At 56.6% G+C, this 102,500-nt stretch overlaps 2 protein-coding genes and 1 long non-coding RNA gene across 3 annotated transcripts in view; 1 reads left to right on the top strand and 2 right to left on the bottom strand.

Annotated features, from left to right (window-relative positions):
- HNRNPK (heterogeneous nuclear ribonucleoprotein K) overlaps positions 1-12,838 on the bottom strand; it is a gene marked incomplete at its 3' end in the record, with an annotated part of 38,733 nt that extends 25,895 nt beyond the window's left edge. Inside the window, exons 1-2 of the mRNA XM_078884781.1 lie at positions 12,703-12,838; positions 9,282-9,389 (exon numbers count right to left, since the gene is read on the bottom strand). Coding sequence (XP_078740907.1) covers positions 9,282-9,327 — 46 coding nt within the window. The remainder of the gene's footprint in view (positions 1-9,281; positions 9,390-12,702) is intronic.
- Positions 12,839-13,188: 350 nt separating this feature from the next.
- LOC144954241 (uncharacterized) lies at positions 13,189-18,585 on the top strand. The gene is made up of 3 exons (XR_013641113.1): positions 13,189-13,256; positions 13,409-13,541; positions 18,335-18,585. It is a non-coding gene; the product is annotated as an uncharacterized LOC144954241 (long non-coding RNA).
- Positions 18,586-34,231: 15,646 nt separating this feature from the next.
- Positions 34,232-101,354, bottom strand: LOC144954242 (transient receptor potential cation channel subfamily M member 3-like; the record flags this gene model as incomplete). Its single annotated transcript, XM_078884780.1, has 15 exons — positions 34,232-36,150; positions 40,640-40,772; positions 45,400-45,429; positions 55,216-55,391; positions 56,679-56,823; positions 65,204-65,378; positions 67,798-68,049; positions 71,144-71,272; positions 72,472-72,690; positions 73,542-73,700; positions 81,101-81,329; positions 91,717-91,889; positions 92,981-93,103; positions 97,784-97,813; positions 101,205-101,354. Coding segments are annotated over 15 exons (3,942 nt in total), but the record flags the coding sequence as incomplete, so codon positions are not given.
- Positions 101,355-102,500: the final 1,146 nt, after the last annotated feature.

Genomic DNA, 102,500 nt, shown 5'->3' with positions numbered 1-102,500 from the left:
CCCTCACAACAACAAACATCACCCTCACAACAACATCACACACAACATCAACAAACATCACCCTCACAACAACATCACACACAACATCAACAAACATCACCCTCACAACAACATCACCCTCACAACAACAAACATCACCCTCACAACAACAACAACACACACAACATCAACAAACATCACCCTCACACCAACAACAACAAACATCACCCTCACACCAACAACAACAAACATCACCCTCACAACAACAACAACAAACATCACCCTCACAACAACAACAAACATCACCCTCACAACAACAACAACACACACAACATCAACAAACATCACCCTCACACCAACAACAACAAACATCACCCTCACACCAACAACAACAAACATCACCCTCACAACAACAACAACAAACATCACCCTCACAACAACAACAACAACAAACATCACCCTCAACAACAACAACAACAACAAACATCACCCTCAACAACAACAACAAACATCACCCTCACAACAACAACAACAACAAACATCACCCTCACAACAACAACAACAACAAACATCACCCTCACAACAACAACAACAAACATCACCCTCACAACAACAACAAACATCACCCTCACAACAACATCACACACACAACAACAACAACAAACATCACCCTCACAACAACAACAACCACAACCACCACAACCGCCACCATTCTCCAGCGAGTGGCTGGCGACGTCACCGCGCCAGGCTAGGTGCACCACGAGGCCGACCGAGATGAGCGGTCGATGCGACAACCTGTGGCACCCGCCGTGCAAACGCGCTGCCGCGTTGCAGCCGCCCGGCTCGTAGTTGTTGCGAGCGTCGCCACAATGCCCCTCCTCCGCTCTACGATGCGTGGGGTTGCGTGGAGGTTGCGTGGGGTTGCGTGGGGGTTGCGTGGGGGTTGCGTGGAATTGTGTGCGGGTTGAGTGATGTTGAGTGGTGTTGAGTGGAGTTGAGTGGAGTTGAGTGGAGTTGCGTGGAGTTGAGTGGTGTTGCGTGGGGTTGCGTGGAGTTGCGTGGAGTTGCGTGGAGTTGCGTGGAGTTGAGTGGAGTTGAGTGATGTTGCGTGGAGGTTGAGTGGTGTTGAGTGGAGTTGCGTGGAGTTGCGTGGGGTTGCGTGGAGTTGCGTGGAGTTGCGTGGAGTTGCGTGGAGTTGAGTGGAGTTGAGTGATGTTGCGTGGAGGTTGAGTGGTGTTGAGTGGAGTTGCGTGGAGTTGCGTGGGGTTGCGTGGAGTTGCGTGGAGTTGCGTGGAGTTGCGTGGGGTTGCGTGGAGTTGCGTGGGGTTGCGTGGGGGTTGCGTGGGGTTGCGTGGGGGTTGCGTGGGGTTGAGTGGTGTTGAGTGGAGTTGCGTGGGGTTGCGTGGATTTGCGTGGAGTTGCGTGGAGGTTGAGTGGTGTTGAGTGGAGTTGCGTGGATTTGCGTGGAGTTGAGTGATGTTGCGTGGAGGTTGAGTGGTGTTGAGTGGAGTTGCGTGGAGTTGCGTGGAGTTGCGTGGAGTTGCGTGGAGTTGCGTGGAGTTGCGTGGAGGTTGAGTGGTGTTGAGTGGAGTTGCGTGGAGTTGCGTGGAGTTGCGTGGAGTTGAGTGGAGTTGAGTGATGTTGCGTGGAGGTTGAGTGGTGTTGAGTGGAGTTGCGTGGAGTTGCGTGGGGTTGCGTGGAGTTGCGTGGGGTTGCGTGGAGTTGCGTGGGGTTGCGTGGAGTTGCGTGGAGTTGCGTGGAGTTGCGTGGAGTTGCGCGGGGGTTGTGTGATGTTACGTGGAATTGTGTGCGGGTTGAGTGGAGTTGAGTTGCGTGGGGTTGAGTGGTGTTGAGTGGAGTTGCGTGGGGGTTGCGTGGGGGTTGCGTGGGGTTGCGTGGAGTTGCGTGGGGTTGCGTGGGGGTTGCGTGGGGTTGCGTGGGGGTTGCGTGGGGGTTGCGTGGGGGTTGCGTGGGGTTGCGTGGGGTTGCGTGGAGTTGCGCGGGGTTGCGTGGGGGTTGCGTGGGGTTGCGTGGGGTTGCGTGGAGTTGCGTGGGGTTGCGTGGGGGTTGCGTGGGGGTTGCGTGGGGGTTGCGTGGGGGTTGCGTGGGGTTGCGTGGGGTTGCGTGGAGTTGCGTGGAGGTTGCGTGGAGTTGCGTGGAGGTTGCGTGCGGGTTGCGTGGAGTTGCGTGGAGTTGCGTGGAGTTGCGTGGAGTTGCGTGGAGTTGCGTGGAGTTGCGTGGAGTTGCGTGGAGTTGCGTGGAGTTGCGTGGAGGTTGCGTGGAGTTGCGTGGAGTTGCGTGGAGTTGCGTGGAGTTGCGTGGGGTTGCGTGGAGTTGCGTGGAGTTGCGTGGGGTTGCGTGGAGTTGCGTGGAGTTGCGTGGAGTTGCGTGGAGTTGCGTGGAGTTGCGTGGAGGTTGCGTGGAGTTGCGTGGAGGTTGAGTGGTGTTGAGTGGAGTTGCGTGGAGTTGCGTGGAGTTGAGTGGAGTTGAGTGATGTTGCGTGGAGGTTGAGTGGTGTTGAGTGGAGTTGCGTGGAGTTGCGTGGAGTTGCGTGGGGTTGCGTGGAGTTGCGTGGAGTTGCGTGGAGTTGCGTGGAGTTGAGTGGAGTTGAGTGATGTTGCGTGGAGGTTGAGTGGTGTTGAGTGGAGTTGCGTGGAGTTGCGTGGGGTTGCGTGGAGTTGCGTGGAGTTGCGTGGAGTTGCGTGGGGTTGCGTGGAGTTGCGTGGGGTTGCGTGGGGGTTGCGTGGGGTTGCGTGGGGGTTGCGTGGGGTTGAGTGGTGTTGAGTGGAGTTGCGTGGGGTTGCGTGGATTTGCGTGGAGTTGCGTGGAGGTTGAGTGGTGTTGAGTGGAGTTGCGTGGATTTGCGTGGAGTTGAGTGATGTTGCGTGGAGGTTGAGTGGTGTTGAGTGGAGTTGCGTGGAGTTGCGTGGAGTTGCGTGGAGTTGCGTGGAGTTGCGTGGAGTTGCGTGGAGGTTGAGTGGTGTTGAGTGGAGTTGCGTGGAGTTGCGTGGAGTTGCGTGGAGTTGAGTGGAGTTGAGTGATGTTGCGTGGAGGTTGAGTGGTGTTGAGTGGAGTTGCGTGGAGTTGCGTGGGGTTGCGTGGAGTTGCGTGGAGTTGCGTGGAGTTGCGTGGAGGTTGAGTGGTGTTGAGTGGAGTTGCGTGGAGTTGCGTGGAGTTGCGTGGAGTTGAGTGGAGTTGAGTGATGTTGCGTGGAGGTTGAGTGGTGTTGAGTGGAGTTGCGTGGAGTTGCGTGGGGTTGCGTGGAGTTGCGTGGAGTTGCGTGGAGTTGCGTGGAGGTTGAGTGGTGTTGAGTGGAGTTGCGTGGGGTTGCGTGGAGTTGCGTGGGGTTGCGTGGGGTTGCGTGGAGTTGCGTGGGGTTGCGTGGGGGTTGCGTGGAGTTGCGTGGAGTTGCGTGGGGTTGCGTGGAGTTGCGTGGGGGTTGCGTGGAGTTGAGTGGAGTTGCGTGGGGTTGCGTGGAGTTGCGTGGGGTTGCGTGGGGGTTGCGTGGAGTTGCGTGGAGTTGCGTGGGGTTGCGTGGAGTTGCGTGGGGGTTGCGTGGAGTTGAGTGGAGTTGAGTGATGTTGCGTGGAGGTTGAGTGGTGTTGAGTGGTGTTGAGTGGAGTTGCGTGGGGTTGCGTGGAGTTGAGTGGTGTTGCGTGGGGTTGCGTGGAGTTGCGTGGAGTTGCGTGGAGTTGAGTGATGTTGCGTGGAGGTTGAGTGGTGTTGAGTGGAGTTGCGTGGAGTTGCGTGGGGTTGCGTGGAGTTGCGTGGAGTTGCGTGGAGTTGCGTGGGGTTGCGTGGAGTTGCGTGGGGTTGCGTGGGGGTTGCGTGGGGTTGCGTGGGGGTTGCGTGGGGTTGAGTGGTGTTGAGTGGAGTTGCGTGGGGTTGCGTGGATTTGCGTGGAGTTGCGTGGAGGTTGAGTGGTGTTGAGTGGAGTTGCGTGGATTTGCGTGGAGTTGAGTGATGTTGCGTGGAGGTTGAGTGGTGTTGAGTGGAGTTGCGTGGAGTTGCGTGGAGTTGCGTGGAGTTGCGTGGAGTTGCGTGGAGTTGCGTGGAGGTTGAGTGGTGTTGAGTGGAGTTGCGTGGAGTTGCGTGGAGTTGCGTGGAGTTGAGTGGAGTTGAGTGATGTTGCGTGGAGGTTGAGTGGTGTTGAGTGGAGTTGCGTGGAGTTGCGTGGGGTTGCGTGGAGTTGCGTGGGGTTGCGTGGAGTTGCGTGGGGTTGCGTGGAGTTGCGTGGAGTTGCGTGGAGTTGCGTGGAGTTGCGCGGGGGTTGTGTGATGTTACGTGGAATTGTGTGCGGGTTGAGTGGAGTTGAGTTGCGTGGGGTTGAGTGGTGTTGAGTGGAGTTGCGTGGGGGTTGCGTGGGGGTTGCGTGGGGTTGCGTGGAGTTGCGTGGGGTTGCGTGGGGGTTGCGTGGGGTTGCGTGGGGGTTGCGTGGGGGTTGCGTGGGGGTTGCGTGGGGTTGCGTGGGGTTGCGTGGAGTTGCGCGGGGTTGCGTGGGGGTTGCGTGGGGTTGCGTGGGGTTGCGTGGAGTTGCGTGGGGTTGCGTGGGGGTTGCGTGGGGGTTGCGTGGGGGTTGCGTGGGGGTTGCGTGGGGTTGCGTGGGGTTGCGTGGAGTTGCGTGGAGGTTGCGTGGAGTTGCGTGGAGGTTGCGTGCGGGTTGCGTGGAGTTGCGTGGAGTTGCGTGGAGTTGCGTGGAGTTGCGTGGAGTTGCGTGGAGTTGCGTGGAGTTGCGTGGAGTTGCGTGGAGGTTGCGTGGAGTTGCGTGGAGTTGCGTGGAGTTGCGTGGAGTTGCGTGGAGGTTGCGTGGAGTTGCGTGGGGGTTGCGTGCGGGTTGCGTGATGTTACGTGGAATTGTGTGCGGGTTGAGTGCGAGTTGCGTGGGGTTGCGTGGAGTTGCGTGGAGTTGCGTGGGGTTGCGTGGAGTTGCGTGGAGTTGCGTGGAGTTGCGTGGAGTTGCGTGGAGTTGCGTGGAGGTTGCGTGGAGTTGCGTGGAGGTTGAGTGGTGTTGAGTGGAGTTGCGTGGAGTTGCGTGGAGTTGCGTGGAGTTGAGTGGAGTTGAGTGATGTTGCGTGGAGGTTGAGTGGTGTTGAGTGGAGTTGCGTGGAGTTGCGTGGAGTTGCGTGGGGTTGCGTGGAGTTGCGTGGAGTTGCGTGGAGTTGCGTGGAGTTGAGTGGAGTTGAGTGATGTTGCGTGGAGGTTGAGTGGTGTTGAGTGGAGTTGCGTGGAGTTGCGTGGGGTTGCGTGGAGTTGCGTGGAGTTGCGTGGAGTTGCGTGGGGTTGCGTGGAGTTGCGTGGGGTTGCGTGGGGGTTGCGTGGGGTTGCGTGGGGGTTGCGTGGGGTTGAGTGGTGTTGAGTGGAGTTGCGTGGGGTTGCGTGGATTTGCGTGGAGTTGCGTGGAGGTTGAGTGGTGTTGAGTGGAGTTGCGTGGATTTGCGTGGAGTTGAGTGATGTTGCGTGGAGGTTGAGTGGTGTTGAGTGGAGTTGCGTGGAGTTGCGTGGAGTTGCGTGGAGTTGCGTGGAGTTGCGTGGAGTTGCGTGGAGGTTGAGTGGTGTTGAGTGGAGTTGCGTGGAGTTGCGTGGAGTTGCGTGGAGTTGAGTGGAGTTGAGTGATGTTGCGTGGAGGTTGAGTGGTGTTGAGTGGAGTTGCGTGGAGTTGCGTGGGGTTGCGTGGAGTTGCGTGGAGTTGCGTGGAGTTGCGTGGAGGTTGAGTGGTGTTGAGTGGAGTTGCGTGGAGTTGAGTGGAGTTGAGTGGAGTTGCGTGGAGTTGAGTGATGTTGCGTGGAGGTTGAGTGGTGTTGAGTGGAGTTGCGTGGAGTTGCGTGGAGTTGCGTGGAGTTGCGTGGAGTTGCGTGGAGTTGCGTGGAGTTGCGTGGAGGTTGAGTGGTGTTGAGTGGAGTTGCGTGGAGTTGCGTGGAGTTGCGTGGAGTTGAGTGGAGTTGAGTGATGTTGCGTGGAGGTTGAGTGGTGTTGAGTGGAGTTGCGTGGAGTTGCGTGGGGTTGCGTGGAGTTGCGTGGAGTTGCGTGGAGTTGCGTGGAGGTTGAGTGGTGTTGAGTGGAGTTGCGTGGAGTTGCGTGGAGTTGCGTGGAGTTGAGTGGAGTTGAGTGATGTTGCGTGGAGGTTGAGTGGTGTTGAGTGGAGTTGCGTGGAGTTGCGTGGGGTTGCGTGGAGTTGCGTGGAGTTGCGTGGAGTTGCGTGGAGGTTGAGTGGTGTTGAGTGGAGTTGCGTGGAGTTGCGTGGAGTTGCGTGGGGTTGCGTGGAGTTGCGTGGAGTTGCGTGGAGTTGCGTGGGGTTGCGTGGGGTTGCGTGGAGTTGCGTGGGGTTGCGTGGAGTTGCGTGGAGTTGCGTGGAGTTGCGTGGGGTTGCGTGGAGTTGCGTGGAGTTGCGTGGGGTTGCGTGGAGTTGCGTGGGGTTGCGTGGAGTTGCGTGGGGTTGCGTGGAGTTGAGTGGGGTTGCGTGGAGTTGCGTGGAGTTGCGTGGAGTTGCGTGGGGTTGCGTGGAGTTGCGTGGAGTTGCGTGGGGTTGCGTGGAGTTGCGTGGGGTTGCGTGGGGGTTGCGTGGGGTTGCGTGGGGGTTGCGTGGGGTTGAGTGGTGTTGAGTGGAGTTGCGTGGGGTTGCGTGGATTTGCGTGGAGTTGCGTGGAGGTTGAGTGGTGTTGAGTGGAGTTGCGTGGATTTGCGTGGAGTTGAGTGATGTTGCGTGGAGGTTGAGTGGTGTTGAGTGGAGTTGCGTGGAGTTGCGTGGAGTTGCGTGGAGTTGCGTGGAGTTGCGTGGAGTTGCGTGGAGGTTGAGTGGTGTTGAGTGGAGTTGCGTGGAGTTGCGTGGAGTTGCGTGGAGTTGAGTGGAGTTGAGTGATGTTGCGTGGAGGTTGAGTGGTGTTGAGTGGAGTTGCGTGGAGTTGCGTGGGGTTGCGTGGAGTTGCGTGGAGTTGCGTGGAGTTGCGTGGAGGTTGAGTGGTGTTGAGTGGAGTTGCGTGGAGTTGCGTGGAGTTGCGTGGAGTTGAGTGGAGTTGAGTGATGTTGCGTGGAGGTTGAGTGGTGTTGAGTGGAGTTGCGTGGAGTTGCGTGGGGTTGCGTGGAGTTGCGTGGAGTTGCGTGGAGTTGCGTGGAGGTTGAGTGGTGTTGAGTGGAGTTGCGTGGAGTTGCGTGGAGTTGCGTGGGGTTGCGTGGAGTTGCGTGGAGTTGCGTGGAGTTGCGTGGGGTTGCGTGGGGTTGCGTGGAGTTGCGTGGGGTTGCGTGGAGTTGCGTGGAGTTGCGTGGAGTTGCGTGGGGTTGCGTGGAGTTGCGTGGAGTTGCGTGGGGTTGCGTGGAGTTGCGTGGGGTTGCGTGGAGTTGCGTGGGGTTGCGTGGAGTTGAGTGGGGTTGCGTGGAGTTGCGTGGAGTTGCGTGGGGTTGCGTGGAGTTGTGTGCGGGTTGAGTGGAGTTGCGTGGAGTTGCGTGGAGTTGCGTGGAGTTGCGTGGAGTTGTGTGCGGGTTGAGTGGAGTTGCGTGGGGTTGCGTGGAGTTGCGTGGAGTTGCGTGGAGTTGCGTGGAGTTGCGTGGGGTTGCGTGGAGTTGTGTGCGGGTTGAGTGGAGTTGCGTGGGGTTGCGTGGAGTTGCGTGGAGTTGCGTGGAGTTGCGTGGGGTTGCGTGGAGTTGCGTGGGGTTGCGTGGAGTTGCGTGGAGTTGCGTGGGGTTGCGTGGAGTTGTGTGCGGGTTGAGTGGAGTTGCGTGGGGTTGCGTGGGGTTGAGTGGAGTTGCGTGGAGTTGCGTGGAGTTGCGTGGAGGTTGCGTGGAGTTGCGTGGAGTTGCGTGGAGTTGCGTGGGGTTGCGTGGAGTTGCGTGGAGTTGCGTGGAGTTGCGTGGAGTTGCGTGGAGTTGCGTGGAGTTGCGTGGGGTTGTGTGCGGGTTGAGTGGAGTTGCGTGGAGTTGCGTGGAGTTGAGTGGAGTTGCGTGGTGTTGAGTGGGGTTGAGTGGAGTTGCGTGGGGTTGCGTGGAGTTGCGTGGAGTTGCGTGGGGTTGTGTGCGGGTTGAGTGGAGTTGCGTGGGGTTGCGTGGGGTTGCGTGGAGTTGCGTGGAGTTGCGTGGGGTTGTGTGCGGGTTGCGTGGGGTTGAGTGGAGTTGCGTGGGGTTGCGTGATGTTGCGTGGAGTTGCGTGATGTTGCGTGGGGTTGCGTGGGGTTGCGTGGAGTTGAGTGGAGTTGCGTGGGGTTGCGTGGGGTTGCGTGGAGTTGCGTGATGTTGCGTGGAGTTGCGTGGAGTTGAGTGGAGTTGCGTGGGGTTGCGTGGGGTTGCGTGGAGTTGCGTGGAGTTGCGTGGGGTTGCGTGGGGTTGCGTGGAGTTGCGTGGAGTTGCGTGCGGGTTGAGTGGAGTTGCGTGGAGTTGCGTGGGGTTGCGTGGAGTTGCGTGATGTTGCGTGGGGTTGCGTGGGGTTGCGTGGAGTTGCGTGGAGTTGCGTGGAGTTGCGTGGAGTTGCGTGAAGTTGCGTGGAGTTGCGTGGAGTTGCGTGGAGTTGCGTGATGTTGCGTGATGTTGCGTGATGTTGCGTGGAGTTGCGTGGAGTTGCGTGGAGTTGCGTGGAGGTTGCGTGGAGGTTGCGTGGAGTTGCGTGGAGTTGCGTGGAGTTGCGTGAAGTTGCGTGGAGTTGCGTGGAGGTTGCGTGGAGGTTGCGTGGAGTTGCGTGGAGTTGCGTGGAGTTGCGTGGGGTTGTGTGCGGGTTGAGTGGAGTTGCGTGGGGTTGCGTGGGGTTGCGTGGAGTTGAGTGGAGTTGCGTGGAGTTGAGTGGAGTTGCGTGGGGTTGCGTGGAGTTGAGTGGAGTTGCGTGGGGTTGCGTGGGGTTGCGTGAAGTTGCGTGGAGTTGCGTGGGGTTGCGTGGAGTTGCGTGGAGTTGCGTGGAGTTGCGTGGGGTTGCGTGGGGTTGCGTGGGGTTGCGTGGAGTTGCGTGGGGTTGCGTGGAGTTGCGTGGAGTTGCGTGCGGGTTGAGTGATGTTGCGTGGAGTTGCGTGGAGTTGCGTGGAGTTGCGTGGAGTTGCGTGAAGTTGCGTGGAGTTGCGTGGGGTTGCGTGGAGTTGCGTGGAGTTGCGTGGAGTTGCGTGGAGTTGCGTGGAGTTGCGTGGAGTTGCGTGGAGTTGCGTGGAGTTGCGTGGAGTTGCGTGGAGTTGCGTGGAGTTGCGTGGAGGTTGCGTGGAGGTTGCGTGGGGTTGCGTGGAGTTGCGTGGAGTTGCGTGCGGGTTGCGTGGAGTTGCGTGGAGTTGCGTGGAGTTGCGTAGAATTGCGTGCGGGTTGCGTGGAGTTGCGTGGAGTTGCGTGGAGTTGCGTGGCACCGTTGGAGTCTCCGCTGTCAAGTTGGTTGTCTTCCTCCATCTCCATGGCTCAACGGAATTCTCGGTGAGACCGGGGCGGGCTGAGCACTTGAACAGACGGGACAGGATCTGTGTGGGGGTGGGACACGGGGAGAGAGGGGGCGGTGGGACACGGGGAGAGAGGGGCGGGTGGGACACGGGGAGAGAGGGGCGGTGGGACACGGGGAGAGAGGGGCGGTGGGACACGGGGAGAGAGGGCGGGTGGGACACGGGGAGAGAGGGGCGGTGGGACACGGGGAGAGAGGGGCGGTGGGACACGGGGAGAGAGGGGCGGTGGGACACGGGGAGAGAGGGGCGGTGGGACACGGGGAGAGAGGGGCGGTGGGACACGAGGAGAGAGGGCGGGTGGGACACGGGGAGAGAGGGGCGGTGGGACACGGGGAGAGAGGGGCGGTGGGACACGGGGAGAGAGGGGCGGTGGGACACGGGGAGAGAGGGGCGGTGGGACACGGGGAGAGAGGGGCGGGTGGGACACGGGGAGAGAGGGGGGGTGGGACACGGGGAGAGAGGGGCGGGTGGGTGGGTGGCGGTGGTGGTTACGACGAGGCAAAGCGCAAAAGTCACGGTCGGTCCGATGGCGACAAGAATTCCATCTGCGATTCACTGAGACTCCCACAGGGTTCAGTGTTAATCACCGAGACTCCCACAGGGTTCAGTGTTAATCACCGAGACTCACTCCCACAGGGTTCAGTGTTAATCACTGAGACTCCCACAGGGTTCAGTGTTAATCACCGAGACTCCCACAGGGTTCAGTGTTAATCACCGAGACTCACTCCCACAGGGTTCAGTGTTAATCACTGAGACTCCCACAGGGTTCAGTGTTAATCACTGAGACTCCCACAGGGTTCAGTGTTAATCACTGAGGCTCCCACAGGGTTCAGTGTTAATCACTGAGACTCCCACAGGGTTCAGTGTTAATCACTGAGACTCCCACAGGGTTCAGTGTTAATCACTGAGACTCCCACAGGGTTCAGTGTTAATCACTGAGACTCCCACAGGGTTCAGTGTTAATCACTGAGACTCCCACAGGGTCCAGTGTTAATCAGTGAGACTCCCATAGGGTTCAGTGTTAATCACTGAGACTCCCACAGGGTTCAGTGTTAATCAGTGAGACTCCCACAGGGTTCAGTGTTAATCACTGAGACTCCCACAGGGTTCAGTGTTAATCACTGAGACTCCCACAGGGTTCAGTGTTAATCACTGAGACTCCCACAGGGTTCAGTGTTAATCACTGAGACTCCCACAGGGTTCAGTGTTAATCACTGAGACTCCCACAGGGTTCAGTGTTAATCACTGAGACTCCCACAGGGTTCAGTGTTAATCACTGAGACTCACTCCCACAAGGTTCAGTGTTAATCACTGAGACTCCCACAGGGTTCAGTGTTAATCACTGAGACTCCCACAGGGTTCAGTGTTAATCACCGAGACTCACACAGGGTTCAGTGTTAATCACTGAGACTCCCACAGGGTTCAGTGTTAATCACCGAGACTCACACAGGGTTCAGTGTTAATCACTGAGACTCCCACAGGGTTCAGTGTTAATCACTGAGACTCCCACAGGGTTCAGTGTTAATCACTGAGACTCCCACAGGGTTCAGTGTTAATCAGTGAGACTCCTAGAGGGTTCAGTGTTAATCACTGAGACTCCCACAGGGTCCAGTGTTAATCAGTGAGACTCCTAGAGGGTTCAGTGTTAATCACTGAGACTCCCACAGGGTTCAGTGTTAATCAGTGAGACTCCCACAGGGTTCAGTGTTAATCACCGAGACTCCCACAGGGTTCAGTGTTAATCACTGAGACTCCCACAGGGTTCAATGTTAATCACTGAGACTCCCACAGGGTTCAGTGTTAATCACTGAGACTCACTCCCACAGGGTTCAGTGTTAATCACTGAGACTCCCACAGGGTTCAGTGTTAATCACTGAGACTCCCACAGGGTTCAGTGTTAATCACTGAGACCCCAATAGGGTTCAGTGTTAATCACTGAGACTCCCACAGGGTTCAGTGTTAATCACTGAGACCCCAATAGGGCTCAGTGTTAATCACTGAGACTCCCATAGGGTTCAGTGTTAATCAGAGACTCACTCCCACAGGGTTCAGTGTTAATCAGTGAGACCGCCATAGGGTTCAGTGTTAATCAGAGACTCACTCCCATAGGGTTCAGTGTTAATCAGTGAGACCGCCATAGGGTTCAGTGTTAATCAGAGACTCACTCCCATAGGGTTCAGTGTTAATCACTGAGACCCCCATAGGGTTCAGTGTTAATCACTGAGACTCACTCCTATAGGGTTCAGTGTTAATCACTGAGACCCCCACAGGGTTCAGTGTTAATCACTGAGACTCCCATAGGGTGCAATGTTAATCACTGAGACCGCCATAGGGTGCAATGTTAATCACTGAGACCGCCATAGGGTGCAATGTTAATCAGAGACTCACTCCCACAGGGTTCAGTGTTAATCAGTGAGACCGCCATAGGGTTCAATGTTAATCAGAGACTCACTCCCACAGGGTTCAGTGTTAATCAGTGAGACCCCCATAGGGTTCATTGTTAATCAGAGACTCACTCCCATAGGGTTTAGTGTTAATCACTGAGACCGCCATAGGGTTCAATGTTAATCAGACTCACTCCCATAGGGTTCAGTGTTAATCACTGAGACCCCCATAGGGTTCATTGTTAATCAGAGACTCACTCCCACAGGGTTCAGTGTTAATCACTGAGACCCCCATAGGGTTCAGTGTTAATCAGAGACTCACTCCCACAGGGTTCAGTGTTAATCAGTGAGACCGCCATAGGGTTCAGTGTTAATCAGAGACTCACTCCCATAGGGTTCAATGTTAATCAGTGAGACCGCCATAGGGTTCAGTGTTAATCAGAGACTCACTCCCATAGGGTTCAATGTTAATCGCTGAGGCTCCCATCGGGCGAACCAATGCACGAGATTCGCCATCACTCACGATCGGACGACGCGACCGTTTAATTCACGAACGTTTAAAAAAAGAATAAAACGCAACTAAAAGAAGCGAAGCGAACGAGGGTATCGAATGAACGTTCGTCGAATTAAATACGAAAATATTAATATGAAAAAATTAAAATACCTCAGAGCCCGACCCCACCACCCCCCCCCCGGCTGGACGAGCCGAAAGCGGCCGCCTTCCCCCTCGCTATGCGCGGCGGCCTCGCGAGGCAACGCGAGGCTTCGGGCCTAGGCACGCGGACCGCGCGCCACGCGCGCGCTAGGCCGCAGGGCGCCAATAAAAAAAAAACTTTCAACCATTTTTAAGATTCGCTTCTTCTTTTTTTGTTTGCGTTCGTCCGCGCAAACATCGAGAAAGCGGCACCGAGCGCGGATCGATAACCAGGTGCGAGGGTTGAGCGACAAACCCGTAACCGACGAGCGACTTGATGAGGAGATGAAGAGCGCTGTGCTTCTGAGGAGAAGGCGACTGTGAGATGGGGGCCGGGCTGGGTGAGGAAAATGGCGGGAAGGGGCAGCAACGGTCGCGAGAAGGTGGGGCGGGCGGATGACGTCAGCGCGTCAGTTGGCGTGGTGACGTCACCGCGCACACGACGTCACCGCGCTCGTTCTTTCGGAAGTGAGGAGGTGGGGGGGCGGGTGGAAGCGCGGTGACGTCACGTTAGTGTGTGTGGGGGGGTGATGACGCTACACGTTGCTCGCCGTTGCGCTCGACGTTATGACGTCATGTTCACAAAACGTGCACATCACGGCATCTAAACGTGCGATCCGTGACGTCAGAGCGTGCGATCCGTGACAACGGAACGTGTGATCCGTGACGTCAAAAACGTACAAACCATGATCCCGGAACGTGCGACATTCGTGACGTCATCAAACGCGTCCGTGACGTCAAACCGTGCGAATCGACAACGAAACCTGCGATCCGTGACGTCATCCCGCAGCGTGGCGATCTGACATTCGGGTAACCTTTGTTGAACATCGTGATATCGGATTTTTATTTTTAAAAACTATTTCTTGCAGGCATAACGACAAATCTGTTCGTCCGTTACCCCCCCCCAATGTTTGAATGTTAAACGTAATTTGCTTTGCGTGTTTTTTTTTTAAATATTCCAGCTGAGGCCTAGGCTCACTCGGGCCGCCTCACCTACCCCCCCTACTTTCCTAGCGCTCTTAACCGAGTGTGGTGGGGGTGGTGCCGCAGGACGATGGCTTCGCTTCTACGCGGCGCCGTTCGCGTCTGGTTCAGGTACAATTTGGGCGGCGAGGATTGGAAATTCCACGTTCGTGTGGCCGGGAGTTTGCCCTGGAGGGGGATGGGGGGGGTAGAAACCAGTCCTATAAACTATGAAGCTCTTGTTAGCAGATGTCCTGCATAGAGACCCATAGAGACCTATAGAGACTCACAGAGACCCATAGAGTCCCATAGAGACTCACAGAGACCCATAGAAACCCACAGAGACCCATAGAGACCCACAGAGACACACAGAGACCCACAGAGACCCACAGAGTTCTACACCCATAGAGACCCACAGAGACCCAGAGACTCACAGAGACCCACAGAGTCCCATAGAGACCCACAGAGTCACACAGAGACCCACAGAGACCCATAGAGACCCACAGAGACCCATAGAGACCCACAGAGACCCATAGAGACTCACAGAGACCCATAGATACTCACAGAGACCCATAGAGACCCACAGAGACCCACAGACACGCATAGAGACCCATAGAGACTCACAGAGACCCAGAGACTCACAGAGACCCACAGAGACTCACAGAGACCCAGAGACTCACAGAGACCCAGAGACCCACAGAGACTCACAGAGACCCAGAGACTCACAGAGACTCACAGAGACCCACAGAGACTCACAGAGACACATAGCGACCCATATAGACCCATAGAGACCCACAGAGACTCACAGAGACCCATAGAGACCCACAGAGACCCACAGACACGCATAGAGACCCATAGACACCCATAGAGACTCACAGAGACCCACAGAGACGCACAGAGACCCACAGAGACCCATAGAGACCCATAGAGTTCTACACTCATAGAGACCCACAGACACACAGAGACCCACAGAGACACATAGAGACCCATAGAGACCCACAGAGACTCACAGAGTTCTATACTCCTAGAGACCCACAGAGACCCACACTCATAGAGACCCACAGAGACCCAGAGAGACCCACACTCATAGAGACCCACAGAGACCCACAGAGACCCACACTCATAGAGACCCACAGAGACCCACACTCATATAGACCCACAGAGACCCACAGAGACTCACAGAGTTCTATACTCCTAGAGACCCACAGAGACCCACACTCATAGAGACCCACAGAGACCCAGAGAGACCCACACTCATAGAGACCCACAGAGACCCAGAGAGACCCATACTCATAGAGACCCACAGAGACCCACAGAGACCCATACTCATAGAGACCCACAGAGACCCAGAGAGACCCACACTCATAGAGACCCATGAAGACTCATAGAGACCCATACTCCTAGAGACCCACAGAGACCCAAAGAGACCCACAGAGACCCATACTCATAGAGACCCACAGAGACCCAGAGAGACCCACACTCATAGAGACCCACAAAGACCCAGAGAGACCCACACTCATAGAGACCTACAGAGACCCAGAGAGACTCACACTCATAGAGACCCACAAAGACCCACACTCATAGAGACCCACAGAGACCCACACTCATAGAGACCCACAGAGACCCACAGAGACCCACACTCATAGAGACCCATGAAGACTCATAGAGACCCATACTCCTAGAGACCCACAGAGACCCAAAGAGACCCACAGAGACCCATACTCATAGAGACCCACAGAGACTCAGAGAGACCCACACTCATAGAGACCCACAGAGACCCAGAGAGACCCACAGAGACCCATACTTATAGAGACCCACAGAGACCCATACTCATAGAGACCCACAGAGACCCAGAGAGACCCACAGAGACCCATACTTATAGAGACCCACAGAGACCCATACTCCTAGAGACCCACAGAGACCCAAAGAGACCCACAGAGACCCATACTTATAGAGACCCACAGAGACCCACAGAGACCCACAGAGACCCAAAGAGACCCACAGAGACCCATACTCATAGAGACCCACAGAGACCCAGAGAGACCCACACTCATAGAGACCCACAAAGACCCAGAGAGACCCACACTCATAGAGACCTACAGAGACCCAGAGAGACTCACACTCATAGAGACCCACAAAGACCCACACTCATAGAGACCCACAGAGACCCACACTCATAGAGACCCACAGAGACCCACAGAGACCCACACTCATAGAGACCCATGAAGACTCATAGAGACCCATACTCCTAGAGACCCACAGAGACCCAAAGAGACCCACAGAGACCCATACTCATAGAGACCCACAGAGACCCAGAGAGACCCACACTCATAGAGACCCACAGAGACCCAGAGAGACCCACAGAGACCCATACTTATAGAGACCCACAGAGACCCATACTCATAGAGACCCACAGAGACCCAGAGAGACCCACAGAGACCCATACTTATAGAGACCCACAGAGACCCATACTCCTAGAGACCCACAGAGACCCAAAGAGACCCACAGAGACCCATACTTATAGAGACCCACAGAGACCCACAGAGACCCACAGAGACCCACAGAGACCCAAAGAGACCCACAGAGACCCATACTCATAGAGACCCACAGAGACCCAGAGAGACCCACAGAGACCCATACTTATAGAGACCCACAGAGACCCATACTCATAGAGACCCACAGAGACCCAGAGAGACCCACACTCATAGAGACCCACAGAGACCCACAGAGACCCATACTCATAGAGACCCACAGAGACAAAGAGACCCACAGAGACCCACACTCATAGAGTCCCACAGAGACCCACACTCATAGAGACCCACAGAGACCCACAGAGACCCACAGAGACCCACAGAGACCCATACTCATAGAGACCCACAGAGACCCAGAGAGACCCACAGAGACCCATACTTATAGAGACCCACAGAGACCCATACTCATAGAGACCCACATAGACCCACACTCATAGAGACCCACAGAGACCCACAGAGACCCATACTCATAGAGACCCACAGAGACCCACACTCATAGAGACCCACAGAGACCCACACTCATAGAGACCCACAGAGACCCACACTCATAGAGACCCACAGAGACCCACAGAGACCCACACTCATAGAGACCCATGAAGACTCATAGAGACCCATACTCCTAGAGACCCACAGAGACCCAAAGAGACCCACAGAGACCCATACTCATAGAGACCCACAGAGACCCAGAGAGACCCACACTCATAGAGACCCACAGAGACCCAGAGAGACCCACAGAGACCCATACTTATAGAGACCCACAGAGACCCAAAGAGACCCACAGAGACCCACAGAGACCCATACTCCTAGAGACCCACAGAGACCCACAGAGACCCACAGAGACCCACAGAGACCCATACTCCTAGAGACCCACAGAGACCCAAAGAGACCCACAGAGACCCACAGAGACCCATACTCATAGAGACCCACAGAGACCCAAAGAGACCCACAGAGACCCATACTCATAGAGACCCACAGAGACCCACAGAGACCCACACTCATAGAGACCCACAGAGACCCACAGAGACCCATACTCATAGAGACCCACAGAGACCCAGAGAGACCCACACTCATAGAGACCCACAAAGACGCCGTCAGTTCGATCCCGACCCTGACGACGCCTGCTGCTGCTGTATATTTGGAGTCTGCGTCTCTCTCATCATCATCATCGCCACGGTGGCTAGGAGATGTTTACTTTGAAACCCCCGCCCACCTCCTTCGCATTTCCCATGAATATGCTAAATTCCTCTTCATATGCACATCCAACCCAGCTTATATATAAGCTCCTAGCTTGGTAGTGTCTCATTCTTCACCTGAAGACGGCTGCTTGCGTTGTGGCCGAAACGTCGTGAGAATTATTTTATTTCATTATGTTTTATTTTTATTATTTTATTACTTCCCGTCTACGTGAGGACTTTACCGAAAGAACCAAGAAGATGAATCCCTGCAGTCACTAAAGCTTTAAATCGAGAATTATTTTATTATGTTTAATTTTTATTATTTTATTACTTCCCTTCTACATGATGACTTTACCGAAAGAACCAAGAAGATGAATCCCTGCAGTCACTAAAGCTTTAAATCGAGAATTATTTTATTATGTTTAATTTTTATTATTTTATTACTTACCTTCTACATGATGACTTTACCGAAAGAACCAAGAAGATGAATCCCTGCAGTCACGAAAGCTTTAAATCGCGTGGATTTTTCTCCGGGTCCTCCGGTTCCCACCCTCCGTTGTGTGTGTGGCCAGCATCGCTTAGTGGGACGTACCTTGGAAGAGAAGAGTTTCCTGTTCTCAGCATGGAGAGTTGTCTTTGAAATGATTCACTTATTCGCATCTAATTTTCACTGCTCCCCCCCTCTCCCTCCCTCTTCTCCCCTCCATCTCCTCCCTCACTCCCTCCCCCTCCCTCACCTCCCTCTCCTTCCTCCCTCTCCTCCCTCACTCTCCCCCCTCTCTCTCCTCCAATCTCTCCCCTCCCTCCCTCTCCTACCTCCCTCTCCTCCCTCCCTCTCTCCTCCCTCCCTCTCCTCTCAGCCCTCTCCTCCCTCCCTCTCCTCCCTCTCCCCCGCTCTCCTTCCTCCCTCTCCTCCCCTCCCTCTCCCCCCTCTCCTTCCTCTCCTCCCTCCCCTCGCTCCCTCTCCTCCCTCTCCTCCCTCTCCTCCCTCCCCTCCCTCCCTCCCTCTCCTCCCTCTCCTCCCTCCCTCTCCTCCCTCTCTCTTTTTTTTACGATCAGTGGAAACAAGAAGATGCTCGGTGTATTCGGCACTTTGCTTCGTTCATCATTTCGTATTTTTTTAATTTAAAATTTTAACTTTGCTTTATGTAAACACCCACCTCTCTCGCTCACTCTCTCTCCCCTCTCCTCCCCCCCTCTCCCCTCCACCCTCCCTCAGCTCCGGCCTGACCCCGAGGCCCCTGCTTGCGCCTCTCTCTCCCGCCCATGCCCCTCGCTCCGCCGTTGGGTGCCCGCGGGCGCAAGCGGGGCAACCGAGTATCAGCCGAAGAACCTGAAGCGCAAGCACACCCACGGATTTTACCGCCGCCTGGCCACGCGCACCCGGCATCGAGCTGGTCCTGCGGAGGATGTTGAAGGGGAGGCGGTCGCTCACGCACTGACACGGACGTGGCAGTCGTGGCGTGGGTGGGTGGGGTGAGTGGGTGGGTGGGTGGGTGAGTGGGTGGGTGGGTGGGTGAGTGGGTGGTGGGGTGAGTGTGGGGTGAGTGGGTGGGTGAGTGGTGGGGTGAGTGGGTGGGATGAGTGGGTGGGTGAGTTGGTGGGGTGATTGGGTGGTGTGAGTGGTGGGGTGAGTGGGTGTGGGTGAGTGGGTGGGTGGGTGGGTGAGTGGGTGGGGTGAGTGGGTGGGTGGGTGAGTGGGTGGGGTGAGTGGGTGGGTGGTGAGGTGAGTGAGTGGGTGGGTGGGGTGAGTGGGTGAGTGGGTGGGTGGTGAAGTGAGTGGGGTGAGTGAGTGGGTGGGTGGTTTGAGTGAGTGGGTGAGTAGGTGGGTGGGTGGGTGGTGGGGGTGTGGGTGGGTGGGTGGGTTGAGTGGGTGGGTGGGGTGAGTGGGTGGGTGGGTTGAGTGGTGGGGTGAGTGGAGTGGGTGGGTGAGTGGGTGGGTGGGTTGAGTGGGTGGGTGGTGGGGTGGGTGAGTGGGTGTGGGTGGGTGGTGGGGTGGGTGAGTGAGTGGGTGGGTAGGTGAGTGGGTAGGTGGGTGGTGGGGTAGGTGAGTGGGTGGGTGTGGTGGTGGGTGAGTGGGTGGGTGGGTGAGTGGGTGGGTGGGTGAGTGGGTGGGTGGTGTGGGTGTGGGTGAGGGTGAGTGAGTGTGGGGTGAGTGAGTGGGTGGGTGGTGGGTGAGTGGGTGAGTGGGTGGGGTGAGTGGGTGAGTGGGTGGGTGAGTGAGTGGGTGGGTAGGTAGGTGAGTGGGTGGGTAGGTGAGTGGGTAGGTCAGTGGGTGGGTGAGTGGGTGGGGGGGTGGGGTGAGTGAGTGAATGAATTGGGTAGGTGAGTGGGTGGGTGAGTGGGTGGGTGGGTGAGTGGGTAGGTGAGTGGGTGGGTGAGTGGGTGTGAGTGAGTGGGAGGTGAGTGGGTAGGTGAGGGGGTGGGTGGGTGGGTTGGTGAGTGGGTAGGTGAGTGGGTGGGTAGGTGAGTGGGTGGGTAGGTGAGTGGGTGGGTAGGTGAGTGGGTGGGTAGGTGAGTGGGTGGGTAGGTGAGTGGGTGGGTAGGTGAGTGAGTGGGTGTGAGTGGGTAGGTGAGTGGGTAGGTGAGGGGGTGGGTGGGTTAGTGAGTGGGTAGGTGAGTGGGTGGGTAGGTGAGTGGGTGGGTGAGTGAGTAGGTGAGTGGGTGAGTGAGTGGGTTGGTGAGTGGGTGGGTAGGTGGGTGGGTGGGTGGGTTGGTGAGTGGGTGGGTTGGTGAGTGGGTGGGTAGGTGAGTGGGTGGGTAGGTGAGTGGGTGGGTAGGTGAGTGGGTGGGTAAGTGGGTGGGTAAGTGGGTGAGTGGGTTGGTGAGTGGGTGAGTGGGTAGGTGAGTGGGTGGGTGAGTGGGTGGGTTGGTGGGTGAGTGGGTTGGTGAGTGGGTTGGTGAGTGGGTGAGTGGGTAGGTGAGTGGGTGAGTGAGTGGGTGGGTGAGTGAGTGAGTGGGTGAGTGAGTGAGTGAGTGGGTGGGTTGGTGAGTGGGTGAGTGAGTGGGTGGGTTGGTGAGTGGGTGAGTGGGTGAGTGAGTGAGTGGGTGGGTTGGTGAGTGGGTGAGTGAGTGGGTGGGTGAGTGAGTGGGTGAGTGAGTGGGTGAGTGGGTGAGTGGGTGGGTGGGTTGGTGAGTGGGTAGGTGAGTGGGTGAGTGGGTGGTGAGTGGGTGAGTGAGTAGGTGAGTGGGTGGGTGAGTGAGTGGGTGGGTGGGTTGGTGAGTGGGTGGCTGGGTGAGTGGGTGGCTGGGTGAGTGGGTGGCTGGGTGAGTGGGTGGCTGGGTGAGTGGGTGGCTGGGTGAGTGGGTGGCTGGGTGAGTGGGTGGCTGGGTGAGTGGGTGGGTTTGTAGTGACCGTGTCAGGCTCGGAGTGGCCGTGTCAGGCTAGGAACACGATGTGCGCACACCCCACTTGGCTGCTTCGGAGTGGACATCTCCCGTCCATACGAACGTGGAATTTCCACTCAAATGTGGCTCACCCGTGCGGGTTGTGCGTGGTTGACTGAATAAAGTCAATTTATACTTAACACTGTGTCTGTGTGTACGTGTGTCTCTATGTGTACGTGTCTGTGTGTGTGTACGTGTCTGTGTGTACGTGTGTGTGTTGTCTTTGTGTGTGTCTGTGTATACGTATCTGTGTACGTGTGTGTCTGTGTTTACGTGTGTGTGTCTGTGTGTATGTGTGTACGTGTGTTTGTAAGCGTGTCTGTGTGTAAGCGTGTCTGTGTGTGTGTACGTGTCTGTGTGTGTGTACGTGTCTGTGTGTACATGTCTGTGTGTATGTGTGTACGTGTGTTTGTAAGCGTGTCTGTGTGTGTGTGTACGTGTCTGTGTGTGTTTGGACAGGGTGAGAGGGGCTGGTAACCCCTCCACCTTTAATTAACATACACTAAAATGTAATTAACAAGCTTGTGCCGGAGGCCCCGGGGGGACAGGCGTCTATGACGTCTCCCGGCCAAACCCCATTTGGCGGAGCCAGGAGACTGAATCTTCACCCTCGGGGCTCCTCCAGAAACAACGAAAAGCCACTTCGTGTGGCCACGTGGAATGTTCGAGCGCTCACTGCGGAGGAGAGGCTGCCACTCCTCTGTCGGGAGCTGGACCGGTTCCGCCTGGATCTCTGTGGCATTCAGGAGGTCCGGTGGACCGGCTCTGGCTCCTGCCACCATGAGGGGTGGACAGTCCTCTACTCGGGGCAGGAGACTGCCAAACAACAGGGTGTGGCTCTTCTTCTGAACAAAAGAATGAAGGGGGCGTGGGAGCGTGGCGGTGAGGTGTGGGAAGCTGTAAGCCTAGGCTACTTTGGGCTCACCTTCCCATCAACCGGAGGCGAGGAGTGGTGGTCGTGGCTACTTATGCCCCCACTGAAGACGAACATCCGAGGAGGGATGCAGGCAAGGCCGATGAGTCAGAAGACTTCTATGACCTGTCACAGGTGCTGGCTAAAGTGGCCCCTCGGGATAGAGTCATCTTGTTGGGTGACTTCAATGCCCGAGTTGGTCATGATGCTGGCACATGGTCTGGAGTGATTGGAAGGCATGGGCCAGATCAGCTCAATAACAATGGCAGGAGGCTGCTAGATTTTTGTGCAGCCCATGGGTTTGTGATTACCAACACGCTGTTCCGGCATCGGCGCATCCTCACAACATCATGGATGCATGCCGGGTCCAAGCAAGAACATCTGCTGGACTACATAGTGATGGAACAGCGGATGCGAGCCCATGTCCTTGACACCACGACCTACCGTGGAGCTGATCTGCCCACTGACCATCGACTAGTCATCTGTAAGATGCGCCTGCCATTCTTCCACTCCGGTGGTGGGTGTACACCCAGGACCCCATTCAAACCCACAGTGGCCTGGTCTCAGTTAGCTGATGAAAGTTGCAAGCGAGAATTTAATCATCGCTTGCGGCTGGGGTTGGCATCGTCCCCCACTCCTCCTGATGTCGAGGGTAAATGGGCGAGGTTTAGGACTGTGGCTCATGCAGCTGCAATGGCTGCTTTGGGTACACGGTCCAGACCTCCCCAGAGACCCTGGCTGACAGAGGAGGTGTTCAAGCTGGCTGAGAAAAAGTGACAGGCCCACTCTCATCGGCTACAGCATCCCACGTCAGAGAATGAGGAGGCTTACCGCAGCCTTCGTTTGGAGGTTTGGAGAGCCGTGAGGCGCTGCAAGGATGGGTGGTGGTCACGGGTTGCTGAAGAGATGGAGTCTGCCTCAATGGCCCGCGATCACAAATCGCTTTTTAATTCCATAAAAAAAGTAACCTGCAGCGCCACACCTATTACCATCATTAGGGGAAAAAACGGTGATCCAATCTCCGACCCCCAGGAACGGATTTGCAGATTTGCTGAGCATTTCTGTGAGGTCCTGGGGGAGGGAAAATCCCTCAGTTATCTCGGTCATCTCGGTCAGTCGACCCGTGGCACCTGCTGGGTCTGCCCCGTGACCTCCTCCTCATGCACCTAGCCTGGCACAGCAGTCAACCCGTGGCACCTGCTGGGTCTGCCCCGTGACCTCCTCCTCATGCACCTAGCCTGGCACAGCAGTCAACCCATGGCACCTGCTGGGTCTGCCCCGTGACCTCCTGCCAGCGGGCGTTCGACGCTTCACGTGGCCTCAAGGTGCACATGGCCTGGCACAAGCGTCGTGGTGACGTCACTGCCACTTAGTGGCGAATGGCGGTTGTTGTGTGTACCTGTGTGTGTACCTGTGTGTGTGTAGGTGTGTGTGTGTGTAGGTGTGTGTGTGTGTAGGTGTGTGTGTGTAGGTGTGTGTGTGTGTAGGTGTGTGTGTGTAGGTGTGTGTGTGTGTAGGTGTGTGTGTAGGTGTGTGTAGGTGTGTGTGTAGGTGTGTAGGTGTGTGTGTGTGTAGGTGTGTAGTTGTGTGTGTAGGTGTGTGTAGGTGTGTAGTTGTGTGTAGGTGTGTGTGTGTGTGTAGGTGTGTGTGTAGGTGTGTGTGTAGGTGTGTGTGTAGGTGTGTAGGTGTGTAGGTGTGTGTGTAAGTGTGTGTGTGTAGGTGTGTGTGTAGTTGTGTGTGTAGGTGAGTGTAGGTGTGTGTGTAGGTGTGTGTGTAGGTGTGTGTAGGGGTGTGTAGGTGTGTGTGTGTGTAGGTGTGTGTGTAGGTGTGTGTGTGTGTAGGTGTGTGTGTAGGTGTGTGTGTAGGTGTGTGTGTGTAGGTGTGTGTGTGTGTAGGTGTGTGTGTAGTTGTGTGTGTGTAGGTGTGTGTGTGTAGGTGTGTGTGTGTGTAGGTGTGTGTGTGTAGGTGTGTGTGTGTGTGTAGGTGTGTGTGTGTGTAGGTGTGTGTGTAGGTGTGTGTAGGTGTGTGTGTAGGTGTGTAGGTGTGTGTGTGTAGGTGTGTGTAGGTGTGTGTAGGTGTGTAGTTGTGTGTGTAGGTGTGTGTGTGTGTAGGTGTGTGTGTAGGTGTGTGTGTAGGTGTGTGTGTAGGTGTGTAGGTGTGTGTGTAAGTGTGTGTGTGTAGGTGTGTGTGTAGTTGTGTGTGTAGGTGAGTGTAGGTGTGTGTGTGTGTAGGTGTGTGTGTAGGTGTGTGTAGGGGTGTGTAGGTGTGTGTGTGTGTAGGTGTGTGTGTAGGTGTGTGTGTGTAGGTGTGTGTGTGTAGGTGTGTGTAGGTGTGTGTGTAGGTGTGTGTGTGTGTGTGTAGGTGTGTGTGTGTAGGTGTGTGTGTGTGTAGGTGTGTGTAGGTGTGTGTGTAGGTGTGTAGGTGTGTGTGTGTGTAGGTGTGTGTAGGTGTGTGTAGGTGTGTAGTTGTGTGTGTAGGTGTGTGTGTGTGTGTAGGTGTGTGTGTAGGTGTGTGTGTAGGTGTGTGTGTAGGTGTGTAGGTGTGTGTGTAAGTGTGTGTGTGTAGGTGTGTGTGTAGTTGTGTGTAGGTGAGTGTAGGTGTGTGTGTGTGTAGGTGTGTGTAGGGGTGTGTAGGTGTGTGTGTGTGTAGTTGTGTGTGTAGGTGTGTGTGTAGGTGTGTAGGTGTGTGTGTAGGTGTGTGTGTGTAAGTGTGTGTGTAGGTGTGTAGTGTGTGTGTAGGTGTGTGTGTAGGTGTGTGTGTGTGTAGTTGTGTAGGTGTGTGTGTAGGTGTGTGTGTAGGTGTGTGTGTGTAGGTGTGTGTGTGTAGGTGTGTGTGTGTAGGTGTGTGTGTAGTTGTGTGTGTAGGTGAGTGTAGGTGTGTGTAGGTGTGTGTGTGTAGGTGTGTGTGTGTGTAGGTGTGTGTGTGTAGGTGAAAGCGTTGAAAGATTAACCCGGGCACGGTTCTGTCACCACTTTGTATTTAATATCGATACACACACAGACACAAAGACAAAGATCCCCCGTGTAGCCTTAACAGACTGTAGGGGCAAGTGCTGTTAGCGAGTAGCAACTGTGAAGGCCGGCACGGCACACGAGGGGGGTGGGTGGCCAGCACCACGCCCGGCCGCCTTTGTCTCCCCAGTGGCGATGTTTACTAAGCACCGCTACACCAGGTACTCATTTGAGGCTGAGTCGACCTAGGGGAGGCTCAGGACCGGTTCAGATAATCGTCGCTGGCGGTGTTGGCCGGGAGCGGGAATCGAACTCGGATCGACAGGTTCGTAGCGCAGCGTAGCGCTAACCACTACACCCACCGCTCCCCGTATACACACAGCACACATAGATACACACAGACACACAGGCACACCCACACAGACACACACACACACGTTTATGTACACACGCCTATATACATACACCTACACACACACACCCCTACACACTAGCGTGTGTACACCTATACACCTACACACCTACACACGACCATGTATACACCTATACACACACACACCTACCTACCTACCTACACACCGACACACACCTATACACACACCTAATCGTGTACACCTACACACACCTATACACACACCTACATGTGTACACCTATACACACACCTACACACACCTATACACACACCTACACACACCTACACGTGTACACCTACACGTGTACACCTACACACACCTATACACACACCTACACGTGTACACCTACACACACACCTATACACACAACTACATGTGTACACCTACACACACACCTATACACACACCTACATGTATACACCTATACACACACACACCTATACACACCTACATGTGTACACCTACACACACACCTACACACCTACACACACACCTATACACACACCTACATGTATACACACATACACCTATACACACCTACACACACACCTACACGTGTACACCTATACACTTATAAACCACCATGTGTACACCTACACACACCTACACACACGAGCACGTGATCACCTATACAGTACACCTATATAGACAAGCATGTGTACACCTATACACACACACCTACACACACACCTATACACACACCTACACACACACCTATACACACACCTATACACACACACCTATACCCAACTACCATGTGTACAGCTACACACACCTACACACCTACACACATACATACATACACACACACATACCGACACACACCTACACACACACCTACACACACCTACACGTGATCACCTATACAGTACACCTATATAGACAAGCATGTGTACACCTATACACACACACCTATACACACACCTATACCCAACTACCATGTGTACACCTATACACACACACCTACACACACACCTATACACACACCTATACACACACCTATACACACACCTATACCCAACTACCATGTGTACAGCTACACACACACCTACACACCTACACACATACATACACCTACACACACCTACACACACACCTACACACACACCTACACACACACCTACACACACACCTACACACACACCTACACACACACCTACACACACACCTACACACACACCTACACACACACCTACACACACACCTACACACACACCTACACACACACCTACACACACACTACACACAGACCTACACACACGCCTACACACCTACACACATGCCTACACACCTACACACATACATACACACATACCTACACACACCTACACCTACACACACACTACACACAGACTTACACACACGCCTACACACACACATACATACACACACCTACACCTACATACACCTACACACACCTACACACACACACCAACACACACACCCACACACACCTACACCAACACACACCTACACACACACGCCTACACATGTACACCTACACACACACCTACATACATACACACCCACACACACCGACACACAAACAACCGCCATTCGCCATTAAGTGGCAGTGACTTAACCACGAAGCTTGTGCCACGTGAAGTGTCGAACGCCCGCTGGCAGGAGGTCACGGGGCAGATCCAGCAGGTGCCACGGGTCGACTGACTGAGACGACTGGCTGATGCACCACCTGTGCCCCCTACTGTGCCAACTTGCTGTGCTTTAACTACCCGGCGCTCTGCTCGTTGTTGTGAGCGTCGCTCCTCCGCCCTCCGTTGTTGTTGGAGGGCGACTGCCTCCAACTGCCCAGTAGCGTCCTTCACGAGCCTCCTCCACAGAGGCCGATCTTGACACCGCTGGTACCAGTCATCGGCAAGTCCACTCAGCTCCACGTCCTCCTGTACCACATCACTCCATCTCTTCTCTAGCCCGTGCCTCCTGTACCACATCACTCCATCTCTTCTCTAGCCCGTGCCTCCTGTACCACATCGCTCCATCTCTTCTCTAGCCCGTGCCTCCTGTACCACATCGCTCCATCTCTTCTCCAGCCCGTGCCTCCTGTACCACATCGCTCCATCTCTTCTCTAGCCCGTGCCTCCTGTACCACATCGCTCCATCTCTTCTCTAGCCCGTGCCTCCTGTACCACATCGCTCCATCTCTTCTCTAGCCCGTGCCTCCTGTACCACATCACTCCATCTCTTCTCTAGCCCGTGCCTCCTGTACCACATCGCTCCATCTCTTCTCTAGCCCGTGCCTCCTGTACCACATCACTCTATCTCTTCTCCAGCCCGTGCCTCCTGTACCACATCGCTCCATCTCTTCTCTAGCCCGTGCCTCCTGTACCACATCACTCCATCTCTTCTCTAGCCCGTGCCTCCTGTACCACATCGCTCCATCTCTTCTCTAGCCCGTGCCTCCTGTACCACATCGCTCCATCTCTTCTCTAGCCCGTGCCGCGCCCGTTTAGCCCCCTCGATCCGGCCGAACAAAAGCTGTTTAGGCATGCGGTGGCTGGACATGCGGGCTACATGGCCCAGCCAACGCAGCCTTGCCTGCCAGAGGATCTCACCAACGGGACTTTGCCCAGTTCTTTCAAGGATTTGTGAGCTCCTCACACAATCCAGCCTGCTGGTTAAACCCAGGTTGGATCGTAGGTAGGCCAGCCTAAATGTTTCTAACTGGCGAAGATGTTCCATTAGGGGGGTCCATGTTTTGCAAGCGTAGATAAGAGAGGGAATAACTGTGACAGAGAAGACCCGAAGCTTTGTGCGGAGCGACAGACCAGGTAGCTTCCACAAAGCGTTGTGCAGTCGATGAAAAGATAATGTCGTCCGACTAATTCTGAGTGAGACCTCTGCTGTCAAACCGGAGCTGGTCATGAGCACACTGCCCAGGTATGGGAAACTCTCCACTCTCTCCACTACTGCCCCATCACCAATAGGGAGCTAAGGGGGTGGAGTGTCCGATGGTACAAAATACCCAGGCAGGTGCTTAGTTTTGGTGGGGCTGATGGTAAGTCCACACCTCTTAGTGGCAAGCTCCAGGTTCAGCAGCAGCGTCTCCAACTCCTCCTCTGAGTGAGCAGCTATTACCAAATCATCGGCATACATAACGTGGTTGAGCCATAGGGAGCCATCCCTGGACCACACCCGGGCATCGATCAGCCTCCCATTGTATCTGTACCAGATGGATATTGCTCCAGTACAGCCATGGGAAGCTTTTCGAACAACGTGGTCAGAGATGATGTTCAATAATGTGGGAGCCAGAGGACATCCCTGTCGCACCCCAAGGTGTACAGGGAATGGTTCTGACTCCTGGACACGTAGCTTTACCCGGGCCCGCTCACCATCACGAAGGTCCTTAATGATCGTGAGCAGAAAGTCAGGGACTCCGAAAGCACGAAGAACAACCTAGAGCCCAGGCCTACTGATGGCATCATAGGCCTTGACCAGGTCAATGAAGCAGAGATGCAGGTCTTGTTGTAATTCCCTACACCTCTGCTGTAGCAGACATACAGAAAATATTGGCATCAGTGCAGGACCGCCCTTTCCTGAAACCGCATTGGGGCTCCGCAAGCCTCTCCTCAGCGTGCCTGGCAAGGCGATGTTGAATAATCTTTGCCAGGACCTTTCCCGGCACACTGAGGAGTGAGATGCCCCTGCAGTTGTTACAGTCTGTGCGGTCCCCCTTCTTAAAGAGGGGGACCCACCAGGGCATCCTTCCAATCCTGCGGAACCCGTCCAGTGGTCCAGACTGTTGTTATGATGTCATGTAGGGCAGTCTGTGCACAAACGCCACCCTCCCTTAGCATTTCGCTTGGGAGATCATCTCTGCCCGGTGCCTTTCCTGGTCTCAGACTCCGGATCGCCTTCAGTACTTCCTCAACAGCTGGCACCTCAGCCAGCCACTCACAGGGGGTGACTTCTTCCAATATTTGAGGCACCGTGGCCTCGGCAGGGTCATCCCCACTTTGCCCAGGTGATGTTTTCCCCCTTGACGATGGCGTGGCCGCTACAGGTTACTTTTTTGATGGAGTTAAAGAGCGATTCGTGATCGCGGGCCACTGAGGCAGACTCCATCTCCTCAGCAACCTGCGACCACCACCCATCCTTGCAGCGCCTCACGGCTCTCCGAACCTCCGAGAGCGAAGGCTGCGGTAAGCCTCCTCATTCTCCGACGTGGGATGCTGTAGCCGATGAGAGTGGGGGCCTGTCGCTTTTTCTCAGCCAGCCTGAACACCTCCTCTGTCAGCCAGGGTCTCTGGGGAGGTCTGGACCGCGTACCCAAAGCAGCCATTGCAGCTGCATGAGTCACAGTCCTAAACCTCGCCCATTTCCCCTCGACATCAGGAGGAGTGGGGGACGATGCCAACCCCAGCCGCAAGCGATGATTAAATTCTCGCTTGCAACTTTCATCAGCTAGCTGAGACCAGGCCACTGTGAGTTTGAATGGGGTCCTGGGTGTACACCCACCCACCCACACACGTACACCTACACACACACCACACACACATACACCTACACACACCACGCGACTACACCTACACACACACACATAAACTTACACACACACACACACATACACCTACACACACCACACACACATACACCTACACACATCACACGACTACACCAAATCACACACATACACTTACACACACACCAACCAACACCACTAACCACCTACCCATCCACTTGCCTACCCACTCACCTACCCAACCACCTACCCACCCACTCTGCCTCTCACCTACCCACCCACTCACCTACCCACCCACTCTGCCTCTCACCTACCCACCCACTCACCTACCCACCCACTCTGTCTCTCACCTACCCACCCACTCACCTACCCACTCACTCTGCCTCTCACCTACCCACCCACTCACCTAACCACCCACTCGCCTACCCACTCACTCGCCTACCCACTCACTCTGTCTGTCACCTACCCACCCACTCGCCTACCCACTCAACTACCCACTCACTCTGTCTCTCACCTACCCACCCACTCACCTACCCACCCACTCGCCTACCCACTCACTCTGTCTCTCACCTACCTACCCACTCACCTACCCACTCACTCTGCCTCTCACCTACCCACCCACTCACCTACCCACCCACTCGCCTACCCACTCACTCTGTCTCTCACCTACCCACCCACTCGCCTACCCACTCACCTACCCACTCACTCTGTCTCTCACCTACCCACCCACTCACCTACCCACCCACTCGCCAACCCACTCACTCTGTCTCTCACCTACCTACCCACTCACCTACCCACCCACTCTGCCTCTCACCTACCCACCCACTCACCTACCCACCCACTCGCCTACCCACCCACTCTGCCTCTCACCTACCCACCCACTCGCCTACCCACTCACCTACCCACCCACTCTGTCTCTCACCTACCCACCCACTCACCTACCCACCCACTCTGCCTCTCACCTACCCACCCACTCGCCTACCCACTCACTCTGTCTCTCACCTACCCACCCACTCACCTACCCACCCACTCGCCTACCCACTCACTCTGTCTCTCACCTACCCACCCACTCACCTACCCACCCACTCGCCTACCCACTCACTCTGTCTCTCACCTACCCACCCACTCAACTACCCACCCACTCGCCTACCCACTCACTCTGTCTCTCACCTACCCACCCACTCGCCTACCCACTCACTCTGCCTCTCACCTACCCACCCACTCACCTACCCACCCACTCGCCTACCCACTCACTCTGACTCTCACCTACCTACCCACTCACCTACCCACCCACTCTGTCTCTCACCTACCCACCCACTCGCCTACCCACTCACTCTGTCTCTCACCTACCCACCCACTCACCTACCCACCCACTCACCTACCCACTCACTTTGTCTCTCACCTACCCACCCACTCACCTACCCACCCACTCGCCTACCCACTCACTCTGTCTCTCACCTACCCACCCACTCACCTACCCACCCACTCGCCTACCCACTCACTCTGTCTCTCACCTACCCACCCACTCGCCTACCCACTCACCTACCCACTCACTCTGTCTCTCACCTACCCACCCACTCACCTACCCACTCACTCTGCCTCTCACCTACCCACCCACTCACCTACCCACCCACTCGCCTACCCACTCACTCTGTCTCTCACCTACCCACCCACTCACCTCCCCACCCACTCGCCTACCCACTCACTCTGTCTCTCACCTACCCACCCACTCACCTACCCACCCACTCGCCTACCCACTCACTCTGTCTCTCACCTACCTACCCACTCACCTACCCACCCACTCGCCTACCCACTCACTCTGTCTCTCACCTACCTACCCACTCACCTACCCACTCACTCTGCCTCTCACCTACCCACCCACTCACCTACCCACCCACTCGCCTACCCACCCACTCTGCCTCCCACCTACCCACCCACTCACCTACCCACCCACTCACCTACCCACCCACTCTGTCTCTCACCTACCCACCCACTCACCTACCCACCCATTCGCCTACCCACTCACTCTGTCTGTCACATACCCACCCACTCGCCTACTCACTCTGTCTCTCACCTACCCACCCACTCACCTACCCACCCACTCGCCTACCCACTCACTCTGTCTCTCACCTACCCACCCACTCACCTACCCACCCACTCGCCTACCCACTCACTCTGTCTCTCACCTACCCACCCACTCACCTACCCACCCACTCGCCTACCCACTCACTCTGTCTCTCACCTACCCACCCACTCGCCTAGCCACTCACTCTGTCTCTCACCTACCCACCCACTCACCTACCCACTCACTCTGTCTCTCACCTACCCACCCACTCGCCTACCCACTCACTCTGCCTCTCACCTACCCACCCACTCACCTACCCACTCACTCTGCCTCTCACCTACCCACCCACTCACCTACCCACTCACTCTGCCTCTCACCTACCCACCCACTCACCTACCCACCCACTCACCTACCCACCCACTCACCTACCCACCCACTCGCCTACCCACTCACTCTGCCTCTCACCTACCCACCCACTCACCTACCCACCCACTTACCTACCCACTCACTCTGTCTCTCACCTACCCACCCACTCACCTACCCACCCACTCTGTCTCTCACCTACCCACCCACTCACCTACCCACCCACTCGCCTACCCACTCACTCTGACTCTCACCTACCCACCCACTCACCTACCTACCCACTCGCCTACCCACTCACTCTGTCTCTCACCTACCCACCCACTCACCTACCCACCCACTCGCCTACCCACTCACTCTGTCTCTCACCTACCCACCCACTCACCTACCCACCCACTCACCTACCCACTCACTCTGCCTCTCACCTACCCACCCACTCACCTACCCACTCACTCTGTCTCTCACCTACCTACCCACTCGCCTACCCACTCACTCTGACTCTCACCTACCTACCCACTCGCCTACCCACCCACTCTGTCTCTCACCTACCCACCCAGTAAACCTACAAACCACACCGCAACTATGTGCGTGCGTGTGTACGTTCAACTTCTTTAGCACCGTACGTAGGCAATGGCGCTAATCGTGAGAAACTACTCAATCACCTACCACTCAGATGCCCACCATCCACTCAACTACCCACCCACTCAACCACACGCTGAGCTACCTCTCTGCCCACCCGGCTATCCACTCACTCACCCACTGCTACCAACCCACTCGCCCACCCACTCACCCAATCACTCACCCCCCACTCGCTCACCCACCCACCCACCCACCTACCCACTCGCCCACCCACCCACCCACTCACCCACCCACCCACTCACCCACCCACCCACTCACCCACCCACTCATCCACCCACCCACTCACTCACCCACTGCTACCAACCCACTCACCCACCCACTCACCCAATCACTCACCCCCCACTCGCTCACCCACCCACTCACCCACCCACCCACCCACTCACCTACCCACTCGCCAACCCACTCACTCACCCACTCTGTTACCCACCCACCCACTCACCTACCCCCTCGCCCACCCACTTGCTCACTCACCCACTCTGCTACCCACCCACTCGCTCACCCACCCACCCACTCGCCCACCCACTTGCTCACCCCACTTTGTTACCCACTCGCTCACCCACTCAACCACTATGCTACCCACCCACTCACCCACTCACTCACCCCCACTCGCTCACCCACTCACTCACCCACTCTGCTACCCACCCACTCACTCACTCACTCACCCACTCGCCCACCCACCCAATCGCTCACCCACCCACCCACTCACCTACCTACTCGCCCACCCACTCTGCTACCCACCCACCCACTCACTCACCCACTCGCCCACCCACTCGCTCACCCAACCACCCACCCACCCACCTACCCACTCACCCACCCACTCGCTCACCCAACCACCCACCCACTCACCTACCCACCCGCCCACTCACCTACCCACTCGCCCACCCACCGGCTCACCCACTTGACCACCCACCCACCCACTCACCTACCCACTCGCCCACCCACCGGCTCACCCACTCGCCCACCCACCCACCCGCTCACCCACTCGCCCACCCACCCACCCGCTCACCCACTCGCCCACCCACCCACCCGCTCACCCACTCGCCCACCCACCAACCCACCCACCACCCACTCGCCCACCCACCCACCCACCCGCCCGCCCACCCACTCGCCCGCCCACCCACTCGCCCGCCCACCCACTCGCCCACCCACCCACCCGCTCACCCACTCGCCCACCCACCAACCCACCCACCACCCACTCGCCCACCCACCCACCCACCCGCCCGCCCACCCACTCTCCCGCCCACCCACTCACCCGCCCACCCACTCACCCGCCCACCCACTCACCCACCCACCCGCCCCGCCCCGCCCAGCCCGCTCAGCAGAACGTCTCGGCGGGCTCCCCGGGCTCTCTCCGCTGCCTGCGCTGGGACTGGCTCCTGAGCAGCGCCGCCGCGCCCGTCGAGGAGGAGCCGCCGGTGCCAGCTGCCCCGTCCCCACCGCCACCACCAGGCCAATCCATCCTCTCCCCGATGGACTGGCTCTTACGAGTCGGGGGGTGACCACCGCCACCACCACCACCACCGCCACCACCACCGCCACCACCACCGCCACCACCGGCACCACCGCCGCCCGCCTCGCCGTCGTTGTTGTTGTCACCGCCGCGTCGGAAGAGCGCCGTGCGGCGCCGGCTGTTGTCCAACATCTCCCGGCCGCCGCCACCGTCACCGTCACCACCGCCATCGTCATCATCGTCGTCTGCGTCTTCCCGCTCCGCGACCGAGGCGGCGCTGTCCTCCTGCCGGAGCCGCCGGCTCCTGCGGCTCACCCCGGTGCCGCCCGTGCCGGTACCGGTGCCACCGCCACCGCCGGAGGACGACGACGAGGACTGCTGCGGCGCCGGCGCCGACCGCCCCCCCCGAGTCCACGTCGGACTCAGCGTCCGAAGCGGCCGTGCTGCCCAACTCGGCCTCGCGCTCCGCCTGCGAGCAGCCCAGAGCGCCGGGGACGCCCAGACGGGACACCGGGTCCGGCGACAAGCGGCCACCGCCACCGCCGACGCCGGCTGCGTCACCGGAGTCTCCGCCGCCGTCGCCGCCAGCGGCCGCCGAACCGCACAGCCGTTCCTCGCTCCCCCCCACCGCCTCCACCGCCACCTCCTACTCCGGTGGCTGAGCTCCCGCCGGAGCCGCCGCCGCCGCCGCCGACGCAGCTGGTGTCGATGCAGTCGACGATGGTGGTGTACTCGGAGTTGCGCGGCGACTTGGCGAGGGCCGGCGGCGGCGGCGGCGCCGGCGGCAGCATGAGGCTTCGCGATCGCACCAGCAGCGGGCAGAGCTCGGGCTCCAGCCGCGTCGGCGTGAGGTCGCACTGGTCGCCGGGGGGAGACGCTCGTGGCGGTGCCGGCTGCGGCACCGGCGCGGAAGGGGCTGCCGCCGGGACGACGCCGGTGCCACCGCCGCCGCCGTAGAACATTCCGGGCACGGGCGCCACCACGAGGTAGCGGTTGCTCTTGGAGCGCTCCAGCGGGCACGAGCGCGACGCCTCCAGGTCGCGGTGGTGCGTCCGCGACGGCGACGCGTCGGCCGACAGGGCGCCGGCTCTGCCGCCGCCACCGCCACCGCCACCACCGCCGGGCGAAGACGACGAAGAGAGCGCCAACAGCGTGGGGGCCGAACGGCCCTCGGGGCGGCAGGAGGCGGCCGCTAGCGCCGCAGCCGCAGCCGACGACTCGCCGGGCGCCGGCGAGAGGGAGGAGGCCGACGCCGACGGCGACGGAGACTGCGACGCCGAGCGGTAACGCCGGCGGGCGCTGTCGCCCAGGGGCGCCAGGGGGGCCGGGGCCGACGAAGAGTCGTCCGACACGAAGATGTCGATGCAGGAGCCGAGGCGGTGACGCCGGCGCTCGTTGAAGGAGCCGCCGGCGCCCTCGGCACGCGGGCGACCACCGCCGCCACCGCCGCCACCACCGCAGCCGGAGCCGCAGCCGGACTCCCGGCGAAAGCTGCAGCCGGCGCTGGCGTAGCCGCTGCGGCGCCTGCTGCCGAACGGCTCGTAGCCGTAGCTGTCGGAGGGCGTCAGCAGCAGCTGTTGTTGCTGTTGCTGTTGCTGCTGCTGCTGGTACTGAAGCTGCTGGTGGAGCTGCTGGTGCAGCTGCTGCTGGTACAGCTGCTGCTGCTGCTGGGACGCGACCGAGAATGCGCTGGTGGCGTGGTGCAGGCTCATGGAGCGCTCCTTCTGGTAGCCGTCGCCGGACGGAGTCCAGCCGGGCCACGGCGGGGTGCTGGCTCCGTCGCCGCCACCACCGGCACCGCCACCGTCCCGGTCGCGCCGGTGCATCAGGTGGAAGGAGTAGCTGCGGCGCTGCGCCGCTGGGTGCTGCTGCCCCGGAGGGCGGTGGTGGTGGTGGTGGTGGTGGCGGTGCTGGTGCGGTTGCTGGGACATCGACATCGACGGCGGCGGCGTCGTGGCTACGGCGGCGGTCAGCGCCGGCGTGGCGCTGGGAGACGCGGCGCGACGCTCCGAGGCTGCCCGCCGGTGCAACGCCGGCGTTTCCAGGTGAAAGAGGCTCCCGCCGCTACCGATGCTTCCGCGCCGGTTGTGGTCTCCCCCTCCTCCTCTCGCTCCTCCTCCGGCACCGGCGCCACCACCGGGACCACCGCCACCGCCACCGGGACCGTCCGACGAGCTGTGGGAGTGCAGCCTGGCCAGCCCGGCACCCGAGGCGGCACCGCCGGCTCCCCCCGGTGCGAGGCGTTCCAGGGCGCCGGCGATCCTGGACGTGGCCTCTTCGAGCTGGGCGAGCCGCAGGTCGACCGTCTGGATGGAGGCCTTCATGAAGTGCTCCCGCTCGTTCACCTCCTCGAGGCGCATCGCCATGTTCTCCACCCTGGCGGGGGGTGAGCAGCGTGGGGGGCAACGGGGGGTGAGCAGCGTGGGGGGCAACGGGGGGTGAGCAGCGTGGGGGGCAACGGGGGGTGAGCAGCGTGGGGGGCAACGGGGGGTGAGCAGCGTGGGGGGCAACGGGGGGTGAGCAGCGTGGGGGGCAACGGGGGGTGAGCAGCGTGGGGGGCAACGGGGGGTGAGCAGCGTGGGGGGCAACGGGGGGTGAGCAGCGTGGGGGGCAACGGGGGGTGAGCAGCGTGGGGGGCAACGGGGGGTGAGCAGCGTGGGGGGCAACGGGGGGTGAGCAGCGTGGGGGGCAACGGGGGGTGAGCAGCGTGGGGGGCAACGGGGGGTGAGCAGCGTGGGGGGCAACGGGGGGTGAGCAGCGTGGGGGGCAACGGGGCACCCCCACCCGGGAAGGAGGCTCAGACAAAGACGGCTCCGAGGGCCGCTAGCTTCGGTGCGCCCCAGGTCCCCCTTTGCTCTGTGGGTCCCGGCCATTTCTACGTAGGTCCAAGGCCCTTTCTGTGTAGGCCCCAAGCCTCTGTAGGCCCCAAGCCTTTCCTCTGTAGGCCCCATCCCTTCCTCTGTAGGCCCCAAGCCTTTCCTCTGTAGGCCCCATCCCTTCCTCTGTAGGCCCCAAACCTTTCCTCTGTAGGCCCCAAACCTTTCCTCTGTAGGCCCCATCCCTTCCTCTGTAGGCCCCAAACCTTTCCTCTGTAGGCCCCAAGCCTTTCCTCTGTAGGCCCCAAACCTTTCCTCTGTAAGCCCAGGCCCTTTTTGTGTAGGCCCCAAGCCTTTCCTCTGTAGGCCACAAGCTTTTCCTCTGTAGGCCCCATCCCTTCCTCTGTAGGCCCCATCCCTTCCTCTGTAGGCCCCAAGCTTTTCCTCTGTAGGCCCCAAGCCTTCCTCTGTAGGCCCCATCCCTTCCTCTGTAGGCCCCAAGCTTTTCCTCTGTAGGCCCCAAGCCTTCCTCTGTAGGCCCCATCCCTTCCTCTGTAGGCCCCAAACCTTTCCTCTGTAGGCCCCAAACCTTTCCTCTGTAGGCCCCAAACCTTTCCTCTGTAGGCCCCATCCCTTCCTCTGTAGGCCCCATCCCTTCCTCTGTAGGCCCCATCCCTTCCTCTGTAGGCCCCAAACCTTTCCTCTGTAGGCCCCAAACCTTTCCTCTGTAGGCCCCAAGCCTTTCCTCTGTAGTCCCCATCCCTTCCTCTGTAGGCCCCATCCCTTCCTCTGTAGGCCCCAAACCTTCCTCTGTAGGCCCCAAACCTTTCCTCTGTAGGCCCCATCCCTTCCTCTTTAGGCCCCAAACCTTCCTCTGTAGGCCCCAAACCTTCCTCTGTAGGCCCCATCCCTTCCTCTGTAGGCCCCATCCCTTCCTCTGTAGGCCCCATCCCTTCCTCTGTAGGCCCCATCCCTTCCTCTGTAGTCCCCATCCCTTCCTCTGTAGGCCCCATCCCTTCCTCTGTAGGCCCCATCCCTTCCTCTGTAGGCCCCATCCCTTCCTCTGTAGGCCCCATCCCTTCCTCTGTAGGCCCCATCCCTTCCTCTGTAGGCCCCAAACCTTTCCTCTGTAGGCCCCAAACCTTTCCTCTGTAGGCCCCAAGCCTTTCCTCTGTAGTCCCCATCCCTTCCTCTGTAGGCCCCAAACCTTCCTCTGTAGGCCCCAAACCTTTCCTCTGTAGGCCCCATCCCTTCCTCTTTAGGCCCCAAACCTTCCTCTGTAGGCCCCAAACCTTCCTCTGTAGGCCCCATCCCTTCCTCTGTAGGCCCCATCCCTTCCTCTGTAGGCCCCATCCCTTCCTCTGTAGGCCCCATCCCTTCCTCTGTAGTCCCCATCCCTTCCTCTGTAGGCCCCATCCCTTCCTCTGTAGGCCCCATCCCTTCCTCTGTAGGCCCCATCCCTTCCTCTGTAGGCCCCATCCCTTCCTCTGTAGGCCCCATCCCTTCCTCTGTAGGCCCCATCCCTTCCTCTGTAGGCCCCATCCCTTCCTCTGTATGCCCCAAGCTTTTCCTCTGTAGGCCCCAAGCTTTTCCTCTGTAGGCCCCATCCCTTCCTCTGTAGGCCCCAAACCTTTCCTCTGTAGGCCCCATCCCTTTCCTCTGTAGGCCCCAAACCTTTCCTCTGTAGGCCCCAAACCTTTCCTCTGTAGGCCCAAAGCTTTTCCTCTGTAGGCCCCAAACCTTTCCTCTGTAAGCCCAGGCCCTTTTTGTGTAGGCCCCAAGCCTTTCCTCTGTAGGCCACAAACCTTTCCTCTGTAGGCCACAAGCCTTTCCTCTGTAGGCCCCATCCCTTCCTCTGTAGGCCCCAAGCTTTTCCTCTGTAGGCCCCATCCCTTCCTCTGTAGGCCCCAAGCTTTTCCTCTGTAGGCCCCATCCCTTCCTCTGTAGGCCCCATCCCTTCCTCTGTAGGCCCCAAGCTTTTCCTCTGTAGGCCCCATCCCTTCCTCTGTAGGCCCCAAGCCTTTCCTCTGTAGGCCCCAAACCTTTCCTCTGTAGGCCCCAAACCTTTCCTCTGTAGGCCCCATCCCTTCCTCTGTAGGCCCCATCCCTTCCTCTGTAGGCCCCATCCCTTCCTCTGTAGGCCCCATCCCTTCCTCTGTAGGCCCCAAGCTTTTCCTCTGTAGGCCCCATCCCTTCCCCTGTAGGCCCCAAGCTTTTCCTCTGTAGGCCACAAGCCTTTCCTCTGTAGGCCCAAGCTTTTCCTCTGTAGGCCCCAAGCTTTTCCTCTGTAAGCCCAGGCCCTTTTTGTGTAGGCCCCAAACCTTTCCTCTATCTGTCGGTGGAAGCAGCCGCCCCCCTGTGAGTGAGTGAGTGGGTGAGCGATTGAGGGAGTGAATGAATGAGTGAGTGGGTGAGTGATTGAGTGAGTGAGTGGGTGGGTGGGTGAGTGAGTGAGCGATTGAGTGAGTGGGTGAGTGATTGAGTATATGGGTGGGTGAGTGAGAGAGTGGGTGAGCTAGTGAGTGGATGAGTAAGTGGGTGGGTGAGTGATTGAGTGGGTGAGTGGGTGAGTGAGTGGGTGGGTGGATGGGTGGGTGAGTGAGTGAGTGAGTGGATGATTGAGTGGATGGGTGAGTGATTGAGTGAGTGGGTGAGTGGGTGGGTGGGTGAGTGAGTGGGTGAGTGATTGAGTGGGTGGGTGATTGAGTTGGTGGGTGGGTGGGTGAGTGAGTGAGTGAGTGGGTGGATGGGTGGGTGAGTGAGCGAGTGAGTGGGTGGATGGGTGGGTGAGTGAGTGAGTGAGCGATTGAGTGAGTGGGTGAGTGATTGAGTGTATGGGTGGGTGAGTGAGTGAGCGAGTGGGTGAGCGAGTGAGTGAGTGGATGAGTGAGTGGGTGGGTGAGTTATTGAGTGGGTGAGTAGGTGGGTGAGTGAATGAGTGAGTGAGTGATTGAGTTAGTTAGTGAGTGGGTGGATGAATCAGTGGGTGGGTGAGTGAGTGAGCGATTGAGTGAGTGGGTGAGTGATTGAGTGTATGGGTGGTTGAGTGAGCGAGTGGGTGAGCGAGTGAGTGAGTGGATGATTGAGTGGGTGGGTGAGTGATTGAGTGGGTGAGTGAGTGAGTGAGTGGGTGAGTGATTGAGTGAGTGAGTGAGTGGGTGGGTGGGTGGGTGGGTGGGTGGGTGGATGGGTGGGTGGGTGAGTGAGTGAGCGATTGAGTGAGTGGGTGAGTGATTAAGTGTATGGGTGGGTGAGTGAGCGAGTGGGTGAGCGAGTGAGTGAGTGGGTGAGTGATTGAGTGAGTGGGTGGGTGAGTGAGTGATTGAGTGAATGGGTGGGTGAGTGAATGAGTAGGTGGGTGAGTGATTGATTGAGCGAGTGAGTGGGTGGGTGTATGGGTGGGTGGGTGAGTGAGTGGGTGAGTGATTGAGTGAGTGGGTGGGTGGGTGGGTGAGTGGGTGAGTGAGTGAGTGAGTGAGTGGGTGAGTGAGTGATTGAGTGAGGGAGTGGGTGGGTGGGTGAGTGGGTGAGTGAGTGAGTGAGTGGGTGAGTGAGTGATTGAGTGAGGGAGTGGGTGAGTGAGTGGGTGAGTGAGGGAGAGAGTGGGTGAGTGAGTGGGTGAGTGTATGGGTGGGTGAGTGAGTGAGTGGGCGAGTGGGTGAGTGGGTGAGTGGGTGGGTGAGTGATTGAGTGAGTGATTGAGTGGGTGGGTGAGTGAGTGAGTGGATGAGTGGGTGAGTGAGTGGATGAGTGGGTGAGTGGGTGGGTGAGTGATTAAGTGAGTAGATGAGTGAGTGATTGAGTGAGTGGGTGAGTGAGTGAGTGAGTGAGTGAGTGATTGAGTGAGTGAGTGGATGAGTGAGTGGGTGAGTGGGTGAGTGATTGAGTGGTTGAGTGAATGATTGAGTGAGTGAGTGGGTGAGTGAGTGGGTGAGTGGGTGGGTGGGTGATTGAGTGGGTGGGTGAGTGAGTGATTGAATGAGTGAGTGAGTGATTGAGTGAGTGGGTGGGTGAGTGAGTGAATGATTGAGTGGGTGGGTGAGGCGTGCCTCTCTGTGGTGATGCGGATCCTCTCATCGGTGGAGGAGGTGAATCGTTCCTCTTTGTCGGTGAAGTAATCTTCCACGCACTGCTCCTCCAGATCCAGCAACCTCTTCATTTCCTCGTCCGTCAGCACCAGCTCTGCCGAATCATCATCAATATCATCATCGTCAACATCATCATCAACATCATCAACATCATCATCAACATCATCAACATCATCAACATCATCATCAACATCATCAACAACATCATCATCATCATCAGCATCATCACCATCATCATTATCATCATCATCAACAACATCATCATCATCAACATCATCATCATCATCAACATCATCAACATCATCAACAACACCATCATCATCTTCCACGCACTGCTCCTCCAGATCCAGCAACCTCTTCATTTCCTCGTCCGTCAGCACCAGCTCTGCCGAATCATCATCAATATCATCATCGTCAACATCATCATCAACATCATCAACATCATCATCAACATCATCAACATCATCAACATCATCATCAACATCATCAACAACATCATCATCATCATCATCAGCATCATCACCATCATCATTATCATCAACATCAACAACATCATCATCAATATCATCATCAACATCAACATCATCAACATCATCAACAACACCATCATCGTCTTCCACGCACTGCTCCTCCAGATCCAGCAACCTCTTCATTTCCTCGTCCGTCAGCACCAACTCTGCCGAATCATCATCAACATCATCATCATCAACATCAACAACATCATCATCAACATCATCAACATCATCAACAACACCATCATCATCTTCCACGCACTGCTCCTCCAGATCCAGCAACCTCTTCATTTCCTCGTCCGTCAGCACCAGCTCTGCCGAATCATCATCAACATCATCATCATCATCAACATCATCAACATCATCAACAACACCATCATCATCTTCCACGCACTGCTCCTCCAGATCCAGCAACCTCTTCAATTCCTCGTCCGTCAGCACCAGCTCTGCCGAATCATCATCAACATCATCATCATCAACATCAACGACATCATCATCAACATCATCATCAACATCATCCACATCATCAACAACATCATCAACAACATCATCATCATCATCAACATCACCATCATCATCAGCATCATCACCATCATCATTATCATCATCAACAACATCATCATCATCAACAACATCATCATCAACATCATCATCATCAACATCATCAACAACATCATCATCATCATCATCAACATCATCAACATCATCAACATCATCAACAACATCATCAACAACATCATCATCATCATCAGCATCATCACCATCATCATTATCATCATCAACAACATCATCATCAACATCAACATCATTATCAACATCAACATCATCAACATCATCAACAACACCATCATCATCTTCCACGCACTGCTCCTCCAGATCCAGCAACCTCTTCATTTCCTCGTCCGTCAGCACCAGCTCTGCCGAATCATCATCAATATCATCATCATCATCAACATCATCAACATCATCATCAACATCATCATCAACATCATCATCAACATCATCAACAACATCATCAACAACATCATCATCATCATCAACATCATCACCATCATCACCATCATCATCACCATTATCACCATCATCATCACCATCATCATCAACACCACCATCATCAACATCATCACCATCATCATCACCACCACCACCATTATTACCACCATCATCATCACCACTACTATACACTAGTAGCGTGGTGTATAGTAGCGTTGTGTATAGTAGCGTGGTGTATAGTAGCGTGGTGTATAGTAGCGTGGTGTATAGTAGCGTTGTGTATAGTAGCGTGGTGTATAGTAGCGTGGTGTATAGTAGCGTGGTGTATAGTAGCGTGGTGTATAGTAGCGTGGTGTATAGTAGCGTTGTGTATAGTAGCGTGGTGTATAGTAGCGTGGTGTTTAGTAGCGTTGTGTATAGTAGCGTGGTGTATAGTAGCGTGGTGTATAGTAGCGTGGTGTATAGTAGTGTGGTGTATAGTAGCGTTGTGTATAGTAGCGTGGTGTATAGTAGCGTGGTGTATAGTAGTGTGGTGTATAGTAGCGTGGTGTATAGTAGCGTGGTGTATAGTAGCGTTGTGTATAGTAGCGTGGTGTATAGTAGCGTGGTGTATAGTAGCGTGGTGTATAGTAGCGTAGTGTATAGTAGCGTGGTGTATAGTAGCGTGGTGTATAGTAGCGTTGTGTATAGTAGTGTATAGTAGCGTGGTGTATAGTAGCGTGGTGTATAGTAGCGTGGTGTATAGTAGCGTGGTGTATAGTAGCGTATAGTAGCGTGGTGTATAGTAGCGTTGTGTATAGTAGTGTATAGTAGCGTGGTGTATAGTAGCGTGGTGTATAGTAGCGTGGTGTATAGTAGTGTAGTGTATAGTAGCGTGGTGTATAGTAGCGTGGTGTATAGTAGCGTGGTGTATAGTAGCGTGGTGTATAGTAGCGTGGTGTATAGTAGCGTTGTGTATAGTAGCGTAGTGTATAGTAGCGTTGTGTACAGTAGCGTGGTGTATAGTAGCGTGGTGTATAGTAGCGTGGTGTATAGTAGCGTGGTGTATAGTAGCGTGGTGTATAGTAGCGTGGTGTATAGTAGCGTGGTGTATAGTAGCGTGGTGTATAGTAGCGTAGTGTATAGTAGCGTGGTGTATAGTAGCGTGGTGTATAGTAGCGTGGTGTATAGTAGCGTGGTGTATAGTAGCGTGGTGTATAGTAGTGTGGTGTATAGTAGCGTAGTGTATAGTAGCGTAGTGTATAGTAGCGTGGTGTATAGTAGCGTGGTGTATAGTAGCGTGGTGTATAGTAGCGTGGTGTATAGTAGCGTGGTGTATAGTAGCGTGGTGTATAGTAGCGTGGTGTATAGTAGCGTGGTGTATAGTAGCGTGGTGTATAGTAGCGTGGTGTATAGTAGTGTATAGTAGCGTGGTGTATAGTAGTGTATAGTAGCGTGGTGTATAGTAGTGTGGTGTATAGTAGTGTGGTGTATAGTAGCGTGGTGTATAGTAGCGTGGTGTATAGTAGCGTGGTGTATAGTAGCGTGGTGTATAGTAGTGTATAGTAGCGTGGTGTATAGTAGTGTAGTGTATAGTAGTGTAGTGTATAGTAGTGTATAGTAGCGTGGTGTATAGTAGCGTGGTGTATAGTAGCGTGGTGTATAGTAGTGTAGTGTATAGTAGTGTATAGTAGCGTGGTGTATAGTAGTGTAGTGTATAGTAGTGTATAGTAGCGTGGTGTATAGTAGCGTGGTGTATAGTAGCGTGGTGTATAGTAGCGTGGTGTATAGTAGTGTGGTGTATAGTAGCGTGGTGTATAGTAGCGTGGTGTATAGTAGTGTAGTGTATAGTAGCGTCGTGTATAGTAGTGTATAGTAGCGTGGTGTATAGTAGTGTAGTGTATAGTAGTGTATAGTAGCGTGGTGTATAGTAGCGTGGTGTATAGTAGCGTAGTGTATAGTAGCGTTGTGTATAGTAGCGTTGTGTATAGTAGCGTGGTGTATAGTAGCGTTGTGTATAGTAGCGTTGTGTATAGTAGCGTAGTGTATAGTAGCGTTGTGTATAGTAGTGTAGTGTATAGTAGCGTGGTGTATAGTAGCGTGGTGTATAGTAGCGTGGTGTATAGTAGCGTGGTGTATAGTAGCGTGGTGTATAGTAGCGTGGTGTATAGTAGCGTGGTGTATAGTAGCGTGGTGTATAGTAGCGTTGTGTATAGTAGTGTGGTGTATAGTAGCGTGGTGTATAGTAGCGTGGTGTATAGTAGCGTGGTGTATAGTAGCGTGGTGTATAGTAGCGTAGTGTATAGTAGTGTATAGTAGCGTTGTGTATAGTAGCGTTGTGTATAGTAGCGTTGTGTATAGTAGCGTTGTGTATAGTAGTGTGGTGTATAGTAGCGTGGTGTATAATAGCGTGGTGTATAGTAGCGTGGTGTATAGTAGCGTGGTGTATAGTAGCGTGGTGTATAGTAGCGTAGTGTATAGTAGCGTAGTGTATAGTAGTGTATAGTAGCGTTGTGTATAGTAGCGTAGTGTATAGTAGCGTAGTGTATAGTAGCGTGGTGTATAGTAGCGTGGTGTATAGTAGCGTGGTGTATAGTAGTGTGGTGTATAGTAGCGTTGTGTATAGTAGCGTTGTGTATAGTAGCGTTGTGTATAGTAGCGTTGTGTATAGTAGCGTGGTGTATAGTAGTGTGGTGTATAGTAGCGTTGTGTATAGTAGCGTTGTGTATAGTAGCGTGGTGTATAGTAGCGTTGTGTATAGTAGCGTTGTGTATAGTAGCGTGGTGTATAGTAGCGTGGTGTATAGTAGCGTGGTGTATAGTAGCGTGGTGTATAGTAGTGTGGTGTATAGTAGCGTGGTGTATAGTAGCGTGGTGTATAGTAGCGTGGTGTATAGTAGCGTGGTGTATAGTAGCGTGGTGTATAGTAGCGTGGTGTATAGTAGTGTGGTGTATAGTAGCGTTGTGTATAGTAGCGTTGTGTATAGTAGCGTGGTGTATAGTAGCGTTGTGTATAGTAGCGTTGTGTATAGTAGCGTGGTGTATAGTAGCGTGGTGTATAGTAGCGTGGTGTATAGTAGCGTGGTGTATAGTAGTGTGGTGTATAGTAGCGTGGTGTATAGTAGCGTGGTGTATAGTAGCGTGGTGTATAGTAGCGTGGTGTATAGTAGCGTGGTGTATAGTAGCGTGGTGTATAGTAGCGTAGTGTATAGTAGAAGCAGCGGCAGCGTTGACTCACTCAGCGCTCCTTCGCGATCATCCGTCTCGGCTCCACCTCCTGCTCCACCTCCTGCTCCACCTCTTCCTCCTCCTCCTGCTGCTGCTAACACAAAGACATCATCATCATCATCACTGCGATCATCATCATGATCATCATCATCATCATCACCGCGACCATCATCACAATCATCGCCATCATCACGATCGTGACCATCACAGCGATCATTATCACAGCGATCATCATTATCATCGCCATCATCACCGCGATCATCGCCATCGTCATCATCGCCATCATCATGATCGTGACCATCACAGCGATCATCATCACAGCGATCATCATCATCATCATCATCACCGCGATCATCATCATCGCCATCATCGCCATCATCATGATCGTGACCATCACAGCGATCATTATCACAGCGATCATCATCATCATCATCACCGCGATCATCATCATCGCCATCATCACCGCGATCATCGTCATCATCGTCATCATCATGATCGTGACCATCACAGCGATCATTATCACAACGATCATCATCATCGCGATCATCATCATCGCCATCATCATGATCGTGACCATCACAGCGATCATTATCACAGCGATCATCATCATCATCATCACCGCGATCATCATCATCGCCATCATCACCACAATCATCATCATCGCCATCATCGCCATCATCACGATCGTGACCATCACAGCGATCATTATCACAGCGATCATCATCATCATCATCACCGCGATCATCATCATCGCCATCATCACCGCGATCATCATCATCGCCATCATCGTCATCATCACGATCGTGACCATCACAGCGATCATCATCATCGCGATCATCATCATCATCATCGCCATCATCGTGATCGTGACCATCACAGCGATCATTATCACAGCGATCATCATCATCGCCATCATAGCTATCATCGCCATCGTCATCATCGCCATCATCGTGATCGTGACCATCACAGCGATCATTATCACAGCGATCATCATCATCATCATCATCACTGCGATCATCATCATCGCCATCATCGCCATCATCATGATCGTGACCATCACAGCGATCATTATCACAGTGATCATCATCATCATCATCATCACCGCGATCATCATCATCGCCATCATCACCGCGATCATCATCATCATCATCATCATCGTCATCATCACGATCGTGACCATCACAGCGATCATTATCACAGCGATCATCATCATCGCCATCATAGCTATCATCGCCATCGTCATCATCGCCATCATCGTGATCGTGACCATCACAGCGATCATTATCACAGCGATCATCATCATCATCATCATCACTGCGATCATCATCATCGCCATCATCGCCATCATCATGATCGTGACCATCACAGCGATCATTATCACAGTGATCATCATCATCATCATCATCATCACCGCGATCATCATCATCGCCATCATCACCGCGATCATCATCATCATCATCATCGTCATCATCACGATCGTGACCATCACAGCGATCATTATCACAGCGATCATCATCATCGCCATCACCGCGATCATCGCCATCGTCATCATCGCCATCATCATGATCGTGACCATCACAGCGATCATTATCACAGTGATCATCATCATCATCATCACCGCGATCATCATCATCGCCATCATCACCGCGATCATCATCATCGTCATCATCGTCATCATCACGATCGTGACCATCACAGCGATCATTATCACAGCGATCATCATCATCGCCATCACCGCGATCATCGCCATCGTCATCATCGTCATCATCACGATCGTGACCATCACAGCGATCATTATCACCGCGATCATCATCATCATCACCGCGATCATCATCATCGCCATCATCACCGCGATCATCATCATCGCCATCATCGCCATCATCACGATCGTGACCATCACAGCGATCATTATCACAGCGATCATCATCATCGCCATCACCGCGATCATCGCCATCGTCATCATCGCCATCATCATGATCGTGACCATCACAGCGATCATTATCACAGCGATCATCATCATCATCACCGCGATCATCATCATCGCCATCATCACCGCGATCATCATCATCGCCATCATCGCCATCATCACGATCGTGACCATCACAGCGATCATTATCACAGCGATCATCATCATCATCACCGCGATCATCATCATCGCCATCATCACCGCGATCATCATCATCGCCATCATCGTCATCATCACGATCGTGACCATCACAGCGATCATCTTCATCGCCATCATCGTCATCATCACGATCGTGACCATCACAGCGATCATCATCATCGCAATCATCATCATCATCGCCATCATCATGATCGTGACCATCACAGCGATCATTATCACAGCGATCATCATCATCGCGATCATCATCATCATCGCCATCATCATGATCGTGACCATCACCGCGATCATCATCATCGCAATCATCGTCATCACCGCAATCATCATCACAATCATCACCACCATCCCTGTTAGCATCTTCGCCATCACCGCAATCATCATCACAATCATCACCACCATCACCGCGATCATCATCGCCATCATCGTGATCATCACGATCATCGCTATCTTCACGGTGATCGCAATTGTCGTCATCATCACGATCATTATCATCATCATCTTCATCAACGTGATGATCAACTGCGCACAAACAACAATGATACATTTCTAGATTTGAAGCTTTCGTGACTGCAAGGATTCATCTTCTTGGTTCTTTCGGTAAAGTCACGTAGAAGGGAAATAATAAAATAATAAAAATATTAAACAATAAAAATTATCACGACGTTTCGAATGCAACACAAGCAATCGTCATCAGGTGTGAAATCCACAGAAAGAAAATTTGAAAAAATATCATTTTCTTTTGCTGTGGATTTCACACCTGTTGACGATTGCTCATGTTGCATTCGAAACGTCGTGAGCATTTTTATTGTTTTATATTTTTATTATTTTATTATTTCCCTTCTACGTGACTTTACCGAAAGAACCAAGAACAACAATGATACAGTTATTCAAGATGTAATCCCTTATATTGCTTATAAGGGATTACATCTTGAATCATTGCTTCACTTGATGCAGCTAATTCGGCTGTGACGGTCCCACCTGATGACGGAGACTTGTGTTGCCTCCGAAACGTCGTCAATTTTAATTTGTTTGTTTTGTTTTATTTTACTTTCATTAATTTTAATGTTTTACCCACGTGACTTTACCGAAAAAACCTTAGAATATGAATCATTGCAGTCACGAAAGCTTCAAATCTAGAATTAATGATACAGTTGTAATGAGAGAGCACCATCTGGTGGTGATGGGGGGGGGGGTTACAGCGGACATCTGCACGGCCACCGCTGGGTAACCGGCGTCCAATCCGAAGCAGGGATTCGATGTGGGCGGAGCTACGGGGAATATTCTAGAACCATCCAGCGGGTTCCACTAGGGGGCGTGGCAGTAGGTGGCAGAGGTCGCAAACGGGTTTTGATTCCTTATCCCCCGTACCCGGCCGCACCAGGGTCGCAAACGGGTACCCGTAACCGGCTGGGTACGGGTAGCCGTTCCCTACCCGTACCCTACCCGAAATGGGTGACAAACAGCACCCCGAGCTCTCAATACTCTGATAGTGCGTTGTTTTTGAGTTGTGCGCCTTTTGGCGTCATCTGGTCCAACACCAAGTGAGACTAGGCTCTGAGAAAAGCTGTCTCGGGTGTGGACCAATCAACTTCAAGGACCATGTGAGACTAGGCTCTGAGAAAAGCTGTCTCGGGTGTGGACCAATCAACTTCAAGGACCATGTGAGACTAGGCTCTGAGAAAAGCTGTCTCGGGTGTGGACCAATCAACTTCAAGAACCATGTGAGACTAGGCTCTAAGAAAAGCTGTCTCGGGTGTGGACCAATCAACTTCAAGGACCATGTGAGACTAGGCTCTAAGAAAAGCTGTCTCGGGTGTGGACCAATAAACTTCAAGGACCATGTAAGACTAGGCTCTAAGGAAAGCTGTTTCGGGTGTGGACCAATCAACTTCAAGGACCATGTGAGACTAGGCTCTAAGAAAAGCTGTCTCGGGTGTGGACCAATCAACTTCAAGGACAGTGCATATCATTATCATCATCAGAGTTGTTTCTTTTTGTTTGCATTTTTACTGCTTGTGTTGTGCTTATTGCAAACATGATCCCTTTGTACCAGTTGAAAGGGTAAAAACCTACTACTATATTTTGCCACCGGTAAAGATGTCTCATAGTGGAGAAGCTGCGTGGCCATACGGGCTACGTGGCCCAGCCCAACCCGGCCTAGCCCGCCGGAGGAGCTCACCGATGGGACTTTGTGTCGAGGATCTTTCGAGGGATTTGCGAGCTCCTCACACGACCCAGCCTGATGGCTAAAACCCAGGATGGATCGGAGGCAGGGCCATTGAGGCAGACTCCATCTTCTCAGCAACCCGCGACCACCAACCATCCTTGCAGCGCCTCACGGCTCTCCGAACCTCCGAGTGAAGGCTGGCGTGGGATGCTGTGCATGATGAGAGTGGGCCTGTCGCTTTTTCTCAGCCAGCCTGAACACCTCCTCTGTCAGCCAGGGTCTCTGGGGAGGTCTGGACCGTGTACCCAAAGCAGCCATTGCAGCTGCATGAGTCACAGTCCTAAACCTCGCCCATTTCCCCTCGACATCAGGAGGAGTGGGGGACGATGCCAACCCCAGCCGCAAGCGATGATGAAATTCTCGCTTGCAACTTTCATCAGCTAGCTGAGACCAGGCCACGATGGGTTTGAATGGGGTCCTGGGTGTACACCCACCACTGGAGTGGAAGAATGGCCGGCGCATCTTACAGATGACAAGTCGATGGTCATTGGGCAGATCAGCTCCAAGGACATGGGCCCGCACCCGCTGTTCCATCACTATGTAGTCCAGCAGATGTTCTTGCTTGGACCCGGCATGCATCCATGATGTTGTGTGGATGCGCCGATGCCGGAACAGCGTGTTGGTAATTACAAACCCATGGGCTGCACAAAAATCTAGCAGCCTCCTACCGTTGTTATTGAGCTGATCTGGCCCATGTCATCCATAGAAGGCATCTGACTCATCGCCTTGCCTGCATCCCTCCACGGATGTTCGTCTTCGGTGGGGGCATAAGTAACCACGACCACCACTCCTCGCCTCTGGTTGATGGGAAAGTGAGCCAAAAGTAGCCTGGGGCTTACAGCTTCCCACACCTCACCGCCACGCTCCCACGTCCCCTTCATTCTTTTGTTCAGAAGAAGAGCCACTCCCTGTTGTTTGGCAGTCTCTATGCCCCGAGTAGAGGACTGTCCACCCCTCATTAATGCCACAGAGATCCAGGCGGTACCGGTCCAGCTCTCGACAGAGGAGTGGCAGCCTCTCCTCCGCAAGTGAGCGTTCTAACATTCCACGTGGCCACGCGAAGTGGCTTTTCGTTGTTTCTGGAGGAGCCCCGAGGGTGAAGATTCAATCTCCTGGCTCCGCCAATTGGGGTTTGGCCAGGAGACGTCATAGACGCCTGTCCCCCCCCCGGGGCCTCCGGCACAAGCTTATTATTATTTTTGACATCGTGGTCTAGCGGTAGTTAATTGAAGGTGGAGGGGTTACCAGCCCCTCGCACCCGTTCAGAGCCCCCATTTGGCCGCTGTGGTGGTCACAGACGCCATGAGGGGCAAGGCCAATCAGAATTGGCCCTCCCCCCAACGGCACTGCCCACCACAACGTTGCCGTCCGGCAACGCTGTCCGGCACCACTCACTCACCCACCAACCCACTCACTCACTCACCCACTCACTCACTGGACCCACCCACTCACCCACTCACTAACCCACCCACTCACCCACTCACCCACTCATTCACTGACCCACCCACTCACCCACTCACTAACCCACCCACTCACCCACTCACCCACTCACTCACTGACCCACCCACTCACCCACTCACTAACCCACCCCACTCACCCACTCACCCACTCACTCACTTACCCACCCACTCACTCACTCACCCACCCACTCACTCACTCACTTACTAACCCACTCACCCACTCACCCACTCACTCACTGATTCACCCACTCACCCACTCACCCACTCACTTACTAACCCACCCACTCACTCACTCACTTACTAACCCACCCACCCACCCACCCACTCACCCACCCACCCACCCACTCACCCACCCACCCACCCACTCACCGACCCACCCACCAACTCACCGACCCAGCCACCAACTCACCCACCCACCCACCAACTCACCCACCCACCCACCAACTCACCCACCCCCACTCACCCACCCACCCACCCACCCACCCACCCACTCACCCACCCACCCCACCCACTCACCCACCCACTCACCCACCCACCCACTCACCCACTCACCCACCCACCCACCCACTCACCCACTCACCCACTCACTCATCCACTCACTCACCCACCCACTCACCCACCCACCTACCCACTCACTCATCCACCCACTCAATTACCTCCTACACCTGCTCGACTTCCACCACCACCAACACCTCCACCACCACCACCTCCACCCACTCACCCACTCACTCACCCACCCACTCACCCACTCACTCACCCACCCACTCACCCACTCACTCACCCACCCACTCACCCACCGACACAATCACTCACTCACCCACTCACCCACTCACCCACCCACTCACTCACCCACCCACCCATCCACTCACCCACTCACCCACCCACCCACTCACTCACCCACCCACTCACCCACTCACCCACTCACCCCACCCACCCACCCACCCACCCACCCACCCACCACTCACTCACTCACCCACCCACCCACCCACTCACTCACTCACCCACCCACCCACTCACTCACCCACTCACCCACTCACTCACTCACTCACTCACTCACTCACCCACTCACCCACTCACCCACCACTCACCCACCCACCCACCCACCCACCCACTCACCCACCCACTCACTCACGCACTCACCCACTCACCCACCCACCCACTCACCCACCCACTCACCCACCCACCCACTCACCCACCCACTCACTCACCCACTCACTCACCCACCCACCCACTCACCCACTCACTCACTCACTCACCCACTCACTCAATCAATGACTCATTCACTCACCCACCCACTCATTCACTCACCCACTCACTCACCCACCCACTCACTCACCCACCCACTCACCCACCCACCCACCCACTCACTCAATCAATGACTCATTCACTCACCCACCCACTCATTCACTCACCCACTCACTCACCCACCCACCCACTCACCCACTCACTCACCCACCCACTCACCCACCCACCCACCCACCCACCCACCCACTCACTCAATCAATGACTCATTCACCCACCCACCCACTCATCCACCCACCCACTCACCCACCCACCCACCCACTCACTCACCCACCCACTCACCCACCCACCCACTCACTCACCCACCCACCCACCCACCCACTCACTCACCCACCCACCCACCCACCCACCCACTCACTCACCCACCCACCCACTCACTCAATCAATGACTCATTCACCCACCCACCAACTCACTCACCCACCCACTCACCCACCCACCCACTCACTCACCCACCCACCCACCCACTCACTCACCCACCCACCCACCCACCCACACCACCCACTCACCCACTCACCCACTCACCACTCACCCACCCACCCACTCACCCACCCACCCACCCACTCACCCACCCACCCACCCACCCACTCACCCACCCACCCACCCACCCACTCACCGACCCACCCACCAACTCACCGACCCACCCACCAACTCACCCACCCACCAACTCACCCACCCACCCACTCACCCACCACTCACCCACCCACCACCCACCCACCCACCCACCCACCCACTCACCCACCCACCCACCCACCCACTCACCCACCCACCACCCACCCCACCCACCCACCCACCCACACCACCCACCCACCCACTCACCACCCACCCACTCACCCACCCACCTCCCACTCACCCACCCACTCACCCACCCACCTACCCACCCACCCACCCACCCACTCACCCACCCACCAACTCACCCACCCACCCACTCACCCACCCACCCACCCACCCACTCACCCACCCACCCACCCACCCACTCACCCACCCACCCACCCACTCACTCACCCACCCACTCACCCACCCACCTACCCACCCACCCACCCACTCACCCACCCACCTACCCACCCACCCACCCACTCACCCACCCACCACTCACCCACTCACCCACCCACCCACTCAACCACACCCACTCACCCACCCACCCACCCACTCACCCACCCACTCACCCACCCACTCACCCACCCACCCACCCACTCACTCACTCACCCACTCACTCACCTACCCACCCACCCACCCACCCACTCACCCACCCACCCACCCACTCACCCACCCACCCACCCACTCAACCACACCCACTCACCCACCCACCCACTCACCCACCCACCCATTCAACCACACCCACTCACCCACCCACCCACCCACTCACCCACCCACCCACCCACTCACCCACCCACCCACCCACTCACTCACCCACCACTCACCCACTCACCCACCACCCACCCACTCACCCACTCACTCACCCACTCACCCACCCACTCACCCACCCACCCACCCACCCACTCACCCACCCACCCACCCACCCACTCACCCACCCACCCACCCACTCAACCACACCCACTCACCCACCCACCCACCCACCCACTCACCCACTCACCCACTCACCCACTCACCCCCCCACCCACCCACTCACTCACCCACCCACCCATCCACTCACCCACTCACCCACCCACCCACTCACCCACCCACCCACTCACCCACTCACTCACCCACCCACTCACCCACTCACCCACTCACCCACCCACCACTCACTCACCCACTCACTCACTCACCCACTCACTCACTCACCCACTCACCCACTCACCCACCCACCCACCCACTCACCCACCACTCACCCACTCACCCACCCACTCACTCACGCACTCACCCACTCACCCACCCACTCACCCACCCACCCACCCACTCACCCACCACTCACCCACCCACTCACCCACCCACTCACTCACGCACTCACCCATTCACCCACCCACTCACCCACCCACCCACCCACTCACCCACCACTCACCCACCCACTCACCCACCCACTCACCCACCCACCCACCCACCCACTCACCCACCCACCCACCCACCCACCCACTCACTCACTCACCCACCCACTCATTCACTCACCCACTCACTCATCCACCCACCCACCCACTCACCCACTCACTCACCCACCCACCCACCCACCCACCCACCCACCCACTCACTCACTCACCCACCCACCCACCCACCCACTCACCCACCCACCCACTCACCCACTCACCCACCCACTCACCCACCCACCCACCCACCCACTCACCCACCCACCCACCCACTCACCCACCCACCCACCCACCCACTCACCCACTCACCCACTCACCCACCCACCCACTCACGCACCCACCCACCCACCCACCCACTCACCCACCCACCCACCCACCCACTCACTCACTCACCCACTCACCCACCCACCCACCCACCCACCCACTCACCCACCCACCCACCCACCCACCCACCCACTCACTCCCCACTCACCCACCCACCCACTCACTCACCCACTCACCCACCCACTCACCCACCCACCCACCCACCCACTCACCCACCCACCCACCCACTCACCCACCCACCCACTCACCCACCCACCCACTCACTCATCCACCCACCCACCCACCCACCCACCCACCCACCCACTCAATTACCTCCTACTCCTGCTCGACTTCCACCACCACCACCACCAACACCTCCACCACCTCCACCACCTCCATCGTGGTGGCGTCTGAGACGGCAGCAAAGGTACTTAGCGAGGAGGCTGAGGTGAGACAGGATGATGAGCGGTGGGGGGAGCACGGGCCTCTCGTGGAAGGTCATGATGAGCTGGTAGCGTTGAAACTTCCACACCTGGTTCGAGATGGACTTTACCTCGAAGAACGTGTTGCTGTGGGGGGGAGGGGGAGGTAGGGAGGAGGGAGGGAGGGAAGGAGGAGGGGGGGAGGGAGGAGAGGGAGGGAGGAGAGGGAGGGAGGGAAGGAGGAGAGGGAGGGAGGGAGGGAAGGAGGAGGGGGGAGGGAGGAGGGAGGGAGGAGAGGGAGGGAGGGAGGAGAGGGAGGGAGGGGAGGGAGGGAGGGAGGGTGAATGAGTGGGTGAGTGAGTGAGTGGGTGGGTGAGTGGGTGAGTGAGTGGGTGGGTGGGTGGGTGAGTGGGTGGGTGGGTGGGTGAGTGGGTGGGTGGGTGAGTGGGTGAGTGAGTGAGTGGGTGGGTGGGTGGGTGGGTGAGTGAGTGAGTGAGTGGGTGGGTGGGTGGGTGGGTGGGTGAGTGGGTGGGTGGGTGGGTGAGTGAGTGGGTGGGTGGGTGAGTGGGTGGGTGGGTGAGTGGGTGGGTGAGTGGGTGAGTGAGTTGGTGGGTGGGTGGGTGAGTGAGTGGGTGGGTGGGTGGGTGAGTGGGTGGGTGAGTGAGTAAGTGAATGGGTGGGTGGGTGAGTGAACGGGTGAGTGGGTGAGTGAGTGGGTGAGTGGGTGAGTGAGTGGATGGGTGGGTGGGGAGTGAGCTTGGTTCCGTGTGAGATAAATGGAGACTTGTGAAGGTGATGGTGGTGGTGATGGTGATGGTGGTGGTGATGGTGGTGATGGTGGTGGTGATGGTGGTGATGGTGGTGGTGATGGTGATGATGGTGGTGATGGTGATGGTGGTGATGGTGGTGATGGTGGTGGTGATGGTGGTGATGGTGATGGTGGTGGTGATGGTGGTGATGGTGGTGGTGATGATGGTGATGGTGGTGGTGATGGTGGTGGTGGTGATGGTGGTGGTGATGGGGGTGGTGATGGCGGTGGTAATGGTGGTGATGATGGTAATGGTGGTGATGATGGTGATGGCGGTGATGATGGTGGTGATGGTGGTGATGGTGGTGATGGTGGTGGTGATGGTGGTGATGGTGGTGGTGATGGTGACGGTGGTGATGGTGACGGTGTTGATGGTGACGGTGTTGATGGTGATGATGGTGGTGATGGTGATGGTGACGATGATGATGATGGTGATGATTATGTTGGTGACGATGGTGGTGGTAATGGTGTTGATGATGATGATGGTGTTGATGATGACGGTGTTGATGGCGATGATGGTGGTGATGGTAATGGTGGTGACGATGGTGGTGGTAATGGTGTTGATGGTGATGATGATGATGGCCGTGATGGCGGTGATGGTGATGTCGGTGGCGATGTCTCCTCACTTGAAGACGGCGATGAGCAGGTTAACGAGGAGGATGTTAGCGACGAGTAGGTAGCAGGCCATGATGGCCGGAGTGATCCAAGCTCCTGGGATGCAGCGCGGCATCCGCTTGCCATCGTCGTCGTACAGATTGTCGCCACACGGCGCTGTGATGGCATCACCACCAACGTCACCGTCGTCACCATCACCGTCAACACCGTCACCGTCAACATCACCATCACCACCGCCATCGTCACCGTCATCATCGTCATCGTCATCATCGTCACCACCATCACCACCGCCATCATCACCATCACCATCGTCATCACCGTCGCCATCGTCGTCGTACAGATTGTCGCCACATGGCGCTGTGATGGCATCACCACCAACGTCACCGTCGTCACCGCCGTCACCGTCAACACCGTCACCGTCAACATCACCATCACACCACCGCCCGTCGTCACCGTCATCATCGTCATCGTCATCATCGTCATCATCGTTACCAACGTCATCGTCACCATCGTCACCGCCGTCACCGCCGTCGCCGCCGTCGCGCCGCCGCCGTCGCCGCCGTCGCCGCCGTCGCCGCCGTCGCCGCCGTCGCCGCCGTCGCCGCCGTCGCCGCCGTCGCCGCCGTCGCCGCCGTCGCCGCCGTCGCCGCCCGTCGCCGCCGTCGCCGCCGTCGCCGCGCCGTCGCCGCCGTCGCCGCCGTCGCCGCCGTCGCCGCCCGTCGCCGCCGTCGCCTCCGTCACCGCCGTCACCGCCGTCACCCGCCGCCCACCGCCGTCACCGCCGTCACCGCCGTCACCGCCGTCACCGCCGTCACCGCCGTCACCGCCGTCACCGCCGCCACCGCCGTCACCGCCGCCACCATCGTCACCGCCGTCACCGCCGTCACCGCCGTCACCGCCGTCACCGCCGTCACCGCCGTCACCGCCGTCACCGCCGTCACCGCCGTCACCGCCGTCACCGCCGCCACCGCCGCCACCGCCGTCACCGGCCGCCACCATCGTCACCGCCGTCACCGCCGTCACCGCCGTCACCGCCGTCACCGCCGTCACCGCCGTCACCGCCGTCACCGCCGTCACCGCCGTCACCCGCCGTCACCGCCGCCACCGCGCCGTCACCGCCGTCACCGCCGTCACCGCCGTCACCGCCGTCACCGCCGTCACCGCCGTCACCGCCGCCACCGCCGTCACCGCCGCCACCATCGTCACCACCGTCACCACCGTCACCGCCGTCACCGCCGTCACCGCCGTCACCGCCGTCACCGCCGTCACCACCGTCACCACCGTCACCGGCCGTCACCGCCGTCACCGCCGTCACCGCCGCCACCATCGTCACCACCGTCACCATCGTCACCGCCGTCACCGCCGTCATCATCGTCACCATCGTCGCCGCCGTCACCACCGTCACCACCGTCACCATCATCGCCGCCGTCACCGCCGTCACCATCGTCACCATCGTCACCATCGTCACCGCCGTCACCGCCGTCACCATCGTCACCACCGTCACCGCCGTCACCACCGTCACCACCGTCACCACCGTCACCATCGTCACCATCGTCACCATCGTCACCGCCGTCACCACCGTCACCACCGTCACCACCGTCACCACCGTCACCACCGTCACCACCGTCACCACCGTCACCATCGTCACCACCGTCACCATCGTCACCACCGTCACCACCATCACCACCTCCACCACCTCCACCACCGTCACCACCGTCACCACCTCCACCACCTTCACCACCTCCACCACCTCCACCACCGTCACCACCTCCACCACCTCCACCACCGTTACTTCCACCACCTCCACCACCTCCACCACCGTCACCACCTCCACCACCTCCACCACTTCCACCACCTCCACCACCACCACCTCCACCACCTCCACCACCACCACCACCCCCGTCCCACCCCTTGTCTCCCCCACCCCCGTGTCTCACCCCCCCGTGTCCTCTCCCCCCCCCGTGTCTCACCTCTCCCCCGTGTCTCACCTACCCCGTGTCTCACCCCTCCCCTGTGTCTCACCCCCCCCCCGTGTCTCACTCACCCCCCCCCGTGTCTCCCCCCCCACCCCCGTGTCTCCCCCCCCCCCCCCGTGTCTCTCTCCCCTCCCTCCCCCCCCCCCTCCTGAAACTCACGGTTAATCTCCATAGCAAACACTGACGGTGATGGTGTTGATGATGTTGTTGATGTTGTTGATGTTGGTGGTGATGGTGACGATGTTCGGGTCGATTCGGTGTTGCCGGTGAGACACGCGCGGCGAGAGAGACACACTCGGTCACTCAGAGCCAGCCACCCCCAGCCACCCCCAGCGTGGGGGTAGAGACAGAGATGGGGGGGGGGGACACTCAAAACAAAATCATAAGTGAGGGGGTGGGGGGCCGGTCGTGATCTTGTCAATGTCAACGTTTCATTGTCGGGATGCAGGAGGATGATCGTCTCAGCTAAAGACGGCGGCTGGTGTTGCGACTGAAAGGGTCGTGATCGATTATTTTGTTATTTTTCTCCCGACGTGACTTTTACCGAAAGATTGAAAGATTTTGGAGGATTTTTGTTGGTGATGGCGATGATCGGTGGTGGTGGTGGTGGTGATGGTGGTGGTGGTGGTGATGGTGGTGGTGATGGTGGTGGTGGTGGTGGTGGTGATGGTGGTGGTGATGGTGGTGGTGGTGGTGGTGGTGATGGTGGTGGTGATGGTGGTGATGATGGTGGTGGTGATGGTGGTGATGGTGATGATGGTGGTGGTGGTGATGGTGGTGATGGTGGTGGTGATGGTGGTGGTGGTGGTGGTGATGGTGATGATGGTGGTGGTGGTGATGGTGGTGATGGTGGTGGTGATGGTGATGGTGGTGGTGGTGATGGTGGTGATGGTGATGATGGTGGTGGTGGTGATGGTGGTGATGGTGGTGGTGGTGGTGATGGTGGTGGTGGTGATGGTGGTGATGATGGTGGTGGTGATGGTGATGATGGTGGTGGTGGTGATGGTGGTGATGGTGGTGGTGATGGTGGTGGTGATGGTGGTGATGATGGTGATGATGGTGGTGATGGTGATGATGGTGGTGGTGATGGTGGTGATGGTGATGGTGGTGATGATGGTGATGATGGTGGTGGTGATGGTGATGGTGGTGATGGTGATGATGGTGGTGGTGATGGTGGTGTTGATGGTGGTGATGATGGTGATGATGATGGTGGTGGTGACGGTGGTGGTGACGATGGTGGTGATGATGGTGGTGATGATGGTGGTGATGATGGTGGTGGTGATGGTGGTGATGATGGTGGTAATGATGGTGATGGTGGTGATGGTGATGATGGTGGTGGTGATGGTGGTGTTGATGGTGGTGGTGATGATGGTGGTGGTGATGATGGCGATGATGGCGATGGTGGTGATGATGGCGATGGTGGTGATGGTGGTGATGGTGGTGGTGATGGTGGTGATGGTGGTGATGGTGGTGGTGGTGATGGTGGTGATGGTGGTGATGATGGTGATGGTGGTGATGGTGGTGATGGTGGTGATGATGGTGATGGTGGTTATGGTGGTGATGGTGGTGGTGATGGTGGTGGTGATGATGGTGGTGGTGATGGTGATGATGGTGGTGGTGATGGTGGTGATAATGGTGATAATGGTGGTGATGGTGGTGATGATGTTGATGGTGGTGGTGATGGTGGTGGTGGTGACGACGATGATGATGGCGATGATGGCGGTGATGATGATGACGAATCGTGGCGATGGTCGAAATGGCGGAAATTAGAAAATATTTGTCGAAATCAGGCGATCGAAATCAGGCAGTCGGAATCACGTAATAGAATTTACATAATCGAAATTACGTAATCCAAATCACGCAATCGAAATCTCGCGATAAAAATAATGTAATCGAAATCAAGTAATCGAAATCACATAATCGAAATCACGTCATCAAAGTCACGTCATCAAAATCATATCGTCGAAATCACATAATCAAAATCATATAATCAAAATCAGGTAATCAAATCATGCAATCAAAATCACATAATCAAAATCAGGTAATCAAATCATGCAATCAAAATCACATAATCAAAGTCATGCAATCAAAATCACATAATCAAAATCATGTAATCAAAATCTTATCATCAAAATCACATAATCAAAATCATATCAAAATCAGGTAATCAAATCATGCAATGAAAATCACAATCAAAACCATGTAAAAAAAATCATAGATGTGTATAACAATAAAAACCAGACGCGTTCCAAATCATGATTACAATCTCGCCGATTTCGGGATCGTAATCAGTGCTGGGAAAAAAATCAAATCACGCGATCAACAATCTGAAACAAGGACATCGTCACTCACAATCAACCCAGATTACAATCAGAGAAATCATAAAGATCACACAAAACATGAAACGTGGTCACGGTGCAGGGAACGTGATTTGGGGAATGATCAGCAGCATCAGCAGCAGCATCAGCAGCATCATCAGCATCAGCAGCATCAGCAGCAGCATCATCAGCATCATCATCAGCAGCATCAGCATCATCATCAGCATCATCATCAGCAGCAGCATCATCAGCAGCAGCAGCAGCATCATCATCAGCACCACCACCAGCATCAGCAGCAGCATCAGCATCATCAGCAGCAGCATCATCAGCATCATCAGCAGCATCAGCATCAGCATTATCATCATCAACAGCATCATCAGCATCATCAGCAGCATCAGCATTATCATCATCATCAACAGCATCATCAGCACCACCTTCATCAGCATCATCACCATCACTATCATCAGCATCATCAGCAGCATCAGAATTATCATCAGCATCAGCACCACCATCATCAGCATTGGCAGCATCAGCAGCAGCATCAGCAGCATCATCAGCACTATCATCATCACCATCATCACCAACATCCCCATCACTATCATCAGCATCATCATCAGCAACATCAGCAGCAGCATCAGCAGCATTATCATCATCATCAGCAGCATCATCAGCAACACCATCATCAGCATCATCATCATCAGCAGCAGCATTATCATCATCATCAGCAGCAGCATCAGCATCATCATCAGCACCAGCATCATCAGCACCACCATCATCAGCATCATCATCATCAGCATCATCAGCATCATCATCAGCATCAGCACCACCATCATCAGCATCATCAGCATCATCATCAGCATCATCAGCATCATCATCAGCATCATCATCACTATCATCATTAGCATCATTAGCAGCATCATCATCATCAGCATCATCAGCACTATCATCATCACCATCATCACCATCATCACTATCATCATCATCATCAGCATCATCATCAGCATCATCATCACTATCATGACTATCATCATCATCATCAGCATCATCAGCAGTATCATCACTATTGTAGTAACGCTTATGACTCGTTCACACCGGAGTTGGAGGCACACTTGTTTATTTAACACCAACGTTGTGACATACACATTTGAGGGGGTATCGGCCCCCCTCACCCGTCTATCTGAGGACACACCTCTAGGCTAACCCTAGCCTGCCTCTGAGTCCTCCTCTAATGGGCTAGGGGAGGCTATCTTGGCCCGACACTGGTCAGTCGGGCCCGGTACCCAGAGTCCAGACCAGCACTGGCTCTGGCTCTGGTACCACGCCACTGGCTCGAGCCTGCGCGGTCCTGATAAGGACGGCGTACCAGGGGGAGTCCAGGGCTCTATCTCAGACGTCTTCCGCCTCCTCTTCTTTAGCTAAACATCACTCCCGAGCCCCCCGATACATTCCCCTTTTATACACCCCCCTCCCTGAGGGGTGGGGCCCCGGGGGATCGTAACGTCCGAAGCGCGGACGTCGTAGAGGCCACCTGCCCGTGCACTCACGTAGCCCTGCCATAGGCTGCCATGCATAACGGGCTCTCTGTAACAGCCCTACACTATCATCAGCATCATCATCTTCAGCATCATCTGCAGTATCATCATCATCAGCATCATCAGCAGCATCATCATCAGTATCATCAGCATCATCAGCAGCAGCAGCATCAGCAGCAGCATTATCATCATCAGCAGCATCAGCATCAGCATCATCATCAGCACCACCATCATCAGCAACAGCACCACCATCAGCAGCAGCATCAGCATCATCATCAGCACCATCATCACCATCATCGCCAACATCACCATCACTATCATCAGCATCATCATCATCATCAGCAGCAGTATCATCATAATCATCAGCATCATCATCATCAGCAGCAGCAGCATCATTATCAGCAGCATCATCATCAGCAGCATCAGCAGGAGCAGCATCAGCAGCAGCAGCATTATCATCATCATCAGCAGCATCATCAGCATCATCATCAGCAGCAGCAGCATCATTATCAGCAGCATCATCATCAGCAGCATCAGCAGGAGCAGCATCAGCAGCATCGGCACCACCATCATCATCAGCAGCATCATCATCAGCATCAGCACCATCATCAGCATCAGCACCATCATCATCATCAGCAGCAGCATCATCATCATCATCATGCGAAAGTGAGAGCACAGAAGAAGATGATAAGGAAGCAATTAGACACAGTGGTGATGCTGCTGATTATGCTGATGATGATGCCGATGATGATGATGATTATTGTGCTGATGATGATATCACTTTCACTCCCCACCCACCCACTCAACCACCCACCCACCCACTCACGCACCCACCCACTCACTCACTCACCCACCCAACCACCCACTCACTCACCCACTCACCCACCCACCCACTCAACCACCCACCCACCCACCCACTCACCCACCCACCCACTCACGCACCCACCCACCCACTCACACACCCACCCACCCACCCACCCACCACTCACTCACTCACTCACTCACACACCCACCCACCCACCCACTCACTCACACACCCACCCACCCACCCACCCACCCACCCCACCCACTCACTCACCCACCCACTCACCCACCCACCCACCCACTCACCCACCCACCCACTCACCCACCCACCCACCCACCCACTCACCCACCCACCCACCCACTCATCCACCCACTCACCCACCCACCCACTCAACCACCCACCCACCCACCCACCCACTCACGCACCCACCCACCCACTCACACACCCACCCACCCACTCACTCACTCACACACCCACCCACCCACCCACCCACTCACTCACTCACACACCCACCCACCCACCCACTCACTCACCCACCCACTCACCCACCCACCCACCCACTCACACACCCACCCACCCACCCACTCACTCACTCACACACCCACCCACCCACTCACTCACTCACACACCCACCCACCCACCCACTCACTCACACACCCACCCACCCACCCACTCACTCACTCACCCACCCACTCACCCACCCCCTCACTCACCCACCCACCCACCCACTCATCCACCCACTCACACACCCACTCACCCACCCACCCACTCACTCACACACCCACCCACCCACCCACCCACCCACCCACTCACTCACCCACCCACTCACCCACCCACCCACCCACTCACCCACCCACCCACTCACCCACCCACCCACCCACCCACTCACCCACCCACCCACCCACTCATCCACCCACTCACCCACCCACCCACTCAACCACCCACCCACCCACCCACCCACTCACGCACCCACCCACCCACTCACACACCCACCCACCCACTCACTCACTCACACACCCACCCACCCACCCACCCACTCACTCACTCACACACCCACCCACCCACCCACTCACTCACCCACCCACTCACCCACCCACCCACCCACTCACACACCCACCCACCCACCCACTCACTCACTCACACACCCACCCACCCACTCACTCACTCACACACCCACCCACCCACCCACTCACTCACTCACACACCCACCCACCCACCCACTCACTCACTCACCCACCCACTCACCCACCCCCTCACTCACCCACCCACCCACCCACTCATCCACCCACTCACACACCCACTCACTCACTCACCCACCCACCCACCCACTCACTCACCCACCCACCCACTCACTCACCCACCCACCCACCCACTCACCCACCCACCCACCCACTCACCCACCCACCCACCCACTCACCCACCCACCCACTCACCCACCCACTCACCCACCCACTCACCCACCCACCCACTCACCCACCCACTCACACACCCACCCACCCACCCACCCACTCACCCACCCACTCACCCACCCACCCACTCATCCACCCACTCACACACCCACCCACCCACTCACCCACCCACCCACCCACCCACTCACCCACCCACCCACCCACCCACTCACCCACCCACCCACCCACTCACACACCCACCCACCCACCCACTCACTCACCCACCCACCCACCCACCCACTCATCCACCCACTCACACACCCACCCACCCACCCACTCACTCACTCACCCACCCACCCACCCACTCACTCACCCACCCACTCACCCACCCACCCACTCACCCACCCACCCACCCATACACCCACCCACCCACCCCCCCACCCCACCCACCCACCCACCCCCCCACACACCCACCCACCCACCCACCCCCCGCTCTTACTGTGCACTTTGCTCTTACGGTCAATCTGGTCAGCGAACACCTCCCCGTAGATCATCCAGTAGGGCATGTAGAAGATGTTCCTGGCCAGGCGCCACGTGGGCTCTTCGTCGGGGTGCAGGATCGCCTGCCTCGCCACGCCGAAACTCATCAGCACCACGAGCATGATGATGACGAAGTACAACATGTCGATCATCTGGTGGGGGGGTGGGTGGGGAGAGAGGTGGGTGGGTGGGTTAGTGGGTGGGTGGGTGGGTGAGTGGGTGAGTGGGTGGGTTAGTGGGTGGGTGAGTGATTGGTGAGTGGGTGAGTGAGTGAGTGAGTGGGTGGGTGAGTGGGTGAGTGAGTGGGTGGGTTAGTGAGTGGGTGGGTGGGTGGGTTAGTGAGTGGGTGGGTGGGTGGGTGGGTGAGTGAGTGGGTGGGTGAGTGGGTGGGTTGGTGAGTGGGTGGGTGGGTGAGTGGGTGAGTGGGTGGGTGGGTGAGTGGGTGGGTGGGTGGGTGAGTGGGTGAGTGGGTGAGTGAGTGGGTGGGTGGGTGAGTGGGTGGGTGGGTGGGTGAGTGGGTGAGTGGGTGAGTGAGTGGGTGAGTGGGTGAGTGGGTGGGTGGGTGAGAGGGTGGGTGGGTGAGTGAGTGGGTGAGTGGGTGGGTGAGTGGGTGGGTGGGTGGGTGAGTGGGTGAGTGGGTGGGTTAGTGGGTGGGTGAGTGATTGGTGAGTGGGTGAGTGGGTGAGTGAGTGGGTGGGTGGGTGGGTGGGTGAGTGGGTGGGTGGGTGAGTTGGTGAGTGGGTGGGTGAGTGGGTGGGTGAGTGAGTTGGTGAGTGGGTGAGTGGGTGGGTTGGTGAGTGGGTGGGTGAGTGAGTTGGTGAGTGCATGATGATGACGAAGTACAGCATGTCGATCATCTGGTGGGTGGGTGGTGGGTGGGTGGGGAGAGAGGTGAGTGGGTGGGTTAGTGGGTGGGTGAGTGAGTGGGTGAGTGGGTGGGTGGGGTGAGTGGGTGAGTGAGTGGGTGAGTGGGTGGGTGGGTGGGTGAGTGGGTGGGTGGGTGGGTGGGTGAGTGATTGATTGGGTGAGTGAGTGAGCGACTGCGTGGCTGAGTGAGTGGGTGAGCGAGCGAGCGAGTGGATGAGTGAGTGGATGTGTGAGCGAGTGAGTGAGTGGATGAGTGAGTGAGCGAGTGAATGTGAGTGATCGAGTGCGTGGGTGAGTGAGTGGGTGAGTGAGTGAGTGGGTGAGTGGGTGAGTGAGTGAGTGGGTGAGTGAGTGGATGTGTGAGTGAGTGAGTGAGTGGATGAGTGCCTGAGTGAACGAGTGCGTGGGTGAGTGAGTGAGCGAGTGGATGAGTGAGTGGATGTGTGAGTGAGTGAGTGAGTGGATGAGTGAGTGAGTGGATGAGTGAGTGAGCGAGTGAATGTGAGTGATCGAGTGCGTGGGTGAGTGAGTGGGTGAGTGAGTGAGTGGGTGAGTGGGTGAGTGAGTGAGTGGGTGAGTGAGTGGATGTGTGAGTGAGTGAGTGAGTGGATGAGTGCCTGAGTGAACGAGTGCGTGGGTGAGTGAGTGAGCGAGTGGATGAGTGAGTGGATGAGTGAGTGAGTGAGTGGGCGAGTGAACGAGTGCATGGGTGAGTGAGTGAGTGAGTGAATGGGTGAGTGAACGAGTGCGTGGGTGAGTGAGTGAGTGAGTGAATGGGTGAGTGAGCGAGTGAGTGGATGAGTGCGTGAGTGAATGTGTGAGTGAACGAGTGCGTGGGTGAGTGAGCGAGTGAGTGGGTGAGTGAGTGAGTGAGTGAGCGGGTGAGTGAGTGAGTTGATGTGTGATCGAGTGAATGTGTGAGTGAACGAGTGCGTGGGTGAGTGAACGAGTGCGTGGGTGAGTGAGTGAGTGAGTGAGTGAATGGGTGAGTGAGCGAGTGAGTGGATGAGTGCGTGAGTGGGTGAGTGAGTGGGTGAGTTTGTGAGTGAGTGAACGAGTGCGTGGGTGAGTGAGTGAGTGAGTGAGCGGGTGAGCGGGTGAGTGAGTGAGTTGATGTGTGAGCGAGTGAATGTGTGAGTGAACGAGTGCGTGGGTGAGTGAACGAGTGCGTGGGTGAGTGAGTGAGTGAGTGAATGGGTGAGTGAGCGAGTGAGTGGATGAGTGCGTGAGTGGGTGAGTGAGTGGGTGAGTTTGTGAGTGAGTGAACGAGTGCGTGGGTGAGTGAGTGAGTGAATGGGTGAGTGAACGAGTGCGTGGGTGAGTGAACGAGTGCGTGGGTGAGTGAACGAGTGCCTGGGTGAGTGAGCGAGTGAGTGGATGAGTGTGTGAGTGAATGTGTGAGTGAACGAGTGCGTGGGTGAGTGAACGAGTGCGTGGGTGAGTGAGTGAGTGAATGGGTGAGTGAGCGAGTGAGTGAACGAGTGCGTGGGTGAGTGGGTGAGTGAGTGAGTGAGTGAATGGGTGAGTGAGCGAGTGAGTGGGTGAATGGTTGGTTGGATTAGTGAGTGAGTGGATGAGTGAGCGAGTGGGTGAGTGAGCGAGTGGGTGAGTGAGTGGGTGAGTGAGCGGGCGAGTGAACGAGTGCGTGCGTGAGCGAGCGAGCGAGCGGACGAACGAGCGAGCGAGCGAGCGTGCTGCCCTCACCATCTTGCCGATCATCATGACGTAGGGCCCCAGGTACTTGTTGACGCCGAAAATGTCGAGCAGGCGAATGTACCAGAAGATGATGTCCACGCAGTAGATGACGCGTCCGTAGCTCATGAAGGGCTGGTCCTGGAGTCTGAGCGAGACCCCCATCACGAACACGGTGATGGCGACAGCGTCCGTGATGTTCCAGTACTCCTGCAGCCAGACCTTGACCTTCTGGGAGAGCTTGCCGGGCTCCGACATCACGATCTGAGACGCCATCGGGGATGGAGGTGAGAGATGGTGGGGTTGGTGAGAGATGGAGGAGGTGGAGATGGAGGAGGTGGAGGAGGTGGAGGAGGTGGAGGTGGAGGAGGTGGAGGAGGAGGTGGAGGAGGAGGTGGAGGAGGAGGTTAAGAGATGGAGGAGGTGGAGGTGGAGGAGGTGGAGGGGGTGGAGGAGGTGGAGATGGTGGAGGAGGTGGTGGAGGAGGAGGTGGAGGAGGTGGAGGAGGTGGAGATGGTGGAGGTAGAGGAGGAGGAGGTGGAGGAGGTGGAGGAGGTGAAGGAGGTGGAGGAGGTGGAGATGGTGGAGGAGGTGGAGGAGGTGGAGGAGGAGGTGGAGGAGGAGGAGGTGGAGGAGGTGGAGGAGGAGGAGGAGGTGGAGGTGGAGGAGGAGGAGGTGGAGGAGGTGGAGATGGTGGAGGAGGTGGAGGAGGTGGAGGAGGAGGTGGAGGAGGAGATGGTGGAGGAGGTGAGAGATGGAGGAGGTGGATGAGGAGGTGGAGGAGGAGGGGGTGGAGGAGGTGGAGGAGGTGAGTAATGAGAAAGATGGAGGAGTTGATGGTGATTGCGATGATGATGGTGATGATGGTGATGATGATGATGTTGATGTTAGTGGTGAGGATGTAGGCGATGATGATGATGGTGATGGTGGTGATGATGATGATGATGATGTTGATGTTAGTGGTCAGGATGTAGGCGATGATGATGATGGTGATGATGATGGTGGTGATGATGATGATGATGATGTTGATGTCTTACCTCCCGGACCTTTCTCTAGCGCCATTGTGAGGATGTAGGCGATGATGATGGTGGTAATGTTGATGATGGTGGTGTTGGTAGTGGTGATGATGATGATGTTAGTGGTGATGATGATGTTGATGATGATGTTGATGGTGATGTTGATGTTAGTGGTGATGATGATGATGGTGGTGGTGATGGTGGTGGTGATGATGATGATGTTAGTGGTGATGATGATGATGTTGATGATGATGTTGATGTTAGTGGTGTTGATGATGATGATGTTGATGTCTTACTCACCTCTCGGACTTTCTCCAGCGCCATGGTGAGGATGTAGGCGATGATGTTGATGGTGATGGTGATGATGGCAGTGATGATAGTGATGATGATGATGTCTCACCTCCCGGACCTTCTCGAGCGCCATGGTGAGGATGTAGGCGATGATGATGATGATGTTAGTGGTGATGATGATGATGATGTTGATGGTGATGGTAGTGATGATGGTGGTGATGGTGGTGATGTTGATGTTAGTGGTGATGGTGGTGATGTTAGTGATGTCTTACTCACCTCTCGACTTTCTCTAGCGCCATTGTGATGATGATGGTGATGATGATGGTGATGATGTTGATGTTGATAATGATGATGGTAGTGATGATGATGTTGTTGTCTCACCTCCCGGACCTTCTCGAGCGCCATGGTGAGGATGTAGGCGATGATGATGGTGATGGTGATGATGTTGATGATGGTGGTGATGTTAGTGGCGATGATGATGTTGATGATGGTGATGATGATGGTGGTGATGTTGATGATGGTGTTGGTGATGGTGATGATGATGATGGTGATGTTGATGTTGATAATGATGATGATGTTGATGATGATGATGATGATGGTAGTGATGTTGATAATGATGATGTTGATGATGATGATGATGGTAGTGATGTTGATAATGATGATGTTGATGATGATGGTGATGTTGATGTCTCACCTCCCGGACCTTCTCTAGCGCCATGGTGAGGATGTAGGCGATGATGATGGTGGTGATGTTGATGATGGTGGTGGTGATGATGGTGATGATGATGATGTTGATGTTGATAATGATGATGGTGATGATGGTGATGATGATGATGATGGTAGTGATGTTGATAATGATGATGTTGATGATGATGATGGTGATGATGTTGTTGTCTCACCTCCCGGACTTTCTCGAGCGCCATGGTGAGGATGTAGGCGATGATGATGGTGGTGATGTTGATGATGGTGTTGGTGATGATGGTGATGATGATGATGGTGATGTGATGTCGATGATGATGTTGATGATGATGATGTTGTTGTCTCACCTCCGGACTTTCTCGAGCGCCATGGTGAGGATGTAGGCGATGATGATGGTGGTGATGTTGATGATGGTGATGATGATGTTGATGATGATGGTGGTGATGTTGATGTTAGTGGTGATGGTGGTGATGTTAGTGATGTCTTACTCACCTCCCGGACTTTCTCGAGCGCTATGGTGAGGATGTAGGCGATGATGATGGTGATGATGTTGATGATGGTGGTGATGTTAGTGGCGATGATGATGTTGATGATGGTGATGATGATGGTGATGATGATGATGATGATGTTGATGTCTCACCTCCCGGACCTTCTCGAGCGCCATGGTGAGGATGTAGGCGATGATGATGATGGTGATGATGGTAGTGATGGTGGTGATGTTAGTGGTGATGGTGGTGATGTTCGTGATGTCTTACTCACCTCCCGGACCTTCTCGAGCGCCATGGTGAGGATGTAGGCGATGATGATGGTGGTGATGTTGATGATGGTGGTGGTGATGATGGTGATGATGATGATGATGTTGATAATGATGATGGTAGTGATGATGATGATGATGTTGATGATGTTGATGTCTTACTCACCTCTCGGACTTTCTCGAGCGCCATGGTGAGGATGTAGGCGATGATGATGGTGATGGTGATGATGTTGATGATGGTGGTGATGTTAGTGGCGATGATGATGTTGATGATGGTGATGATGATGTTGTTGTCTCACCTCCCGGACTTTCTCGAGCGCCATGGTGAGGATGTAGGCGATGATGATGGTGGTGATGTTGATGATGATGATGGTGATGTTGATGTTGATGATGATGTTGATGTTGATAATGATGATGGTGATGATGATGATGTTAGTGATGTCTTACCTCCCGGACCTTCTCGAGCGCCATGGTGAGGATGTAGGCGATGATGATGGTGGTGATGTTGATGATGATGATGGTGATGTTGATGTTGATGATGATGTTGATGTTGATAATGATGATGGTGATGATGATGATGGTGATGTTGATGTCTCACCTCCCGGACCTTCTCGAGCGCCATGGTGAGGATGTAGGCGATGATGAACGCCTCTTGAGCCGACGGCCACCGCTCCATCCGCACCAACACCACGTAGTTGAACAGCATCAGGTAGGCAACGTAGGCAAGCTGTGACATCATCATCATCACCATCAACATCATCACCATCATCACTATCATCATCATCATCACCATCATCACTATCAGCACTATCATCATCATCACTATCACTATCATCATCATCACTATCATCATCATCACTATCATCATCATCATCATCACTATCATCATCATCATCATCAGCAGCAGCAGCAGCATCACCATCATCACCATCATCACCATCACCATCATCACCATCATCACCATCATCATCATCACCATCATCACCATCACCATCATCACCATCACCATCATCACCATCACCAGCATCATCATCAACATCACCATCATCATCATCACCATCACCAGCATCATCATCATCATCACCACCATCACCATCATCATCATCACCACCATCACCATCATCATCACCAGCATCATCATCACCATCACCAGCATCATCATCATCATCACCAGCATCATCATCATCATCAACACCATCACCATCATCACCATCATCATCATCACCATCACCATCACCAGCATCATCATCATCATCACTATCATCATCATCACCAGCATCATCATCATCATCACCATCATCACCATCACCATCACCAGCATCATCATCATCATCAACATCACCATCATCATCATCACTATCATCATCATCACTATCATCATCATCACCATCATCATCACCATCATCACCATCACCACTAACATCATCATCACCATCATCATCACCATCATCATCACCATCATCACCATCATCATCACTATCATCATCATCACCATCATCACTATCATCATCATCACCATCATCACCATCACCATCATCACCACTAACATCACCATCAGCCCCCCCCCCCCACTCGCTCCCCCTCGCCCCCCCCTCGCCCCCACCTTGAACCCCTCCTCACCCCCCCCCCACCCCCCTCACCCCCCCCCACCCCCCTCACCCCCCCCCACCGCCCTCCCCCTCGCCCCCTCCCTCACCCACCCCTCGCCCCCCCCTCCTCTCCCCCCTCCCTTCCTCACCCTCCCCCCACCCCCCCTCACCCCCCCACCCCCCTCACCCCCCCCCCCCACCGCCCTCACCCCCCCCCCACCGCCCTCCCCCTCGCCCCCTCCCTCACCCACCCCTCGCCCCCCCCCCTCCTCTCCCCCCTCCCTTCCACACCCCCACCCCCCACCCCCCACCGCCCCCCCCCCCCCACGGGCCTCACCGTATGGAACCAGAACTTGACGATGGGGGCGCTGTAGAAGTCGTAGACTTTGTTGAGTAGCGCCATCCCCCTCACCCGCACGCGGGCCCCGCCCCCTCCCACCCCCGCGCCCCCTCCCCCCTCCTCATCGTCCTCACCGGCGCCACCGCCGCCACCACCACCGCCACCGCCAATAAGCGTGTCTCCACAGTGTGGTGGAGGCAGCGTGTCTACGGGGTGCTGGGGGAGGAGAGGGAGGAGAGGGAGGGGAGGGAGGAGAGGGAGGAGAGGGGAGGGAGGGAAAGGAGGGGAGGGAGGGGAGGGGAGGGAGGGGAGGGGAGGGGAGGGGAGGGAGGGGAGGGGAGGGAGGGGAGGGGAGGGAGGGGAGGGGAGGGAGGGAGGGAGGGGAGGGAGGGAGAGAGGGAGGGGAGGGGAGGGAGGGAGGGAGGGAGGGGAGGGAGGGAGGGAGGAGAGGGAGGGAATGAGGGAGGGAGGGGAGGGAGGGAGAGAGGGAGGGAGGAGAGGGAGTGAGGGAGGGAGGGGAGGGAGGGAGAGAGAGAGGGAGGGGAGGGAGGAGAGGAGAGGGAGGAGAGGGGAGTGAGGGAGGGAGGGGAGGGAGGGAGAGAGAGAGGGAGGGGAGGGGAGGGAGAGAGGGAGGAGAGGGAGGGAGGGAGGGAGGGGAGGGAGGGAGGAGAGGGAGGGAATGAGGGAGGGAGGGGAGGGAGGGAGAGAGGGAGGGAGGAGAGGGAGTGAGGGAGGGAGGGGAGGGAGGGAGAGAGAGAGGGAGGGGAGGGAGGAGAGGAGAGGGAGGAGAGGGGAGTGAGGGAGGGAGGAGAGTGTGGCAGTGAGGGAGTGAAGGAGGGGAGTGACGGAGTGATAGAGTGGGGAGGGGAGGGATTCGAGGGAGTGATGGAGTAGAGGGAATGATGGAGTGATGGAGTGATGGAGTAGAGTGAGTACAGGGAGTAGAGTAACAAACACAATCTGCGTGCATCCTTCGAAACCCTGCGAACTCAGAATCTCCCCCCCCCACCCCCCCCCACCCCCCCCCACCCCCCCCACCCCCCCACCCCCACCCCCACCCCCCTCACCTCGTCGTGACGAGGTGCCGGCCTCTGCGGCACCCCCCCGGGTCCGCCCGCCGCATCATCCGGCGTGGCGGAGGGATCGTCGCCGCCCGTGTAGGCGCCCTCGCGCCCACGGTACTCCAGAGCCAGAATGCTGGGAGGGATCAAGATGCCCATGATGACCTGGGGGGGTGGAGGGGGTGGAGGAGGGGGTGGGGGTGGAGGAGGTGGAGGAGGTGGAGGAGGTGGAGGAGCGGGTGGAGGGGGTGGAGGGGGTGGAGGAGGGGGTGGAGGGGGTGGAGGGGGAGGTGGAGGGGGTGGAGGAGGTGGAGGAGGTGGAGGAGGTGGAGGGGGAGGAGGTGAGAAATGAGAGAGATGGAGGAGGTGGTGGAGGAGGAGGTGGTGGAGATGGAGGAGGAGGAGGTGGAGGAGGAGGAGGTGGTGGAGGTGGAGGGGGTGGAGGAGGTGGAGGAGGTGGAGATGGAGGAGATGAAGGAGGAGGTGGAGGAGGTGGTGGAGGGGGTGGAGGAGGTGGAGGGGGTGGAGGTGGAGGGGGTGGAGGGGGTGGAGGAGGTGGAGGAGGTGGAGGAGGTGGAGGGGGTGGAGGTGGTGGAGGAGGAGGGGGTGGAGGTGAGAAATGAGATAGATGGAGGAGGTGGTGGAGGAGGTGGAGGAGGTGGAGGAGGTGGAGGAGGTGGAGGGGGTTGAGGAGGTGGAGGGGGTGGAGGAGGTGGAGGAGGTGGAGGGGGTGGAGGAGGTGGAGGGGGTGGAGGAGGTGGAGGAGGTGGAGGAGTTGGAGGTGGAGGAGGAGGTGGAGGAGGTGGAGGAGGTGGAGGTGGAGGAGGAGGTGGAGGAGGTGGAGGAGGAGGTGGAGGAGGTGGAGGAGGTGGAGGGGGTGGAGGAGGTGGAGGAGGTGGAGGGGGTGGAGGAGGTGGAAGACCAGGTGGTGGAGGAGAAGGTGGAGGACCAGGTGGTGGAGGAGGAGGTGGTGGTGGAGGTGGTGGAGGAGGTGGGGGAGGAAGAGGAGGTGGAGGTGGTACAGAAGGTGGAGGAGGTGGTGAAGGGGGTGGAGGAGGTGGAGGAGGAGGAGGTGGATGAGGAGGAGGTGGAGGAGGTGGAAGAGGTGGTGGAGGTGGAGGGGGTGGAGGAAGAGGTGGATGAGGTGGAGGAGGTGGTGGAGGAGGAGGTGGATGAGGAGGAGGAGGTGGAGGAGGTGGAGGAGGAGGTGGATGAGGTGGAGGAGGAGGTGGAGGAGGTGGAGGGGTTGGAGGTGAGAAATGAGATAGATGGAGGAGGAGGAGGTGGTGGAGGTGGAGGAGGTGGAGGAGGTGGATGAGGTGGAGGAGGAGGGGGTGGAGGTGAGAAATGAGATAGATGGAGGAGGTGGTGGAGGAGGTGGAGGAGGTGGAGGGGGTGGAGGAGGTGGAGGAGGTGGAGGGGGTGGAGGAGGTGGAGGAGGTGGTGGATGAGGAGGAGGTGGAAGACCAGGTGGTGGAGGAGGAGGTGGAGGACCATGTGGTGGAGGAGGAGGTGGTGGTGGAGGTGGTGGAGGAGGTGGGGGAGGAAGAGGAGGTGGAGGTGGTACAGGAGGTGGAGGAGGTGGTGAAGGGGGTGGAGGAGGAGGTGGAGGAGGTGGAGGAGATGGTGGAGGAGGAGGTGGATGAGGAGGAGGTGGAGGAGGTGGAAGAGGTGGTGGAGGTGGAGGGGGTGGAGGAGGAGGTGAAGGGGGTGGAGGAAGAGGTGGATGAGGTGGAAGACCAGGTGGTGGAGGAGAAGGTGGAGGACCAGGTGGTGGAGGAGGAGGTGGTGGTGGAGGTGGTGGAGGAGGTGGGGGAGGAAGAGGAGGTGGAGGTGGTACAGAAGGTGGAGGAGGTGGTGAAGGGGGTGGAGGAGGTGGAGGAGGAGGAGGTGGATGAGGAGGAGGTGGAGGAGGTGGAAGAGGTGGTGGAGGTGGAGGGGGTGGAGGAAGAGGTGGATGAGGTGGAGGAGGTGGTGGAGGAGGAGGTGGATGAGGAGGAGGAGGTGGAGGAGGTGGAGGAGGAGGTGGATGAGGTGGAGGAGGAGGTGGAGGAGGTGGAGGGGTTGGAGGTGAGAAATGAGATAGATGGAGGAGGAGGAGGTGGTGGAGGTGGAGGAGGTGGAGGAGGTGGATGAGGTGGAGGAGGAGGGGGTGGAGGTGAGAATGAGATAGATGGAGGAGGTGGTGGAGGAGGTGGAGGAGGTGGAGGGGGTGGAGGAGGTGGAGGAGGTGGAGGGGGTGGAGGAGGTGGAGGAGGTGGTGGATGAGGAGGAGGTGGAAGACCAGGTGGTGGAGGAGGAGGTGGAGGACCATGTGGTGGAGGAGGAGGTGGTGGTGGAGGTGGTGGAGGAGGTGGGGGAGGAAGAGGAGGTGGAGGTGGTACAGGAGGTGGAGGAGGTGGTGAAGGGGGTGGAGGAGGAGGTGGAGGAGGTGGAGGAGATGGTGGAGGAGGAGGTGGATGAGGAGGAGGTGGAGGAGGTGGAAGAGGTGGTGGAGGTGGAGGGGGTGGAGGAGGAGGTGAAGGGGGTGGAGGAAGAGGTGGATGAGGTGGAGGAGGTGGTGGAGGAGGAGGTGGATGAGGAGGAGGAGGTGGAGGAGGTGGAGGAGGAGGTGGATGAGGTGGAGGAGGAGGTGGAGGGGGTGGAGGGGGTGGAGGAGGTGGAGGAGGTGGAGGAGGTGGATCAGGTGGAGGAGGAGGAGGTGGAGGAGGTTTCCGGTTAACCTTCAGTACTTCCTCAACAGATGTCACCTCAGCCAGTCGCTCACAAGGGGGTGACTTCTTCCTCCAATATTCGAGGTCGCCGCAGCCTCAGCCGGGTCATCGCCACTTTGGCCCGCGATGTTTTCTAGGCCGAGGGATATTTCCTCTCTCCACGGAGACCTCACGGAAATGGTCCGCAAGTCTTTCCCCGAAGGTTGGTGATGGGATAAGAACAGAGATGAGATCTCCGTTCTTTTCCCTAAGGATGGTGATGGGCTAAGAACGGAGATGAGATCTCCGTTCTTTTCCCTAAGGATGGTGATGGGCTAAGAACGGAGATGAGATCTCCATTCTTCCCCTAAGGATGGTGATGGGCTAAGAATGGAGATGAGATCTCCATTCGTTCCCCTAAGGATGGTGATGGGCTAAGAACGGAGATGAGATCTCCATTCTGTCCCCTAAGGATGGTGATGGGCTAAGAATGGAGATGAGATCTCCATTCTTCCCCTAAGGATGGTGATGGGCTAAGAACGGAGATGAGATCTCCATTCTTTTCCCTAAGGATGGTGATGGGCTAAGAACAGAGATGAGATCTCCAATCTCTCCCCTAGGATGGTGATGGGCTAAGAATGGAGATGAGATCTCCATTCTTCCCTAAGGATGGTGATGGGCTAAGAATGGAGATGAGATCTCCATTCTTCCCCTAAGGATGGTGATGGGCTAAGAATGGAGATGAGATCTCCATTCTCTCCCCTAAGGATGGTGATGGGCTAAGAACGGAGATGAGATCTCCATTCTCTCCCCTAAGGATGGTGATGGGCTAAGAATGGAGATGAGATCTCCATTCTCTCCCCTAAGGATGGTGATGGGCTAAGAATGGAGATGAGATCTCCATTCTTCCCCTAAGGATGGTGATGGGCTAAGAACGGAGATGAGATCTCCATTCTTTTCCCTAAGGATGGTGATGGGCTAAGAACAGAGATGAGATCTCCAATCTCTCCCCTAAGGATGGTGATGGGCTAAGAATGGAGATGAGATCTCCATTCTTCCCCTAAGGATGGTGATGGGCTAAGAATGGAGATGAGATCTCCATTCTTCCCCTAAGGATGGTGATGGGCTAAGAATGGAGATGAGATCTCCATTCTCTCCCCTAAGGATGGTGATGGGCTAAGAACGGAGATGAGATCTCCATTCTCTCCCCTAAGGATGGTGATGGGCTAAGAATGGAGATGAGATCTCCATTCTCTCCCCTAAGGATGGTGATGGGCTAAGAACGGAGATGAGATCTCCATTCTTCCCCTAAGGATGGTGATGGGCTAAGAATGGAGATGAGATCTCCATTCTCTCCCCTAAGGATGGTGATGGGCTAAGAACGGAGATGAGATCTCCATTCTTCCCCTAAGGATGGTGATGGGCTAAGAATGGAGATGAGATCTCCATTCGTTCCCCTAAGGATGGTGATGGGCTAAGAACAGAGATGAGATCTCCATTCTGTCCCCTAAGGATGGTGATGGGCTAAGAACGGAGATGAGATCTCCATTCTTCCCCTAAGGATGGTGATGGGCTAAGAACGGAGATGAGATCTCCATTCTTTTCCCTAAGGATGGTGATGGGCTAAGAACAGAGATGAGATCTCCAATCTCTCCCCTAAGGATGGTGATGGGCTAAGAATGGAGATGAGATCTCCATTCTTCCCCTAAGGATGGTGATGGGCTAAGAATGGAGATGAGATCTCCATTCTCTCCCCTAAGGATGGTGATGGGCTAAGAACGGAGATGAGATCTCCATTCTCTCCCCTAAGGATGGTGATGGGCTAAGAATGGAGATGAGATCTCCATTCTTCCCCTAAGGATGGTGATGGGCTAAGAACGGAGATGAGATCTCCATTCTCTCCCCTAAGGATGGTGATGGGCTAAGAACGGAGATGAGATCTCCATTCTCTCCCCTAAGGATGGTGATGGGCTAAGAATGGAGATGAGATCTCCATTCTTCCCCTAAGGATGGTGATGGGCTAAGAATGGAGATGAGATCTCCATTCTCTCCCCTAAGGATGGTGATGGGCTAAGAACGGAGATGAGATCTCCATTCTTCCCCTAAGGATGGTGATGGGCTAAGAATGGAGATGAGATCTCCATTCTCTCCCCTAAGGATGGTGATGGGCTAAGAACGGAGATGAGATCTCCATTCTCTCCCCTAAGGATGGTGATGGGCTAAGAATGGAGATGAGATCTCCATTCTCTCCCCTAAGGATGGTGATGGGCTAAGAATGGAGATGAGATCTCCATTCTTCCCCTAAGGATGGTGATGGGCTAAGAATGGAGATGAGATCTCCATTCTCTCCCCTAAGGATGGTGATGGGCTAAGAACGGAGATGAGATCTCCATTCTTCCCCTAAGGATGGTGATGGGCTAAGAATGGAGATGAGATCTCCATTCTCTCCCCTAAGGATGGTGATGGGCTAAGAACGGAGATGAGATCTCCATTCTTCCCCTAAGGATGGTGATGGGCTAAGAATGGAGATGAGATCTCCATTCTTTCCCTAAGGATGGTGATGGGCTAAGAACGGAGATGAGATATCCATTCTTCCCCTAAGGATGGTGATGGGCTAAGAACGGAGATGAGATCTCCATTCTTCCCCTAAGGATGGTGATGGGCTAAGAACAGAGATGAGATCTCCATTCTTTCCCCTAAGGATGGTGATGGGCTAAGAATGGAGATGAGATCTCAATTCTCTCCCCTAAGGATGGTGATGGGCTATGAATGGAGATGAGATCTCCATTCTCTCCCCTAAGGATGGTGATGGGCTAAGAACGGAGATGAGATCTCCATCCTTCCCCTAAGGATGGTGATGGGCTAAGAACGGAGATGAGATCTCCATTCTGTCCCCTAAGGATGGTGATGGGCTAAGAACGGAGATGAGATCTCCATTCTGTCCCCTAAGGATGGTGATGGGCTAAGAACGGAGATGAGATCTCCATTCTGTCCCCTAAGGATGGTGATGGGCTAAGAACAGAGATGAGATCTCCATTCATTCCCCTAAGGATGGTGATGGGCTAAGAACGGAGATGAGATCTCCATTCTTCCCCTAAGGATGGTGATGGGCTAAGAATGGAGATGAGATCTCCATTCTGTCCCCTAAGGATGGTGATGGGCTAAGAATGGAGATGGGATCTCTGTTTTTTCCCCGAAGGATGGTGATGGGCTAAGAATGGAGACAAGATCTCCATTCTGTCCCCTAAGGATGGTGATGGGCTAAGAACGGAGATGAGATCTCCATTCTTCCCCCTAAGGATGGTGATGGGCTAAGAACGGAGATGAGATCTCCATTCTTCCCCTAAGGATGGTGATGGGCTAAGAATGGAGATGAGATCTCCATTCTGTCCCCTAAGGATGGTGATGGGCTAAGAACAGAGATGAGATCTCCATTCGTTCCCCTAAGGATGGTGATGGGCTAAGAACGGAGATGAGATCTCCATTCGTTCCCCTAAGGATGGTGATGGGCTAAGAACGGAGATGAGATCTCCATTCTTCCCCTAAGGATGGTGATGGGCTAAGAATGGAGATGAGATCTCCATTCTGTCCCCTAAGGATGGTGATGGGCTAAGAACGGAGATGAGATCTCCATTCGTTCCCCTAAGGATGGTGATGGGCTAAGAACGGAGATGAGATCTCCATTCGTTCCCCTAAGGATGGTGATGGGCTAAGAACGGAGATGAGATCTCCATTCTTCCCCTAAGGATGGTGATGGGCTAAGAACGAAGATGAGATCTCCATTCTGTCCCCTAAGGATGGTGATGGGCTAAGAACAGAGATGAGATCTCCATTATTTCTCTAAGGATGGTGATGGGCTAAGAACGGAGATTAGATCTCCATTCGTTCCCCTAAGGATGGTGATGGGCTAAGAACGGAGACGAGATCTCCATTCTGTCCCCTAAGGATGGTGATGGGCTAAGAACAGAGATGAGATCTCCATTCTTCCCCTAAGGATGGTGATGGGCTAAGAACGGAGATGGGATCTCTGTTTTTAGCCTCTACCATCCACACGCCCTGTATGATCAGCCTCCACACACGCACGTGTGTGTGTGTACACGTATGTTGTATGTGTGTTGTATGTGTGTATGTTCTATGTGTGTATACACACACCACCGCCGCCACCACCACCACCTCCTCCTCGTCCACCTCCACCACCACCTCCACCACCTCCACCACCTCCACCACCTCCTCCTCGTCCACCACCTCCACCACCACCACCTCCACGCCCACTACCACCACCAACACCACCTCCACCACCACCAACACCACCTCCACCACCAACACCACCTCCACCGCCACCACCACCTCCTCCTCCTCGTCCACCACCACCATCTCCACCACCTCCACCACCACCACCTCCTCTTCGTCCACCACCACCACCTCCACCACCACCAACACCACCTCCACCACCAACACCACCTCCACCACCAACACCACCTCCACCACCACCTCCACCACCTCCACGCCCACCATCACCACCACCTCCACCACCACCACCACCACCTCCACCACCACCAACACCACCATCACCACCACCTCCACCATCACCACCATCACCACCTCCTCCACCACCACCTCTACCACCACCACCACCTCCACGCCCACCATCACCACCACCTCCACCACCACCACCACCACCTCCACCACCACCACCAACACCACCACCACCACCTCCACCACCACCACCTCCTCCACCACCTCTACCACCACCACCACCACCAACACCACCACCTCCACCACCACCACCTCCACCATCACCACCATCACCACCATCACCTCCACCACCTCCACCACCTCCACCCCAACCACCACCACCACCACCACGCCCACCTTGAGGAAGGTATTCTTGCGCACGCGAAGTCCTCCCATCCACATGTCCGTGAGCAGCATTTGGCTGCACGTGTGCGCTATGAAGTCGCGTTGCTTGCCCGCCACGGCAAGCTTGAGGCACGTGGAATTGCTCCAGTTCTTCAGCTCGTAGGTGAGCAGACGCATGGCCACTTGCTCGTCCTGACGGTACACCTGATCCAGGAGGTCGACGGCCAGCTGGCCAAACTCCCTGCGCCAAACACGAGGGCAAGGACGTTGGGACGTTGGTGGGTGGGCGGGTGGGTTGGTGGGTTGGTGGGTGGGTGGGTGGGTGAGTGGGTTGGTGGGTGAGTGGGTGAGTGTGTGGGTGAGTGGGTGGGCGAGTGGGTGGGTGGGTGGGTCAGTGGGTGGGGTGGGTTGAGTGGGTGGTTGAGTGGGTGGGTGGATCAGTAGGTCAGGTGGGTTGGTGGGTGGGTGAGTGGGTTGGTGGGTGTGTGGGTGAGTGGGTGAGTGGGTGGGTGGGTGGGTGGGTGAGTGGGTTGGTGGGTGAGTGGGTTGGTGGGTGGGTGAGTGGGTGGGCGAGTGGGTGGGTGAGTGGGTGGGTGGGTGAGTGGGTTGGTGAGTGGGTGAGTGGGTTGGTGGGTGAGTGGGTTGGTGGGTGGGTGAGTGGGTGGGCGAGTGGGTGGGTGAGTGGGTGGGTGGGTGAGTGGGTTGGTGAGTGGGTGAGTGGGTTGGTGGGTGAGTGGGTGGGCGAGTGGGTGGGTGAGTGGGTTGGTGGGTGGGTTGGTGGGTGGGTAAGTGGGTGGGTGGATCAGTAGGTCGGGTGGGTTGGTGGGTGGGTGAGTGGGTGGGTGAGCGTTTGAGTGAGCGAGTGGCTGAGTGAGTGGTTGAGCAAGCGAGTGAGTGAGTAAGTGAGTGAGCGAGTGAGCGGTTGAGTGAGTGAGTGAGCGAGTGAGTGAGCGGTTGAGCGAGTGAGTGAGTGAGCGAGTGAGTGAGTGAGCGAGTGGTTGAGTGAGCGAGTGAGTGAGCGAGCGAGCGGTTGACTGAGCGAGCAAGTGAGTGAGTGAGTGACTGGTTGACTGACTGAGCGAGTGAACGCCTCACTTGGAGTTGCTGTCGAGCTCCTGCGAGACATCGTCCACCACGTCGGTGAGTGACGCCTCGCTGCACATGGCCTTGTAGAGTTTGCACGCCACCAGCGAGTGAGTGAGTGAGTGAGCGAGTGAGCGAGTGAGCGAGTGAGTGGGTGAGCGAGTGAGTGAGTGAGTGAGTGAGCGAGTGAGCGAGTGAGTGGGTGAGCGAGTGAGCGAGTGAATGAGTGAGCGAGTGAGCGAGCGAGTGAGTGAGCGAGTGAGTGAGTGGTTGAGTGGTTGAGTGAGTGAGCGAGCGAGCGAGTGAGTGAGTGAGTGAGCGAGTGGTTGAGTGGTTGAGTGAGTGAGTGAGTGAGGGAGCGAGTGAGTGAGTGAGTGAGTGAGCGAGTGGTTGAGTGGTTGAGTGAGTGAGTGAGTGAGCGAGTGGTTGAGTGGTTGAGTGAGTGAGTGAGCGAGTGAGTGAGTGAGTGAGCGAGTGGTTGAGTGGTTGAGTGAGTGAGTGAGCGAGTGAGTGAGTGAGTGAGTGAGTGAGTGAGCGAGTGAGTGAGTGAGCGAGCGAGTGAGTGAGTGAGTGAGCGAGTGAGTGAGTGGTTGAGTGGTTGAGTGAGTGGTCGAGTGGTTGAGTGGTTGACTGAGTAAGTAAGTGAGCGAGTGAGTGAGTGAGTGAGCGAGTGGGTGAGTGGTTGAGTGAGTAAGTAAGCGAGTGAGTGAGTGAGCGAGCGAGTGAGCGAGTGGTTGAGTGGTTGAGTGAGTGAGTGAGTGAGCGAGCGAGTGAGTGAGTGAGCGAGCGAGCGGGTGAGTGAGTGAGTGAGCGAGTGAGTGAGCGAGCGAGTGGTTGAGTGATTGAGTGAGTGAGTAAGTGAGTGAGCGAGTGAGCGGTTGAGTGAGTGAGTGAGTGAGCGAGTGGTTGAGTGGTTGAGTGAGTGAGTGAGCGAGCGAGTGAGTGAGTGAGTGAGCGAGCGAGTGAGTGAGCGAGTGAGTAAGTGAGCGAGTGAGCGAGTAAGCGGTTGAGCGAGTGAGTGAGTGAGCGAGTGGTTGAGTGAGTGAGTGAGCGAGTGGTTGAGTGGTTGAGTGAGTAAGTAAGCGAGCGAGCGAGTGAGTGAGTGAGTGAGTGAGCGAGCGAGCGAGTGAGCGAGTGAGTAAGTGAGCGAGCGAGTAAGCGGTTGAGCGAGTGAGTGAGTGAGCGAGTGGTTGAGTGAGTGAGTGAGTGAGCGAGCGAGCGAGTGAGTGAGTGAGCGAGTGGTTGAGTGAGTGAGTGAGCGAGTGGTTGAGTGGTTGAGTGGTTGAGTGAGTGGTCAAGTGGTTGAGTGGTTGACTGAGTAAGTAAGTGAGCGAGTGAGTGAGTAAGTGAGCGGTTGAGTGGTTGAGCGAGTGAGTGAGTAAGTGAGTGGTTGACTGAGTGAGCGAGTGAGCGAGCGAGTGAGCGGTGAGCGAGTGAGTGAGTGGTTGAGTGAGTGGTTGATTGAGTGAGTGACTGAGTGGTTGAATGGTTGAGTGAGTGGTTGAGCGAGCGATTGACTGAGCGAGTGACTGGTTGAGCGGCTGAGTGAGTGAGTGGTTGAGCGAGCGAGCGAGTGAGTGATTGAGTGAGTGAGCGAGTGAGCGAGTGGTTGAGTGAGTAAGTGAGTGAGTGATTGAGTGAGTGAGTGAGCGAGTGAGCGAGCGAGCGATTGAGCGAGCGAGTGACTGGTTGAGTGAGCGAGTGAGCGAGCGAGCGAGCGAGTGACTGGTTGAGTGGTTGATTGAGTGAGTGCCTCACTTGGAGTTGCTATCGAGCTCCTGCGAGACATTGTCCACCACGTCAGTGAGTGACGCCTCGCTGCACATGGCCTTGTAGAGCTTGCACGCCACCAGTGAGTGAGTGGGTGAGTGGGTGAGCGAGCGAGCGAGCGAGCGAGTGAGTGAGTAAGTGAGTGAGTGAGTGAGCGAGTTGTTGACTGAGTGAGTGAGCGAGTGAGCGAGCGAGCGATTGAGCGAGCGAGTGACTGGTTGAGTGAGTGAGTGAGCAAGCGAGCGATTGAGCGAGCGAGTGACTGGTTGAGTGAGCGAGTGAGCGAGTGAGTGGTTGAGTGGTTGATTGAGCGAGTGCCTCACTTGGAGTTGCTGTCGAGCTCCTGCGAGACATCGTCCACCACGTCGGTGAGTGAGTGAGTGGGTGAGCGAGTGAGCGAGCGAGTGAGTAAGTAAGTGAGTGAGTGGTTGAATGGTTGAGTGAGTGGTTGAGCGAGCGAGCGAGCGAGTGAGTGAGTGAGTGGTTGATTGAGCGAGTGAGTGAGTGGTTGAGTGAGTGGTTGACTGAGTGAACGCCTCACTTGGAGTTGCTGTTGAGCTCCTGCGAGACATTGTCCACCACGTCAGTGAGTGACGCCTCGCTGCACATGGCCTTGTAGAGTTTGCACGCCACCAGTGAGTAAGTGGGTGAGTGGGTGAGTGAGTGGGTGAGTGGGTGAGCGAGCGAGCGAGCGAGTGAGTGAGTAAGTGAGTGAGTGAGTGAGCGAGTGGTTGACTGAGTGAGTGAGCGAGTGAGCGAGCGAGCGATTGAGCGAGCGAGTGACTGGTTGAGTGAGTGAGTGAGCGAGCGAGCGATTGAGCGAGCGAGTGACTGGTTGAGTGAGTGGTTGATTGAGCGAGTGAGTGAGCGAGTGACTGGTTGAGTGAGTGGTTGACTGAGTGAGCGCCTCACTTGGAGTTGCTGTCGAGCTCCTGCGAGACATTGTCCACCACGTCAGTGAGTGACGCCTCGCTGCACATGGCCTTGTAGAGTTTGCACGCCACCAGTGAGTGAGTGGGTGAGCGATCGAGCGAGCGAGCGAGCGAGTGAGTGAGTAAGTGAGTGAGTGAGCGAGTGGTTGACTGAGTGAGTGAGTGAGCGAGTGGTTGACTGAGTGAGTGAGCGAGTGAGCGAGTGAGTAAGTAAGTGAGTGAGTGGTTGAATGGTTGAGTGAGTGGTTGAGCGAGCGAGCGAGCGAGTGAGTGGTTGATTGAGCGAGTGGTTGAGTGAGTGGTTGACTGAGTGGTTGACTGAGTGAACGCCTCACTTGGAGTTGCTGTCGAGCTCCTGCGAGACATCGTCCACCATGTCGGTGAGTGACGCCTCGCTGCACATGGCCTTGTAGAGCTTGCACGCCACCAGTGAGTGAGTGGGTGAGTGGGTGAGCGAGTGGGTGAGTGGGTGAGCGAGCGAGCGAGCGAGCGAGTGAGTGAGTAAGTGAGTGAGTGAGTGAGCGAGTGGTTGACTGAGTGAGTGAGCGAGTGAGCGAGTGAGTAAGTAAGTGAGTGAGTGAGTGGTTGAATGGTTGAGTGAGTGGTTGAGCGAGCGAGCGAGCGAGTGAGTGGTTGATTGAGCGAGTGAGTGAGTGGTTGAGTGAGTGGTTGACTGAGTGAGCGCCTCACTTGGAGTTGCTGTCGAGCTCCTGCGAGACATCGTCCACCACGTCGGTGAGTGACGCCTCGCTGCACATGGCCTTGTAGAGCTTGCACGCCACCAGTGAGTGAGTGGGTGAGTGGGTGAGCGAGCGAGCGAGCGAGCGAGTGAGTGAGTAAGTGAGTGAGTGAGTGAGCGAGTTGTTGACTGAGTGAGTGAGCGAGTGAGCGAGCGAGCGATTGAGCGAGCGAGTGACTGGTTGAGTGAGTGAGTGAGCAAGCGAGCGATTGAGCGAGCGAGTGACTGGTTGAGTGAGCGAGTGAGCGAGTGAGTGGTTGAGTGGTTGATTGAGCGAGTGCCTCACTTGGAGTTGCTGTCGAGCTCCTGCGAGACATCGTCCACCACGTCGGTGAGTGAGTGAGTGGGTGAGCGAGTGAGCGAGCGAGTGAGTAAGTAAGTGAGTGAGTGGTTGAATGGTTGAGTGAGTGGTTGAGCGAGCGAGCGAGCGAGTGAGTGAGTGGTTTATTGAGCGAGTGAGTGAGTGGTTGAGTGAGTGGTTGACTGAGTGAACGCCTCACTTGGAGTTGCTGTTGAGCTCCTGCGAGACATTGTCCACCACGTCAGTGAGTGACGCCTCGCTGCACATGGCCTTGTAGAGTTTGCACGCCACCAGTGAGTAAGTGGGTGAGTGGGTGAGTGAGTGGGTGAGTGGGTGAGCGAGCGAGCTAGCGAGTGAGTGAGTAAGTGAGTGAGTGAGTGAGCGAGTGGTTGACTGAGTGAGTGAGCGAGTGAGCGAGCGAGCGAGTGACTGGTTGAGTGGTTGATTGAGTGAGTGCCTCACTTGGAGTTGCTATCGAGCTCCTGCGAGACATTGTCCACCACGTCAGTGAGTGACGCCTCGCTGCACATGGCCTTGTAGAGCTTGCACGCCACCAGTGAGTGAGTGGGTGAGTGGGTGAGCGAGCGAGCGAGCGAGCGAGTGAGTGAGTAAGTGAGTGAGTGAGTGAGCGAGTTGTTGACTGAGTGAGTGAGCGAGTGAGCGAGCGAGCGATTGAGCGAGCGAGTGACTGGTTGAGTGAGTGAGTGAGCAAGCGAGCGATTGAGCGAGCGAGTGACTGGTTGAGTGAGCGAGTGAGCGAGTGAGTGGTTGAGTGGTTGATTGAGCGAGTGCCTCACTTGGAGTTGCTGTCGAGCTCCTGCGAGACATCGTCCACCACGTCGGTGAGTGAGTGAGTGGGTGAGCGAGTGAGCGAGCGAGTGAGTAAGTAAGTGAGTGAGTGGTTGAATGGTTGAGTGAGTGGTTGAGCGAGCGAGCGAGCGAGTGAGTGAGTGAGTGGTTGATTGAGCGAGTGAGTGAGTGGTTGAGTGAGTGGTTGACTGAGTGAACGCCTCACTTGGAGTTGCTGTTGAGCTCCTGCGAGACATTGTCCACCACGTCAGTGAGTGACGCCTCGCTGCACATGGCCTTGTAGAGTTTGCACGCCACCAGTGAGTAAGTGGGTGAGTGGGTGAGTGAGTGGGTGAGTGGGTGAGCGAGCGAGCGAGCGAGTGAGTGAGTGAGTGAGTGAGTGAGTGAGTGAGCGAGTGGTTGACTGAGTGAGTGAGCGAGTGAGCGAGCGAGCGATTGAGCGAGCGAGTGACTGGTTGAGTGAGTGAGTGAGCGAGCGAGCGATTGAGCGAGCGAGTGACTGGTTGAGTGAGTGGTTGATTGAGCGAGTGAGTGAGCGAGTGACTGGTTGAGTGAGTGGTTGACTGAGTGAGCGCCTCACTTGGAGTTGCTGTCGAGCTCCTGCGAGACATTGTCCACCACGTCAGTGAGTGACGCCTCGCTGCACATGGCCTTGTAGAGTTTGCACGCCACCAGTGAGTGAGTGGGTGAGCGATCGAGCGAGCGAGCGAGCGAGTGAGTGAGTAAGTGAGTGAGTGAGCGAGTGGTTGACTGAGTGAGTGAGTGAGCGAGTGGTTGACTGAGTGAGTGAGCGAGTGAGCGAGTGAGTAAGTAAGTGAGTGAGTGGTTGAATGGTTGAGTGAGTGGTTGAGCGAGCGAGCGAGCGAGTGAGTGGTTGATTGAGCGAGTGGTTGAGTGAGTGGTTGACTGAGTGGTTGACTGAGTGAACGCCTCACTTGGAGTTGCTGTCGAGCTCCTGCGAGACATCGTCCACCATGTCGGTGAGTGACGCCTCGCTGCACATGGCCTTGTAGAGCTTGCACGCCACCAGTGAGTGAGTGGGTGAGTGGGTGAGCGAGTGGGTGAGTGGGTGAGCGAGCGAGCGAGCGAGCGAGTGAGTGAGTAAGTGAGTGAGTGAGTGAGCGAGTGGTTGACTGAGTGAGTGAGCGAGTGAGCGAGTGAGTAAGTAAGTGAGTGAGTGAGTGGTTGAATGGTTGAGTGAGTGGTTGAGCGAGCGAGCGAGCGAGCGAGTGAGTGGTTGATTGAGCGAGTGAGTGAGTGGTTGAGTGAGTGGTTGACTGAGTGAGCGCCTCACTTGGAGTTGCTGTCGAGCTCCTGCGAGACATCGTCCACCACGTCGGTGAGTGACGCCTCGCTGCACATGGCCTTGTAGAGCTTGCACGCCACCAGTGAGTGAGTGGGTGAGTGGGTGAGCGAGCGAGCGAGCGAGCGAGTGAGTGAGTAAGTGAGTGAGTGAGTGAGCGAGTTGTTGACTGAGTGAGTGAGCGAGTGAGCGAGCGAGCGATTGAGCGAGCGAGTGACTGGTTGAGTGAGTGAGTGAGCAAGCGAGCGATTGAGCGAGCGAGTGACTGGTTGAGTGAGCGATGTGAGCGAGTGAGTGGTTGAGTGGTTGATTGAGCGAGTGCCTCACTTGGAGTTGCTGTCGAGCTCCTGCGAGACATCGTCCACCACGTCGGTGAGTGAGTGAGTGGGTGAGCGAGTGAGCGAGCGAGTGAGTAAGTAAGTGAGTGAGTGGTTGAATGGTTGAGTGAGTGGTTGAGCGAGCGAGCGAGCGAGTGAGTGAGTGGTTGATTGAGCGAGTGAGTGAGTGGTTGAGTGAGTGGTTGACTGAGTGAACGCCTCACTTGGAGTTGCTGTTGAGCTCCTGCGAGACATTGTCCACCACGTCAGTGAGTGACGCCTCGCTGCACATGGCCTTGTAGAGTTTGCACGCCACCAGTGAGTAAGTGGGTGAGTGGGTGAGTGAGTGGGTGAGTGGGTGAGCGAGCGAGCTAGCGAGTGAGTGAGTAAGTGAGTGAGTGAGTGAGCGAGTGGTTGACTGAGTGAGTGAGCGAGTGAGCGAGCGAGTGACTGGTTGAGTGAGTGAGTGAGCGAGCGAGCGATTGAGCGAGCGAGTGACTGGTTGAGTGAGTGGTTGATTGAGCGAGTGAGTGAGCGAGTGACTGGTTGAGTGAGTGGTTGACTGAGTGAGCGCCTCACTTGGAGTTGCTGTCGAGCTCCTGCGAGACATTGTCCACCACGTCAGTGAGTGACGCCTCGCTGCACATGGCCTTGTAGAGTTTGCACGCCACCAGTGAGTGAGTGGGTGAGCGATCGAGCGAGCGAGCGAGCGAGTGAGTGAGTAAGTGAGTGAGTGAGCGAGTGGTTGACTGAGTGAGTGAGTGAGCGAGTGGTTGACTGAGTGAGTGAGCGAGTGAGCGAGTGAGTAAGTAAGTGAGTGAGTGGTTGAATGGTTGAGTGAGTGGTTGAGCGAGCGAGCGAGCGAGTGAGTGGTTGATTGAGCGAGTGGTTGAGTGAGTGGTTGACTGAGTGGTTGACTGAATGAACGCCTCACTTGGAGTTGCTGTCGAGCTCCTGCGAGACATCGTCCACCATGTCGGTGAGTGACGCCTCGCTGCACATGGCCTTGTAGAGCTTGCACGCCACCAGTGAGTGAGTGGGTGAGTGGGTGAGCGAGTGGGTGAGTGGGTGAGCGAGCGAGCGAGCGAGCGAGTGAGTGAGTAAGTGAGTGAGTGAGTGAGCGAGTGCTTGACTGAGTGAGTGAGTGAGTGAGTGAGTGAGTGAGTGAGTGAGCGAGTGAGCGAGTGAGTAAGTAAGTGAGTGAGTGAGTGGTTGAATGGTTGAGTGAGTGGTTGAGCGAGCGAGCGAGCGAGTGAGTGGTTGATTGAGCGAGTGAGTGAGTGGTTGAGTGAGTGGTTGACTGAGTGAGCGCCTCACTTGGAGTTGCTGTCGAGCTCCTGCGAGACATCGTCCACCACGTCGGTGAGTGACGCCTCGCTGCACATGGCCTTGTAGAGCTTGCACGCCACCAGTGAGTGCGTGGGTGAGCGAGTGAGCGAGCGAGCGAGCGAGCGAGCGAGTGAGTAAGTGAGTGAGTGAGTAAGTGAGTGAGCGAGTGAGCGATTGAGTGAGTGACTGAGTGGTTGAATGGTTGAGTGAGTGGTTGAGCGAGCGATTGACTGAGCGAGTGACTGGTTGAGCGGCTGAGTGAGTGAGTGGTTGAGCGAGCGAGCGAGTGAGTGATTGAGTGAGTAAGCGAGTGAGCGAGTGGTTGAGTGAGTAAGTGAGTTAGTGATTGAGTGAGTGAGTGAGCGAGTGAGCGAGCGAGCGATTGAGCGAGCGAGTGACTGGTTGAGTGAGCGAGTGAGCGAGCGAGCGAGCGAGCGAGTGACTGGTTGAGTGGTTGACTGAGCGAGCGCCTCACTTGGAGTTGCTGTCGAGCTCCTGCGAGACATCGTCCACCACGTCGGTGAGTGACGCCTCGCTGCACATGGCCTTGTAGAGTTTGCACGCCACCAGCGAGTGAGTGGGTGAGTGGGTGAGCGAGCGAGCGAGCGAGTGAGCGAGTGAGTGAGTGAGTGACTGGGTGAGCGAGTGCTTGACTGAGTGAGTGAGCGAGTGAGCGAGTGAGTAAGTAAGTGAGTGAGTGGTTGAATGGTTGAGTGAGTGGTTGAGCGAGCGAGCGAGCGAGCGGTGAGCGAGTGAGTGAGTGGTTGACTGAGTGGTTGAGTGAGTGGTTGAGTGAGCGAGCGCCTCACTTGGAGTTGCTGTCGAGCTCCTGCGAGACATCGTCCACCACGTCGGTGAGTGACGCCTCGCTGCACATGGCCTTGTAGAGCTTGCACGCCACCAGTGAGTGAGTGGGTGAGTGGGGTGAGCGAGCGAGCGAGCGAGTGAGTGAGTAAGTGAGTGAGTGAGTGAGCGAGTGGTTGACTGAGTGAGTGAGCGAGTGAGTAAGTAAGTGAGTGAGTGAGTGAGCGAGTGGTTGACTGAGTGAGTGAGCGAGTGAGTAAGTGAGTGAGTGAGTGGTTGAATGGTTGAGTGAGTGGTTGAGCGAGCGAGCGAGCGAGTGAGTGAGTGGTTGATTGAGCGAGTGAGTGAGTGGTTGATTGAGCGAGTGAGTGAGTGGTTGAGTGAGTGGTTGACTGAGCGAGCGCCTCACTTGGAGTTGCTGTCGAGCTCCTGCGAGACATCGTCCACCACGTCGGTGAGTGACGCCTCGCTGCACATGGCCTTGTAGAGCTTGCACGCCACCAGTGAGTGAGTGGGTGAGTGGGTGAGCGAGTGGTTGACTGAGTGAGTGAGTGAGCGAGTGGTTGACTGAGTAAGTGAGCGAGTGAGCGAGTGAGTAAGTGAGTGAGTGAGTGGTTGAATGGTTGAGTGAGTGGTTGAGCGAGCGAGCGAGTGAGCGAGCGAGTGAGTGAGCGGCGAGCGAGCGAGCGAGTGACTGGTTGAGTGAGTGGTTGACTGAGCGAGCGCCTCACTTGGAGTTGCTGTCGAGCTCCTGCGAGACATCGTCCACCACGTCGGTGAGTGACGCCTCGCTGCACATGGCCTTGTAGAGCTTGCACGCCACCAGTGAGTGAGTGGGTGAGTGGGTGAGCGAGTGGTTGACTGAGTGAGTGAGTAAGCGAGTGGTTGACTGAGTAAGTGAGCGAGTGAGCGAGTGAGTAAGTGAGTGAGTGAGTGGTTGAATGGTTGAGTGAGTGGTTGAGCGAGCGAGCGAGTGAGCGAGCGAGTGAGTGAGCGGCGAGCGAGCGAGCGAGTGACTGGTTGAGTGAGTGGTTGACTGAGCGAGCGCCTCACTTGGAGTTGCTGTCGAGCTCCTGCGAGACATTGTCCACCACGTCAGTGAGTGACGCCTCGCTGCACATGGCCTTGTAGAGCTTGCACGCCACCAGTGAGTGAGTGGTTGATTGAGCGAGTGAGTGAGTGGTTGATTGAGCGAGCGAGCGAGTGACTGGTTGAGTGGTTGACTGAGCGAGCGCCTCACTTGGAGTTGCTGTCGAGCTCCTGCGAGACATCGTCCACCACGTCGGTGAGTGACGCCTCGCTGCACATGGCCTTGTAGAGCTTGCACGCCACCAGCGCCTTGGCCATCGCCTCCTCCCCATGCTGCCAGAAGAACAGCGCCATCTTCTGCCTCTTCATCAACACCGCCCAAACCTGCAGGGGACGGGCAAAGACAAAGGGGCCCCCAGGTAGCCTCTGGCAGGGCTGCAGGGGCAAGTGCTGTAGGAAGCGTGTGGAAGCAGCGACTATCATGTACACACACACAGACAAAGCTGCCCCCAGGTAGCCTCTGGCAGGGCTGCAGGGGCAAGTGCTGTAGGAAGCGTGTGGAAGCAGCGACTATCATGTACACACACACAGACAAAGCTGCCCCCAGGTAGCCTCTGGCAGGGCTGCAGGGGCAAGTGCTGTAGGAAGCGTGTGGAAGCAGCGACTATCATGTACACACACACAGACAAAGCTGCCCCCAGGTAGCCTCTGGCAGGGCTGCAGGGGCAAGTGCTGTAGGTAGCGAGCAGCAGCAGCAGCAGCGACTATGATGTACACACAAAGCTCCCCCAGGTAGCCTCTGGCAGGGCTGCAGGGGCAAGTGGTGTGTTAGTAGCAGCACCGCCTATCATGTACACACACAGACAAAGCTGCCCCAGGTAGCCTCGACACAGACGGAGATTCCCCCAGGTAGCCTCTGGCAGGGCTGTAGGGGCAAGTGCAGTGTCAGTGGCGAGTAGCAGCACCTATGATGTACACAAAGACAGAGGGGCCCCAGGTAGACTCTGGCAGGGCTGCAGGGCAAGTGCTGTAGGGGCAAGTGCAGTGTTAGTAGTAGCACCGCCTATGATGTACACACAGACAAAGCTCCCCCAGGTACCCTCTACACACACAGACCAAGCTCCCCCAGGTAGCCTCTAGCAGGGCTGTAGGGGCAAGTGCAGTGTCAGTAGCAGCACCGCCTATCATGTACACACACAGACAAAGCTCCCCCAGGTAGCCTCTCCACACAGACAAAGCTCTCCCAGGTAGCCTCTAGCAGGGCTGTAGGGGCACTATATCACCCCCCGCTCAGCCCCCCGCTCAGCCCCCCGCTCAGCCCCCCGCTCGCCCCCCGCTCGCCCCCCGCTCGCCCCCCGCTCGCCCCCCGCTCGCCGCCCGCTCGCCGCCCGCTCGCCCCCCGCTCGCCCCCCGCTCGCCCCCCGCTCGCCCCCCGCTCACCCCCCACTCACCACCGCCCCCCCCGGGGCACTCACCATGAGCTCGTGGAAGGGGTACGGGAAGTGGTTGACCTCGGGGTCATCCATGTCGATGTCAACGTCCTCCTCCCGTTTCTTCTTCCTCCGCTTGTTCTGGTGGTGGCGCAGCTGAGGCTCCTCCTGATCGAGGTGGAGGAGGAGGTGGAGGAGGTGGAGGTGGTGGAGGTGGAGGAGGTGGAGGAGGTGGAGGTGGAGGTGGAGGAGGGGGAGGAGGAGGAGGAGGAGGAGGAGGGGGAGGAGGAGGTGGAGGAGGAGGAGGAGGAAGAGGGGGAGGAGGAGGAGGAGGAGGTGGAGGTGGAGGAGGGGGATGAGGTGGAGGGGGAGGAGGAGGTGGAGGAGGAGGTGGAGGAGGAGGAGGTGGAGGAGGAGGAGGTGGAGGAGGTGGAGGAGGTGGAGGAGGAGGTGGAGGTGGAAGATCAGTCGATGGTGGAGGCGGAGGACAATCAGTCGGAGGAGGAGTAGGAGGATGATCAACCATCGAGGGACGATCAGTCATTGTTCGGACGATCAGTCATAGGTGGATCAATCGATGGGAGGATCAATCGTTGGGGGGGATCATTCGCCAGGCAATGTTTGAGACAACCGTCGGGCAAACAAGCGGCCAACAGTCAGGCAATCATTGTCCAAGGCTCAGGTGACAGGCGTACAACCGTCACACAGCGGTGCAGCAACAGGCGGTCGGCAGACAGGTGACAGGAAGACAAAGGTCAGGTGACAGGCTGACAACAGTCGGACAGGCGTAGTGCAGTCGGGCGATGGTCTGACAACAGTTTGGTGACGGACACGCACCATCGTCTAGGTTCTTTCGGTAAAGTCGTCACGTAGAAGGGAAATAATAAAATAAGAAAAAAATAAAACATAATAAGATTCAATTCTCACGACGTTTCGGCCACAACGCAAGCAGCCGTCCTCAGGTGAAGAACAGGTCTGTCGGAACGACAGCGTCTGAAACGTCGTGAGAATTGTATTTTATTATGTTTTAGTTTTATTATTTTATTATTTCCCTTCTACGTGACTTTACTGAAAGAACCAAGAAGACGAATCCCTGCCAGTCACGAAAGCTTTAAATCGAAAAGACATGCACCAATCAGGCCTTTAGCTGAGAGGTGAGGCCTTTAGGTGAGTGGTGAGGCCTTCAGGTGAGTGGTGAGGCCTTTAGATGAGTGGTGAGGCCTTTAGATGAGTGGTGAGGCCTTTAGATGAGTGGTGAGGCCTTTAGGTGAGTGGTGAGGGCTTTAGATGAGTGGTGAGGCCTTTAGTTGAGTGGTGAGGCCTTTAGGTGAGTGGTGAGGCCTTCAGGTGAGTGGTGAGGCCTTTAGATGAGGGGTGAGGCCTTTAGATGAGTGGTGAGGCCTTTAGGTGAGAGGTGAGGCCTTTAGGTGAGTGGTGAGGTCTTTAGGTGAGTGGTGAGGTCTTTATGTGAGTGGTGAGGCCTTTAGGTGAGTGGTGAGGCCTTTAGGTGAGTGGTGAGGCCTTTAGTTGAGTGGTGAGGCCTTCAGGTGAGAGGTGAGGCCTTCAGGTGAGTGGTGAGGCCTTTAGATGAGTGGTGAGGCCTTTAGTTGAGTGGTGAGGCCTTTAGGTGAGTGGTGAGGCCTTTAGGTGAGTGGTGAGGCCTGTAGGTGAGAGGTGAGGCCTTGAGGTGAGTGGTGAGGCCTTTAGATGAGTGGTGAGGTCTTTAGGTGAGAGGTGAGGCCTTCAAGTGAGAGGTGAGGCCTTTAGGTGAGTGGTGAGGCCTTTAGGTGAGAGGTGAGGCCTTTAGGTGAGAGGTGAGGCCTTTAGGTGAGTGATGAGGCCTTTAGGTGAGTGGTGAGGTCTTTAGGTGAGTGGTGAGGTCTTTAGGTGAGTGGTGAGGCCTTTAGATGAGAGGTGAAGCCTTTAGGTGAGAGGTGAAGCCTTTAGGTGAGAGGTGAGGCCTTTAGGTGAGTGGTGAGGTCTTTAGGTGAGAGGTGAGGCCTGTAGGTGAGTGGTGAGGCTTTTAGGTGAGTGGTGAGGCCTTTAGGTGAGTGGTGAGGTCTTTAGGTGAGAGGTGAGGCCTTTAGGTGAGTGGTGAGGTCTGTAGGTGAGTGGTGAGGCCTTCAGGCGAGTGGTGAGGCCTCTAGGTGAGTGGTGAGGCCTTTAGGTGAGTGGTGAGGCCTCTAGGTGAGAGGTGAGGCCTTTAGATGAGTGGTGAGGCCTTTAGGTGAGAGGTGAGGCCTTTAGGTGAGTGGTGAGGCCTCTAGGTGAGAGTTGAGGCCTCTAGGTGAGAGGTGAGGGCTTTAGGTGAGTGGTGAGGCCTTTAGGTGAGTGGTGAGGCCTTTAGGTGAGTGGTGAGGCCTTTAGGTGAGTGGTGAGGCCTTTAGGTGAGAGGTGAGGCCTTTAGGTGAGTGGTGAGGCCTTTAGGTGAGTGGTGAGGCCTTTAGTTGAGTGGTGAGGCCTTCAGGTGAGAGGTGAGGCCTTCAGGTGAGTGGTGAGGCCTTTAGATGAGTGGTGAGGCCTTTAGTTGAGTGGTGAGGCCTTTAGGTAAGTGGTGAGGCCTTTAGGTGAGTGGTGAGGCCTGTAGGTGAGAGGTGAGGCCTTTAGATGAGTGGTGAGGCCTTTAGTTGAGTGGTGAGGCCTTTAGTTGAGTGGTGAGGCCTTGAGGTGAGTGGTGAGGCCTTTAGATGAGCGGTGAGGTCTTTAGGTGAGAGGTGAGGCCTTCAGGTGAGAGGTGAGGCCTTTAGGTGAGAGGTGAGGCCTTTAGGTGAGTGGTGAGGTCTTTAGGTGAGTGGTGAGGCCTTCAGGTGAGAGGTGAGGCCTTTAGTTGAGTGGTGAGGCCTTTAGGTGAGAGGTGAGGCCTTTAGGTGAGTGGTGAGGCCTTTAGGTGAGTGGTGAGGTCTTTAGGTGAGAGGTGAGGCCTTTAGATGAGTGGTGAGGCCTTTAGGGGAGGGGTGAGGCCTTTAGGTGAGTGGTGAGGACTGTAGGTGAGAGGTGAGGCCTTTAGGTGAGTGGTGAGGACTGTAGGTGAAAGGTGAGGCCTCTAGGTGAGTGGTGAGGCCTTTAGGTGAGTGGTGAGGCCTCTAGGTGAGGCCTTTAGGTGAGTGGTGAGGTCTTTAGGAGAGTGGTGAGGCCTTTAGGTGAGTGGTGAGGCCTTTAGGTGAGTGGTGAGGCCTTTAGGTGAGAGGTGAGGCTTTTAGGTGAGAGGTGAGGCCTTTAGGTGAGTGGTGAGGCCTTAAGGTGAGTGGTGAGGCCTTAAGGTGAGTGGTGAGGCCTTTAGGTGAGAGGTGAGGCCTTTAGGTGAGTGGTGAGGCCTTTAGTTGAGTGGTGAGGTCTTTAGGTGAGTGGTGAGGCCTTTAGGTGAGTGGTGAGGCCTTTAGATGAGTGGTGAGGCCTTTAGTTGAGTGGTGAGGCCTTTAGTTGAGTGGTGAGGCCTTTAGGTGAGTGGTGAGGTCTTTAGGTGAGTGGTGAGGCCTTTAGGTGAGTGGTGAGGCCTTTAGGTGAGTGGTGAGGCCTTTAGGTGAGTGGTGAGGTCTTCAGGTGAGTGGTGAGGTCTTCAGGTGAGTGGTGAGGCCTATAGGTGAGTGGTGAGGGCATTAGTTGAGTGGTGAGGTCTTTAGGTGAGAGGTGAGGCCTTTAGGTGAGAGGTGAGGCCTTTAGGTGAGTGGTGAGGTCTTTAGGTGAGAGGTGAGGCCTGTAGGTGAGTGGTGAGGCCTTTAGGTGAGTGGTGAGGCCTTCAGGTGAGAGGTGAGGCCTTTAGTTGAGTGGTGAGGCCTTCAGGTGAGTGGTGAGGCCTTTAGGTGAGTGGTGAGGCCTTTAAATGAGTGGTGAGGCCTTCAGGTGAGTGGTGAGGTCTTTAGTTGAGTGGTGAGGCCTTTAGGTGAGTGGTGAGGTCTTTAGATGAGTGGCGAGGCCTTTAGGTGAGTGGTGAGGCCTTCAGGTGAGTGGTGAAGCCTTCAGGTGAGTGGTGAGGCCTCTAGGTTAGAGGCGAGGCCTGCGAAAGTTTCTCAGCTCAGAAGCTGCTGCCATCATCAGCCGAGCGGTCACGGCGGTGCGACGGGGTACGCAGGTGGCAACAGGCGGACACGGAGCAGACGGTGAGAACAGTCAGCACTACATGGACCCCCCCCCCCCATCATCATCATCATCACCACCATCATCATCATCATCACAACCGCCATCACCACCATCACCACCACCACCATCACCGCCATCATCACGGCCATCACCACCGCCATCACCACCATCATCACCACCACCACCATCATCACCGCCATCATCATCATCACCATCACCACCACCACCATCACCACCGTCACCATCACCACCGTCACCATCACCACCGTCACCATCACCACCGTCACCATCACCACCGTCACCATCACCACCACCACCACCACCACCATCACCACCACCATCATCACCACCACCATCACCATCACCACCATCACCACCACCACCATCACCACCATCACGAGGACATCAATGGGCCGCTGCGTGTCTCTGTTGTCCGCCTCGGAGAGAGAGGCAGGAGGAGTAGAGAGACAGGAGGAGAGAGACAGGAGGAGAGAGACAGCACGTACCACGTGGTAGTGGTGGTGGTGGCGGAGCCGGGACACAAATGGGAGTTGTCGGACACAGGGAGACGGAACGTGGAGACAGCCGGACAGGCGGAGGAGACACGCGGACACGGGAGACAGACCTGGGAGACAAGGGAGACGGGGACACAGGGGAGACGGGGACACAGAGACATGGTGAGGACACGGGCGAGGAGACACGCGGAGACACGCGGAAGACGACAAGGAGACACGCGGAGACACGGGGAGACACGCGGAGACACGGTCTTACCTCCATGCCGAGCAGCTTGAGAGCTTTGGGCTGTGGGAAGACAGAGAGAGGCAGAGAGAGACACAGAGAGAGACAGAGAGAGACACAGAGAGAGACAGAGACACGGAGACAGATAGAGAGAGAGAGACAAAGAGACAGGGAGAGAGACAGAGAGAGACACAGAGAGAGACAGAGACACGGAGACACAGAGAGAGAGAGAGAGACAAAGAGACAGGGAGAGAGACAGAGAGAGACACAGAGAGAGACAGAGACACGGAGACAGATAGAGACACGGAGAGAGACAGAGAGAGAGAGAGAGACAGAGAGACAGGGAGAGAGAGACAGAGAGACAGGGAGAGAGAGACAGAGAGAGAGACAGAGACACGGAGACACAGAGAGACACAGAGAGAGACACAGAGAGAGAGACACGTGTAGAGACAGAGAGAGACAGGGACGCAGAAAGACACAGAGAGAGACACAGAGACAGAGACACGTGTAGAGACAGAGAGAGACAGAGAGAGAGACAGAGAGACAGAGACAGACATAGTGAGAGAGACATAGTGAGAGAGACAGAGAGAGACAGGGAGAGAGACAGAGACACGGAGACACGTGTAGAGACAGAGAGAGACAGAGAGACAGAGAGAGACATAGTGAGAGAGACAGAGAGAGACAGAGAGAGACAGGGAGAGAGACAGAGAGACAGAGAGAGACATAGTGAGAGAGACAGAGAGAGACAGAGACACGTGTAGAGACAGAGAGAGACAGAGAGAGACAGGGAGAGACAGGGAGAGAGACAGAGAGAGACAGAGACACGTGTAGAGACAGAGAGAGACAGAGAGAGACAGAGAGAGAGACAAAGAGAGAGAGACAGATACACAGGCAGATAGAAACACACACACAACCATTTTATTAACATCACAGACATGGCGGACACTGCAAACCCTTCAGATGACCATCTCCCCACTCACCCACTCACCCACTCACCCACTCACTCACTCACCTACTCACCCACTCACCCACTCACCCACTCACTCACCCACCCACCCACCCACCCACTCACTCACCCACCCACCCACCCACCCACCCACCCACTCACCCACCCACCCACCCACTCACCCACCCACTCACTCACCCACCCACCCACTCACCCACCCACTCACCCACCCACTCACTCACTCACTCACCCACCCACCCACTCACCCACTCACCCACCCACCCACTCACCCACCCACCCACCCACCCACCCACCCACCACTCACTCACCCACCCACCCACTCACCCACTCACCCACCCACCCACCCAGCCACCCACTCACTCACCCACCCACCCACCCACTCACCCACCCACCCACTCACCCACCCACTCACTCACCCACCCACTCACCCACCCACCCACCCACTCACCCACTCACCCACCCACCCACTCACCCACCCACTCACTCACTCACCCACCCACCCACCCACTCACTAACCCACCCACCCACCCACTTATCCACTCACCCACCCACCCACTCACCCACTCACCCACTCACCCACCCACTCACCCACTCACTCACCCACCCACTCACCCACCCACCCACCCACCCACTCACCCACCCACCCACTCACCCACTCACCCACCCACCCACCCACTCACCCACCCACTCATCCACTCACCCACTCACCCACCCACCCACTCACCCACTCACCCACCCACTCACCCACTCACTCACCCACCCACTCACCCACTCACTCACCCACCCACTCACCCACCCACCCACCCACTCACCCACTCACCCACCTACCCACCCACTCACTCACCCACCTACCCACTCACCCACTCACCCTCCCACCCACCCACTCACTCTCCCACCCACCCACTCACTCTCCCACCCACTCACTCACTAACACTCACACTCACCCACCCACCCACTCACTCACCCACCCACCCACTCACCCACTCACCCACCCACTCACCCACCCACTCACCCACCCACTCACCCACCCACCCACTCACCACCCACCCACCCACCCACCCACCCACTCACCCACCCACTCACTCACCCACTCACCCACCCACCCACTCACCCACCCACCCACTCACCCACCCACCCACTCACCCACCCACCCACTCACTCACCCACCCACTCACTCACCCACTCACCCACTCACCCACCCACCCACTCACCCACCCACCCACTCACCCACCCACTCACCCACCCACTCACCCACCCACCCACCCACTCACTTACCCACTCACCCACCCACTCACCCACCAACCCACTCACCCACTCACCCACTCACCCACCCACCCACCCACTCACCCACCCACCCACCCACTCACCCACTCACTCACCCACCCACTCACCCACTCACTCTCCCACCCACCCACTCACCCACTCACCCACTCACCCACTCACTCTTCCACCCACCCACTCACTCACCCACCCACTCACCCACTCACTCTCCCACCCACCCACTCACCCACTCACCCACTCACTCTTCCACCCACCCACCCACCCACTCACCCACCCACCCACCCACTCACCCACTCACTCTCCCACTCACCCACTCACTCTCCCACCCACCCACTCACTCACCCACCCACTCACCCACTCACTCTCCCACCCACCCACTCACCCACCCACCCACCCACTCACCCACCCACCCACCCACCCACCCCACTCACCCACTCACCCACTCACCCACTCACCCACTCACCCACCCACTCACCCACCCACCCACCCACTCACCCACTCACCCACCCACCCACTCACTCTCCCACCCACCCACTCACTCTCCCACCCACTCACTCACCCACTCACCCACCCACCCACCCACCCACCCACTCACCCACCCACCCACCCACCCACCCACTCACCCACCCACCCACCCACTCACCCACTCACCCACTCACCCACCCACCCACCCACTCACCCACTCACCCACCCACTCACCCACTCACCCACCCACTCACCACTCACTCACTCACCCACCCACCCACCCACCCACCCACCCACCCACTCACCCACCCACCCACCCACCCACCCACTCACCCACCCACCCACCCACCCACTCACCCACCCACCCACTCACCCACTCACCCACTCACCCACTCACCCACCCACCCACCCACTCACCCACCCACCCACCCACTCACCCACTCACCCACCCACCCACTCACTCTCCCACCCACCCACTCACTCTCCCACCCACTCACTCACCCACTCACCCACCCACCCACCCACCCACCCACTCACCCACCCACCCACCCACTCACCCACCCACCCACTCACCCACTCACCCACCCACTCACCCACTCACCCACCCACTCACCCACTCACTCACTCACCCACCCACTCACCCACTCACCCACCCACCCACCCACTCACCCACCCACCCACTCACCCACCCACTCTCCCACCCACCCACCCACTCACTCTCCCACCCACCCACTCACTCACCCGCTTGGGTCCGAACAGGTTGTTGTACAGGGCTCTGAAGCGCTTGCGGGTGTAGTGGCAGCGGTAGGCGCCGCCCATGAGGTACTCCATCACGAGGCCGATGTCGATGAGGCTGATGCGGTAGTCAGGGGGGAGGTTACCCTGGCAACGGAGGTAGTGGGTGGGTGGGGTTCAAGGTGGCCGTGTGGGTGGGTGGGGTTCAAGGTGGCCGTGTGGGTGGGTGGGTGGGGTTCACGGTGGCCGTGTGGGTGGGTGGGGTTCACGGTGGCCGTGTGGGTGGGTGGGTGGGGTTCACGGTGGCCGTGTGGGTGGGTGGGGTTCACGGTGGCCGTGTGGGTGGGGTTCACGATGTCCGTGTGGGTGGGTGGGGTTCACGATGTCCGTGTGGGTGGGTGGGGTTCATGGTGGCCGTGTGGGTGGGTAGGGTTCACGATGGCCGTGTGGGTGGGGTTCACGATGTCCGTGTGGGTGGGTGGGGTTCACGATGTCCGTGTGGGTGGGTGGGGTTCATGGTGGCCGTGTGGGTGGGTAGGGTTCATGATGGCCGTGTGGGTGGGGTTCACGATGTCCGTGTGGGTGGGTGGGGTTCACGGTGGCCGTGTGGGTGGGTGGGGGTTCACGATGGCTGTGTGGGTGGGGTTCACGATGGCCGTGTGGGTGGGTGGGGTTCACGGTGGCTGTGTGGGTGGGTGGGGTTCACGATGACCGTGTGGGTGGGGGGGTTCACGGTGGCCGTGTGGGTGGGTGGGGTTCACGGTGGCTGTGTGGGTGGGTGGGGTTCACGATGACCGTGTGGGTGGGTGGGGTTCACGATGGCCGTGTGGGTGGGTGGGGTTCACGATGTCCGTGTGGGTGGGTGGGATTCACGATGGCCGTGTGGGTGGGTGGGGTTCACGATGGCCGTGTGGGTGGATGGGGTTCACGATGGCCGTGTGGGTGGGTGGGGTTCACGATGGCCGTCTGGGTGGGTGGGGTTCACGATGGCCGTGTGGGTGGGTGGGGTTCACGATGGCCGTGTGGGTGGGTGGGGTTCACGGTGGCCGTGTGGGTGGGTGGGGTTCACGATGGCCGTGTGGGTGGGGTTCACGATGGCCGTGTGGGTGGGTGGGGTTCACGATGGCCGTGTGGGTGGGTGGGGTTCACGATGGCCGTGTGGGTGGGTGGGGTTCACGGTGGCCCTGTGGGTGGGTGGGGTTCACGGTGGCCCTGTGGGTGGGTGGGGTTCACGATGGCCGTGTGGGTGGGTGGGGTTCACGGTGTCCGTGTGGGTGGGTGGGTTCACGGTGGCCCTGTGGG

The sequence above is a fragment of the Lampetra fluviatilis genome, unplaced genomic scaffold, assembly GCF_964198595.1.
Source record: "Lampetra fluviatilis unplaced genomic scaffold, kcLamFluv1.1 SCAFFOLD_231, whole genome shotgun sequence".
NCBI lineage: Eukaryota > Metazoa > Chordata > Hyperoartia > Petromyzontiformes > Petromyzontidae > Lampetra > Lampetra fluviatilis.
The sequence above is the reverse complement of the archived record's forward strand: the minus strand, read 5'-3'. Positions and strand labels throughout refer to the sequence as shown.